This window comes from Bufo bufo, chromosome 1 (assembly GCF_905171765.1).
Source record: "Bufo bufo chromosome 1, aBufBuf1.1, whole genome shotgun sequence".
Lineage (NCBI taxonomy): Eukaryota > Metazoa > Chordata > Amphibia > Anura > Bufonidae > Bufo > Bufo bufo.
The window spans coordinates 641,537,091-641,681,269 of NC_053389.1; the positions used below are offsets into that span (position 1 = coordinate 641,537,091).

At 45.4% G+C, this 144,179-nt stretch overlaps 1 protein-coding gene across 6 annotated transcripts; it reads right to left on the reverse strand.

Annotated features, from left to right (window-relative positions):
* Nucleotides 1–21,353: 21,353 nt before the first annotated feature.
* Nucleotides 21,354–93,532, reverse strand: RNF111 (ring finger protein 111). 6 transcript variants are annotated; one of them, XM_040413872.1, is made up of 14 exons: nt 93,213–93,532; nt 74,606–75,494; nt 65,274–65,403; nt 57,405–57,568; nt 56,136–56,321; nt 48,951–49,270; nt 48,391–48,640; nt 47,480–47,846; nt 47,235–47,360; nt 44,470–44,596; nt 32,871–32,963; nt 24,966–25,061; nt 23,954–24,057; nt 21,354–22,573 (listed from the first exon to the last, which is right to left on the reverse strand). In XM_040413872.1, exons 2-14 carry the CDS (start codon nt 75,423–75,425, stop codon nt 22,456–22,458), a joined length of 2,901 nt encoding a protein of 966 aa, XP_040269806.1. In that variant the 5' UTR covers nt 75,426–75,494; nt 93,213–93,532; the 3' UTR covers nt 21,354–22,455. The 6 variants fall into 6 exon arrangements, with proteins under 6 accessions (XP_040269806.1, XP_040269804.1, XP_040269805.1 ...); XM_040413870.1 differs by having other exon boundaries at nt 23,954–24,081; XM_040413871.1 differs by having other exon boundaries at nt 23,954–24,081; nt 74,606–75,497; nt 93,203–93,532.
* Between the last annotated feature and the right edge of the window lie 50,647 nt (nt 93,533–144,179).

Sequence of the window (144,179 nt, forward strand, 5' to 3'; positions counted from 1 at the left end):
ATGTAAACTGGAAAACCAAAATAGCTAGTTCTGCCAGGAGTACAGATATTCTAAATTCCCTACTGGGATTATCTCTACAGCAAGTAGTTGAGGAGCCAACCCGGAAGGAGGCCATTTTAGATTTAGTATTCACAAATGGGAATTTGGTATATGATATTACTGTAGGGGAAAGCTTGGGATCTAGTGATCACCAGTCAGTGTGGTTTACTATAAGTACAGTGACTGAGTCACACCACACAAAAACAAAAGTTTTAGATTTTAGAAAAACTGACTTTTCTAAAATTAGATTAGTGGTATACGAGTCCCTAGCAGATTGGAACAGTTTCATTGGAGTCCAGGAGAAATGGGACTACTTAAAAGAGACACTATTGAAGGCAATAGAAAATTGCATTAGGCTTGTCAGTAAAAGCAAAAAAAGGAAGAGACCACTGTGGTACTCAGCAGAAGTGGCCAAAATAATTAAAAACAAAAAGATAGCATTTAGGAATTATAAAAATAAAAAAAAACGAGGATGACAGGAAAATTTATAAGATTAGGCAGAGAGAGGCCAAACAAGTTATAAGAGCTTCTAAAGCACAGGCAGAAGAGAAATTAGCTCAGTCAGGGAAAAAAAGGCGATAAGGCATTCTTCAGATACATAAATGAAAAAAGGAAACTAAAACAAGGAATTACAAAATTAAAAACAAAAGAAGGAAGGTATATGGAAGAAGATAAAGAACTAGCTGACTGCCTCAATGAATACTTCTGTTCAGTCTTTACAAAGGAAAATGAAGGAAAAGGACCTCAGTTAGGAAAGAAGACTAATGAATCTTTTGATGCATATGTCTTTACAGAGGAAGAGGTTCTAAGTCAGCTGTCTAAAATCAATACAAATAAGTCACAGGGGCCTGATGGTATACACCCAAAGCTATTAAAAGAGCTCAGCGGTGAACTAGCAAAACCATTAACAGATTTATTTAACCAATCACTGGCAACAGGAGTCATCCCAGAAGATTGGAAATTAGCAAATGTTGTGCCCATTCACAAGAAAGGTAGTAGGGAGGAATCGGGCAACTATAGGCCAGTAAGCCTGACATCAATAGTGGAGAATTAATGGAAACCATACTTAAGGAGAGGATTGTGGAACATCTAAAATCCCATGGATTGAAAGATGAAAAACAGCATGGGTTTACTTCAGGGAGATCATGTCAAACTAATCTTTTTTGATTGGGTGACTAAAATAATAGATGGAGGAGGTGCAGTAGACATCGCTTATCTAGACCTCAGTAAGGCTTTTGATACTGTCCCACACAGAAGGATTATCAATAAATTGCAGTCTTTGGGCTTGGACTCCCATATTGTTGAATGGATTAGGCAGTGGCTGAGGGACAGGCAACAGAGGGTTGTAGTCAATGGAGTATATTCAGACCAAGGTCTTGTTACCAGTGGGGTACCTCAGGGATCTGTTCTTGGACCCATATTGTTTAATATCTTTATCGGCGAAATTGCAGAAGGCCTCGCTGGTAAGGTGTGTCTTTTTGCTGATGACACAAAGATTTGTAACAGGGTTGATGTTCCTGGAGGGATACACCAAATGGAAAAGGATTTAGGAAAACTAGCGGAATGGTCAAAAATCTGGCAACTAAAATTTTATGTTGATAAGTGCAAGATAATGCACCTGGGGCGTAAAAAGCCAAGAGCAGAATATAAAATCAGTGATACAGTCCTAACCTCAGTATCTGAGGAAAGGGATTTAGGGGTCATTATTTCAGAAGACTTAAAGGTAGGCAGACAATGTCATAGAGCAGCAGGAAATGCTAGCAGAATGCTTGGGTGTATAGGGAGAGGCATTACTAGTAGAAAGAGGGAGGTGCTCATGCCGCTCTACAGAGCACTAGTGAGACCTCATTTGGAGTATTGTGCGCAGTACTGGAGACCATATCTCCAGAAGGATATTGATACTTTGGAGAGAGTTCAGAGAAGAGCTACTAAACTGGTATATGGATTGCAGGATAAAACTTACCAGGAAAGATTAAAGGACCTTAACATGTACAGGGAGTGCAGAATTATTAGGCAAGTTGTATTTTTGAGGATTAATTTTATTATTGAACAACAACCATGTTCTCAATGAACCCAAAAAACTCATTAATATCAAAGCTGAATATTTTTGGAAGTAGTTTTTAGTTTGTTTTTAGTTTTAGCTATTTTAGGGGGATATCTGTGTGTGCAGGTGACTATTACTGTGCATAATTATTAGGCAACTTAACAAAAAACAAATATATACCCATTTCAATTATTTATTTTTACCAGTGAAACCAATATAACATCTCAACATTCACAAATATACATTTCTGACATTCAAAAACAAAACAAAAACAAATCAGTGACCAATATAGCCACCTTTCTTTGCAAGGACACTCAAAAGCCTGCCATCCATGGATTCTGTCAGTGTTTTGATCTGTTCACCATCAACATTGCGTGCAGCAGCAACCACAGCCTCCCAGACACTGTTCAGAGAGGTGTACTGTTTTCCCTCCTTGTAAATCTCACATTTGATAATGGACCACAGGTTCTCAATGGGGTTCAGATCAGGTGAACAAGGAGGCCATGTCATTAGATTTTCTTCTTTTATACTCTTTCTTGCCAGCCACGCTGTGGAGTACTTGGACGCGTGTGATGGAGCATTGTCCTGCATGAAAATCATGTTTTTCTTGAAGGATGCAGACTTCTTCCTGTACCACTGCTTGAAGAAGGTGTCTTCCAGAAACTGGCAGTAGGACTGGGAGTTGAGCTTGACTCCATCCTCAACCCGAAAAGGCCCCACAAGCTCATCTTTGATGATACCAGCCCAAACTAGTACTCCACCTCCACCTTGCTGGCGTCTGAGTCGGACTGGAGCTCTCTGCCCTTTACCAATCCAGCCACGGGCCCATCCATCTGGCCCATCAAGACTCACTCTCATTTCATCAGTCCATAAAACCTTAGAAAAATCAGTCTTGAGATATTTCTTGGCCCAGTCTTGACGTTTCAGCTTGTGTGTCTTGTTCAGTGGTGGTCGTCTTTCAGCCTTTCTTACCTTGGCCATGTCTCCGAGTATTGCACACCTTGTGCTTTTGGGCACTCCAGTGATGTTGCAGCTCTGAAATATGGCCAAACTGGTGGCAAGTGGCATCTTGGCAGCTGCACGCTTGACTTTTCTCAGTTCATGGGCAGTTATTTTGCGCCTTGGTTTTTCCACACGCTTCTTGCGACCCTGTTGACTATTTTGAATGAAACGCTTGATTGTTCGATGATCACGCTTCAGAAGCTTTGCAATTTTAAGAGTGCTGCATCCCTCTGCAAGATATCTCACTATTTTTGACTTTTCTGAGCCTGTCAAGTCCTTCTTTTGACCCATTTTGCCAAAGGAAAGGAAGTTGCCTAATAATTATGCACACCTGATATAGGGTGTTGATGTCATTAGACCACACCCCTTCTCATTACAGAGATGCACATCACCTAATATGCTTAATTGGTAGTAGGCTTTCGAGCCTATACAGCTTGGAGTAAGACAACATGCATAAAGAGGATGATGTGGTCAAAATACTCATTTGCCTAATAATTCTGTACATAGTGTATAGCTTGGAAGAAAGACGAGACAGAGGGGATATGATAGAAACTTTTAAATACATAAAGGAAATCAACAAGGTAAAAGAGGAAAGAATATTTAAAAGAAGAAAAACTGCTACAAGAGGACATAGTTTTAAATTAGAGGGGCAAAGGTTTAAAAGTAATATCAGGAAGTATTACTTTACTGAGAGAGTAGTGGATGCATGGAATAGCCTTCCTGCAGAAGTGGTAGCTGCAAATACAGTGAAGGAGTTTAAGCATGCATGGGATAGGCATAAGGCCATCCTTCATATAAGATAGGGCCAGGGGCTATCCATAGTACTCAGTATATTGGGCAGACTAGATGGGCCAAATAGTTCTTATCTGCCGACACATTCTATGTTTCTATGTTTCTCTATATCATTATAAGCAACTGTCTCTGCATCCTATGGAAGCAGAGACAGCTGCCTGAAAGCGATCCGGGACCGCAGGACAGCCACTGAAATCCAGGACTGTCCCGTCTGATCCGGGACGGTTGGGAGGTATACTACTGCTTCTTAGCAGTGTCATGTGACCAACACTCTGACTTTCCAAATAACACAGCATCTTATGCGTGGACAGAAAGCCAATTTTCCCATGTATGTAACATAGTTTAGTAACGTAGTTTATAAGGCTGAAAAAAGACATCTGTCCATCTAGTTCAGCCTGTTGGGGCTATGGGAGCCCCAAAGTCAGTCTCATAGGAATGAATAGAGAAGTAACTGACTTTCTGTCCTGTTGGAGATCAGTGCTGGTCACATGACACAACTGAGGATCAGAAAGGAGGTTATAACTCACAAATACAGTCACCAGTAAGAAAATTACCTTCACTACAGTTTACATCATATACAGTACCTCTCTAACAGGTTACAGAAAAAAAATGTTTGTGGAAGTGCTTCTTTACTATACAGTACATAGGTAATGCAGCACCGTAGACCCCATAGAAATGAACAGGGCTGTGTAAAGAACGGAAGGCATCTAGATGCGATGTGTTTTTCACTGATTGTTGCTAGGAGATGTTGAGTGTTATTCTTCAGTTTTTCTTCATGCGCATGAAAAACAGATACAAAACATATGTAACCTGGGAGGGAAATTGAAACAGTGAATGCAATTGCAGACAAAACTGATTACACTTGCATGAATAATAGTGTTGAGCGAACTTCTGTTTTAAGTTCGGCGTCTAAAGTTCGGCTTCCGGTTAGCGGAGAATCCCAATATGGATTCCGAATTCCGTTGTGGTCCGTGGTAGCGGAATCAATAATGGCCGATTATTGATTCCGCTACCACGGACCACAACGGAATCCGGAATCCATATCGGGATTCTCCGCTAACTGGAAGCCGAACTTTAGACGCCGAACTTAAAACAGAAGTTCGCTCAACACTAATGAATAACCATCGGTTTTGCACCGAACAGACCCTAACACATTCTGTATCGCTCATGTGAAAGCAGACTTACAGGAAGTATAATGGAAATGCCTGTTCTGTGTTTTAGACCTGCCCCTTGTCTTGGAGTACAAATAAACATGAAAAATACTGACCAAATACTGACCTTGTGAACGTGGCCTCTCTGTGTTTTTCCCTTATTTCACAGTGGGAATAGTATGTTCAGGGTGATGTGCAGTGTTAGTTTTCCGCCACACACATAGCGTTTTGCATTTAGTCCCAAAAGTTGAACTTTGGTCTTATCTGACCAGAGCCCCTTCTTCCACATGCTTGCTGTGTCCCCTACATGACTTGAGACAAACTGCAAATTGGACTTCTTATGGCTTGCTTTTAAATATGGCTTTCCTCTTTCCACTCGCCCATGAGGACCAGATTTGTGGAGCACACAACTGATAGTTGTCCTGTGGACAGATTCTCCCACCTGAGCTGTGGATCTCTGTAGCTCCTCCAGAGTGACCATGGGCCTCTTGGCTGCTTCTCTATTTAGTGCTCTCCTTGCCCAGGCTGTCAGTTTAGGTGAATGGCCATGTCTTGGTAGGTTTGCAGTTGTGTCATACTCTTTCAATTGTAATTTGCATATAAATAAAAACGATTTTTATCAAAAATGAAAGGACAGGTGGACAGCTCAATATCAAAAATTGGGCGGGGGGGAGGGGGCATACAAAAATTTGCTGGGGGGCCCAGTCATTACGCCCCTGGAGCTTGGGATATTTTTTTTATACCTTAACACTGCTTTACACTTCTCCACAACTTTATCCCTGACCTTTCTGGGGTGTTCCCTGGTTTTCATGATGCTGTTTGATCACTAATGTTCACTAGCAAACCTCTGAGTCCTTCACAGAACAGCTGTAGTTATACTGAGAAGAAATTACACACAGGTGGACTCTATTTACTAATTAGGTGACTTCTGAAGGCAATTGGTCACACTGGATTTTATTTAGGTGTATCAGAGTACAGGGGACTGAATACAAATGCATGCCCCACAGATTTTTATTTGACAAACACATAGTGCAACAGCACTCTACAAACCAATAGTAAAGTACAAAAGTATATTACATTGTAAATGCTATGCTAATAACTTAGAGATGCTTAGCAAATACATTTTGTACAAAATCATTTGAGCCCCTCTGCCGCACGCCAAGGCGATCTCTATAAGACGGGTCCTAACAATAAAGCTCACCTGTTGGGTGCCATAACAGCGACCATGAAATCCAGGAAGTGCAGGTCCCACATGCATGCTGGGCCCCTTTTGATCCATATCTGTGTAGAGCCAAAATGGCCTTTATTGAATCCAGGGACTACAAATACCAGCATGCATGCTGAGCAGACTATATACTCATGCTAATTAAAATCAGCCTGTGAGGCAGAAGAGGCTAAGGGAGTGCACGACCTTGTCTGTAGGAGTCAGCCACTACTCCTATATATAATACTACAAACACAAAAAGGGGGGGGAGGGGTCAGCACATCCCAATGCGCAGGTGCACATCGCTAGTGTGGCTGCAAATATACATCTGACAAACACATAGTGCAACAGCACTCTACAAACCAAAAGTAGAGTACAAAAGTATATTACATTGTAAATGCTATGCTAATAACTTAGAGATGCTTAGCAAATACATTTTATACAAAATCATTTGAGCCCGTCTGCCGCACGCCAAGGCGATTTCTATAAGACGGGTCCTAACACTAAAGCTCACCTGTTGGGTGCCATAACAGCGACCATGAAATCCAGGAAGTGCAGGTCCCACATGAGTATATAGTCTGCTCAGCATGCATGCTGGTATTTGTAGTCCCTGGATTCAATGAAGGCCATTTTGGCTCTACACAGATATGGATCAAAAGGGGCCCAGCATGCATGTGGGACCTGCACTTCCTGGATTTCATGGTCGCTGTTATGGCACCCAACAGGTGAGCTTTAGTGTTAGGACACGTCTTATAGAGATCGCCTTGGCGTGCGGCAGACGGGCTCAAATGATTTTGTACAAAATGTATTTGCTAAGCATCTCTAAGTTATTATCATAGCATTTACAATGTAATATACTTTTGTACGCTACTTTTGGTTTGTAGAGTGCTGTTGCACTATGTGTTTGTCAGATGTATATTTGCAGCCACACTAGCGACGTGCACCTGCGCATTGGGATGTGCTGACCCCTCCCCCCCCTTTTTGTGTCCACAGATTTTTATTTATTATTACTACTGCTACTTTGTGCTAGTCTATAACATAAAATCCCAATAAAATACATTTAAGTTTGTGGGTGTAACGTGAAAAAATTTGGAAAAAAAGGTGTATGAAACTTTTTTAATTCTCTGTAAATTCCCCCCATTGTCCAAAATTAGACCGCATTCACACTACTGTAAGTGTTTTTCTGTCCGCAAACCACAGATCCGCAAAACACGGTTACCAGCCGTGTGTACGCTGCATCACAGTACAGAGCCATTCACGTCAACGGGTCCATGCTCCGCGTGTCCTATCTTTTGCGGTGTGACGGCACGGATGCAGAAGCCACTTACAAGAGGTGGTGCTGGTGAGATTGTTCTCTTTCGTGGGAGATACCTCTTTGCATATTTATCTCCCATGAAGTATTTTCAATAAGTCTCCATACCCTCGAGTACTTTCAGTAAGTTTCCATACAGGACTGTTCTCTTTAATGAATTCAGCACCCTGCCTAAGCCACATTCAAGGCATTGTGCCCAGCCAGCTAGAATCCTATGCTATACTGACAAGGGGCAAGCACCCAAAAACAGCTGTCTACGAATATATATATCTGGCTGGGCTATATACTCTTGTCAAATCCTGAGCCCTCTTTCACACGGGCAAGTTTTCCACGCGGGTGCAATGTGTGAGTTGAACGCATTGCACCTGCACTGAATCCGGACCTATTCATTTCTATGGGGCTGTGCACATGAGCGGTGATTTTCACGCATCACTTGTGCGTTGCGTGAAAATCGCAGCATGCTCTATATTGTGCATTTTTCACACAATGCAGGCCCATAGAAGTGAATGGGGATGCATAAAAAATCACAAGCTTACGCAAGCAAGTGCGAATGCGGTGTGATTTTCACTCATAGTTGCTAGGTGACGATCGGGATGGGGACCCGATCTTTATTATTTTCCCTTATAACATGGTTATAAGGGAAAATAATAGCATTCTTAGTACAGAATGCAAAGTAAAATAGTGATGGAGGGATTAAAAAAATTTATATTAAACTCACCTCATCCACTTGTTCGCGCAGCCCGGCTTCTCTTCTTTCTTCTTCTTTGAGGACCTGGGAGAAAAGGACCTTTGTTGATGTCACTGCGCTCATGACATGGTCCATCACCATGGTGATGGATCATGTGATGAGCGCAGTGACGTTGGCGACTTCACTGCGCTCATCACATGGTCCATCACCATGGTGATGGACCATGTGATGAGCGCCGAGCCATCACATGGCCCATCACCATGGTGATGGATCATGTGAGGGACCATGTGATGAGTGCAGTGACGTCACCAAAGGTCCTTTTCTCCCAGGTCCTCAAAGAAGAAGAAAGAAGAGAAGTCGGGCTGCGTAATCAAGTGGATGAGCTGAGTTTAATTTTTAATTTAATTTTTTTAACCCCTCCATCCCTGTATTAAGAATGCTATTATTAAATGCTTATAACCATGTTATAAGGGAAAATAATAAAATCTAAACAACACCGATCACAAACCCAAACCCGAACTTCTGTGAAGTTTCTTTCCATCATTCTGGTAGAGGTTGATCTTGGTTTCATCTGTCCAAAAAATGTTCTTCCAGAAGTGTGCTGTTTTTTTAAGATGTTTTTTTTTTTTTAGCAAAGTCCAATCTAGCCTCCTTATTCTTGAGACTTATGAGTGGCTTGCACCGTCCAGTAAACCCTCTGTATTTACTTTCATGCAGTCTTCTCTTTATGGTAGATTTAGATTGATACTCCTATATCCTGGAGAGTGTTGTTCACTTGGTTGGCTGTTGTGAAGGGGTTTCTCTTCACCATGGTAATTATCCTGCAATCATCCACCACTGTTGTCCTCCGTGGGTCCAGGTCTTTTTGCATTGTTGAGGTCACCAGTGCTTTCTTTCTTTCTCAGGATGTACCAAACTGTAGATTTTGCCACTCCTAATAGTGTAGCAATTTCTCAGATGGGTTTTTTCTGTTTTCGCAGATGAAGGATGGTTTGTTTCACCTACATGGAGAGCTCCTTTGACCACATGTTTACTTCTAAGCATAATCTTTAAAATGCAAGCACAACACCTCAAATCAACTCCAGGCCATTTATTCTATTTTTTGCGGAATGGACATACGGACATATGGAAACGGAATGCACACAGAGTAACTTCCGTTTCCGCAAAAAAAACAAAATGGACACGGAAAAAAAATACGTTTGTGTGCATGAGGCCTAAAACACAGGGCTTTATTTACAAGGCACATGAGGGCTTGTGCCAAGGGCCTCAGGAAAGAGGGGGGGGGGGGGCGGCACTTCACAGAGAAAATTAATGATTCAGGTTCATTCTTTCACCTTAGTGCTGCTGCCTAATAACTGCTTAAAGATTCAGCAGCAGCAGCAAGGAAGGGAGCAGGGCCTTAGCAGACACACACAGAAGCAATAGTACAGCCATAAGAAGCTTCGGTACTGCTACAGGTCATCTCAGCAAATTTTGTGATGTTTGCTTCTTAGGAACAGCTACAAGCTGGTTACTAATTCCCCATGTATAGCTTCAGTGTAAAAGTTGTCGTTTTTGCAGTCCACATATTGCAGATCTGCAAAACACGGGTACCGTCCATGTGCATGACGTAGGTATGGGCTATCCCGCTCACTTCGGAACCACCCCTACCACTTCCACTATTTCCCCAGAATGACAACACATACACCAGGTTGGAATGAATTGGCCACAGCAACCGTTTATTAATACATATATTAACTTTCCTTAACAAACATAATAACTAACCAATATGCAACAGCATATGACAACATCCCCCAACATATGTATAACATATATGAACCCATATTAACGACGAGGGAGGTCCTCGAAGCCCCAAATTAATTATTCTTAAAACCCTACTCCACAGGGTACTACATCTTTTTGCCCCCAGCCGATGAGTGTCAGCTCGGGGGCACCACTGATGGATCTAAACCCCCTGCCCCGACATACCAACCATAGGAGTCCAGCCCCAACCATGGAGCCCTCCCATTCTCCAGAACCTGTTATTCCACCAACTCCGAGGACCTCCCGCTGCCAAGAACGCATGTGCTTGGCCCCAAAAGCATGTGCGTCCCTCCAAATACCTAATGCAGTCTCAATGCCCCCTTGCCATCCCAGAATCCACAAATCCATACCAATCGCATTGAGATGCACCCCATCACTCCACCAAAACGCCCCGGCGCCTTGCTCCAACTCCGCATGCCTCACAGCTACGGCCCCATTCCTCAACATAAATCTCCCCACCGCCCGATTTACCTTTATCCTGGCCTTGTTCAAGCGATCCGCTGACCTAGCCCCACGCCTCACATATCTGTAGACCACATCTGATCAAACGGTTACTGTTCCTGGGAATAATGACCACATCCACAAAACGTAAAATTTTATGTCCCTAATCAGATCCCTGAAAGGTCTAGCCCCTAGGTCATTACCACCTACATGTAAAACTAACACATCTGGCGGTCTGTCCAGATGCTCCAGTCTGTGTATCTCCGGCAACACACTCCCCCAAACCATACCTCTCCTTCCTATCCAGCGGATAACTGCAGCCTCCCTTTCAAAACCTAACTGCTGCCCGTCCTGTCGAACCGCTGCTCTCAAGTCTCCCCAAAAAACAAACGAGTGGCCTAGGATCCACACTAAAGCCGGTTGCCGTCCTGTAAGAGATGAAACGAAAAACAGAGCACCGCTACATTATACACCTAATCCTGAACTCAAGTACCATTTTTCAACAACAACAAAAAACTCCACCACCCCCTAAACTTTAAAGGCGAGCCAGGCGAATATATTTTTGAAAACGTCGAGATTACCACCGACCGATACGTTTAACCACGTCCTCGCCCGCCTCTCTTCTTGCCGCCTCAATGCGAATGCATCGATAGACACCTCCAAAAAATTCTGCCCATCGGTATTATTCAGCACGCAAAGTTTAATTTACCCAAAAGTGACTGCAAGTCGCGTAATTGAATCTTATTCAACTGTCGTACTCGCTGCACCGTATTTTTCAAATCGTCCAGCTTCACCGACGGCAGCCGACATTCCATCCTTTCGGTATCAATAACAATACCCAAAAAACTGAGCTCCCTCCTAGGGCCTACCATCTTCTCAGGTGCCAGCGGAACTCCAAACCGCCTAAACAACGTTTCTAACGTATGTAACAATAATGAACAAACCGTCGAACCTGGAGGACCTATGCAAAGAAAATCATACAGATAGTGGTTGATAGAGGTCCAGCCTGCAGCGTTCGCCACTGCCCATTCCAAAAAAAGAACTGAAAGTCTCAAAATAAACACAGGACAACGAGCACCCCAACCGAAAAGCCGCCTCGATGTCCGTTTTCACCAACAAAGACCCTTTTCCCAACTTTTTAACCCAGCTAACTGCCGAGTCAAATTATGTGTACACGACAGAACACAGTTCGGGATCTATCCCATCATTGACCGACGAACCTTTTGTATAGGACAGGTGATGAATGAGACGAAATTTATTCGGCTCCTTCTTAGGAACAACTCCCAAAGGTAACAAGCGCAAATCCCCCACCGGAGGTTTCACGAAAGCTCCTGCCATCCTACCCAGCCTCACCTCCTTGTCCAGCTTCTCTGTTACCACCTCCTTGTGCTCATAGGCCGACCGCAAATTCTTTTTTAACAAAAAAACGCTTCCCCCCGGAACAAATGGGATACGAAAACCGAAACTAAACCCTTCCCATAACAACCGCGCCGCTTCCCCATTCTACCTACTTAGAAATGGCGCCATCTCTTCCAGTCGTACCGGCGTCCCTCCCTTTCTGCCTGTTCCCTCTAAAACATCTATTCGCTCCATGTCCTCCCCCACAGGAAGTACATTCATGCTTAAACTTGCACTTCGTCCCGAATTTACACCCTCCTTCATTAAACAAAAAGCATAGTCCCCTGGCCGACGTGTGGTTAGGGTTGATGATTATGGCTTACAAATTCTTGAATGGCCTTTTCTTGACAAGGCTGTCGTTATCCCTGTTGCTTGTGAACCTTTTCCTATCACACTATTTTCTTCCACTTTCCATTAATATGTTTGGATACAGCACTCTTAAACAGCCAGATTCTTTAGCAATCACCTTTTGTGGCTTACTGTCCTTGTGAAGGGTGTCAATGACTGTCTTCTGGACAACTGTCAAGTCAGCAGTCTTTGCAGGTGCTTTGTGTTGATTAGCTGATTAGAGTGTGACACCATGAGTCTAGAATATTGAACTTTTTCACAATATTCTAAGTTTCTGAGACACTGAGTTTTGTGTTTTCATTAGCTGTAAGCCATAATAATCAACAGTAAAATAAATAAATGCTTGAAATAGATCTATGTGTTTCACTTTTTGAATTGAAAAATCGTTATGTATCTGGCTGACATTAGCAATGTGCTAATGTCAGCAGAACATAACTGTATGATTTTTAACTCCCTGCCTGCCGCCATTCCCTCAAAATAAAGACTTTTTGAATATGCTAATGAGCCTCTAGGTGCTTGTGGGGCGTTGCTGCAGCACCTAGAGGCTCCGTCTTCTCACCCTTTGGCACGCCTATGTCCAGTTGATTGATGTCCTAGTTCTCCTCTGTGCCTGTAAAATCCTGTGCCTGCGCCGTCCCGTTTAGTATTAGGCGCAGGCGCAGTGAGTGAAGCTGGCAGCAGGAGAGCGTCCTTCACTCACTGCGCCTGCGCCGAATACTAAACGGGACGGCGCAGGATTTTACCGGCACAGAGGAGAACTAGGACATCAATCAACTGGACATGGGTGTGCCAAAGGGTGAGAAGACGGAGACTCTAGGTACTGCAGCAATGTCCCACTAGCACCTAGAGTCCCATTAGCATATTATAAAAGTATTTTGAGGGAACGGCGGCAGGCAGATATAAGTCATACAGTTATGTTCTGCTGACATTAGCACATCGCTAATGTCAGCCAGATACAACGATTTTTCTGATGACAGAAACCCTTTAAATTAACTTTTCAATGATTTTTCTAATTTATTCAGATGCCCCTGTATAGTGCTGCAGGTTTTGCAGACTCGTACAGATGACCATTGACTGTTTTGGCTGGCCCCTAATAGAACAGTCCTATCTTTGTCTGTAATGGAGACAAGAATAGGACATGTTCCATAATATTGGGGACAGAACGGACATGCGGACAGCAGTTTTGGATTACAATAGGGGCGTCCGGGACAGCAGCCATGGACCCAGCACCGACCTGAACGCACACATACTGCAGCGGTGCACGGGCGTTCATAGTTCCCTGCCCCGCCGCCGATCACCACCATAGGCTTCAGGCCTAGTAGGCCTGAGGCCTATTACGGTAGTCATGCCTCATCCCACCTTCCTCTGTGAGCAAGCGCCTGGCCCTGGACATAGGTGATTATTTAGCCTTTTTTTTTTTTTTTTTTTTTTTTTTTTTTATGTGCCTACTTTGGGGAACATGTGGGGTGGGGTGGGGACACACAGGAGGACATATTAGTGAAGAGGCAGTGAGTACATCAGGGGTAAATTACTATAATGGGGCTTCTGTTTGGGACAAATTACTATGTGGGGGCTGTGTGGGGACAAATTACTATGTGGGGGTAAATTACTATGTGGGGCAGTGTGGGGGAAACTACTGTGTTGGGGCAGTATGGGGGAAATTACTATGTGGGGGGAAATTACTATGTGGGGGGAAATTACTATATGGGGAAAATTACTATGTGGGGGCAGTGTTGGGGAAACTACTGTGTGGGGAGAAACTGCAGTGTGCGGGAAATTATTGTGTTGGGGCAGTGTGGGGGAAATTACTATGTGGGGGCAGTATGGGGGAAACTACTGTGTTGGGGCAGTATTGGGGAAATTACTATGTGGGTCAAATTACTATATGGGGCAGTGTGGGGGCAAATTACTATGTGGGGGAAACTACTGTGTGGGGGCAGTCTGGGGAAAATTGCTATGTGGGGGGGAAATTACTATATGAGAGAAGTATGGGGAAAATTACTATGTGGGGAAATTACTATGTGGGGGCAGTGTGGGGGAAATTACTGTGTGGGGGTAGGGCTGCAACGATTCACGATGCAAAAAAATCCTCTATGCAGTTTCCCTGCATTGAGGATTCGTTTAAATCACGTGACCATGGAGCTTGAGTGAAGAGAAACCTCTCACTCACCGCTCCGTGGCCTCACGTCCGCACTGTGCTGCCAGGGTCTTATGTGCACACATCGTCAGCGCGCTGGCTGACACTGTGTGTGACGTCAGGTCCCGCCCAGTGCATGCCAGGAAGTGGGAAGAAGATGCGGGCCATCTCCTGCGGACTCCATGTCAGCGCACTGGCAGGAAAGGTAAGTATAAGTTAGCAGGGGCCCGAATCTGCCGGGGGGGAAGGGGTTGGGGGCACCTGTGATTTGAAGAGTCTGATGGCGCTGGGAGACATGGATGAAAATGGCATAGAAGGGCTGATGGCACTGGGGACATGGCATGGAGGGGCCGATCTGATGGCACTGATGTGGGGGACATGGTGGATAGTATGGGGGAGGGGGACAGATGGCAATGGAGGCACTGGGGGAGGGGGACATGGCAATGGATGACATGGAGGTACTGGGAGAGGAGGACATGGCAATAAATGGCATGGAGGGGCAGAGGGGGACATGGCATGGAGGGGCTGATCTGATGGCACTGGGAGTGGGGGACATGGTGGATAGTATGGGGAGGGGGACAGATGGCAATGGAGGCACTGGGGGAGGGGGACATGGCAATGGATGGCATGGAATACTGGGGGAGGAGGACATGGCAATGGATGGCATGGAAGGGCAGATGGCACTGGGGGACATGGCATGGAGGGGCTGATCTGATGGCAGTGGGGGACATCACATGGCAATGGATGGCATGGAGGCACTGGGGGACATGGCAATGGATGGCATGGAGGGGCTGATGGCACTGAAGGAGTGGAGCTGAAGGCACTGGGGGAACGGAGCTGAATGCACGGGTGGGGGAAAAGCTGATGGCGCTGGGGGATAGTGGAGCTGATGGCACTGGAGGAAACTGATGCACTTGGGCTGATCGCACAGGGGGGGAATGAAGGGTGTTGTGGACTGATGGCAGGGGGTCTGATGAGTTTTTATAAAGGAAAACAGTCTATTAATTCATTTTTTCTTATTAGAGAACTCTATTAATCATAAAAATAATCGGTAGAATACTCGATTGCTAAAATAATAGTTTGCTGCAGCCCTAGTGGGGAGGAACTACTGTGTTGGAGCAGTGTGGGGTAAATTACTATATGGGGCAGTGTGGGGGAAATTACTATATGGGGGCAGTGTAGGGGAAATTACTGTGTGGGGGAAATTTGTATGTGGGGGAAAATTACTGTGAGGGGGGCAAACTACTATATGGAAGCATTGCTATTGGGGTTATTATTACTGGGGGCACTCTAGGGGACATTATAGCTGCTGTGGACACTATAGGGACATTTGGGGTAATTTATCAAACTGGTGTTAAGTAGAACTGGCTTAGTTGCCCATAGCAGCCAATCAGGTTTCACCATTCATTTTTGACAGCTCTTTAGGAAATCCAGTGCTACTTTACACCAGTTTGATAAATTACCCCAATTATGTTTATTAGGGTAACTATATTTTCAGCAGTATAGTAACCTGGGACATTGGGGAGAACAACGAGCACACCATTGGAAGTGGCAGCAGGATGACATTGTGGGGACACCAGGATGGGGAGGTTAATGGAAAAATTAAGAAATCTAACCGTGTCTGTTACAAACTCTGGAGAGACGAGATGTGGCTGAAATAATTTGCCATGGCGGTCTGGGTCAAACGGAGGAGAAGAGGAAAGAGAAGGTCTACATGACAGGAGATGTCAATGGATGTAAGAGGTATGTGGTGCTGTATTCTCCTCCATGTCTTTTTTTTATTATAATTATATGTATTTTAAATTTGGCAACTAAATTTTTCAGTTTAGGACCCAATTTGGGGTATTTTTTTTTTGTCTGAAGAGGTCATATGGCCTAGAAAGAGACTGTGGCACTCACGAAGCACTGCAGCCTCTTCATACAAATATAAAATAAACTAAAATGGAGGGAGGGTCCTATCATGCACTTAATCCGCCCCTGGTGGACAGCACATGGTGTACGGTCAGGAGCTTTTGAACTAAATAGGTCCACATCTGACCCACAAAAATTGCGGATTGGATGCGGACCCAAACCAGGGTCGTGTGCATGAATCTTTGAACCCTTCACATGAGCGAGTTCCACACATTGGACTCGCAGCGTGGGTCTGTGAGAGCACCCATCCTGACCTTCCAGCACTGACGCATAGCATTATATTGATTTATGACAGTTCTGTAATGTATTGTATAACACTGACAGCATTATATCAGTCAGTAGTATTTCAGACCTCTAACGCCTCTTTCACACGGGCGTCATGTTTTTTGCCCGGATAAGATGCGGGTGTGTTGCGGGAAAATGCACGATTTTTCCGAGCGAGTGCAAAACATTGTAATGCGTTTTGCACGCGCGTGAGAAAAATTGCCATGTTTGGTACCAGGACCCGAACCTCTTCACAAAAGTTCGGGTTTGGGTTAGGTGTTGTGTAGATTGTATTATTTTCCCTTATAACATGGTTATAAGGGAAAATAACAGCATTCTTAATACAGAATGCATAGTACAATAGGGCTGGAGGGGTTAAATTTTTTTTAATCCACTTGATCGCGCAGCCGGCATCTCTTTGCTGTGCACAGGAATAGGACCTTTGATGATGTCACTGTGCTCATCATATGGTCCAATCACATGGTCCATCACCATGGTGAGGGACCATGTGATTGGCTCATGTGATGTGACGTCACCACAGGTCCTTAGCCAGCAGCTCAACATTACAGAAGACAGAGATCCGCAACTACGCGATCAAGTGGACTCGGTGAGTTAATAATTATTATTTTTTTAACCCCTCCATCACTATTGTACTATACATTCTGTATTCAGAATGCTATTATTTTCCCTTATAACCATGTTATAAGGGAAAATAATACAGATCGGGTCCCCAGCCCGATCATCACCTAGCAACCATGTGTGAAAATCGCACCGCATCAGCACTTGCTTGCATGAAAAACGCAGAATATAGAGCTTGCTGCTATTTTCACGCAACGCACAAGTGATGTGTGAAAATCACCGCTTATGTGCACAGCCCCATAGAAGTGAATGGGTCGGTATTCAGTGCGGGTGCAATGCGTTAAACTCACGCATTATACTCGCCCGTGTGAAAGGGGCCTAAGGGTTGCATAGCATCTTAAATCAATATAATGCTATGGGACCCATCAGTGCTGGAGGTCAGGATGGGTGCTCTCGCTGACAAACATTTTCCATGTTTGAGGTTTTTATTTTTTATTCTCCTTCTCAGAGCCATTACTTTTTTAATTTAGCAAGGGGGGAACTAACTCTCCTTAGGGAGAGAGCTCATTTGCATTTCTTCCCTCCCTTTTTTATTTTAGACCTATGAGGGCTTATTTTTATTTTTGCCAAATTTTTTGTTTCTAATAGCACAATTTAATATTGGATGCAATGCAATGGGAAGCTGGAAAAAAAAACCAAATGGGTTTATTTGGAAAAAATTGCAATTCTACCATAGTCTTATAGGTTTTGTTTTTACAGTGCAGCAAAACTAACCTGGTACCCAGTAAAAACTATTTTTTTTCTTAACATCATTATATTCTGACCCCCATAACATTTTTTACTGTTATTCTCTGTAGATCTGTGTGAGGTTTACTTTTTGGTGTAGCAATCTGCACTTTTCATTGATACATTTTGTGATGTGCATGACTCTTTTGATCACTTTTTATAAAAATATTTTTTTTTTAGGGAGGTAAAAAACCAAAAAAATGGCAAATCAGCCATTTTAATTTGTTTTTCCATTAGTAAAGGAGTTTTCAGCGAGGCCTATGATGTTTTTTTTATTTTTATTTATTTTAATTTTAGGGAAAGGGGGGCGATTTAAATTTCTATACAGTATATTTTTAAAGTTCCGCTAGGGAACTTGAACACGCGATCATGAGAGATCTCTTCAGTCATAGACTCCAATGCATTAGCATTGCAGTCTATGACAATCTCACGCTGTTCCCATGGAGCCCTGCCACAGGCAGACTCTCCATAGGAACATATCTGCAGCAACTTCGGATCATTCAGGAAGACTGGGGCTGCCACCTCATTTGGATTTTTTTTTTCCAGCTACCCACTACATCGTATGCACCAGTAAATGTTGCCATTAGAAAGTACAATTTGTCCCGTAAAATACATGCCATCAAAAAAATAAAAAAGGTTTTAAAAAAAATGGAAAATCAACAGTGGCCGAAAGGGTGTCACAATTCTTGTTTCAGTATTGTCTATATAAAACATAAATTTTTACATCTTAAAAGGGGTATTCCGGTTGTTTTAAGTTATCCCCTATCCAAAGGATGCAAAGGATAGGGCAGAACTATTAGTTTGGTGGGGGTCCTACTGCTAGTGGTGGTGCGGGGACCAGGAGTGGCACCGGGCAAGTATATTACTGGTGAGGGGCCCAACACATGGAGGGGTTTAAGAAATTGGATAACCCCTTTAAAAAAAAAATAATAATAATTTTTTTAAAAAATGTAATAAAATCGATCCACAAGTTTCCAGTGGGTCTGAAAACCGAGCAGTTTCTGTCAAGATTCCATTTTTTAAACTGACAAATTATAGATTTGGAAAGTGTTTAATTTTTTTCTCTTGTGAAACATACATTTTTAATATGATGCAAATATACATTACAATGCAAGTCTATGATAGCAGAATTACAGGATGGCCTCCTATTGCATTATTCAGTTTGACATCAGTTTTTTTCCCCCCCCCACATGAGAACAGCGGTTCACACGGTCAGTATTTTGCATCTGTATTTTCAAGCCAAAGCCCAGAATGAATCCAACAGATAAAAAGTGCAATGGAAAGATTTGCGTGTCCTGTCCTCTATGTTCCCTATATAGAACACAATGTACAAGTAAGGCTACTTTCACACTCGCGTTTTGGCTTTCCGTTTCTGAGATCTGTTCAGGGCTCTCACAATCGGTCCAAAACGGATCAGTTTTGCCCTAATGCATTCTGAATGGAAAATGATCCGCTCAGAATGCATCAGTTCAGTCACCATTCTGCTCTGGAGGCGGACACCAAAACGCTGCTTGCAGCGTTTTGCTGTCCGCTTGACGTAACTTAGCCAAACGGATCCGTCCTGGCACACAGTCAATGGGGACGGATCCGTTTTTTGACAATAGAAATCGGATCAGTTTTCTCTGACACAACAGAAATCGGATCAGTTTCCCATTGACTTTCAATGGAGTTCATGACAGATCAGTCTTCGCTATGTTACAGATAATACAAACGGATCCGTTATGACGGATGCATGCGGTTGTATTATTGTAATGGATCCGTTTTTGCAGATCCATGATGTATCCACCCAAAACGAGAGTATGAAAGTAGCCTAAAAAATTAAATGAAGCAGCTTGCCCTGGCACAAGCAGCCATCAGTATAACATATGCAGAATAGTACTATACTTCAGATTTCCATTCAATGTATGCTCGTTAGTAATACACTACCCAGTCATAGCCTCTACTTCCCCCAATGCAATGTACAAATGAACTGGTATTAACAGGGAAATGTACGCCTTGACTCCCATTGACTGTGGCCTTGTATTACATGAGAGCAGCTGCTTGCTCGTCGCTCTACGTTGTGGCCCAGAACTTGCAGTGTGTAGGGCATATTGTGAGTATGGGACCTCTTCCATGACATGCCCTTTAAAGCAGCGTTCCTCAACTCCAGTCCTCAGGGCCCACAAAATAAATACCTGCGGTAAGTCCATTGACACTAATTATGTCACCAGCTAAATACTAAAGAAATCCTGAAAACATGACCAGCAGGTGGGCCCTGAGGACTGGAGATGAAGAACACTGATTTAAAGAAACACAAAAATAAAAATAAATGTAAAAGTAGACAAGAAATATAGTTGCCATCAGCGCTTGTCTTCCATTGTTGCAGTATGGGCTTGGCAAAGGGAGCAAGGCTGAACTATCTTTTTGTCTTACTGCAGAAAGCTCAGAGGCGGAGGGGCTGCTTCTGCCGGTTGTCTTACAGCCAGACACACGACAGTGAAGAGGAAATGGTCATGGCTGAAATCCCGGGACACACAGAAATGAATTCTCTTGATATTTTTCTCAGTTTCAATTGTAACATGAAAACATAGGACCAAAGGAAAGGAGGAAGGGCTGGAAATATTTTTTTGTATTTCACTTGTTTCAGGTTTCTTTGAATATAACCAAAAAGCCAATGTCAGATGGAAACAGCTTGAGGTGGCTTAAGTTTTCTGAAATTAGTAGTGATGAGTGAACTTGTGTTTTCAAGTTTGGCATACAAGCTTCGGGTAATCTAAGAATTCCGTTATGGATTCCGCTCCCAAGGACCATAACTTCCATAAAGGAATTCTTAGGCAACCCGAACCTTGTACACCAAACTTGAAAACACAAGTTCACTCAACACTTAGGGTTCATTCACACGTCCGTTATAACACTCCGTTTACATTCAGATTTAAATCGGAGCGTTTTTTCGGATCCATTAATTTCAATTGCCTCTGCAAAAATGAGGACACCAATCATAGTGCTGTCCGAATCACGGAATCCGTTCCGTTTTCCTATTTTAGAGTATGCGGATCCTGAAAAAAAATTAAGCTTGTCCTACTTTCTGTCCGTTTTTCGGGTCCGTTGTCCATTCAAGTCAATGGATCCGCATAAATGCGGATGACATGCACAAAACCATCCGAATGTCATCCGATTTTGCGGATCCGTTGACAGGAAAATGGATGGAAAAAAAAAACTGAATAACGGAAACACGGAACGGATTCGGAAGCACTTTAGTAAAAAAACAGAAGGTTGTACTGAAAAACGGATCCGCAAAAAAAGGAACGTTTATCTGGAAAGGTAAAAATACTGACGTGTGAATGGACCCTAATTCTGAGGCTTTGTTCAGACAGTGCAGTTGATATTTTTCTGTATAGTCCAGATAGGGAAGTAAAATATAATTAAATAAAACGGTTTCCCCTTGCAACCTAAGAAATAAAGACACACAATCTGCTTCATTTAGCTAACTTTATTAAACCAAAAACTCTCTATGCAAGAGAGTGTTTGGGGACCTTGAAAAAAGTTCTCTGGATGCATGGACACCTGCCATATAACAGCTGCTATTAAGACTATACATTAAAATGTTAGAATCGTTGGAGACTTCTTACCCATATTAGTAAGAGTATGTACCTGACTACTTGCTATTGGACAATTTGTTAGAGCGATTTCACAGAAGCAAAGAAAATCACGTCCATAAAAGAAATAAATAGGTGAACAGCAGTCTAAACTCCTTAATATCGACATTTAAATATATTTGCATTGTGCTGAAAAGTGATTTTAACACCTTTGAGGAAACCGAACAAAATATGTGGCAAATATTTATTCTATGTTATTCTCAAAGCAGTGTGATCTCAGCGTCAAAAACAAGGTTATCTGAATCAGCACTTTTTTTTTATTTTTTTATACAGCAGCCCAAAATAAGGAATGTTTTTATACATTATTTCCTTTTGACAACTAAACCTTTCATACATACAAACTAAAAATTAACGATTGATTAAATTAAGGATTTCACTGTTAGTAATGAATGAAATCCATTTAGCCTGGGACTATGTAGAAACACGCGCGCGCGCACACACACACACACACTCACATTTCTACCAACTAGAGCAGCTAGATCTTGCCTGCAAGTTTAAGGGTTCACAAAGCCCATAAATGTGCAAAGAAATGCAATACGAGAAACCATGCAAAATACAGAGAGTAAAACAAACTGTAAAATAACAAAACAATGGAAATGGCAAGAAACAAAAAACGGGAAAAAAAATAAAAAAAATAATAATAAAAGCTGTATAAATACACATACTCTCCCCTGCTTTGTGTGCAGCAAAGGACCTAAACATGATCTGTATACAAATGGTAGTCTATAGCATTAGTTGTATACCGAGGCAGAGCAGACACCAGATTTAATGCTTCCGCATCTGTGCAGTTAAGTCATGCCATCTTTTTTTTATTTTTAAAAGAAAATTTAATCTGGATTTCAACATAAGTCATGCCATCTTTGGTTGGCTGCAGTACCGAAGGGGGTGAAGGGACATTATTATTTATTGATTTGAGAAATGTCAACTGTCAGTAGAAAGCTGAGCTTCAATGTCCACTCTACAAATGGGGCACTTTTTATTTGTGATCAGCCACTGGTCCACGCAAACCTGATGGAAGAGATGCATACATGGGAGGCGCCTGGAGAAAGAAAACAGAAAACCACATTAGTACAAATCTACACTCTAATAAAATAACAGCAGTGTTACCATGAAGCCTGTGGACTTCTCAAGCTATCATGTACTATCATCAGTTCGTGCGGTTAGTCTGAACAAAGGTGCTGCTGCAACCTTTGCCCCGCTAACTCAAGGGTACAAATGCAAGAAGTTAGGGCAATCGCACAAGAGGGTATTCAGTGCCGGAAATGTGCTCCCATGTGATGGCAGTGCTTACCCGAACTGAACACTGCTCCTGTGACACAAACTCGCAGCATTATAATGATTGATAATGCTGTTTGCTCCTGCCAGACCCCAGCTGTAATGAACTGTACCCACATAATGCCATCAGTACAATTCGGTAAAGCAGAGGTGTGGTAGGAACACACAGCATTATAAATCATTATAATGCTGTGAGTTTGTCACACGGAGCGTATTTCCAGCGCTGAATACGCTCACACGAAATTGCCCTTAGAGCAGTTATCATGCAGCAATATCTTCTTAACCAAAGGGACGGGCGTCTTTGATTTATTTATAAATGGATGATGGAAATATGCTGAGATCCAAGAAGCTGGACTAATGGTGTAACAAATGCATAGTTCTGTATAGCATCAGTTTCATGTACTCAGCAAAAGCAGCATTTTAAGGGAAAATAATAGTAAAGGAGTTGTTAAGGCATTTTGTTTCTATATATTTTTTGTTAGTTGTGATTGGCAGAAGGTCTTAAAGTGTGGTTAGATTTAGTGACAATCATATCTTAAGAAAGCCATAGAACGTGACAGCCGAAAATGTATTTCTTTAACAGCTATTTCTCCTGACAGCCACGAGTGCCTGCATATTTCAAATGGGAGGAAGAAGCTGCCGGCAGGCACCTCTGGCAGAGACTTATCTCCCACAGGAACAAAGGGTTGGATATGTTGAAATCCTATGTCTAGGCTTTGCAAATACTACTACTTCCAGAAAATGGTGGCTATGGGGGTAATTTAGCAATCTGAAATACGCCTAAATTAGTAGCGCTGCAATCAGCCACTTCTCCTGGCTCATGCCAGATCTAAAATGGTGGTCGTGGCATGGGCGGGGAAGGGCCAGCAAGTCTGTTTTAGGCGTAGAAAAAGGTCTAAACATAAGACAGCTCGGAAGCGGTCTTACATTTAGAACTGGCGGAGGATCCGATGAAGTTAAGGAGAGGCCTGTGCCTCTACATAACTTCGACGAAACCACCGCCAGCTTAGAGCTTTATTAAGACTGGCATCTAAACGCCGGTCTTAAATATGCCCCTATAGGTGTAAGGAAAGTACTCCACATGGCACATGACTCCTCAATATGAAAACATGCAGGATGTGTGGATCTTAACATGGTATCTTACCTGACATCTTCACCTTCCTCTAATATAGAAAGGCAAATGGTACATTTTTCTTCGGTGTCTTCCTCAGTGGCTTCCTCTTCATCTTGTTTGCCATGCAGTTTCCTCTGTGAGAACCAATCAGTGGATACCTTATTAGAGATGAAATTGTTGGCACACTTTATAAAGGCCAGTTTCAGGAATAGGCATACATTTACCACAACACAGAAATGTCCACACACCCCCAACTATCTGCAGAGCATTTATTGCACTTTTACACTTCAATGTGAATTGCAGCTTAAAACTATTCCAGGATATCTAAGATTGTAATAAAGTGTTCATCTTGATGCGTAAATGAATCTATTTCATAGCCCTGCAGCACATGAGATGGAGCTTGCTCATCCTGTGCCTATCTACAGATGACCGCAATGGCAGAATTGCAAGTAGAAAGGAGGGAAGGCTGGAAATATGCACAGTAAGGCGACATTCACACAACCGTATCCATTTTGGAGGTCCTCAAATTGCTGATCCACAAACTAGGAATGCGGTCCATGTGCATCCCACACTTTGCACAGGTTCCGCTGTATAAAAAAAAAAAGAAGAAGAAGAAAATCACCTATTCTTGCCCACAAAATGGACAAGAATAGGACGTTCTATAATTTTTGCCATGGCCGCACGGATGCCATGGCATTCTTAACGGCTCAACATAAATGAATGGGTCTGTGTCCATTTCCCAAAAAATGTGGATCAGACGCGGACCGAAAATACAGCTCTGATGGTTCCCATGAGTCCAGCATCTGTTATATAAGATTGGGAAATAGCTAAATACAGTAAAAGACTTCACAGAATAGAGGAACACTGGGAATATTAACTCTGGAATAGTAGAAAAGGACTAGGTTAAAGGCACTGGACAGAGAAGTTTCTAGGTGTTACAGACTGCAAAGCCGTCCCTAGGCAATATAATGGTTTATGAAACAATAATTCAACGTACCTGAAAAATACTGTTTCACAGAAAGTTTTAATTTTAATAACTCACCTTCTTATATTTGTGTGGGTATGTGCATCTCTCTATGGTGCCCTGTGAGGCGCCGCGATTTACATTTCCAAGCCTTTCCTCCAGATGGATAAGTTCCTGTAGAAGATGGAAAAAAAAATAGGTCTCAGCATCTAACCTCGCTCAATAAAATAAATGCAGAACTAAATGAACTATGTGAAGATTAAAGGGTTATTCCCATCTGGAAATGTATGGTATATCGACATGCTATTTTCAGAACTCCCATAGGAGCAACGGTCCATTCATAGTGGATGTGAGGCAGGACCAGTTCTTGAGATAGATGTGGGACCTACTCCTATTGGACATTTATAGCACATCCTGTTAATACCATCAATGTTCAGATGGAAATACCCCTTTAAACATCAAGGAGCTTACACTTTAGTTAGAAAAATAACTTTTTTCAAGACTACCTATTAACCTAAAATAGAAGTCTAAAACTGAACACCAATTTCTTACTTTGTGTACCTTAGTTTCAATGGCTAAAATAAATGTTATTACTTTAGGTCAGAAATTCGGTGTAATGTGCACATTTCATAACCACTATGAACTGGGCAGGAAAACATGAAACTTAGCAAGGGTTTGCAGACATCATATGCCAATTGCTACTTTCTGATAACCTAGCAATACTCTGCCTCCGGCGAGGCTACGATAAGACAATGTCATTATGTTATACAGGCGGAGGCACACCTAAGACATCGCGGGAAATTACTGCATTTTTCGCTTTATAAGACGCACCTAGGTCTTTGAGGGAGAAAATAAAAAATTATATATATTTTGAACCAAAGGGTGTGCTTTTGAACTAATGGTGGTCTGTAGGTGATGCACTGTTATGGGGGGGGGGGGAGCTGTAGGTGACGCACTGTTATGGGGGGGAGCTGTAGGTGACGCACTGTTATGGGGGGAGCTGTAGGTGACACACTGTTATGGGGGGGAGCTGTAGGTGACGCACTGTTATGGGGGGGAGCTGTAGGTGACGCACTGTTATGGGGGGGAGCTGTAGGTGACGCACTGTTATGGGGGGGAGCTGTAGGTGACGCACTGTTATGGGGGGGAGCTGTAGGTGACGCACTGTTATGGGGGGGAGCTGTAGGTGACGCACTGTTATGGGGGGGAGCTGTAGGTGACGCACTGTTATGGGGGGGAGCTGTAGGTGACGCACTGTTATGGGGGGGAGCTGTAGGTGACGCACTGTTATGGGGGGGAGCTGTAGGTGACGCACTGTTATGGGGGGGAGCTGTAGGTGACGCACTGTTATGGGGGGGAGCTGTAGGTGACGCACTGTTATGGGGGGGAGCTGTAGGTGACGCACTGTTATGGGGGGGAGCTGTAGGTGACGCACTGTTATGGGGGGGAGCTGTAGGTGACGCACTGTTATGGGGGGGAGCTGTAGGTGACGCACTGTTATGGGGGGGAGCTGTAGGTGACGCACTGTTATGGGGGGGAGCTGTAGGTGACGCACTGTTATGGGGGGGAGCTGTAGGTGACGCACTGTTATGGGGGGGAGCTGTAGGTGACGCACTGTTATGGGGGGGAGCTGTAGGTGACGCACTGTTATGGGGGGGAGCTGTAGGTGACGCACTGTTATGGGGGGGAGCTGTAGGTGACGCACTGTTATGGGGGGGAGCTGTAGGTGACGCACTGTTATGGGGGGGAGCTGTAGGTGACGCACTGTTATGGGGGGGAGCTGTAGGTGACGCACTGTTATGGGGGGGAGCTGTAGGTGACGCACTGTTATGGGGGGGAGCTGTAGGTGACGCACTGTTATGGGGGGGAGCTGTAGGTGACGCACTGTTATGGGGGGGAGCTGTAGGTGACGCACTGTTATGGGGGGGAGCTGTAGGTGACGCACTGTTATGGGGGGGAGCTGTAGGTGACGCACTGTTATGGGGGGGAGCTGTAGGTGACGCACTGTTATGGGGGGGGAGCTGTAGGTGACGCACTGTTATGGGGGGGAGCTGTAGGTGACGCACTGTTATGGGGGGGGAGCTGTAGGTGACGCACTGTTATGGGGGGGGAGCTGTAGGTGACGCACTGTTATGGGGGGGAGCTGTAGGTGACGCACTGTTATGGGGGGGAGCTGTAGGTGACGCACTGTTATGGGGGGGAGCTGTGAATGACACTCATGAAAAAAAAATTTGAACCAAAAGGTGTGCTTTTGGTGGGTTTTGAACTGATGGTGGTCTGTAGATGACGCACTGTTATGGGGCATCTGTGGATGACACTTATGAGGAAGGGGGGGGGGGGGGGTCTGTGGATGACACATATATAGCATCTTATGCTGTTCCCCTCTGTGTCTTCTTATGTCCCTGTGTAAATAGTGACCCCCATTACATCGGGCCCCGCTCACAGCAGTCTTCATATGTAAACTAGCAGACAGGCCGGCAGCGTAACGTCTCTCACTCAGTCACGCTCCTGCTCCGCCAGCTTCATTAATTAAGTGGGAGGAGCATGACCGAGTGAGTGACGTTACGCTGCCGGCGTGCCTGCTAGTTTAATAGCGAGTACTATTACAAACAATTACCGTAGTTTAACAAAGCAGAGCCACTGGTTGAGGACTATACATGACTAGACTTTACATATGAAAACTTCTGTGAGCGGGGCCCGATGTAATCAAGTAAAGTGGGCCCACTGCGAGTGCAACAGCACCCCGGCCTCCAGCCCCTCTTCCCACCTCGCTTGATAGAGCTCAGATACATCGCAGGCCGCGCTGTGCAGCATAGCGGCCAGCGATGTATCAGTGCCAGCAATGTAAAAATTGCACCATTCGCTTTATAAACGACCCCCCCCCCCCCCCCCCCTCACACACACACTTTTGAGGGGGGTGGGGTGCGTCTTATAAAGCAGAAAAAATACGGTAAATCTTTATAAATTAAATGTATTCGAACAAGATGAACTTGCTTCTGGTCTAATAGATTAACATAAGAAAAATGTATGCACACTCTCGCAGTCCCAACCACCAGAACTTTCCTATAGTGTGCAAGCACGACCACCACTGCTGGATTTCAGGGTGGTCGTAACCTCTGGAAACAAGCAGTGTATAATGTGATGAAAAAAATGAATCAAGCCAGCAAAGGAGAGAATATGGACAATCACAGTACATTAGCAAGTGCCTTGTAGTAACTTCTGGGATTCGTGTCCCCACCTATCCCTTGGTTCAACTTGATGTCTTTTTCCAACCGTATTAACTATGTACAGTCGTGGCCAAAAGTTTTAAGAATGACACAAATATTAGTTTTCACAAAGTTTGCTGCTAAACTGCTTTTAGATCTTTGTTTCAGTTGTTTCTGTGATGTAGTGAAATATAATTACACGCACTTCATACGTTTCAAAGGCTTTATCGACAATTACATGACATTTATGCAAAGAGTCAGTATTTGCAGTGTTGGCCCTTCTTTTTCAGGACCTCTGCAATTCGACTGGGCATGTTCTCAATCAACTTCTGGGCCAATTCCTGACTGATAGCAACCCATTCTTTCATAATCACTTCTTGGAGTTTGTCAGAATTAGTGGGTTTTTGTTTGTCCACCCGCCTCTTGAGGATTGACCACAAGTTCTCAATGGGATTAAGATCTGGGGAGTTTCCAGGCCATGGACCCAAAATGGCAACGTCTTGGTCCCCGAGCCACTTAGTTATCACTTTTGCCTTATGGCATGGTGCTCCATCGTGCTGGAAAATGCATTGTTCTTCACCAAACTGTTGTTGGATTGTTGGAAGAAGTTGCTGTTGGAGGGTGTTTTGGTACCATTCTTTATTCATGGCTGTGTTTTTGGGCAAAATTGTGAGTGAGCCCACTCCCTTGGATGAGAAGCAACCCCACACATGAATGGTCTCAGGATGCTTTACTGTTGGCATGACACAGGACTGATGGTAGCGCTCACCTTTTCTTCTCCGGACAAGCCTTTTTCCAGATGCCCCAAACAATCGGAAAGAGGCTTCATCGGAGAATATGACTTTACCCCAGTCCTCAGCAGTCCATTCACCATACTTTCTGCAGAAGATCAATCTGTCCCTGATGTTTTTTTTGGAGAGAAGTGGTTTCTTTGCTGCCCTTCTTGACACCAGGCCATCTTCCAAAAGTCTTCGCCTCACTGTGCGTGCAGATGCGCTCACACCTGCCTGCTGCCATTCCTGAGCAAGCTCTGCACTGGTGGCACTCCGATCCCGCAGCTGAATCCTCTTTAGGAGACGATCCTGGCGCTTGCTGGACTTTCTTGGACGCCCTGAAGCCTTCTTAACAAGAATTGAACCTCTTTCCTTGAAGTTCTTGATGATCCTATAAATTGTTGATTGAGGTGCAATCTTAGTAGCCACAATATCCTTGCCTGTGAAGCCATTTTTATGCAACGCAATGATGGCTGCACGCATTTCTTTGCAGGTCACCATGGTTAACAATGGAAGAACAATGATTTCAAGCATCACCCTCCTTTTAACATGTCAAGTCTGCCATTTTAACCCAATCAGCCTGACATAATGATCTCCAGCCTTGTGCTCGTCAACATTCTCCCCCGAGTTAACAAGACGATTACTGAAATGATCTCAGCAGGTCCTTTAATGACAGCAATGAAATGCAGTGGAAAGGTTTTCTGGGGATTAAGTTAATTTTCATGGCAAAGAAGGACTATGCAATTCATCTGATCACTCTTCATAACATTCTGGAGTATATGCAAATTGCTATTATAAAAACTTAAGCAGCAACTTTTCCAATATTTATATAATTCTCAAAACTTTTGGCCACGACTGTACTATGTAACTTTCTCTACATGTTAAATGCCATTTGCTGAAGGGAGACAATCCCTTTAAGGCTGGCCGTACACATTATATAGCTGTTGCCCAACAGCTATTCCTACCAAACTCCCGCTTACACATGCACACTAGATACAGCATGCGTGTGTTCTCAATAGAGACAGGGCATAAGCTTCTGCCAGACAGCTCATCTTTTATAAAGGTATGATTTGGCATGTTGAAATCTAACCGCACAATCCTTCTCTCCCCTAATATCTGCTGTTGGAAGAAGAGTCAGGAGGTCTCTGCACACATAAGATGGTTGCTTGCTTGCTTCCACTGAAACCGATGGATTTGGCTGACACCCATTTAATGTGTATGGTCAGCTTAAATCTATTGTATTGCATGAGCCAGGATAAGCAGATTTCACAGTGACCCACAGCACTGACAGGGCAGCGTTATCTGGGAGGGATGGTGAGGTTACTGCCTGTAGTTGCAAACTACATTGACTGTACTGGAATGCAAACCCTTTCACGCAGCGCTGAGGGGGGTATGGGACAGTTTTATAAAGAAAAGTTTCCTTCCTCTTTAGCTATGTCTTAGCTAAAAAGTGATTGCTGGTAAGACACACAAAGTATTTAACCCCCAGGCACGGTGAGGAAGCTGGCAGCCTGCGAGAGTCTTTCCCTCACCGCACCTGCGCCGAATACTGGACGGAGCGAGATTTCACCAGAGCACAGGGCTAGCAGACAGATGCGAGCGCTGCCTGGCCTTGTCAATCAGGATTTGGAGGTGACAAAAGGTGGGAGAACGGAGTCTCTAGGAGCAGGAACAACGCGCCCCCCCCCCCCCCCAGAGGCTAATTAGCATGTTATAAAAGTTAGATTTCTGGCTTAACGGGGGCATAGATAAAAGTAGGAATAGGCTAGTTAGGTTTAGCTGACATTAGCACATCGCTAATGTCAGCTAGCTTAATAGGGTTAAATCTGGTGACAGAATCCCTTTAAGGAAAACCTTTTTCGGTTTGCTAGGGATTTGAGACTGGGACGGAAGTTTATATTCCAACAGGGCAATGACCCTAAACCTACTGCTAACGATATACTGGAGTGACTTAAGGGTAAACATTTAAATGTCTTGTAATGACCAAGTCAAAGCCCACAACTCGATCCAATTGAGAATCTGTAGCATGACTGCTGTACACCAACACAACAGATCTAACAAGCGGTTTTGGAAGAATAGACAACAATCTCAGGGTCTAGATGTGCTAGGAGACAAATCCCAAGTCTTGCATCCGTGCTGCAATTAAAAAGTATTGACTTTCAGGGGGTGAATACTTGTGCACTTTAACGTTCTCTGTTTTTTAGTATGAATCAAACCCCCAAAACCCCATTTTAATTCCACGGTTGTAATGCAACAAAACAAGAACACCATGGATTGGGGGGGGGGGATGTGTGTGTGTGTGTACTTTCTAAAGGCATTGTTGCTGTATTTATTGCATCCCATCATCCAAACAAGCTTTAAATGGGTTACCTAAAGAGGCAAAACGTTTAGTGCTCAAAATTAAAGAATCAATGCTTACCCTTACGATACCCCACCACTGCCATTCTGGCACTTACCGGGTCCCAACTTCCTGCTCCAGGCTTGACAAACAGGAAGTGGGAGGATATGACTATTCACCTACTGGGCCAATCACAGGTCACGGCAGGGACTGCAATTTCTCATGTATCAAGCCTGGACTAAGGACTAGCAGAGACCAGCAAACACCGTAACAGCAGTGGCAGGGGATTGCGAGATTATGGATTCTTTAATTTATTTTTTTCCTGTGCACTTTACCAAAATTTTTCCTCACTGGACAACCCCTTTAACATTTGCTCACAAATGACAGTTACTGAACATAGAGGATACACAATGGGCAATGTTTCAACGTGCAGCAAAGTGGCATAAACTATTTTTACAAATCAAATCGAAGTGTTTTAGTCTTAGAGTGCAATACTAAGGGAACCTGTTACGTTGAAGATGGTTTCTGAGCTTCAGGCAGCAGATTATAGAACAGGACAGATGAGCAGATTGATGTATACTTTTTTGGGGAAAAGATTCAGAATAACCTGTTTTGCATTCATTTCAATTCCTGCTCATTCTGGGCATTAAAGTCAAGGTGGTGGTCATATCTAGGACTGCCAATACACCGATGGGACCACCTCCTTGACTTCAAAGTCCAGAATAAGCAGGAATTTAAAGAGGACCTTTCACCCATTATGACAATGTGAACTAAGTATACATACATGGAGAGCGGCGCCCGGGGATCTCCCTGCACTTACTATTATCCCCGGGCGCCGCTCCGTTCTCCCGTTATGCCCTCCGGTATCTTCGCTCACTAAGTTATAGTAGGCGGAGGTTTCAGTCACTAAGTTATGGTAGGCAGAGTCTGCCCTTGTTCTGCTCTAGTGCTGGCCAATCGCAGCGCAGAGCTCACAGCCTGGGAGGTTATTTTCTCCTAGGCTGTGAGCTCTGCAATGCGATTGGCCAGCTCTACAGCAGAACAAGGGCAGACTCCGCCTACCATAACTTTGTGAACGAAGATACCGGAGGACATAGCAGGAGAACGGAGCGGCGCCCAGGGATAATAGTAAGTGCAGTGAGATCCCCGGGCGCCGCTCTCCATGTCTGTATACTTAGTTCACATTGTCATAATCGGTGAAAGGTCCTCTTTAAGTGAAGAGAGGATACAGGATCTTTTCCCATACTACAGTGCACTTATCTGCTCAGCTCCTCCTGCTCTATAACATGCTGCTGGCAGATGACATTGGGTTTTCATGGTCACCGGTTCCCTTTGATTATTTTAACATAATTAAACAAAATGCGTATATTTGAACATCAAAATGTGCATTTAACAATAAACTGAACTTCACAGCAGAATAAATCATAAATTAGGGTTCTATCCCTGCCTTATAGCTCATTCCCAGATGCACACATCTGTGGCACCCAAAAAATTGGCCAGTTTCTTGTATTTGGGGAACCCATATTAACACTCTGCATCTGATGAGGGCGATAGTTTATTGTGTATCCTTTTTTATTACACCAAGATCACAGCAACCTCATGGAAATATTCCATAGATACGCTGCTCAAAAACATGACAGCAGAAAGCTAACATTCTGTTACAAACCTCAAAATTGCCCCTGAAAGGAACTCTGAATGACCTTCCATCCAATCCAGATGAAATGTAGCGGATGTGAGGGTAGCCCGCCATGTCTGGAACCTATTCAAATAGCAGATGTAAGTTAAACTTTAACACAACTGCTTGGAAATGATCGCATCGATCTCTTTGCTGTCAGAGGGGCTAGGGTGAGCCGCTAAAGGAGAGGAGCGCCCATCTGGCAGCAAACAGATTGCTTGTCATAGAAAAATAAAAATATATATATGAAACACATATCTATAACAAAAGACCAAAATCTGTTTTTGTTTCTTTATTTGCAGGAGAAAGTGGTGGCCTACCATATGCAACCCCATACATTCACTGTACCATGGCACTGGATACATCATGGGCCCCCGACAATTGATTTAATGAAGACAACTTCCATGACATAAGACAAAGACGGGCAACATTTCAGACAGAAATTAGCCGGCTTGGCAGCACCAGGTACAAAGCTCTACAGTCTTTACAGGTCTGAAACACGCCATTCTTTGGATTTGCAAGTCAAAGACTTGACAAAGGGGATCAATACTAGCCCTTCTGCCGTCATCGGCACGTCTTACTCATTCCATTTAAAGGTAATTGACAAAAAAAAAAAAAGGATGAAAAACTCCAAAAGGCCAAAATGCCAAACTAAGCACTAAACCAGTAAGACACAGAGAAGGGGTTAGTAGTGCGCCAAGAGATGGCCAATCTGCACTTAGAAAAAGCAGAAAACTAAAAAAGTTTTAAATAAAATGGGAATAATCTAAATCAACCAATCTCGGAATTCAAATTTGATGGATTGAAAAGTTGAACAGCTGCAGAACAGAACTGTCATGGAAATACAACTATACACGCCACGAAGAGTTAAAAAGAATCCAAAAGGAACTCCTCCTGCCCTGCGCATTGTCACTGCAGCCATCGCGTTACGGAGATTTAGAATCAGATGCAGAGTGTCAATGACTGACTGTCATTTAAGGGGGAAGATTTCTTGTCTGACTACTCGGTTTTCATTGAAAGTAGAAAAGTAGAAAATGGTACTAGAAGGCTGGTACAAAGAAATTAGTTTGTGAGAGATTATAAAAGACATTGGCTTCTTTGGTTTATTTGCCAGTTAGGCCCTCATACTACCATCCATGTAGAGCGTGTGCTGAGCGGCTATTATGTATGAGGACAGCACATGTTGCTAAGTACTATACCGCTTTTAATCAGTGTTGGCGGTTTGCAGATAGCTTAGCAGAACTCTACCCGGGCACATGCCCCCATTATTGAGCAAAATAGCTTTTCAGTGAACATGCATTTTATGCTCAGGCATGTAACAAGTTAAATATATATAGTATAGATTATACACCATTACCATTGCTGTACCACTGTGCATACAGGTGAAACTCGAAAAACTAGAATATCGTGCAAAAGTCCATTTCAGTAATGCAAATTAAAAGGAATTGCAGTAATGCAGCTTAAAATTAGAATTTTGTGAAAAGGTTCAATATTCTAGGCTCAAAGTGTCACACTCTAGTCAGCTAATTAATCCATACGCCCTGAGCAAAGGGGACCTGAGATTGTGACTCTGGGGTTTTCATAAACTGTAAGCCATAATCATCCAAATTATAACAAATAAAGGCTTGAAATATCTTGCTTTGCATGTAATGAGTCTATCTCATATGTTAGTTTTACCTTTTGAGTTGGATTACTGAAATAAATGAACTTTGCACGATATTCTAATTTTTCGAGTTTCACCTGTAGGATTTAAAATTGTAAATCTCAATGTCATTTGTGAGCTCAGGCTCCCCTTGAACTTCCAAAGCTACAGAACGCTTTAAACCGTTTCTCATTGATCTACATCAGTTAAATGACAACATTCAAATAATATATCTATATCTAGTCAAGCAATTCAACAGCAAACACTTTGTCAAATCTGTCACCGGCGACCTCTCTAGCAGGCTGCTTGCACACATAGCTGTGGTTCACCAAATGAAAACACCTTTTTTTCCTTTTGTTGATCCGAGGTTCAGTTTCTGTTTCTTACTATACAAATGAGGCCTTTGGTGCAAAAAGGGAGTCACCATTGCTCTTGTACACCAGCTCCACCCACACTGCTTTGATTGACAGGGCCAAGCAGTGGCAAAGCAGTGAGGGAGGGGTTGGCCACAGAAAGAGGCAGAGCTTGGGTGCAACAAGAGCAATTGTTAGGACCTCATTGCACCAAAGGCCCAATCTGCACGTTAAGAAAAAGTATCATAATTCGGGAATGGAGCCTCAGATAAGCAAAAAATAAAACTGTTTTAAATCAGGTGAACCACAGCTGTGCGTCTATGCAAACAGCCTGATAGTAAGGTCGCTGGCGACAGATTCTCAGCAAGTTTCATAGTTCTGCAGCCCGTTCTGGAAATCATGGGAGGTCCAAAGTCTTCACAAACAAGATCTTCTAAGGTGTCTATGATATGACAGGAGATCGATGATTTCACCTTTACAGTCACATAGCAATATTGCTTACCTGCATATTTAACCTTTAATATTACTGCTCATTTTAATATTTTTCTATATGTAAAAACAGTAATACAATTGTATAAAATGCACTCTCCATAGCGTTTCCCACTATACTCTCTGCATCAACCATCATTTACAGTACTTAACATTTTATCAGCAGCTGTACCCCCAAAAAAGTAGACGTTAAATTGTAATCCACCTGCTTATAGAAAGGGGCAATTACTAACTTACAATTTATGCAATTAACGTAATCATTTATGGGGGAAAAAAAACCTACAGACAGGACGCCGCCATGATGCCAGTGAGAAGCAAAGAACTAACGAGCCCTATAAATCTAACTATAGATTCATCAGTGCTTTACCCCAAATATGAAGAAAAAAAAATACTTCATCTGCTCCACAACGCATCACAACAATACAAACAACATCCTGCATCACAGGCGCTAAACAGTTACTAAAGCATTAATGAAAAAACTAAGTCAGTGACTGTCAGCTGTACACCCGTTCAGCCAACAGCTATTCCTCCAGACTCCCCCATCCACATGAATGCTCAGTTCTTTTCCTCAAAAATCATCTGTCGGGGGACAGTCAGGAGGCTCCTATATGGATAGTCAGCCATACCTGACAAAATTGGTGGGTTTGGCTGAAAAATTATATATATATTATATATATAAATAATAGATCTTTAGAGGTTAAAGGGGTAATCCGTTTTTTGTTTTTAAAGGGTTTCTACCACTTTGTTTTCACATAATTAGCTTTCAGACACTAGCAATCCGCTAGTGTCTGCTCTACCAAACAATCCTAATATAATAGCTTTTGGGGCAGCCGTTTCGCTAAAAAAAGAACTTATATTGATATGCTAATGAGCCTCTAGGTGCTATGGGGGCGTCATTAGCACCTAGAGGCTCGGTCTACCTTCACAAAATGCCGCCCCCCCAGCGCGTCCCTCCAGCCCGCCCATCTCCTCCGGAATGCGATCCTCCCTGTGAGCGTATGTATTCGGCGCATGCGCAGTGAATGTCTGACCGCTTTCTGCACAGACCTCTCCACACGTCATCGGAGCAGGCGCAGTGGAGCTGTCTGAGCAGGGAAGCGGTCAGACATTCACTGCGCATGCGCCGAATACATACGCTCACAGGGAGGATCGCATTCCGGAGGAGATGGGCGGGCTGGAGGGACGCGGCATTTTGTGAAGGTAGACCGAGCCTCTAGGTGCTAATGACGCCCCCATAGCACCTAGAGGCTCATTAGCATATCAATATAAGTTCTTTTTTTAGCGAAACGGCTGCCCCAAAAGCTATTATATTAGGATGGTTTGGTAGAGCAGACACTAGCGGATCGCTAGTGTCTGAAAGCTAATTATGTGAAAACGAAGTGGTAGAAACCCTTTAACCCCTTAAGGACACAGCCTTTTTACACCTTAGGACCAGGCCATTTTTTGCAAATCTGACCAGAGTCCCTTTAAGTGCTGATAACTTTAAAACGCTTTGACTTATCCAGGCCGTTCTGAGATTGTTTTTTCGTCACATATTGTACTTCATGACACTGGTAAAATGAAGTCAAAAAATTATTTTTTTTTGCACCAAAAAATACCTAATTTAACAAAAATTTGGAAAAATGGAGCAAATTTCAAAGTTTCAGTTTCTCTACTTCTGTAATACATAGTAATACCCCCTAAAATTGTGATGACTTTACATTCCCCATATGTCTACTTCATGTTTGAATTGTTTTGGGAATGATATTTTATTTTTTGGGGATGTTATAAGGCTTAGAAGTTTAGAAGCAAATCTTGAAATTTTTCAGAAATTTACAAAAACAAAATTTTTAGGGACCAGTTCAGGTCTGAAGTCACTTTGCGAGGCTTACATAATAGAAACCACCCAAAAATGACCCCATCTAAGAAACTACACCCCTCAAGGTATTCAAAACTGATTTTACATACGTCGTTAACCCTTTAGGTGTTGCACAAGAGTTATTGGCAAATGGGGATGAAAGAGAATAAAGGGCTAGCCGACTGCCTTAATGAATACTTCTGTTCAGTTTTTACAAAAGAAAAAGGAGAAGGACCTCCACTAGAAAGAATGACTATTAAATCGTTTGATGCATGTATCTTTACAGAGGAAGATGTTCTAAGTTTGCTGTCTAAGGTGAAGACAGATAAGTCACAGGGGCCTGATGAGATACACCCAAAATTATTAAAAGAGCTTAGTGGTGAGCTGGCAAAACCGTTAACAGATTTATTTAACCAATCATTAGTAACAGGAGTCGTCCCGGAAGATTGGAAATTGGCAAATGTCGTGCCCATTCACAAGAAAGGTAGTAGGGAGGAATCGAGCAACTATAGACCAGTGAGTCTGACATCAATAGTAGGCAAATTAATGGAAACCCTATTAAAGGATAGGATTGTGGAACATCTAAAATCCCATGGATTGCAAGATGAAAAACAACATGGGTTTACTTCAGGGAGATCATGTCAAACAAATCTTATAGATTTTTTTGACTGGGTGAATAAAATAATAGACGGTGGAGGTGCAGTAGACATCGCATATCTAGATTTTAGTAAGGCTTTTGACACTGTCCCACATAGAAGACTTATCAATAAACTGCAGTCATTGAGCATGGACTCCCATATTGTTGAGTGGATTAGGCAGTGGCTGAGTGACAGACAACAGAGGGTTGTAGTCAATGGAGAACATTCAAAACAAGGTAATGTTACCAGTGGGGTTCCACAGGGATCTGTACTGGGACCGATTTTGTTTAATATCTTCATAAGTGATATTGCAAAAGGCCTCGCTGGTAAGGTTTGTCTTTTTGCTGATGACACAAAGATATGTAACAGGGTTGATGTTCCTGGAGGGAAACGCCAAATGGAAAAGGATTTAGGAAAACTAGAAGAATGGTCAGAACTCTGGAAACTGAAATTTAATGTGGATAAGTGCAAGATAATGCACCTGGGGCGTAAAAACCCAAGGGCAGAATATAGAATATTTGACACAGTCCTGACCTCAGTATCTGAGGAAAGGGATTTAGGAGTAATTATTTCAGAAGACTTAAAGGTGGGAAGACAATGTAATAGGGCAGCACGAAATGCCAGCAGAATGCTTGGATGTATAGGGAGAGGTATAAGCAGTAGAAAGAGTAAAGTGCTTATGCCGCTGTACAGAACACTGGTGAGACCTCACTTGGAGTATTGTGCGCAGTACTGGAGGCCATATCTCCAGAAGGATATAGATACTCTAGAGAGAGTTCAGAGAAGAGCTACTAAACTAGTACATGGATTGCAGGATAAAACTTACCAGGAAAGGTTAAAGGACCTTAATATGTATAGCTTGGAAGAAAGAAGAGACAGAGGGGATATGATAGAAACTTTTAAATACATAAAGGGAATCAACTCGGTAAAGGAAGAGAGCATATTTAAAAGAAGAAAAACTACCACAAGAGGACACAGTTTTAAATTAGAGGGGCAAAGGTTTAACAGTAATATAAGGAAGTATTACTTTACTGAGAGAGTAGTGGATGCATGGAATAGCCTTCCTGCAGAAGTGGTAGCTGCAAATACAGTGAAGGGGTTTAAGCATGCATGGGATAGGCATAAGGCCATCCTTCATATAAGATAGGGCCGGGGGCTATCCATAGTATTCAGTATATTGGGCAGACTAGATGGGCCGAATGGTTCTTATCTGCCGACACATTCTATGTTTCTATGTTTCTATGTTAAATTTGTGAATTTAATTTTTTTGTCTAATTTTCCATTTTAACCCATTTTTTCCACTAACAAAGCAAGGGTTAACAGCCAAACAAGACTGTATCTTTATTGCCCTGACTTTGCCGTTTACAGAAACACCCAATATGTGGCCGTAAACTACTGTACGGCCACACAGCGGGGCGTAGAGTGAAAGGTGCGCTGTTTGGTTTTTGGAGGGCTGATTTTTATGGACTGGTTTATTTACACCATGTCCCATTTGAAGCCCCCTGATGCACCCCTAGAGTAGAAACTCCCTAAAAGTGACCCCATCTAAGAAACTACACCCCTCAAGGTATTCAAAACTGATTTTACATACGTCGTTAACCCTTTAGGTGTTGCACAAGAGTTATTGGCAAATGGGGATGAAATTTGAAAATTTCATTTTTTTGCCTTATTTTCCATTTTAACCCATTTTTTCCACTAACAAAGCAAGGGTTAAACAGCCAAACAAGACTGTATCTTTATTGCCCTGACTCTGCCGTTTACAGAAACACCCAATATGTGGCCGTAAACTAATGTACGGCCACACAGCGGGGCGTAGAGTGAAAGGTGCGCCGTTTGGTTTTTGGAGGGCTGATTTTTATGGACCGGTTTATTTACACCGTGTCCTGTTTCAACCCCTCTGATGCACCCCTGGAGTAGAAACTCCCTAAAAGTGACCCCATTTTGGAAACTACGGGATAAGGTGGCATTTTTTTGGGGACTATTTTTAGGGTAAATATGATTTTTGGTTGCTCTATATTACATTTTTGTGAGGCAAGGTTACCAAAAATTTAAATTCTGAAATTTCATCTCCATTTGCCATTAACTGTTGAGGAACACCTAAAGGGTTAATAAAGTTTGTATAATCAGTTTTGAATACCTTGAGGGGTGTAGTTTCTTAGATGGGGTCAGTTTTGGGGAGTTTTTACTCTAGAGTGCATCAGGGGGGCTTCAAAAGGGACATGGTGTCAATAAAAAAAGGCCATCAAAATCGGCCTTCCAGAAACCATGTCAGTCCTTTCCTTTTGCGGCCTCCCTTTTACTGATACAGCAGTTTACGACCACAAATGTGGTTTTTCTGTAAACTGCAGTATCAGGGTAATAAATATTAAGTTTTGTTTGGTTGTTAACCCTTGTTTTGTTACCGGAAAAAACGGATTGAAATGGAAAAGTGCCAAAAATAGCGGTTTTGGCACAGTTTTTTTTTTTTTTTTTTAACCGTGTTAATCTGGGGGGTTAGGTAATGGGATATTTTTATAGAGGAGATTCTTACGGACGCGGCAATACCTAATAAGTCTACTTTTTTTTTACAATTATTTAGGTTTTTGACTATATTATCTTTTTTGATACAAATCTTTTTTTTGGGTATCTCTAAAGTCTAAGGGTCATTTTTTTAATTTTTTTTTTATCCAATTATCTCATGTGGGGGCTCATTTTTTGCGGGATGAGCGGACGGTTTTATTGGCATTATTTTGGGGGCTATATGACTTTTTTTTCGCTTGCTATTAAACTTTTTGTTATGTAAGGTGACAAAAAAATTCTTTTTTTGCACCTATTTAATTTTTATTTTTTGACCATGTTAATCTGGGGGGTTGGGTAATGGGGTATTTTTATAGAGGAGATTCTTACGGACGCGGCAATACCTAATAAGTCTACTTTTTTTACAATTATTTAGGTTCTAGACTATATTATCTTTTTTGATACAAATTATTTTTTTGGGTATCTCTAAAGTCTAAGGGTCATTTTTAAAAAAATTTTTTTATCCAATTATCTCATGTGGGGGCTCATTTTTTGCGGGATGAGCGGACGGTTTTATTGGCACTATTTTGGGGGCTATATGACTTTTTGATCGCTTGCTATTAAACTTTTTATTATGTAAGGTGACAAAAAAAAACTTTTTTTGCACCTTTTTTTTTTTTTTTTTCTTGACCGTGTTAATCTGGGGGGGTTGGTCATGGGGTAGTTTTATAGAGGAGATTATTACCGACGCGGCGATACCTAATATGTCTACTTTTAATAAATTATTTTAGTTTTTTTGGGTCTGAGAACCATTTTTTTTTATCCGATGTCAGTGCTAAATTGGGATATAAATTTAGTACTCCATGGAAGTGTGATACTCCCTGAAGCAACCGTCAATGCAGAGGCCCGGATGATCGGGGCACGTGTCGCACTGAGTAGTCGTGTCCTTCCGTCTCCCCCTCCTGCGACACACTCTGCACTTTTTTTGGGTTCGTCCCTTCTTTCCAGTATGGGGGACCACACCTGGAAAGTGTTGGCCAGGGACGATCCGGGCACCTACAGTTCCCGAGGTACTCCGGCCTGCTCTTTCCCGGTCCGAAAAGATCAGGGCCTTGAGGACTGCCTCATAGAACTGGAGGAATGTCCCTGTGCTGCCAGCGCTTCGGGATAGTACAAAAGAGTTGTACATGGCAACCTGCACCAAGTAGACCGCAACTTTTTTGTACCATGCCCGGGTTTTGCGCATGGCATTATATGGCTTGAGGACTTGATCAGAGAGATCAACTCCTCCCATATACCGATTGTAGGCGACGATACAATCGGGCTTGAGGACCGTTGCCGCGGTACCTCGCACAGGGACAGGGGTGATGCCGTTACCATGAATTGTGGACAGCATAAGGACATCCCTCTTGTCCTTATACCTGACCAGCAACAGGTTTCCAGTGGTAAGGGCACGGGTCTCACCCCTGGGGATAGGTACCTGGAGGTGGTGGGCAGGGAGGCCGCGTTGATTTTTCCGCACGGTCCCACAAGCGGACGTGGATCTGGCGGCAAGGGACTGGAACAAGGGGATACTGGTATAAAAGTTATCCACGTAAAGGTGGTAACCCTTATCCAGCAGTGGGTACATAAGGTCCCACACAAGTTTCCCGGTAACACCCAGAGTGGGGGGACATTCTGGGGGTTGAATCCGGGAATCTCGCCCCTCGTACACACGAAATTTGTAAGTGTACCCTGAGGTACTCTCACAAATTTTGTATAGCTTTACGCCATACCTCGCCCGCTTGGAGGGCACATACTGGCGGAAAATGAGTCTCCCCTTGAACGCAATGAGAGACTCATCAACCGCGACCTCCCTTCCAGGTACATAGGCCTCCATGAATTTGGCCCCAAAGTGATCGATGACCGGCCGTATCTTATACAGACGGTCATGGGCAGGATCACCTCGGGGGGGACATGCTGCATTATCGGAATAATGCAGACATTTCCGGATGGCCTCAAACCGGGAGCGTGTCATGGCCGTACTGTAAAGTGGGGTCTGGTATAGGACGTCCCCACTCCAGTACAGCCTGACACTGGGTTTTTTGACCAGGCCCATATGCAGCACGAGGCCCCAAAATGTCCTCATTTCGGCTGCACTGACCGGCGTCCAGCCACCGGGCCTGGCCAAAAAGGAGCCCGGGTGTTGAGCGACGAACTGTTGGGCGTACAGATTCGTCTGCTCCACCATCAGATTTACCAGTGGGTCACTGAAAAAATGACAAAAAAAGTCATATTCAGTGTAGCCCACTGTGGAAATCTGGATTCCTGATTGGCCTACAAAATCAGGAATCACAGGCTCGTATCGCTCTGGGCTACACCAGACAAGTTCACCGGCAGGGGGCTCCGGTGGATTTAACTGGTGGGCCGGGAAACCAGTACGAGCCCCAGAGCTGCTCGTACTAGTGTGGGCCACAGGGTCCCTAACATGGCGGTCCCCTTGCTCCGCCTGGCGGCGTCTCCGCCGCCTTGGGGGCTCATCATCATCGCTAGATGATGAGGAGGATGCGGATGACAACAGGAATGTGGGGTCATCCTCATCCTCACTGGGACTCTCGGAGTCGGAGGCAAGCTGGGCGTATGCCTCCTCGGCCGAGAACGTCCGGCGGGCCATAGGGGAGTGTGTGTCTGCGTGTATATGTGCGTGTGTGTAACTCTTTATTTTGTGTGCGTGTGTGTGGGGGCACGGGTGTTCACGAACTCACCCTAAAACTAACAGAAAAAAAATAAAATAAACTAACTAAAAAAAATGCAAAAAATGTGGGGAAAAAAAAATCAAAACCGCTGATCAACCGTCCGAAGTTGATCAGCGGTGGGGTGTGCGATGCGCTAACAGTCGCCGGACACTAAGTGCCGGCCACAATCAGCGTACACAAAAAAAAATAAAAAAAATGCACCCCAAAAAAGGTGGGGGGGGGGGGGCAGGGGGAAGGGGGGGCAAGTGGCAGCACCCCTGGGGGGTCTAGGGTCACACAGCTGTGCTGTGGACCCCAGACACCCTAACTTAGGGTGATGCAATAAAAGTTAGAAAAGTTCAAAAACTAACTTTCCCTTTTTTTTCCCTGCCTAAACCAAACTTTCCCTATGCTGTCCCTATGTACCTGATGGGGGGTGCTGGGGCACAGATCGGGTCCTGGGGGCACAGATCGGGTCCTGGGGGTGCTGGCAGACACACGTGCAGGCAGCTCCTCTCTCCTCCGGCTCCGGAACACAAAAGGAGGAAGAGAGGAGCGCCTGCCTCTTTTGAATTTGCCGCCGGACCGCCCACAGACCAATCAGGATGCGATCCTGAGTGGTGATGTCACCATCACCACTCAGGATCGCTGGATGGTGATTGGTGGGGTGAAATCACACCACCATCACCATCCTGTTCCGGGTTATCGGGTCTTCAGAGACCCGAACAACCCGGAAACGCAGAAAACCGCAGGTCTGAATTGACCTGCGGTTTTCTGCGATCGCATACATGGGGGGGTCACCGGACCCCCCGGCGCATTTGCCCCAAGTGCCTGCTCAATGATTTGAGCAGGCACGGGGTTCCGATCACCGCCCGCCGCGCGGCCGTGATCGAAAATACACAGGGCGTACATGTACGCCCTGTGTCCTTAAGTACCAGGGCACAAGGGCGTACCTGTACGCCCTATGTCCTTAAGAGGTTAAATCATCACCCCCATTAATGTGGATTATAACGGTAGTATAGATGAGCTTTTCTTTACCAGGTCAAAGCTGCGCTAAGTAGGTTGCAGGCATCTCCAGGATCACATGACATACATTCGGCACGTGATCATAGCCCAGTTACAACCCACAATGTACGCGGCTTGCCTATGTGCAGTCAGGCAGCCTTGTGCGCAGGGAGAAGTCAGCACTCGAGGCTGCCTGACTGCACATGCGCAAACCGCAGAATTTACACCATGTGATCCTGGAGTGCCCGCCAATCTATTTAGACTGAGGAACACAGCGCTGACAGGTAAGGAAAATCTCATCATCATCTATACTAGCAGGATTAAAAAAAAAAAAAAAAACAACAGATAACCCCTTTAACATGATCAATACTGTTGAATAATCTGCATTATATAGAGGCACAGTAGACATATCTTACCATTAAGGGTAGTGCCCCGAGCTGTAAGTGGTGAAGCCGCGGAGGTGTATGGTAGGGAGATAAATGCGGATGTAAGGGACTGGTTTGGTAGGGTGCTGCAGTCACTCCAGTTTCAATTGCAATCTCCCTGCAGGATTCAAACAAAATAATTCAAAATTATTATTTTTTTCCAGTGCAAAATTGGCTAAAGAATACAAATATGAAAGAGGTAACAGATCAGAGTGGATTTATTATAATTGACATTAAGACACATTTAAAAAGGCATATCTGAGGGGAATCATTTTATTTAAAGAGGACCTTTCACCACTCCTGACATGCCTGTTTTAATAGCTTCATGCGTTCCCCATGTAATAACAGTTCTGCAGCATCTATTCTTATGGCTCTATGTTGTGCCGTTCCTTTATTATTTCTACTAGAAGTTATGGATGAATTGCTAGCAGTCTGCAGTAAGGGTACAGAGGCGTGGTAACAAGTTGGGAGTGTGTCCCTGCAGACTCACTCTATCCAATCAGTGCTGCCATTGTCTGTCTAGACTGTGCAGGTACACCCCCAACTGGTTACCACCCCTCTGTACCCTTACTGCAGACTGCTAGAAATTCATAACTTCAAGTAGAAAAAAAGGAATGGTACATCATAGAGCAATAAGAATAGAATCTCCAGAATTGTTATTACACGGGGAATGCATGGCACTATTAAAAAAAAAAAGCATGTCAGGAGTGGTGAAAGGTCCTCTTTAAAAACAGGGTTGGAAGGAGTGTAAAAGAAAAGATCATCTCACCTACTTGGTCCTTGCTCCTCTCCACTACCTGGTCTTGGCTCAACAAAGGAAATGGCTTGAACGGCCCCGTCATTCAATCCCTGGCTGCAGTGGTGAGCTGCCTCAACCAGCGATTGACAGAGTAGGCAGTCCAAGTCATTTCCCATGTGTCCATCCCGAGACCAATAAATGAAGAGGAGCATCAGAACAGAAGTGGTGGGGAATTGCTCTAAAGAGTAATGATTGCCTTCCTCCAAGCCAGAATTCAGAAACTGTACGTGGACACCACCAACCCACTGAATAGATCAGCTCTGCACACAGCGAGAGGGAGGCCCTGATTCATCAGGTCACGGGAAGTACCTGTAAATTATGTGCCATTCACAATCTGTCTCAGACAAAAACCTTACATGGGGAAAATAAAAAAGGACCTAAATAAAGCTCTAGAAATGACGTCTTACACATAGTGAGAGGAAGTCTCACATCTCAGCACTGCTGTGTCCTTTCCCAGATATGGTGAAGTAGGGGGACATATCAGGTGAGCTATTTTACAGCTCTCTTTGGGGGGTCATCTGGCGAGTGCATTTGTGCCGTCTGTGGTGTTAGGGCAAGATATCCAAATACAAAGGGGCCCAGGAATAGATTCCCATCAAGGTAAACGTGTCAGTAGCAACAAGTCACTAAAAAGGATGTCCTGCTGACAAACATTAATATTTTAGAATTATAAGGAAAATAATATTTTTACACAAACTCCAGGTACCTCAGATCCAGTTTATACAAGGCCTTACTGATAAGGGTCTACAAATGTTTGTCTACAGTACGCAAGATTTTTTTTATGTTAACCAGTTCAAGACTGGGCCATTTAACCCTATTTTTCAGTTTTATTTAGCATGTGTCTTTGAAAGCCATACATTTTTTCAGTTTGGTTATGTAAATAATTTTCGCGCTTTTTTTCAGTGATACATGGGGTTTTATTCTTCTAAGTCTTTTTTATTTTAGTACTCAAAAAATATTTAGACCTGGGAAAATCTAAAAAAGGGATTTTTAAAAATTGTCTTTTTGTTGCATTTTTTTTAACAGCACAAAGTGCAACTAAAATCCTTTTTTAAATGATGCCCCCTTTCCTTAAAGGGGATGTGCACCTTGGGGGGGGGGGGGGGGGGGGGGCTAACCCCCCTCTGGGGCAGACCTGCAAATGGAAGCATACTTACCTGCTCCACTGGGCTTTCAAGATGTAAACATCAGTTTCGATACAGCTGCAGCCACTTGCTGGCCACAGTGGTGACCTATTCCCCTTGCGTGACATGTCAAATGATCACGTGACTCAAGGGGAGCAGGTCACCGCTGCGGACAGTTATTGTCTCCAGCAGCGTCGAAACGGATGTTTGCATTCTGGAAGCCCAACTGAGTAGACAAGGCCGGGGAAAGAAGAAGCAGACATTTAGGGATATAGGCTTCCCTTTGCCCCCCGCCCCACCCCCCATAACAGTTGTTTTGATATAGAAGAAGTGTATTGGTTATGGTCGACAGGGGCGGGGCTAGTAGCTGCAGTGTGGTGGCTTTATTTTGTTCTAAATTTTTTACTCCGTTTTTTTTTTTACATGGTGCCTCCCCCATATGGTCACACAAAACCTTTGGAGGGTACTTAATGTTACTTTTTTTGTCGTTAGAGTGCCGTTTACAGAGCGAAGGAGAAGGCAGGGAAAAAGCCTATCCTTGCCTTCTCTATAGGGGGCCCTGCTTTAGTCAACAGCAGGTTTCGCACTCCCGCAGCTACCAACTCTGCAAGTGTCATTCTTGAACAACCTTGCCCAGCTATATATTGTCTACCCAAACGATTAAAGTCTGTGTGTTGCCGTCAAGTGGTTAATTATGGCAAACAAAAAAAGTGCACTCCTACACACAAATAAGGTGCCACCATAACAATTCAATATATATCCATTTCTACTTTGTAAAAGATAGAAAGATTTGTACATAGAATTGCGAACCTGCATTTATTTAGCGTACTTACCAGGCCGACCGTTCAGAAGCTTGCCTGGGATGAGAGGACATTGTTTGGGGCACATGAATATGGTGTCCATGACCGTAGTTTGGATGCATTCTGTGCGGATGTGGCGGTGGGCGTTCGTGAGCACGCCTAGAAAGCAGTGCAAAACATTAGTTTGGGTTTTTGTTACCAGCAAAGTAGCTGAGAAATCCAAATCTGTATTGGCAAAAAAAAAAAAAAAAGAGCCCTACAACACAAAACAAACTTACGTTGGATGCTGCATCAGACGCCGCCTTTGAACTTCCATTCTTTGAATAACTTCATGAGGGCGTAACCTCTGCGTTGCAGGTGCTGTTGCAGAAATATGATGAGACATGGACTGATGGGAGGAGGAGAGATGCTGAGATAGCGGAGCAGTAGCACTTGTAAAGTGGTAAGATGGTGGTGGAGGAGGCACAGGATGTGTGGAGGAAAGGCTGGGGAGAGATGGGTGAAAAGGGGGCACCGGGTGAGCAATCACATAGTCCATCTGAGGAGGCGGAGGGGGTGGTGGTGGCGGCGGCTGCGGTGGAGGATTTGAATGTGAATGAGGACAAGCAGATGTTTGGTGATGGAGCGGTCTTGTAAGTGATGCATCTACAAAAATGAGATAAAATGGGATTAGCACAAACAAATCACTAAGTAGAACCAAAGAACGTTGTATCTGCGTTTATATCTCTAGTAATTGTTAGGTTTATTTGTAGAGGGAAAAGATCCCATTGTGGTGTCTGTCGTTTTCTCCGGAAAAATAGAGCTACATACGACACTATTCGTCTTGTCAAATCTGATGGGATCTGCAATGGAGGCTCAGAAAGGCCCCCTGATGCAGTTGTGAACAGGGCCTTATGGAATCAGTGGAAAGACATATGTAATAAATAAATCAAGGGGTTTTAAACAGTTTAGAGGTTAACAAGTAATCGTTTTGTCAGTTGCATTTTTACAAACCTTTATGAGGCTTGCATGGCTGCAAAGTGTAACTGAACAAACATCTCTAGTTTACAAAAAAGCTGAAGAATAGAATTAAGGGCAGATATCACCCCCTAGAAACTTGCCAAAAACTAAATAATTTTTCCTGCACAAAGGAAGAAAACCAGGTATACAGTATTTTACAGAACCTGCAGTTAAAGCATTGAATACCTACATGGGGCATGCATAAAATGCCGACAGGAGGAAAGAGATGTCTGGGGAGGTGGTTGCGCCTGGGCTACCATGCTAGGTCCATAGCCATCAATAGCCATAGTTTGAGCTGTACTGGCAGTCGACTGATGTCCATAAACTGAAGACCGTGAAGATGAACCAGGACAGCAAGGGTCAAAAGCAGAGGTGCTATGAAAGCTAACACTTCCATGGCTTCTTATACCATTATTGCTCAGGTCCACAGGCAAGGCTTGCTGTAACATAAAAATGTACATAAATGTAAAGCCAATAAAAAAATAAGTATGTAAAGCACAAAGAAGCATATAAAGCAATCAAAAGGTGGTAAACACTGCAATAAAAGACTAGACATAACCGTCATGGTCATATTAGTAATACAAGCGGTTTCTCACACATTTCCATATTCATATGTGGCAAGTTCACACTTGCATACTATTCTGGTGTTCTGTTACATATAGGAATATTGCAACGACAAGGAATCTACAGAATATGGCACAGATTAACCAAAGAAACCATAAGTGAATATCTATGAAAGCTGCATCTTACCGGGTCATGGTAGGTAGAAGAAGAGCTGCTTGCTGCTCCACAAGGCGGTGGGACAGGGGCATTTCTTTCCACAGGACAGTGTGTGTCCGTGAAAGAAGGAGACAAGGGAACGGTGGGGTGAGAACTGTGATGGTGGTGATGATGGTGATGTGGAAAGTGGTGACTGTGCGTTGGATAACAACTTGAATGAGGATGTCCTAGGACATGGGGATTCTGAGATGATCCTCCGCAGGATGAATGTTCCGGGCAACAAGTTGGCAATCGTGGCATTGCTGGCTGCCCACCATCGGCAGTAGTGCTAGTAGTCCTTCTGGTGTCATCTACAAGAGGAATTAAAAGGACAATTTAAAAATCAAAGGGGAAACTTTTGAACACCTTAAAATGCACAGTATTATGTCAAGTATAGGCATGCTTTGTCATGGCTTATTTGTTGCTCAGGCTCTGCTCACACCTGCATCGGTCAATTCTGCTCCATCATCGGTGCAGAACAACTTTGGCTACTTTCACACTAGCGGTTTTAATTCCGCTATTGAGATCTGTCATAGGATCTCAATAGAAGAAGAAAACGCTTCAATTTTGTCCCCATTCATTGTCAATGGGGAAAAAACTGAACGAAACGGAGTGCACCAAAATGCATTCCGTTCGGTTTGGTTGCGTCCCCATCACGGACAGAAAAATGCGGCAAGCAGCGTTTTTCTGTCCGTGATGTGGTGCGGAGCAAGATAGATCCTGACACACAATGCAAGTCAATGGGGAAGGATGAGTTTTTTTGTCACAATAGAAAACGGATCCGTCCCCCATTGACCTTCAATGGTGTTCAAGACGGATCTGTCATGGCTATAGAAGACATAATACAACCGGATCCGTTCATGACAGATGCATGCGGTTGTATTATGATAACGGAAACGTTTTTTTTTTGCAGATCCATGACGGATCCGCATTTTTGCGAACAGCATACAGCCGTCTGAATAAGCCCTTATGGGTATCATAGGGTTAAGCACATTTAGCACATTATTAAGGAATCATTTAACTATTGTGATAATAAGAATTATGTTTGGTTAAGCACTCGGCACTTTAATTATTCTAGATATGGACATATAAAGTGCTGAGTGCTTAACCAAACATAATTCTTATTATCACAATAGTTAAATGATTCCTTAATAATGTGCTAATAAATGTGCTTAACCCTATGATACCCATAAGGGCTTATTCAGACGGCCGTATGCTGTTTGCAAAAATGCGGATCCGTTTTTTTGCGGATCAGATGCTGTCCCATTCACTTCTATGGGGCCCTTTTCTTCCATTGCACGGCTCAGCAAAACAAATGAAACATGTCCTATACTTGTCCGTGAAAATCAGGACATGGCCTCATTGAAGTCTATGGGTCAGCAAAAAAACGGAATACAATCTTTTTTTGCGGACAAGCTGAACTGTCCACAAAAATGCGGATCCGTTTTTATTGTGGACAGCATACGGCCGTCTGAATGAGCCCTAAATGTTATATTATCTATAATATCAAAACTACTTTGACAATGTGAAAAAATCAAAATTTAAAAAAAAAATCTAAATATGAATAAAGTGCATATTAGTGCTAATAATTAATAGTATCAATAAATTTCCGGTTGGTCAGCTAAGGCTACTTTCACACTGGCGTTTTGAATTCCGTTTGTGAGATCCGTTTCAGGGATCTCACAAACGGTTCAAAACAGATCAGTTCAGCCCCAATGCATTCTGAATGGATAAGGATCCGCTCAGCATGCATCAGTTTGGCTCCATTCCGCCTCCATTCCGCTCTGGATGCGGACACCAAAACGTTGCTTGCAGCGTTTTGGTGTTCGCCTGGCGATGCGGAGCCAAACGGATCCGTCCTGACTTACAATATAAGTCAATGGGAGCAGATCCGTTTTCACTGACACAAATATGGTGCAATTGAAAACAGATCCGTCCTCCATTGACTTTCAATGTAAGTCAGGACGGATCCGTTTTGACTTTGTTCTTCATAATGCAAACGGACCCGTTCTGAACGGATACAATCGTTTGCATTATAGGTGCGGATCCGTCTGTGCAGATACCAGACAGATCTGCACCTAACGCAGGTGTGAAAGTAGCCTTAGATCTTAAAACATTCCCTCTTCCCCCTCCCCCAACAAGCCTCTCCTCCTGAGGAAGCAAATACGTGAAAACGCGCGTAGAGGAGCAGGCGCCTCTTTCACCTCCATCCAGATAAAGGTATTTTTACTTAGTTCTGCATCTTATTTATTTACTTCATATGGCTTAGTTTGAGATGCGCTCCGCTTAGTGGCAGACATCAGGGTTTCATTCAGGAAGGAACGTAGTTGGCACTCGGTAGTCGTAGCCAGCACCGCATACATGTAGCCTGAGTGTGTCTGCCTGGTCTATGTAATTTGTGTATATGTTTGAAGGTGAGCGCCAGTTATATGGACACTGGTACTCGGTTATTACAGATACTGCAGCACTGGACTTTAGAGTTTTCAAATAACGAACCTTGTCGCTCCCTGCTGGATATATGCTGAGTATAGGGTTCCCTCCCCAATTAATAGTAAGAATAAATCACAGCAGAAGTTTTCTTTTGCTCAGATTGTGTTGGCTTTTATTTCAGAAGGGTAAGCATTGCCGCATTACTTACCATTCAGAGCAAAAGAAAACTTCTGCTGTGATTTATTCTCACCGTTATATGGAGTGATTAGTAAGCGTCTTTTTGTTGTTTCCCTACTATTCACAAAAATCTATTTTTGTGATAAATTTATTTAGATAAATATTAAATGTTTAAAGGGGACTTGATGTTCCTCATTGTTTTTGTGATCATTAAATTCATCTATTGAGTATTCCCATAGGATATATCTAGGATTATAGAGTGGATCATATAGAGTGCTGCACTATTTTTGCTAGCATTCTTAATGGGATCTGCAATGGAGGCTCCGTGAATGCAAATGCAGAGCTTTAAGGGGTTTTATGGGAGTAAACTATTGATGACCTATCCTCAGGATAGGTCATGAATATCTGATTGATGGGGGTCTGACTCCTGGCATCAGCTGTTGCCGAGCGCTGTGGCTTCACATTCATAGGTCATGTGGCCTATACGCAGCTCAGTCTCATTCAAGTGAATGGGCCTGGGCTGCAATACCGAGCACAGACACTATACTATGCATGGCGCTGTGCTTTGCGGTGAGGAGGCTGGAGCGCAGACTGGAGCACCGCAGTCTCTTCTAACCGACTGGTAGAGGTTCTTCTCCTGGCAGCCACCAATTAGATTTTGATGACCTAGATCAACAATATTCTTCTCCCTAAAAGGTAAAGTTTACATCAAAATGCACATGCAACATATGCAAATTGCACAGCAGACTACAGGCCATTGACCTCAGCACTGTATCCTCACACTGTCCAGTATTCACTTTCCTCCCACGTGACAGAACTTTTGGATAGGAATAGGTTAGGTTTGATGATTTTAGAGTAATATAAGGACATTCTATAAAAAAGCAGACCCTGGACGGGATTGATGAGCTGCGTCTCCGCGTGGTGGAAAGACCAAAAGTGAACAGAGTAACCGGTGCCAGGAGACAGCACTCTCATCATCACACAGTATGCTAGGTGACAGATATGTAGAAGATTATTGACAAAGTGGGACATTAACTAGACAAAGTGTCACAATCTGAATTCATACATGCAGATTCTGCTGCGCAAAAGGTTTGTGTGGACGTATAGGTCATCAGTATCAGATCTGCGGGGGTGCGAACCAGGGACCCCCGCCGATTAACTGTTGGATGAGGCCTTAAATACCACAGCCTCTTCCAGCGACATTGTACATTGTTCACATGGCCTAGTTGCAGCTCTGCCCCATTCAAATCAATGTGGCTAAGCTGCAATACCAAGCACTGCCACTATACAATGTATGGCGCTGTCCTTGGAAAGCTGCCGGGAGCCTGCCACACTCACTGGAGCTCTGGTGAGCGCAGCAGCACCCTGAAACAGCCGGTCGGTGGGGGTGTCGGGACTTGGACCCGCCACTGATGTGATAATGATGACTAGAGATGAGTGAAGTTACTGAAAATTCGATAATTTCTTCGTCACAAAGCACATTTCTTTGTATGTAGAGGAGGCAATGACAGGGACCGGCGATGGTGCCGCCTTCCCCTGTCATTGAACCCCTCAGATGCTGCTTTTATCACTGATCGGGGCATATGAGATTAACATTGAGGGCTTTCAGGGGTTAATTCAGTAAAAAATTCTCATCTGAACCATTTGATCACGCAGAGGCCGCTGCCATCTTGACTGAAGAGGTGATGTGATAACGTCATCACATCATACGTCACCGCAAGTGAGATTTTGCATGGTATTATCAATCAAGATGGCAAGCAAATGGATGAGGAGAGTATGAATTTTTCTTTTTACCACCATCTCAGGGGAAATTAATTGGCACAAGGAAATTCGGCTTTGTGACTAAGCAAATCTTTCCTGAAATTCGCATCCAAGTTCACTTTGGATAATTCGATTTGCTCAACACTAATGATGACCCATTCTGAAGACAGCTGTAGCCTGCTCTCCCTGGCACCGGGAGAGGTATAGAGTGGGCTCGGCATGCATGTTGGTACCTGCATTCCCTGAATTTAATGGAGGCCATTTTGGCACATAGAAGGTAGCATTTAGTGTTAGGTTCCCGTCTTACAGAGATCGCCTTGACGTGTGGCAGACGGGCTCAAATAATTTTGTACAAAATTCATTTGCCAAGAATCTCAAATAACAAAATAAGCGTAGCATTAGCACCAGAATATTTTCTATTATTATGGCATTATTGTACTTTATTTGGTTGGCAGAATGCTGTTGCATTGTTTTTTTTTTCTTTGTGTTTCTAGCCATGGCAGCGCGCACCTGCGCATTGGGATGGGCTGACTGACCCCCTTTTTTTTTGCTATTCTGAAGACAGGACATTATAATTTCCCGGATAACCCCTTTAAAATTGTCCATCAGATGTCTTAAGCTGGCCATACACATTTGTTTTCTGTCAGCCAAACTTGCGGAGAACAGCAGGTTCGGCCGACACACTAATGTGTATGGGGAGCTCCCAACTCTCCCCAACAGATGATGTCAAGGTTCAACTGAAATGAATATTTTTGCCCAATCATTTTGTTCTCCTGGGATAGGGATCAGTAACATCCGACACTCCAGCTGTTCTGAAACTAGAGCTCCCAGAATCCTCCTTTCACTTCTATGGGAGTAAGGAGAACAGCCTAGTAAGATTGAATGCTGGGAGTTGTAGTTTCATAACAGCTGGAAGGTTGCTGACCCTGTCCTGGGAGATAAACTGCTGCCAGAGGTGTCCGGCAGCGGATTTCTCCTTTCCCCATAAAATACACATACATGTTCAGCCGAGCTGTACATATATGTGTATGGGGGAGTCGGGAAAGATGGCTGTTAGCCAAAAGCTACTGAATGTGGATAAGTGCCTTGAAGTAAAAGAACATCTGACACGTCATCTAGTTCAGTGAGGAATTTTACTGTGATTTCTAACAGACATTATGGATTTTACAACACTGGCTCATTACACCTTGTGACACCTACAACCTAGCATTAGGAAGATTGCGATACTGAAGAACAAGCCTGTAGACGTAGAGAATGCCAGGAGAAGGGCACGCCCATTCAGTGTAACGTCACAGTCCAAGTGGTAGTGGAAAGGTCCTGTTGTCCTATGAAGTACTTCAGACACACTACATTTTCGTCTTATGTTTAACGTGCGCAAAAAACGTATAGTTAAATGGATACTCTGACGGACGCCATACAATGGTATCCGTCACCATAGAGTTTCATTGTAAATAACCTATACGTTAAAGTGAACTTTTTTTTTGGGTGGACTCTACAGGATAGAAAAGTGTAATGTACTATGCTTTTACATCCTTTTCCACCCCCAACATAGATGTAAATGTAGGGCAAAAAAAATTGATGAGAACCCAGCCTTAGATACTCCGCTTGGGGTATTTCTCTTTGTTCAGCCCCTTTTTCTAAATAATGGTGGGTAGCCACTCACATTAATGTTAGTCTCATCTGCGGAGTTCTACAGAACTAGTCGACCATCTAATGCAGGGATCAGCAACCTTCAGCACTCCAGCTGCTGTGAAACTACAACTCCCAGCAATGCAAACATGCTTGGCTGTTCTTCTAACTCCCATAGAAGTGAATGGAGCATTCTGGGAGTTGTAGTTTCTGAACAGCTGGAGTGCTGGACGTTGCTAATCCCTAATCTAATGTATATGGGGGTTTCCTGACCTCTCCCAACATCTGGCAGATGTCGGGGGAGATCAGGATCAGGCTGCTGGATTTCAAGAGAAAGGAAAAATAGGAGACTAAAGAACCCATTCACACAACAGTATGGTCGACATGCCCGTGTTGGGGCCTGCAAATAGCGGTCCGCAAAACGCAGACACTGCCCGTGTAAACTCTGAATCGCGGACCCATTGAATGGGTCCACGATCCGCAAGACTGCTATACAAAAGAACAAGCCTGTAGATGTAGAGAATGCCGGATGAAGGGCACATCCATTCAATGTAACGTCACAGTCCAAGTTGTAGTATGTGGGAGGCACAGATCAGAAGCCCATGGAAAAACACTCAGAAGCCCTTCCGGGGGGGTTTAGGGTGCGTGCCTCCAAATCACATGTCCTATCTTTTGCCGTAACTTGCAGATCGCGGACCCATTCAAGTCAATGGGACCGCATCTGCGATGTGGAGTTCACACGGCCAGTGCTCGTGTTTTGCGTTCCGCAACACTGTCCATAATGTCATGTGAATGGACCCTAACTGTCTCATGGTGGTACTGTGAAGGCCCTACTAGACCGAACAATATTTAGACCAATTATCAGGAACAAGCATTAATAGTAAGCTCGCTCCTCATAATTGGCCCATATGAAGGTACAAACATGTTCAGGTCTCCTGATGCACTTTTGAAAGCCAAAAATCAGAACTGGATCATAAAAAGTAGAGAACGCATCAAGGACAGATACTGCTTCTCTTTAGAATTCCCTCCTGGTTTTGACTTGTAAAACTGCATCGGGAAACCTGACTGTGTGGCTGCACCCTAACCGTGCAGCCGATCAGCCAAAGAACGAGCAAACGCTTGTCAGTTGGCCGATTGGCATCTTTCATCGAAATGTAGCTAAGCAGAAACTGGACTTACCCGCTGTCACGCCTGTTGTACTGTTACTTGTTGGGACAGCAGGAGCATCAGGATTTGTCGATGTCTGACCCACTGAAGGTCCCGAAAGAGCATCAGAGGCCGGCTCTGAGGTAGACGAATCACTGGAAACAGTGCTTACAGGCTGAGACTCTGTTCTGCCAGAGGTAGTTGGCACAACTGTAAGATCTGTGATAAAATATATACATTTATGTACAAACACAAACCATTTAAAAATTTTGTAACATAACTCAAATAAAACTTAGTTTGAAACACTTAGATTCTTCTGTCCAGCAGCAGGAGGGCAAGGCAAGAAGAAGATGTGCCACGAGCTGGCCCAAATACTGCTAGGTTCTTTAGCGACCCCACAAATTCTGCTATGAAAGTTAACTTAATGTAATGTAAATGTATCCGCACACTGTTGGTTCAGAGTTACAGAATCGCCATTGTACTACAAAAATGGGGGCTGTCCAATAATACACTATATAGATGCTTGTAAAGGGGGGTGCAAGTGGTCACTACTAGGCTCCATTCACACGTCCGCAAATGGGTCCGCAATTTTGCAGAACGGGTGCGGACCCATTCATTTTCAATGGGGACGGAATGGATGCGGACAGCACACAGTGTGCTGTCAGCATCCGCATTTGCGGAGCGCGGCCACGATCTTCAGGTCCGCAGCTCCGCAAAAAGATAGAGCATGTCCTATTCTTGTCTGCAGCTTGCGGACAAGAATAGGCATTTCTATAGGGGTGCCGGGCGGGTGTGTTGCGCATCCGCAATTTGCAGGTCCGCAACACACCACAAACGTGTGAATGAAGCCTTAGCAATAGTGGAGAGCTGGAAGTCATTCATTGTAGAACTTAACTGGGCTGTCCCATCAGAGAAAAAGCCTTTCAAAATGCAGCTTCCAGGGAGATGAGGAAGCTGCAGCCAGCCACACATGTTCCCCCTCCAGCGGCTGCAGCAGGGGAAAATGTAGTATAACAGACCGTGCATGGCCAACCACGTAATATATGGATCAGGGCTCCATTCTGGCTGCTAGAGTGAGGTCACGAATGAGGGGCCCCTCCATCCCTCATTCACCCATATGGCACCACGCTTGTGCACATTTCCTGATGTTTTTTTGAATGAAGCAATACAAATCGCAGCAGACTCTAGGACAATTTAAAGGCGATTGACTACCACTGTTCCTACTACATTAGCAAATACAGTTTTGCATTTGTGGTGAGATATGGAAAGAAAAAACCTGCAGTCAAGTCACGTTAGACATACCATCTTCATCTACAGTCAGGTCCACAACTTCAGTTGCATTTTGTCTCAGAGGCTGAATAACAGTAGAAACTCTACTGCGACTCCTGTGCTCCTGGGATCTTCCAGATTGTGAACTTGAACTTTGGCCCCAGTGGGATCGAGAGTGTCCAAGCGAGGCACGAGATCTGAGCAAAAAAAAACATAAGGGGAATTTATCATTATAGGGGTATTTGAAGTTTGGTTTTGCTTTGCACACCTACACCAAATTTATGAATATGGCACATGGTTTTTATAAACTTGGTGCCGGTGCAATGCTGTTTCAGTGCCTATTTCAGTGAAAGTACGCCTGGGGGATGCCTGGTGTGGAGTTGCACTTCCTAAATGTGACTTAAAGGGAACCAGTCATCAACTTTATGCTGATCTCACTGAGGGCAGGATAAAATAGTGACAGAAATGCTGATGTCAGCGATGTGTCACTGATGAGCTAAAAGTAAGTAGTTGCTGAGAACCAGCAGTATAATCATTGCAGCCCAGGCCTTGTAAAGAGTCACATCTACCTGAGAAGAGTCCTGGTTATCCATAATCTCCTGCTCTCACCCATCTGCTGATGATTGGCAGTTCTTTCCTAGAGAGAAAGGGAGTAAACTAGGTAGAAGACTGTCAGTCATCAGCAGGTGGGCAGGAGAGCAGGACTTCATGAATAACCAGGACTCTTCTCAGGTGGCCGGGACTCTTCCAGGCCCAGTCTGCAATGATTGGGATGTTGGCAACCAAAAAATAGTGGTAGGTTGTGGTGGCTCACTAACAAGTAGTTAAGGTATGGTGCTGCAAGCTCATATAGAGGGAATCACCCCACCCTCTCTTAAAGGCAAATGTAGTAATAGAGTAATGAGCGAGCACTCATACACTTGGCAACCAAATTGACATGTGCAGAAAATATTTATTATATCCCCATAAAATACAAGTAATAAAATTTATAAGAACAATGTAGCAATAATATACAACATTACAGTCACATATATTGTGGTAGATATGATCAACACTATATTCATATGACTCAATAGTGTCGATAAATTCAATAATATATATCACACCAAGAAACTTCAAGTATATGCTGTTATTTGGGAAAGAGGGGGTATTATCTTCTAGCGCTCTATCCCAATTTGGGAAACTGAATGTCACTGAAAATGTTGTAGGTGTATTCACTGGGAGCGCAACATGTTCATAAAGTGTCCACAGGAATCCTGATAATGTGAAAAGTCTCTTATAGCATATCCTTTTAAGCTCGATATGAGCTTTGGATTGGAGAAAACTTTAAATCGATGTTTGGCTTACCGTCTAGCGTCTGTTTTCTCCCTATTGCTTCAATGGAGCTTTAAATATTTGCCGGCTTATTCAGTCGCTCCATACAGCAAGCTGGTTTAAATTTCGCAGGAGTTGCAAAGATCGCAGGAGTTGCCACTCTGTTCCGCAATTTCCTTTGGTGCAGCTTTCGACGATAAGAATAGTTAATCCTGACCACTGAGGAAGGGAGAGTGAATCTACCCGTAACGCGTATGGTGAAACAAGTGATGTACCTGCATTGAAAAGCCTCCGATAATACTGTATGGCCATACAGAAGAAAATCTCTACAGTAAAGGATTAACTATTCTTATCGTCGAAAGCTGTACCAAAGGAAATTGCGGAACAGAGTGGCAACTCCTGCGATCTTTGGAACTCCTGCGAAATTTAAACCAGCTTGCTGTATGGAGCGACTGAATAAGCCGGCAAATATTTAAAGCTCCATTGAAGCAATAGGGAGACAGCAGACGCTAGACGGTAAGCCAAACATCGATTTAAAGTTTTCTCCAATCCAAAGCTCATATCGAGCTTAAAAGGATATGCTATAAGAGACTTTTCACATTATCAGGATTCCTGTGGACACTTTATGAACATATTGCGCTCCCAGTGAAAACACCTACAACATTTTCAGTGACATTCAGTTTCCCAAATTGGGATAGAGCGCTAGAAGATAATACCCCCTCTTTCCCAAATAACAGCATATACTTGAAGTTTCTTGGTGTGATATATATTATTGAATTTATCGACACTATTGAGTCATATGAATATAGTGTTGATCATATCTACCACAATATATGTGATAGTAATGTTGTATATTATTGCTACATTGTTCTTATAAATTTTATTACTTGTATTTTATGGGGATATAATAAATATTTTCTGCACATGTCAATTTGGTTGCCAAGTGTATGAGTGCTCGCTCATTACTCTATTACTACATGTTGGCAACCACTTAACTTATAAATGACAGACCTCTGAAATCAACTCACCTGTGCCTACGTTATTCTGCCGTTAGTATGGGCAGCATAAAGTTGATGACGGGTTCCCTTTAAAAGTTATCCACTCTGAAAACCTGACCAACTTCTTACTCTACTTCTGAAAGTGGCACGGGAAGGCGCAGACCACAAAAAGTCACAAAATTTTGTGAAATCGTGCATGTGACAGCCCTTGCAAAAAAAATTCTCCGAAAAAACTGGCGTACTAGATTTCATAAAATGTCCCCCAAAGTGCGCATGGTTACACACGTGCAGCTAAAACATTTTGAAGAGGTTGTGAAAGAAGGTGATCTAGACAGGCCAAAAGGAACCTCCAACACGCTAGGACAGATGAGCTGACAATCTTTCCAAACATGCCCATCTATTTATTTCAGATGCAGCAAAGTCAATTTGCAAAACACTGGGTGATGTAGTCCATAACGGCTGTGCTAATATCTGCTGTATGCGAGGCGGATGAACCATGCTGTCTGGTGTCTAACCCAACCCCTCTGGAAGACTGTAATCATGCCCCCATCACCTTATACTCCCCAGAAGTACTATGGCCCGCTAAATAAAAGTACACACCGCTGCACGGTGTCTGCCCAGCGTCCCTTTAAACATGAATGGATGTAGACATATTTTATATATTCCCGTAAATATTGTCACTATTATATCACACTGCATTAGCGGGCTGCTAGATTACATACAGAATATTAAAGGGTATAGCTTCTCAATCGTCTTCTACCAGGGCCTCACCATTGACCCCAGTCCATGCCACAATGTTAAATACAACACATCAATTTATCTCTTCAACTCAGCAGAACATTAAAATAAGCAGCGAGTCATGTAGCTAAAGCAGACCCTGATAGGTGGAGAAAGAGGCATTTTTCTCTACTACGTTATATCACAAAGTTTCTTATCTTCACTAGTACCATTGATTTATGGCAAAAACAAGTTACACTTTAAAGAGGTTATCCCACCACAGTAGTGATGGCATATGGTTAAAGAGGACCGGTGACGTCCCCTGACATGTCTGTTTTAGCAACTACTTATATATTCCGTGTAATAGTTCTGCAGCATCTATTCTTATGACTATAGGTTGTGCCATTCCTAGGTTATTCCTGGTATAAGCACTGAATGAATTACTAGCAGTTTATAATGAAGGTCCAGATAGGCGTTACCAGCTGGGGGGTAGTCCCTGCAATCAGTGTTGACAATGTCAGACTCTGCAGGGACTGGTAAAAAAAAAAAAAAATGGTAACACCCATCTGGACCTTAATTGCAAACCTAAGCAATTCATTCATAACTTCTGGCTATTAAACAGACATGTCAAGAGAGGTGACAGGTCCTCTTTAAGACATGCCATAACCTACAGATACGTGGGAGGAATATCCTAAGGGCTCTTTCACACGAGCGTGTCCCTTGTGGGAATTGCGCTCCGTGTGAGAGAGGGATTGTGCGGTCTGGACTTCAGAAGTGCACGTAATGGAATCATACTGACATAAAGCCGTCAGTATGATTCCGTCAGGCAGAGGCACACAGCATGGTCAAATCATGATAATGTCGTGCACTTCTGAAGTCCAGACCGCACAATCCCTCTCTCACACGGAGCGCAATTCCTGCAAGGGACACACTCGTATAAAAGAGCTCTAACACGGTCATAAATTGCCGTAAAAACTTTTAAAAAAACTAACAAAAAACACATTTTTACTCAGGGTCCTTGATAGAGAACACATAAAAAAAAAGATAAACTATCTAGTGGGATTAAGTGCATTTCTGGAATCTCTTATCAGTGTAAAAACTGCAAACAACTTGACTAATAAAAAGAAAACAGACATATAACCATTTCTCCGGAAGGCAGCACCCAACTATGTAAACTGCTCCAGCCATAAAGCTCCAGATTACAACGCTCGTCAGCAAATGGGTTAAATTTAAGGGTTTCATTTAATTTGCTTTGTGTGTGAGAGGAGGAAAGTGCAAAGCAAGCAAATTTCAGAAGCTTGTGGAAAATACTCCAACCGCCTGTTTATACCATAGCAATTCCAAATTATCTGGGCCTCTTCCATTTCACACTGAAAACAGATGGAATGCTTAATAGCGCCTCTTGAGAAAATCGCCAAACATGTCCGATTTTAAGGTATTCCAAGGTAGAGGAGCAAACTAGGAAACCTTTTCAAAATAGCCCCAATAGAATATACTTCAAGAGGTTTTACTATGTTTATTCCACATAAAAATCACAATTCTGGAGCAGCTTTTCTTAGAACTGTGGTTGTACCCTTCCTCAGTTATTCCTGCTGGATATTTATGAATGCATTAACAATCATTTCCTTTGTCGACTGGGTGTGTCCCTGGACAGCAGACCACCGTTAGCACCAACTGAACCGTGTCAACCATTTACAACCAGTAACACCCAGCTCTTAACTTATTCCTTTCTAGGAGGAATAACAAAGGAACGACACAATGTAGAGTTAGGCTACATGCACACCACCGTGCAGTTTTTGCGGTCCGCAAACTGCAGATCCGCAAAAAAACGGAAGCCGCCCATGTGCGTTCCGCAATTTGCGGAACGGGCGGCCCATTGTAGACATGCCTATTCTTGTCCGCAAAACAGACAAGAATAGGACATGTTATATTTTTTTGTGGGGCCTCGGAACGGAGCAACAGATGCGGACAGCACATGGAGTGCTGTCCGCATCTTTTGCACTCCATTAAAGTGAATGGGTCCGCACCCGAGCTGCAAAAACTGCATCTCGGATGCGGACCATAACTACGGTCGTGTGCATGAGGCCTTATAATAGAGGCTCCAGAATTATTTTATCATCAATACAAGTATTTACTAAAAAAAAAAAGACAAGGCAGGGTAAGTGGCGGGTTCTTCTTAAAAGGATCACTAGTTCACTTTATTAGTTTAGATTCCTGTCCAGTGTGGGCTTATGTGTATAAAAAGGGACCTTGATCTATTCAGGACAGCCTTCCTTGTAGGAGCATGCAAATACAGACTGCCCTCTGGATTAGTGCAACTTGCTGGATGAACAACCCGAACTGCTATGGCCAGAATACAGATCTGGTTAAAGGGGGTTGTAACAGTAAGTAAAAAAAACACAATAGATGGTTAAAATAATAAAAAGTTATACTTCAAACCTGTAACCTCTGCTCCACCGCTGCTGCTCTGGACCTTCCCGCCAGGTTTTGTTTATATGAATGTGGCAGTGACATGGCGGTATACTGTACATGACCGCTGCAGCCAACCATGGGACTCAGCAGTCTCATGCCATATAGTGGGGAGGCCATCACAAGCGGCATACAGGCACATCACCAATGCAGCCAAGAATATAGCGTGGCGATGAGGATTGGAGCAGCAGCGCTGAAGCAGATGTTACAGGTGTGATCTTGCCTTCGACCATCTTTCTTTTTTACACTCAAACAATCCCTTTAACAAAATTCAGGGATAAGGGTATATTGTAAAGAAAAAATATATAAATGCAGCAAATACATTTAGCAAAACGGACAACAATAGGACATGTTCTATCTTTTTTGTGGGGCCGCAGAAGACACATACAAATGCGGACAGCACACGGTATACTGTTTGCCTTTTTTGTGGCCCCACTGAAATTAACGGGTCCGCCTGCGATCCACAAAAAATGCAGAACAAATGCGGACCGAGAATACGGTGGTGTGAATAACCCCTCATTAAAACATTGCCCCATAGCCACCATATAGCATAAGATAATGCTGCTCCGGTCCTCTCTGCCAGGCTTGGTATGTTTGGCTGAAGCGACAAAGTGCCTATATACTCCATCTGACCACTGCAGCCACACACTGGCCTCAGTCGCCTTGAATCGCGTACAGCAGAGGCCAACGATTGCTGCAGATGGGATGCTTCTGCCAGTCGCTGCTGTAGCCAAAGAAGATGATGCCTTGACTAACAGCAAGGAGGATTGGACCGATGGCACAAGGATAAAATAAAGGTGCCCACCTTCTTATTTTATCACCACGCTGTGGGGGACATTTGTTTTAGTACGGCAAAAAAAAACTTTAAGAAACGTTGTAGTGATTCCGTCTTCTTGTATCACAATGATGTCACTAACAGTACATGATCGCACTAAGTGCACTTATACTCTATAGGAAACATTTGCACACTAGGGCTTTGAGGAATAAATCAACTCGATCTTCTGGTGTGACTGAGCGCAGGTCTGTGTTCTGCTCTATATTAGCTGAACCAAAAATGAATCAGGTCCCAGGAGGAAAACCATGGAAACGTCCACAAAATTGGTCTTTAGGCCACACACAGAGTGCAGGACCTAAAAATAAGGACTAGAATTCCCCTTACTATTTCATTCTGGTTAGGACTAAAAGGAATTTTCTAAGAGCTTTTTTTTTTAGATTACCTATCTGATTGGTGGGGGTCTGACACCTGGGACCCCCGCCGATCAGCTGTTTGAGAAGAAACCGGTGCTCGCTGTTGCGCCGCAGCGTTCTCTCTGCTCATCAAGCAGAACGGCGTACACTGCACAGTATTGCAGCTCAGCCCCATTCACTTCTAGGGGGCTGAGCTGTACCTAGACCAGGCATGCTCAACCTGCGGCCATACAGCTGTTGTAAAACTACAACTCCCACAATGCCCTGCTGTAGGCTGTTAAAGCATGCTGGGAGTTGTAGTTTTATCAACAGCTGGAGGGCCGCAGGTTGAGCATGCCTGCCCTAGACCATATTACCGATGAAGGCGTCATCACTGGCTAGGAAAATCTAAGGCTGCGGAGCTACTGCTTTCTCAAACAGCTGATCGGCGAGGTTCACGGTTGTTGGACCCCCAACAATTAGACAAGAAAAAAAAAATTTAAAACCAAAATGCACCCATGGGAAATCTAAAGAGGACCTGTTATCTCTCCTGACATGTCATACTTCTATTCATCAAGAAAGAACAATTCTGGAGTATATTTCCTGAGGACTATGTGTTATACTAATCCTCTATTATTCCTCCTCGAAATCTTTGAATACGTACACAAACGGGTGTTACTCATGACTGGGCGTTCGCCAACACTGTCCAATCAGAGCTGACCATGCAGCCTGTCTACAGACACACCGACTTTAGGGTCCATTCACACGTCCGGCACCCTCATAGAACTGACTATTCTTGTCCGCAATTGCATCGACATTTTTTTCTGGAGCTGCGGACCAGAAGATCGGGGCACAGCTCTCTGCATCCATTCCTGCCCCATTGAGAATGAATGGGTCAGCGCCTGTTCCGGAACGGATGCGGACCCATTCCACGTGTGAATGGAGCCCAACAATGAAAATGGTCATTTTTTCCATTTATATTCAGGAATAACGGAGGAACAGCACAACACATAGCTACAAGAAAAGAGGTTACGTAGGGAATACAAGAGACAGGTCCTCAAGGCTCATGAACACGGCCATAGTATGGTCCTCTACAAGCCCCGGGTCGTGCAGAGCAGTAATATGGCAACCATGGAAATATATGGCACCATAATCTAGCAGTGAATGCCTGCCGTGTGCAATAAAGTACTGTGTAATACTGGTTGTAAGAATATTAACTGGTAGTAAATGCTCAAACCTGTACGTTTCTCCGACGGTCACGATTTCCACTTCACTGTCTGTTGAGGTAACGTTGATTTCTTCATTGTTGCCAGGGACCTGGGGTGTGGATGAGGCCTCAATGACTACAACGTCCTCATCAATGCTACCTGTGAAGTGAAGGTATATGTACGATTACATAAAGCATCCTTAAAGGGGTTGTAAGGTTTATGAGATCAGCCCTGATGTGCACCCTTCTCCACTCTGATGAGAGCTCTGGTCCCAACATGGGAGCTTATGGGTGAGCGTGTGACCAAATCTATACATAAGTGACCTCCATTGAATACCAGTCTGGCCAGCATGAGAAACGAGCGCCTGCGCAGCTACACTGCCCGATCCTGCTGTACTCCTCTTCCTCCAAGAGGGTGTGCGCTGCAGAGAGGTAGGGGAACAGGATCTTCTGCGTGTGCAGTGTAAGGATACAGTCACATGACGGTATGCATTTTGAGATCCACAAAACACGGATGACAGACCAACTGACTTCTATGGATCTGTGAACTGCATTTTGCAGACAAATATGTTCTTTTTGTGGAACGGACATACGGATGTGGAAAGCACACGAATGATCCATGTGGTCCGTTTCCCAAAATATAGAACATGTCCTATACTTGGCCACAAAAAGCGTTTCACAGCCCGACTAAAGTCAACAGGTCCGCAAAATAAAAAAGCATTACTGTACCCTAAAAGAAACAGCATAGCAGCTGGTCTCCTGCCCCCTCCCCTCACCATTAACTTATGGGGAGCACATAACTTGAAGCTGAAAAACTTGGAGACAAATTTGATCAGTTAAAAGGCTCGGTCATTTTCCTATATTGATGACTTCTCCTCAGGATAGGCTATAAATATCAGATGGGTGGAGGAGCGACACCCAGCACCCCCGCCGATCAGCTGTTTGAAGAGAACACAGTGCTCGTATGAGCCCTCTCTTCATTGTTTACCTGCTCGCCATGGACATTACAGCTCCTCCATCCCCATTCACTTCAGTAAGGAGCAGGCGGAGTGCAACTACTCCTTCCCATTCAGGCTGAGATGCAATTACACTGTTCACCGTTGCAATGTCGATGGCGAGCAGAAGAGAGCGCAGTGCTCGTACGAGCACTGCGTTCTCTTCAAAAGCTGATCGGCGGCGGTTCTGGGAGTCCCCGCCCCCACCCCCAAATCTAATATTGATGACCTATCCTGAGGATAAGTCATCAATATAGGAAGCTGGCTAATTCCGTTAAGTAGGATGGGGCAACGGGGAAAAAGGAGCCCGACAAGTGGAAAGAGGCATTTCTCTAGTAATATATAGACAGAGGTACACTATAATGGCATGTAGACTAATAGCCATCTATATCAGCAATTACCTGCCCTACGTAATGATCTGTGTGTACAACGGCAGCTGTGTACACTCAAATCACATTTATATGTATGTTTATTTTTTCATTATTGCTTTTTTAGCATTTTTTTTTTTTTAAGGCAAACAATTACAAATAAAGGTGCGGCTGCGTTCACTCATATAAACCAACAAGGGACAAAAGGTAAGAGGAAATGGAAAAAAGCCACATGCAGGAGGTGGGAGATGAATATATATGTAATTATAGTCATAAACTACACTGCACCAGTAGCATTAAGGCTCGTTCACACAAAACGTATTTTGCGTTCCGTATTCGGGCCGTTTTCTGTGTTCCGCATACGGTGCTGGTCATTTCATTAGGTCCGCAAGAGATGCGGACAGCACTCTGTGTGCTGTCCGCATCCGTTGCTCCGTTCCGTGGCCCCGCAAAAATTAGGAGTCCTGTCCGTTTTTGCGGACAAGAATTAGCATTTCTATAATAGGCCTCCTGTTCCGTTCTGCAAACTGCGGAAGGCAGACGGGCGCCATCCGTGTTTTGCGGATACGCAATTTGCGGACCACAAAAAAACCCCAAAAAATGGCACGGTCGTGTTAACGAGCCCTTAGTCGTAGGTTTTAAAGAGGATCCGTCTCTCTTGACATGTCTGTTTCAGTATCATATTCCACATGAAATTCTATGTTGTGTTGTTCCTTTATTATTCCCACTATTGTATAAATTGCCAAATGGTTGATACCGGATAGGCACAGTCCGACGTAGTCCAATCACTGCTGGCAGGGGCACACCCCATTGACAGTTTACTGATACATTTTTATTAGGAGCAACAGAGGAACAGCACAACATACAGATATATGAAAAGACGTTCCAGAACTGTTCATACATGTGGAAAACCAATAATTACTCAGACATGTCAGGAGAGGCGACAGGTCCTCTTTAATACGGACAAGGACTTCTACTACGTGTTAAGGAGATACTCTAGACATTTTCCACTAGAGGTAACAGCTTTCACATTGAAGATGGAAGCATCTTTAATGGAGTATTCCCACAGAAAATATTTATGACATAATTACAGGATATTCCATAAATGTCTCCGGAGAGGAGATGATAATGTGAAGAAATGGCCGCACTCGTTATTCTCGCTTCTCAGCAATGATGGCGATAGACATGTGCAGCCACCTTCTCTGGAGTGCCCAGATAGTGGGGGTTCCACCTCTGGGACTCCCACCTATGAAACATTTATTTCATATACAGTTGACATGCTAGACATGTCTCAGATTGGAATATTGACCCACCTGGGAGCCCCCCCTACATGGCCGGACCTGCAGATGGAAGCATTCTCACCTACTCCCCACCACTGGGTTCCTGTCACTAGGTCACCTAATAGTGGACATGTCACCGCTGCAACCAGTCATTGGTGGCAGAGGCCAAGTGACCAAAGTCAAAATGGATGTTGATATAGGGAGAGCAAAGGCAGGGAAGCTGGAGCCCATCGGTGGGGAGCAGGTAGGTATTCCTTCCATCCACAGGTGAGTCTTCCTGAAAGGTCCCAGGGATGAACAACGTCTACCAGGGTTTCCTGAGATTTTAATAGGTCAGCAGTAGCACCGCCGCGGCCTTCTCTCAGCTTTCCAAGCACAGCGCTGTACACTGTATAGCGGCTGTGCTTGGCATCACGCTCCGCCCCATTCACTTCTATTAGGCTGAGCTGCGCCTAGGCTACGTGATCGATGAACGTGTCGTCACATGGCCTAGGAAAATCAGAGTGAAGGCTGTGGCACTACTGCAAGCACCAGTGTCTTCTCAAATATCTTATCAGCAGGGGGTCCCGGGGTGTTGAACCCCACCGATCAGATACTGATGACCTATCCTGAAGATAGGACATCAATATTAAAAGTCTTGGAAAACCCCTTTAAGTTTAAAGGGGTTATCCCATCTTAGACAATGGTGGCATATCGCTAGGATATGCCCCCATTGTCTGATAGGTGTGGGTCCCACCTCTGGGACCCGCATCTACAAGGAGAACGGAGCCGGGGAGAGAGTTGTGGCTGGATGCCACCACCAGGCGCAGCTCACCGCCTCTCCCATTGAAGTGAATGGGAGCGCACCGCGCATGCGCGGCCACCGCTCCCATTCATTTCTATGGGGCCGACTGAAATAGCCGAGCCAGCGCTTGGCTATTTTCGCAGGCTCCATAGAAATGAATGAAGGGCGGCTGCGCATGCGCAGTTTGCCCTCTTTGACTTTCTCTGCTCCGTTCTCCTTGTAGGTGCGGGTCCCAGAGGTAGGACCCGCACCTATCAGACAATTGTCTAAGATGGGATAACCCCTTTAACTGTGAACATACCCCAATACATTCATATTTGAGGTGGGCAGGAGTGTAAATGCCCAGCAGAACAAGCTGTGCTGCAGCAGCAGTGCCAGCTTCACAAATTAACTGAAACACAAAACGTTCTTAAACCTATTCTATGGAGGCTGTGTATTCTCTCTGCAGCATAGAAATCACCGATTTAAACTTGAGAGACATTGAAAATTGTTGTTTTCGCACAGCACAAAGGAACGTGCATTAGCAAATAGCAACAGCAGAGACAGGAGATTACCAGAGGCTGGCGTTCCCCGCTGATCGAGAGCCATTTTCCATCATTATACTCAAACCATCTGCTCTGCCACCCATGGCAACAAACTACTTACTGTCGGGCAAATGGATATATTTGAGGCCTCTGCCAACAACCCTCTATTAATTGGGCATCATAACTAAGGTGCTGGAACAGAAAAGGGTTCCGTCACTTATTCTAAGGCCTGTATTAGACCAGCCGATAAGACTGACGACTGTCGGGAGGGAAGCATTCCTTCCCGACAATTGCCTGCTCGTCAGTGGAGGAAACCGCTGCTATTACATGTAGCGATCTCCATCGCAGTATGGGCAGGAATGATCGCTAATGCCATTGCTCGTCCCCATACAGAATTATTATTTTCCGGCAGCAGACTGATTACACAGCACAATCTGCCGCCGGCAAACAATGATTTTAATATTTTTTTTTAGCCTGCTTAAAAATTGCCTGATGAGAAAGCGTTTGCATGCTTATCAGGTAATTGGCGGCAGTATTACACTGCCAGATTATTGCTAACGAGCATTCCAACGAAAGCTTCTTAGCAACGATCTGGCCGTCTATCTGCAAGTCTAAGACACTAACAGGCAGAACACTTCTTAGCAGTCATATCATCATCATCATCACATGCAGAATTACAATGAATGGATCCCCTATATATAGATAACACAGGAGCCAGCATTTACAATAGGTAATGGTCATATCTCGGGCTGCAGCTATCAATTATTTTAGTAACCAAGTATTCTACTGATTAATTGAGTACTCTAATAAGAATAAACTAAAAGAAGGTTTGTGCCATTAGTTCCTCCCCTAGTGCCATCAGCTCCTCCCAGTTTCCCCCTCCAGTGCCGCCAGCTTCCCCATGTCATCAGTTGCTCTCCCTCCCAGTGCCACCAGCTTCCCCCACTGTCATCAGTTCGCCCACTACCCCTCCTAGCCATCAGTGCCAGTGAACTAAAATACTTACCTTTCCTGTAGAAGCACTGCCAACACGCCAGAGATCTTCCATCCTCCTCTTCACGCGCTGCACTGTGTCCTGACAATGTGGGTACGTCAGGATCCAGTGCAGCGCTGTGCGGGTGACCACGGAGAGTGAGTAATAGCAAGCGCTTCACTCACACTCTGTGGTCACATGGCACAAACGAATCAACGAGGATTTTTTTTGTCGAGTAATTGGAGTAATCGTTTCGGCCCTAGTCATATCTACTCCCCGTCCCTGTACAGTGACCTCTGCAAAGGTCACACTGTATGTCTAGAACACTCTCCCAAGAAAGACAATGAAAATCTCCTACTCAGTGCGTCTATGGTCCATGTGGATGGTAAAAGCAACTGTCTAAAAGTTGTTAAAGGAAATCAGTTAAAAGCCACACCAGTATGAAACCATACATGCTGTCTGATAGCGCTACCTAAGGGCTCTTTCACACCTGCGTTATTGTCTTCCGGCATAGAGTTCCGTCGTCGGGGCTCTATGCCGGAAGAATCCTGATCAGGATTATCCTAATGCATTCTGAATGGAGAGTAATCCGTTCAGGATGCATCAGGATGTCTTCAGTTCCGGTACGGAACGTTTGTTGGCCGGAGAAAATACCGCAGCATGCTGCGCTTTTTGCTCCGGCCAAAAATCCGGAACACTTGCCGCAAGGCCGGATCCGGAATTAATGCCCATTGGAAGGCATTGATCCGGATCCGGCCTTAAGCTAAACGTCGTTTCGGCGCATTGCCGGAGCCGACATTTAGCTTTTTCAGAGTGGTTACCATGGCTGCCGGGACGCTAAAGTCCTGACAGCCATGGTAAGTGTAGCGGGGAGCGGGGGAGCAGTGTACTTACCGTCCGTGCGGCTCCCCGGGCGCTCCAGAGTGACGTCAGGGCGCCCCAAGCGCATGGATCACGTGATCGCATGGATCACGTCATCCATGCGCATGGGGCGCTCTGACGTCATTCTGGAGCGCCCCGGGAGCCGCACGGACTGTAAGTATACCGCTCCCCCGCTCCCCGCTCCTACTATGGCAACCAGGACTTTAATAGCGTCCTGGGTGCCATAGTAACACTGAAAGCATTTGGAAGACGGTTCCGTCTTCAAATGCTTTCAGTACACTTGCGTTTTTCCGGATCCGGAGTGTAATTCCGGCAAGTGGAGTACACGCCGGATCCGGACAACGCAAGTGTGAAAGAGGCCTTAGCTGAATACATTAAAAACCGGTTGTATTACTATCTGTGGCAGCATTCCAGAGATATATCTCTTATTATACAAATGAGGTCCAAAGTGCACTGAAGAGCGGCCAAAGTCATTAGGTGCACCTAACTTCTCTGCTCCACTTCCTCAGCCTCCAAGTAGATTAACAGGATCACGAAATTACAATTAGGATGCCTGGCAATGTCAATCAACTGGATGGGGAATGACTAGAAAAGCACAGTGGATGAGCTGGCTTTGGCCCATCCTCGGTGCACTTTCAACCTAAGACAAGTATCCATGTTATGAGCTCAGGCAGCCATACCAGACCTAGTGTCATAGTGCAGTTCCTGGTGACAGATTCCCTTTAAGAACTGCTCAGGCAGGATTCCTGCCCGTATAATCTTGCAAAGAAAATATAGTAAAAACTAAAAAAAAAGACGGTCACTAACTGGCAGGCGACACATTCCCTTTAATGCAATATGTTGATGGAGGGATCTGATTGTCAGCTGGGGTCATCTGTTCTACTTTATTGGTCCAAGCTGCAGGAGTCTGGTGGGGGACCTCTATGCCTTTTTGTCCTTATGACAACACTTCCTACTAAAGTAGTGTTGTCATAGGAACACCGAGCCACATAAACACCACAATCTCTTCCATTTGAATTGCTGTGGAAGAAAACTAAAAATTAGACTAACTAGTTGCTCTGTGGAACGGGGGTTCTCATGTCCCTGGGGTGAAAAAAGCCATATAGCACTCGTCTATTTCCAGCAATGCCACAGACCGTGAAGGGAGTGGTGGTCATACACCTCTCCATCACACAAGAAACTTGTAGATGCCCACTATTGTGATTGTGGGGGCTCCAGCAGTCAGAAGCCTAGCGATTATTATACCGAAATACGCCTATATGGGCATATCTCAGGCGCAGATGGGACTTCTCCCTGCTCACACGAGGTCTAAAAATTGTGGGCATGGCAGAGGAGGGACCGACAGCCCCGTCTTATTCATTTTCTATGCCCGTTTGAGGCGTAGAAAATGGTCTAAATGCAAGACAGCTCGGAAGCTGTCTTACATTGAGAACTGGCGCTGGATGCGCCAAAGTTTTGGAGAGGCCGGCACCTCTTCATAACACTGGCAGATCCACCACCAGTTATGGCGTCTAAAACGCCGGTCCTAATAAATGTGCCCCTATGTATTTATTACCTATCCATTGCGCCATCCCTTTTTAACCAGTGGTAACATGGTTCTTTTGGAACGCCTGATTTAAAGGGAATGTGTCATCAGAAAATGACCTAATATTTAAGTCACGTTTTTAGAGAACTTTTGGGGATGTTATTTTTCATTTTCCCTGTCACTTATCCTGGAGTTTTCATAATGGCCACAAGACTAATAGGCGCAGGGCTCCACACTAAAAAAAAAAATATCAAGGAGCCATTGGCTCCTAACCTGGAAAATTTAGTCGCCAAACTTTTAATACATATAATTACGGTATAATAAAAAAATAAAATAAAAAAAAAAAACACACACACGTCTTACCTAGGGTTGTCGCGATACCAAAATTTTGACTATTTCGATACCATAAAAAAAGCGGCGTGCATTCCACATTTTATGGAACGTCTGGACCATAATAGAACAGTCCTAACCAAATTTTTTATTGGGACAAGGTGACAAAAAAAAAAAAAAGGCAAATTGCTATCCCCCCCCACCCCTCTGTTATGGCGTTCACCGCATAGGAGCTATTTTTAAATATTTCAATAGTTCACACTTTTTCGGGCGTGGCGATATAAAATATATAAACAGTAAAAAAAATTACATATGTAAAATTGGGCAAGGGGGTGATTTAAACTTAATATTTTGGTGTTTGTTTTTTTACTTTTTATTTAATACCGATTTACCCCCTTAGGGTCTAGAACATGGGATCTTTCATCCCTTGTCCTATTCACCCTGATACAGCTCTATCAGGGTGAATAGGACTTCCCACTGTCCCTGCTGCTCTGTGCACACAGCAGCATGGAGCTGACTATGGCAGCCAGGACTTCAAAAGCGTCCTGGCTGCCATGGTAACCGATCGGAGCCCCAGGCTTGCACTGCTGGGGCTCCGATCAGAAGCTGCCACTGCCACCAATGATAATACTTGGGGGATGGGGGCGGACTAATGATTTTACTTTATAATACTGGGATTGGGGGGGGAGGGTGTTCGGTGCACTGCACCACCAACGAATATAGTTTATGCTTAATACAAACGCAGGCTGCGGGTGCCGGACATATCCCATACCTGGCGCCCAGTCTCTATGACTGCGCACTGCGATCCGCCGTTATTAACCCCTCAGATGCCGCACCTGGGGGGTTAATAGCAGCAGATCGCAGTGCGCAGTCATAGAGGCTGGTTGCCGGGTATGGGATATGTCCGGCACCCGCATGGCAGCCTGCGTTTGTATTAAGCATAAACGATATTCATTGGTGGCGCAGTGGCCATAGCCCCTCCCCTCCTCCTTGCTTCTATCAGCCCATTGGTGGCAGCGGCAGCAGCAGTACAGGGGGGAGGGACTGCCTCCTTCTCCCCTGTACTGTTGAGAATAACATGGCACACGCTGACAGCAGCGCGTCCCATGTCAGTAATGTGAAAGCGGCAGAGGTCTAGGCTCAAATGGCAACAAGACTACAAAGTCTTGTCGCCATTTAGCAATTCTAGGTCGCATTTGCGACCATTTTGGTCGCCATCTGGAGCCCTGAGGCGCCACTTCTTGTTCTGTACAGAGCACTTTAATTCAATTATCTGATTATCATTACAGGCAGGATTAGAATGACAGATATCACCTCTGTGTTTAGATAATACAAGATCCTCCAAGGAAAGAATAGATAAGCTTTGACAATGATCTCTGCACAGGTCACAGAGCTGCCTAGAAAACTCTCCCATAGAGGTCAATGAGGTCCCCCTCCTGAATATTGTGTCTATGGTCTAGGGGGCTGCCATAAAGCAATTTTCTTAATACTTTCTAAATGCTGTTAAGAACAGCTCAGGAAAGATGCCCCCCCCCCCATAATCATGTTCAGCAAACAAAAAAAATAATAATCTACGAATCAGAAAATACAAACAGACTTCGAAAAAATTATGTATGTTACGATCTTGTTTTAACTGGCAGATTAAATTTTTTATGACACATTTCCTTTGCTCGAATTAATAACAGAAATGACAAATATTACCTGAGGGAATTGTTGTACCATTCTGGTGGTTTTCCCCGGGAGAAACAAATAGGTCTTCTTCTCCGTCAGTGGAAGAACTGGAGGCTGACTCACTGCTGAGATCATTCTCACTGGAGCTACTGGAACTGGGGAGCAGAGCATACTTCTGCCTTGCCAGCACTTCTCTCTTCTTTCTTTGCATTAATATCCGCTCTTTTTGTTTCTGTGTCCTCTGAGTTGAACCCTTTTTCAGAAAAGTCTTTCGATGGACAGGCCTCCTCAAGCTGCTCACCTGATAACAAGGCCTTTTCATAAGCATAGGCACAGAGTCTGACGGGGGACGAGGCCATTTCTGAGCCCTCGCACTGGGAGTTCTAGTTGTAGGATTTACTCCTGCAGGGGAGAAACGTCTAGGGTTGTCCTTGTCCTCATCGGAAGTCATTGTATCGGAGTCCCCAAAATGGGAGCTAGACGAAGGTGAAGAAACACAGTCGCTAAAGGAAGAATCATTGTCATCGTCACTCTGGGGCTCTAGTCTTAGCTCTAACAGTCTCTGGTTTTCTTTACCAGCACAGCTTTGGGTAAAGGAAGGACCAGCCTGCTGGCTTCTCCTCTTTTTTCGAACGAGGCCCTTCTCTTGATCTGTGCCGCTGTTACTTAAGGTCCTCTGCTGCTTGTTAGAGTCACTGCAACAGTGAGAGAATTCATTACCTACTTTACTTGCAATCATGTCCACGTCTGCTGGGAAGGCCCTTGCTGTCCCAGCACACTTAGGGTTCAGCAACACCCCTTTCAGATTTTCCGGTCTCTTTGGTGCATCTGAAGGAACCTCACGCTTCATATCCGCTTGTAGAACGTTTTGTCACTCACACAAATAGACCATGAGTGGATTAGGGAGGTCCACCACAAGCTGAAACGAGAGCAAGAAATTTTAGTATAGGACCTGGAACATTTTATCTACCAACACTTCCATATCAATGTGATATCCTATGATATCCTTCCTGTAATTTCAAGTTCTCTCCTATCCACAGATGAATGGAGCATGCCCAACCTCCTGCTGCATTCATTTTGCAGATCCTGTGGGGTATAGGGCTCCTAGTCTCAGGATTAGTGGGGTCCCAGCAGCAGGAACCCCACCGATCTAAATGTTAGCCAGTGAATAGTCAATAAATTCCCAGAATACCCCCGTTTACTTTCAGAAGGTAAACTTGTTATGCACTGCAAAGGGTGAAATCTAACACAAAACGGACCTTCTGACGATTTGTTCTGCAACGCTCGTATCGGTATTTAGTGGGGTAATATGGATTTGCTATAATCTCATTCATTTTGGTGCTACAGTACACTGTGGATTTCCCACCATGAATCAAGACAGAAAATCCGCAGGATTTCAACTCATGAGAATGTCGCCGCCGAAATCCCGCGCAGTATCGCTACCTGTCCTGCTCCTGAGGGCAACAGCCTCAATAGTGTCACTGGGCATGCGCCGAGCCCAGTGACGTAAATCAGAGCGCTGTTGCCCTCAGGAGCCGGAGTATCGTACAGGCGCAGCCACTCAGCGATATTGCACCTGCGCGGGATTTCGGAGGAAGCAAGGACGGTGCAGTGAATAAATTAAATGACGTAGTGGAGGGGGTGGCACCGTTCGGCTCCGATGTGGGAGTACATTTATTTCTTAGGAGGCGTGCTGGGCACTGCAGGGGGGCGTTACTGGGCACTAGTAATAACGCCCCTCTGGGCACCTTGAGACTTCATTTGCATATCAGAAAAATCGCTCTTTCATCTGAATGAAAAGTTGAATAAAAGAAAGAAGACACATGCTGGAATGAAGGTACTTTAGTGCACATTGCTATGTTAACGGTTTTATATGGTCAAAATAGGTGACAGATTCCCTTTAAAGGAACATATCCATCTCATAAATTGGTGGCAGATAACTAGTGTCCGCACCCATCTCCAGAACGGGGCCCCTGAAGTTAAAAAGAGTGCATTGTGCATGCACGCTCTCTCCATTCACTTCTTTGGGGGGTTTCGTAAATAATCAAGAGAGCATGCTATTTTTGGAAGTCCCACAGAAATAAATGGAGTGTCCAACATGGATGCACTACCACCTCTCCATTCAGCGAGCCTACAGAGGTGAATGGAGGGTAGCCACACTTGCTCGGTGTACTCTCCTTCACTTTAGGGGGGCCCATTCTACAGACAGGAGTGGGTCTAAGAGGTGGGACCTGCATCTATCTGACATTGGTGGCATATCCTACTAATGTTTGAAAGGGAAACAACCCTTTGAAAGGACATAAGGCCTCCTTCACAAACACTTCCTTTTTTCAAATTATATAATTTTTTGCTTGCAAAAAAAAAGAAAAAAAAAAGAATTTTAAGCATCTTTAATTTAATTAAGCTTTCTGTAAGTGTTCTCGGTGGAGTTTTTCAATTCATGTAGGTCTGTTATACAGTTGCGGTTATGCTTGGTTCTGGTATTTATGACAGCAAGAAAACAGCAAGCCGCTTTGGCCTAGCTGTCATCACGCTAATGTGAACAGAGCCTTAGTGTGCTTTCACACAAACAAGTTTTTACTTCTCCATAGGGGAAAAAAAACTCAGTGAAAAAAACAATAGCAAAAAAAAAAAAAAGTCATAAACCACCGCAAGTGGTCCAAAAAAAAACAGCAAGCTGTTATTATTTACTGGTTAAAAAACCCCAGTACACATTCATATGCGTTCGGACCCTTATGGGGGTAGATTTTAGCAGGCACTGACTCCAATGCACCCACTGCATCAGGTTATGGTGACAGATGACCCACTAAAGGTATTTCCGTTGCTGCATCTGTATACTGCTTGGTATCTAACTCCACTATATGTAACCACAAAAAAATGTCCTGTCCAGTAGAATGCTAATCCAGACATGGTGGAAAAAGAATCTGTTGCCATCTTTGACGAGGTGACACAGCAAAAGCTGCAGGTTTCACGTTTACTGCAGGTTCAGCCCTATGCAAAGCAAAGGGTATAAGCTACACAAAGCGACACAAAGGGGGTTTACAATCCGCATCACATGTCAACTGCCACATGGATTATTTTCCTAAACACGTGGATGAAGTCTGATGAGATGTCATCACTTTACTGCTGCTGAAATATACTACATCTGCAAATCCAGACTGCAGTATATCCACTACATAGGAATATCCCCTTAGGCTGTGTTCACACAGTAAGGCCTAGTTCACACGAACGTACGGCTTTTATAGTTTTTTGAGTTCCGTTTTTCACGGATCCGTTGTTCCGTTTTTGAGTTCCGTTGTGTTTCCTTTCCGTTTTCCCGTATGCCATGTACAGTATACAGTAATTACATAGAAAAAATTGGGCTGGGCATAACATTTTCAATAGATGGCTCAGAAAAAACGGAACGGATATGGAAGACATACGGATGCATTTCCGTATGTGTTCCGTTTTTTTGGCGGACCCATTGACTTGAATGGAGCCACGGAACGTGATCTGTGGGCAATAATAGGACATGTTCTATCTTTCAACGGAACGGAAAAACAGAAATACGGAAACAGAATGCATATGGTGTACATTCCGTTTTTTTTGCGGAACAATTGAAATGAATTGTTCTGTATACGGACCGTATACGGAACACAAAAACCGGCCCGTACACTCGCAAAAAAAAAACGTTCGTGTGAACTAGGCCTAAAACCCGCAGCAGAAAAATAAGTGACCGATTAGTAGCAGAATCGTCAGCAGAAAACGGGTCTTTTTTGGTGACGGAAATGCCAGATACACCTATCAATCTATCTATTTATTTCTCATTGACTATGGAAAACCAACAGCACATCTGCTTCTTCTCGGGCATTTCTCATAGCACATGGTCGAGGTTTTTACATTTATGTGAAAGGGAGGATGATGATGATGGGGTTTTGAATGTGGATTTTTGCAGCGGAAATCCATTGTTCTCCATTTCTGAATCGGTGGCACATTTTGCCCAAGTAAACGTACACTCAACGTGGACCATCCACAGCAGATTTTGCTCATGTGAACTTACCGTTAGGCCTCATGCACAGTAACGCGTGCTGACCATGCCCGTGCTAACTGCGGTCCGCAATGCATGGGCACCTACCTGTGCACGCCGTCTGCGGACATGGACCCATTCACTTGAATGGGGTCCACGATCTGCATCAGACGGTCTGCACTGCAAAAACATAGTGCTTGCATACGACCATAGGCGGCCTGTGCCCGCACTGTGGCCCGTAAACAGTGGTTGTGCAATATACAGCCACCAGCCTGCAAGTACCGTATCACTGGAATGGATCCGTAAACCAGGAGAAATGGTGCGGAACGGACTGCTTCCGTGGGTTTGAGTGTGCCTCTGTCTGCACCGCAAAAAAGTAGTGCATGCGCTACTTTTCTGTGGTGCGGATTGCGGACCCCATTCAAGTGAACAGGTCCGTGTCCAGACAGTCGGCACCCGTAGAAGAACGGTCTGAAGAACAGGCATGGCCAGCATGCGGTCGTGTGCATGAGGCCTTAGTCCTATTCTCTGCTCTTAGCGTAAGGGAACCCTGCTTATAGTGACTTGGTACAGGAGCTGCACTGGATAAAATGAAGTACACTTTATTCCTGCAGATCTACTTAGGATACATATAACCTAGAGCAGTGATGGCGAACCTTTTAGAGACAGAGTGCCCAAACTGCAACCCAAATCACAAAGTGCCAACACGGCACCTGAATACTACAGTCCAATACAGTATATCTTCCATGTACTTTATCATTTAGCTATAATAGCCGCCTGCATTAAGTGTCCTGCCTGTGCTGTTCATAGTGCGCCCTGTGCTGATGAATGGCAGGAAAAGTCTAAGGCATATTGGTACACCATAGACTATCCAGGGTGCGGGTGCCCACAGATAGGGCTCTGAGTGCCGCCTCTGGCACCTGTGCCATAGGTTCGCCACCACTGACCTAGAGGTATGTAAAGCGCAAAAATATGACCTTTTTCCCCCCTTTTAATTCTTAGATAATCCTAAACTGTTCAAACGCAGGACAAGTGTTTGGATCATACCCATTAGTAGGATCTAGACTGTAGTCCATGTACCACCGTATGCTTCCGTGCACATGGAACTGCTGCATTAAAGCAGATGTAAAATGCAGGAGGAGAAAAGAAGAAATACACCTTCTATAGAACCAACTAAAAACGGCAGAGCGAGCTAGCCCACCGTCCAGTCATCTCTGGCACCAGATGGGGTGTAGAGAACAGTAATGACTTCAGACATTTCTCCGGTAGAGACGACCAAGTCAAGGATGAAGCAAACAAACATGCTAGAATGAAAGGAGAAAAACGGTAAAATACAACCTAAAAGACAAATAGAAAAATCGAAGTATTCAGCGGGATGATAGGACACTATGACCAATTCCTACTTTCGACGCAGTTGATGAAGAAAGTCGTGTCGTGACCTGGCTCAGTGGGTATATAAGGTGTGTGATAGGCTGTCTGCTCACATATCCTTCGCTGCCGTCATGGGTAAAAGGAGCGATTCATCAAAGTTGCAAAAAGGGGCAAGGGTGGCAGTATTTCTTAAACTGCGCTAGTTGTGCACGGTTCTCGTGGTGCTGTGGTAAATGAGTATGCTGAGTGGACAAATGCGCCACTGCCAATAAGAGACGCGCCATTGATGGGAGGTGAATGTCAGCTACGAAGGTGCACGACAGATTACAGTGGGGCAGCTCATCACCACAATCAACCGGGGGGCTACCAGACATGGGTCTAAAACAGTGCAGCCAACCCTATTGCTCCGAAGCAGATGGGATGATCACTGCACCGGTGCAATTTTCACAGTAGTATCGTTGTTGGATCTCCGAGAGCTAGCAAAGGGTTGCCTTCTCTGATGAGGGACGTTTGATGTTGGCATGTCACGACAGAAACAGAGAACAAAACACCCTGCCACCATTTCTGGAAGAACGCAAACTGGTGGTGCTAGCGTTATGGCCTGGGGAATGTTCTTGTGGCAATCTCTGGGCCCACTCAACCACGTGGAAGGCACCTTCAACTGATTGGCTATGAATCCATTCTTGCAGATCACGTACACTCATATATGCTGAATGTCTTCCCGGGGGGGGGGGGGGGGGGGGGGGGGTTGTGCATGGCTCCAGATACCCACCAGCCCATCTAGCTGCTGTCTGTGCCGCATGTGGCGGTTACTCTGGATATTAGCTGGTGGTCATAATAATCTGACTTGACTGCGTATAATAGGCACTTAGAAGGCTACACAAACAGTTTGACTGCACGACATATATACAAGTCGTGAAATCAAAAACTGCATGATTTGTGTAGAAAAAAGGTAGAACATGAACACATTCACATACATGTGATACTGCGAACACTGTGCTGCACAACCGCCGTGTACCCCTAGCCTAAGGGTGGCTATAAACAGGATATATATATATATATATATATATATATATATATATATATATACACACACACAGTTGCTATGACATTCTGCTTAGGCTACATGCACACGAACGTGAATGGGTCTGCAGTTTTTGTGGCTTGGATACGAACCCATTCACTTCAATGGGGCCGCAAAAGATGCGGACAGCACTCCGCGTGCTGTCCGCATCCGTTGCTCCGTTACATGGCCCGCAAAAATTGGCCGACCCAAAAATGCTGCAATTGTATTATCATATTTTTCGCTTTATAAGACAAACTTTTTCCCCCAAAAAAGCGATGGTTGACTTATTACGTGGCTGACACGGATGTATCGCTGGCCGCTATGTTGCACAGCGCGGCCGGCGATACACGAGTTACAGTGCGGGGAGGGAGGAGGGGCTGGAGGCAAGTTGTTATTTTAATGAACAAATGTTCTTCTATTTATCTGTTCTGTGCAGTGCTATTAAGAAAATGGCAAGTTTTGTATTTTGTACTTTTGCAGTCATGCAAATATGTTATTTAATTTAGTAAAATATGTTTTATTTTGAAAAACACTGTGCATTTCAGTTCTTGGGTTAAGCATAACTACATTTCAGCATTATCAGTAATTTCTGTGTGCTTTTGCCTTGAAAATCCAAGCAAATAGACCTCTAGCACAATTCCCTTAAAATATCGCATCGCATATCGTTATTGCAATTTTTAGGGCCCTAATCGCAATCGCACAAAATTCCCATATCGTGCAGCCCTAATATATATTGGGTGTATGGGTGAATAAAGGAATCACTTGTTCTTAATCTACCAGAGTGCCGCTCATTTTCTGGATTCATTATATATACACTCACCTAAAGAATTATTAGGAACACCTGTTCTATTTCTCATTAATGCAATTATCTAGTCAACCAATCACATGGCAGTTGCTTCAATGCATTTAGGGGTGTGGTTCTGGTCAAGACAGTCTCCTGAACTCCAAACAATGTCAGAATGGGAAAGAAAGGTGATTTAAGCAATTTTGAGCGTGGCATGGTTGTTGGTGCCAGACGGGCCGGTCTGAGTATTTCACAATTTGCTCAGTTACTGGGATTTTCACGCACAACCATTTCTAGGGTTTACAAAGAATGGTGTGAAAAGGGAAAAACATCCAGTATGCGGCAGTCCTGTGGGCAAAAATGCCTTGTGGATGCTAGAGGTCAGAGGAGAATGGGCCGACTGATTCAAGCTGATAGAAGAGCAACGTTGACTGAAATAACCACTCGTTACAACCGAGGTATGCAGCAAAGCATTTGTGAAGCCACAACACGCACAACCTTGAGGCGGATGGGCTACAACAGCAGAAGACCCCACCGGGTACCACTCATCTCCACTACAAATAGGAAAAAGAGGCTACAATTTGCACAAGCTCACCAAAATTGGACTGTTGAAGACTGGAAAAATGTTGCCTGGTCTGATGAGTCTCGATTTCTGTTGAGACATTCAAGTGGTAGAGTCCGAATTTGGCGTAAACAGAATGAGAACATGTATCCATCCTCTGATGGCTACTTCCAGCAGGATAATGCACCATGTCACAAAGCTCGAATCATTTCAAATTGGTTTCTTGAACATGACAATGAGTTCACTGTACTAAAATGGCCCCCACAGTCACCAGATCTCAACCCAATAGAGCATCTTTGGGATGTGGTGGAACGGGAGCTTCGTGCCCTGGATGTGCATCCCTCAAATCTCCATCAACTGCAAGATGCTATCCTATCAATATGGGCCAACATTTCTAAAGAATGCTATCAGCACCTTGTTGAATCAATGCCACGTAGAATTAAGGCAGTTCTGAAGGCAAAAGGGGGTCCAACACCATATTAGTATGGTGTTCCTAATAATTCTTTAGGTGAATATAATATTATATATATATATATATATATATATATATATATATATATATATATATATACACACACACACACACACACACACACACACACATATATATATATATATATACTGTCCTATTCTTGTCCGTTTTGCGGACAAGAATAGGCAGTTATATTAATGGCTGTCTGTGCCGTTCCGCAAATTGCGGAACGCACACGGACGCCATCCGCGTTTTGCAGATCCACAATTTGCGGATTGCAAAACACAAAACGGTCGTGTGCATGAGGCCTTAGGCCTTCCCGGTAAAAACGCCAACTCCAAATGTTAGCTGAAAGTTTATGTTGAATATAAAATGCCCGGGGGGGGTCCTAGCAACTTTTATTTATAAATTTTTTAATTGGAGCCTTTTTTTCTATTTTTTTTCCAAAGAGGACCTGTCATCAAAAAATGCAATGCCATCTGAAAGCACTATGGTATAGATCAGGGATGCTCCACCTGCGGCCCTCCAGCTGTTGTAAAACTACAAATCCCATCATGCTCTGCTGTAGGTTGTCCGGGCATGCTGGGAGTTTTAGTTTTGCAACAGCTGGAGGGCCGCAGGTTGAGCATCCCCGTTATAGAGAAGGAGAAGCTGAGCAGATTGATATATATTTTTGTGGGAAGAGATTCAGAAAATCTTGTAATTTTTACATTTCTATCTGCAGCCCTGTGAAGTGCTATCAGTACAGGGAGGAAGGGTCATCAGTGACTGACCGCCATCTCTCTATGTACACTCATGGGATGATGTTACAGGAGGCGTTCCCTCCTGACAATCTGCTGATCACTTACAGAGGAGACATTTACATGCAGTGATCTCCTCCACAGTATAGGGAGGAGCGATCGCTAACACCATCGCTCCCCCCCATAAGGGCTCGAGGTTGCCGGTAGGAGGATTGTGTTTACACAGCACAATCTACTGTCGCTAAATGATCATTTTTGCGTGCGCACAAAAAATTGGATTAGCTGATGAACAAGCGTTGCGCTCGTTCATCGGTCAATTGGCGGTACAATTACACCGCCCGATCATCGCTATAAGAGCGTTACTATGCTCTGTGCGATTCTCGACCCATGTAAAGGGCCCTTTATGTATCAGCCACTGATAACATTGCCTCCCTGTACGTTTTCTATGGTGGTTTTCTAGTGACAAAAAAAATTGCAAGACCAATTGTGTGTGTACGGAGGCCCGGGTAACACTGGCAACCCCCAAAATTCCCTAACTGTGTGAAAAAGAAAATGATTTCCTGCAAGATAAGGAAAGCACTCTGAAATGACTAAGTGATTTTGACTAGAGAGACAACCTGCAAATAAGTCTCAGCAGGTCTTGTGGGGTGTTCCCAGTATGCCTACTGGTCCACGGAACTGGTGACCGGGTCATGCATGTGGGGAATGTCGGCTAGCAAGGTCCCACAGAAAAGGTAGCGTAGTACAAGGCGATGACGCCACTGCTAGTTACGATGGGGGTCCGAGTGCCCGCCGAGCTACTCTGGATGTTCAAAAACATAACAGGTCTTATCCCGTCTTCTCCTCAGCTTTTAACAGAAGAATGTGATCTGGAAAAGGGGGGCCGCTCCTGGAGACGTACAGCTAATAAAGCAGCTCTGAAGCACGCACATATCTGCCGGCCGTGCAAGTCTCAGCACATAGCCGCTGACTGAAAAACCTCCGGCGAGCCTCTAGAAGGAACGTCAGAAGCGACCTCCTGATCAAGCTGGATACGAAGACGTAAATGCTAGGTCATCAGCTAAATCAGTCATCTCCAAGCCCTGATAGCCATACCTTGTCAGGGAATGATGGGAGTTGTAGTTTTGCAACAGCTGGAAAGCCCCAATCAGGGGAACACTGATTTAAAGCAACCTTCCCGTCACTACGCAAAAAACAACCAGACAAATCCTCAGACTAGGCCCCCCTGTCAACCTCCGGTGCAATAAGGTCTTGGCTTGACTTCAGTCCTAGGTTATGACAAGAAATGGCTATGCATGCCGGTTTATATAACAATATACTGGAGTATAAGGCGGTGTGGAGGCTACACAGAGATATGGGGTAAAGCAGGGACGTTCTACCTGCGGCCCTCCAGCTGTTGCCAAACTACAACTCCCAGCATGCCCTAATAGCTGTAGGCTCTCCACACATGCTGGTAGTTGTAGTTTGGCAACAGCTGGAGGGCCGCAGGTTGAGCATCCCTGGTATAAAGGAACGATTTTTGACTTCCTCTTGGTTTTGGCTCAAAATCACTGATCAAACAATGACCGAACACTGACTGTGTGACAGCGGCCTTAAACATTGGTCCATGTTCACTAGGAATGAGGCCTCGTCCACATTTCCTTTTTTCACTGACGCAAGCTATCAGGCACAGCACACGTACCTATTGATTTTAAGGTCTTTGTTCATACATCCGTGGTTCTCCACAGACCGTGGGTCAGTGGAAACAGAGACGTGCACTACTTTGGTCTGTGATGCGGATCAAACACACCCATTGAAGTCTATAGGGGAGATTTATCAAACTGGTGTAAAGTAGAACTGGCTAAGTTGCCCATAGCAACCAGATTCCACTTTTCATTTTTCACAGCTCCTCTGGAAAATGAAAGGTGGAATCTGATTGGTTGCTATGGACAACTAAGCCAGTTCTACTTTACCCCATGTTCTGCCAGTGTTTCATGGACTATTGATAGGAGATGCTCTGGAAGCTAATTTTTAGCTTGGAATACGGAGGACACACAGAGGGCAAAATATGGTCACATGGAGTCTTCACGCATGAAACACGGACAGATTTTCCATGGTTGTCAAATGGACACAGAAATGTGAACGAGGCCTAAGACAGGGTAGACATGTAGAAGAATTATCACAGAGACGCAGGTTGCATGATAAATCTATAAACTGCCTCCCTGTGTTAGTGGTCTGATTTTTTTTCAAATTTTTTCCAGAAATTAAGAGCAAAAAGTCACATTTTTGACCACGGCCTCTTATCAAGCGTGACAAAAAAGTTGTCTAAAACACATGTGCCTTTTGCACCAAAATGGTAGACACATTTGAGGTGGAGGGTCAATAGGGAACGTCTGGGAGACTGTGCAAGTGCCAAAAGCATTACTCTTAGAAAGGTTTACACGTCCGGTCAAATAGAGGCCCGGCGACACAGGCCCGTCAAATAGAGGCCCGGCGACACAGGCCCGTCAAATAGAGGCCCGGCGACACAGGCCCGTCAAATAGAGGCCCGGCGACACAGGCCCGTCAAATAGAGGCCCGGCGACACAGGCCCGTCAAATAGAGGCCCGGCGACACAGGCCCGTCAAATAGAGGCCCGGCGACACAGGCCCGTCAAATAGAGGCCCGGCGACACAGGCCCGTCAAATAGAGGCCCGGCGACACAGGCCCGTCAAATAGAGGCCCGGCGACACAGGCCCGTCAAATAGAGGCCCGGCGACACAGGCCCGTCAAATAGAGGCCCGGCGACACAGGCCCGTCAACGCTACGGATTTTCTTGCAGTAAGCTCCCTTTTCCAGCTTGGCCTGAATATCATCGGAGGCATTTCCAACAAAGAAAACGGGATTCAAACGCACAGTTTACAGTATGAATAAAATCACATCATTATCAGCCTCCTGTCAGGCAATGGTATATGAAAGGTTATACAAGTTAGGCAGAGCTTCCCCAGTCGCCAAGCGGTGTACGGAAAAGCAGCTTTGCAGCAGTCAAGCTCAATTATATTTATGAGAATATTAAAGTGGTCCTCTATCTACTCAGCATCATCCGGCCCTCTGGTAATCCGCTCACTATTAGAAGACCTGCCTCCATATAGCATTATGGGAGAACAGTCTATATTACTGCACTACTGCCGGTAAAAATATGGAGGTGTCCAACGAAAGTAGCGACAGATCCCATTAATGGCAGCTGCTGGGGGGAGAGAAGAAGGATGGGGCAGCTGAATTTCAACATGCCGGTTCCTTTTGTTCTCACGGAGATAAGTAGCTGCTAGAGGAGTCTGGCACCAGCTTATTACCCTCTACCCATTCAGAGCACATGCGCACTCACATTCACAGAGCATGCATGTGCGCATACGGCGAGGTGGCAGGAGTAGCTGTCGGCTGAAGGAGCGTTCAGTGCATATGGCTGGCCTATTAGTTGCCAAATTAAGGAAGTGGGGGTCCGTCCCTACAGGTGAAGATGTGCCCACCTGCCACTAGATAGAGATTAAGCTGTTCCATTAGCAGAACAAGGGTAGAGGGTCTGCTTCAGACCAGCGACTGCACAGGCTGGAAATTGTTAGGGTTAGGCTAAAAGTCCAGCTCTGTCAATCTAGTGGCAGGTGGGTGCTTCTCCACCTGCAGGGACCCCCACAAGTGAAGCAGCCCTGTGGATGAGATGAATCGATTCACTCCTCTCTAGTATATAATTGAAAAATTAATAAGCTGTTTCCATTAGAAATAAAAAAGCGATTGCCGCCCTATAAAGAATGGCATCATCATAAGTCAGTCTGATTGACTTTACTCAGGGAGGATTACAGCTATTCTTTAAAGCGAGCATCATTATTACAGATCGCCATTGTTTGCAATGTGCTCCTGTTGCAATTTATGACCGAATTCCCATTCCATGATGGAGACCCCTGTCTCCTCCTCACATTAGAAGTGCTACTCCAACGTCTTCCTACAAGTCATAAAAATCTGTCATTATAACAGACGATTACACAGCTCTTCTTGTAAATTTCCCTTCACGCATCCCAGAGACAATGATCAGAACCTGAAAATTAGCATTGCAGAGCACAGGCATATATCAGCAAATAACATGCTGCCATTTACTGCCCGACTTCTCCTAGAAGTACACCTCTAGGACGTCTCGCTCAACGACACGGGGGATAGTAATAGAGGTCTAGAGGTAACAGGAGCTTATATCTTCTCCCACTGATAAATCATCTAGCCTCAGATCAGTCCCAGTCCCAAATTTAGAATTCTAATCCTCAATTTATGGTCTGTGTCTCTCTCCTCCCCCCCCCCTCCCTACAGTTTTTATAAATTATAACAGTAGTAAATCTACTACTGCATCCCCTGGTCTCATTATCCACATATAGAACACGTTTTGTAATTTTTGTAGCAAAATGTGGCTTTTTATGTTAAGCTAATTAGCATATGGGTGCAACAAAGGCGGGGTCGGTGCACCTGGCTGCGCTCCTTTTCCTTCCCAGGCGCTTTGAATAACAAGGCCAGGCAGTAAAGTACTCATGCCTGGCCCTGAAGTTTGCTGTCCGTGTTAAACTGAACAGCTGAAAAATTATTTTCAAAGCATCTCTTCTTAATGATTCGTGAAACACGCATGGCATCCGAGGTTTTCGCGGACCCATAGACTATAACGGGCGTGATGGATCTGTGAACACGGACAAAATCGAGCCTGCATCCGTGCTAAAAACACTAATCCACGGACCGCGCTAAAACACTAATGTGTGAATACACAGATAATGAATGGGGACGTGCGCTGTCGGTGGAGAACACGTATAGCACGCGTCCGTGAAACACTGAGGTGTGAATGAGGCTTTACAACCAGCTTTATCCACTGCTCTGAACAGCACATGTGCCTTGAGAGGTTGTACATGTCAGCCATGTTTAAGTGCTGCATCTTAGGCACACCGCATGAATTCAGAAGGGACCTTTGAGTTCAATCTACCTAAATGACATGGCAAGTCTGCAAACATCCAGCCGCCTGAACACAAGATTGGGGTGGCTGCTTAGGACGTACAGACAGGACACAATATAAACCCATATATGCTCATCTATGAGATGTATATTAGGGTCTATTCACACGTCCGTAGTGTATTGCGGATTCGCAACACACCCGGCCGGTACCCCCCATAGAATTGCCTATTCTTGTCCGCAACTGTGGACAAGAATAGGACATGTTCTATTTTTTGCGGAGCCGTGGACCGGAAGTTCAGGGCCGAAGCCCGGAAATGCGGATGCGGACAGCACACGGTGTGCTGTCCGCATCTTTTCTGTCCCCATAGAGAATGAATGGGTCCGCACCCGTTCTGCAAAATTGCGGAACGGATGCGGACGTGTGAATGGAGCCTTAATCAGTATGGGTCTGAACATAATTCAGAAAAAGGGCCAGCGGTAATCCTGGTCACAGTAGGAGAGAAAGCCTCTTCCTAGATGAAACCACTTTTCTCTCCCAGTCTAAGGGCTCATGCACACAAACATATTTTCTTTCTGTGTCCGTTCCATTTTTTTGCGGACCGTATGCGTAACCATTCACTTCAATGAGTACGAAAAAAAAAAAAAAAAAACAGAAGTTACTCCGTGTGCATTCCGTATGTCCATTCCACAAAAAAATAGAACATATCCTATTATTGTCCGCATTTCGGACAAGGATAGTACTGTTCTATTAGGGTCCAGCTATTCCATGAAAAACGGAATGCACACGGACGTCATCTGAATTTTTTGCGGATCCGCAAAATAGATACAGTCGTGTGCATGAGCCCTAATTGAGCTAAACTACACTGATCCACTGTAGCAAAATCACAGCTGTGGCAAGTTATTAAAAGAAAAGACCAGACGTGTGGTTCGTTTTTCTGTTTTGTGGAACCATTGAGTCTAGTGTGAAAATAGGACCAAAGGAATGCACGTTGGGCAGTCAGTCCATGCAGAGAGCGCCACAGGAGGGACACTGCAGATGTGAACGTTCCCATTGATTATAACGTGTCAGAATTTAGTCCTTGCGCTGTCCGTTCTATATGAAATTCGCTTGTGTAAGGGTACTTTCACATTAGCGTTTTTCTTTTCCGGCATAGGGCTCTTTCACACCTGCGTTCTTGTCTTCCGGCATAGAGTTCCGTCGTCGGGGCTCTATGCCGGAAGAATCCTGATCAGTTTTATCCTAATGCATTCTGAATGGAGAGAAATCCATTCAGGATGCATCAGGATGTCTTCAGTTCCGGACCGGAACGTTTTTTGGCCGGAGAAAATATTGCAGCATGCTGAGCTTTTTGCTCCGGCCAAAAATCCTGAACACTTGCCGCATCGACGGATCCGGAATTAATGCCCATTGAAAGGCATTAAACCGGATCCGGCCTTAAGCTAAACGTCGTTTCGGCGCATTACCGGATCCGACGTTTAGCTTTTTCTGAATGGTTACCATGGCTTCCAGGACGCTAAAGTCCTGTTTGCCATGGTAAAGTGTAGTGGGGAGCGGGGGAGCAGTATACTTACCGTCCGTGCGGCTCCCGGGGCGCTTCAGAATGACGTCAGAGCGCCCCATGCGCATGGGGCGCTCTGACGTCATTCTGGAGCGCCCTGGGAGCCGCACGGACGGTAAGTATACTGCTCCCCCGCTCCCCGCTCCTACTATGGCAGCCAGGACTTTAATAGCGTCCTGGGTACCATAGTAACACTGAACGCATTTTGAAGACGGATCTGTCTTCAAATGCTTTCAGTTCACTTGCGTTGTTACGGATCCGGCGGGCACCTCCGGCAGATGGATCCGGACAACGCAAGTGTTAAAGAGGCCTTACTAATGCCATCAGGTGCCATACGTTTGCCTGATCCGGCAGGCAGTTCCGGCGACGGAACTGCTTGCCGGATCTCTCTGCCGCAAGTGTGAAAGTACCCTAACTAGAACCAGGCCTGGCTGCATCTGTAAGACCCTGAAGTCACTCCATAATCTCATTGTAGGGGCACCAATGGGCTGGCAGAGGGAGCCGCCACCCGCTGTCAAACACCTTAGATGGCGTGGTCGCTATAGGCCATGGCATCTACGGGGTTAAACAGACTGGCTCAAAACCCGGCCAGTACAGCATTAGCCTGGCTGTCAATCACTCCGGGCTCCAAGTATGAAATTGCATGGGCATGTCCGATCTCTGTGATATGTATGTATAGCAGTAAAAACAAAAAACGGACGACACAGTAATCGTGGAAACGTCCTGGAGAAACCAGTGTACCTCTGCAACCAAGTGAAAAGGAAACGTTCCAGCACACAGGTAAATCCACACGGCTGTTCGTACAGCATGTATCTACACCCACCACCGTGGACGGTCAACACGGTCCTTAATCACCAGCTCCATGATGATGGTCACTGGGAGTCGCCATCCACACGTGGCCCCTGAGGCACTGGTCAGGGAGAAAATAACCCCTGCACAGTACAGGATATGTGTATATAAGGATGTATGCATTCTGCACGTACTACTACTGGAGCTGGACACCAGGGCTGCTTCCATACATCCTAGGGGGTCCATTAGCCGCTTCTGGTGTAGACACCTCCAGAGGAGAAAAACGAGGATCATTACAAGATATCTGACGGAAGGACAGTGACCACTGTTTATGGGCACAGTTATACATACGTTTCAACACACAGATAGTTAAAGGGGTATTCCGGTTGATAAAATGTATCACCTATCCATAAGATAGGGGATTAACTATTAGATCAGTGGGGGTCCTACCACTGAGACCCCCAATGACGGACAAGAACGGAAACCCTGTAGCCCTCGGAAATGGGGTGGCAGATAAGCACAGGGCTCTGCTATTCCAGGAAGCCCCATAGAGATGAATGGAGCGCAGTGTGCATGCCTGATGTGACGCTCCACTCATTACAGCGGGGTCCCAGCAGCAAGACCCCCTCCATTCTAACAGGATAGGGGATAACTTAGCAATCGGAATACCCCTATAAACACTACAGGAAAGTCTGAGGAACACATAGCAGTAGTCCTACATTCCTCACTGATCGATGATGCAACAGACTTAAAGGGGTTGTCACATTTCGGGAGTTGACTGACCTGCAAGGCCTCACGCACACAAACGTATTTTCTTTCCGTGTCCGTTCCATTTTTGGGTTTTTTACGGACCATATGCGGAACCATTCACTTAAATTCACTCCGTGTGCATTCCGTTTCCGTATGTCTGTATTTCCGTTCCGCAAAAAAAAAAAAAAAAAAAAAGAATAGAACATGTCCTATTATTGTCTGCATTACGGACAAGGATAGTACAGTTCTATGAAGGGTCAGCAGTTACGATCCGCAAAATACGGAATGCACACGGATGACGTCCGTATTTTTTGCAGATCCGTTTTTGCGGACCGCAAAATACATACGGTAGTGGTCATGAGGCCTTATAAAGAGTAAATGATTCCCCCTCCAGTTCTCTTGGTCAGGCTACGTTTTCTTGGCTGCAGCGGTGCACTGAAGAGACCAGTGATTGGCTGCAGAGGTCACATGTTATGGACATGACATCACAGCTGCCGCCAGGAAAACACAGCCCGGCTGGGAAAACCGGAGCAGGACCGGTCAGGTAAGTAGTCATCTGTTCTTTATTAGGGTACGACCACGCTGAGACGGCCGCACTGTCCGGTGGGTGTGTACTGTTAATGGCAGAGTCATACCTTAAATACCGCACGACCGCCGTTGATCCTCTAGATTGTCCAATTTCCTCTTGAAACCAGACGACCCCTCTAAGGAGGTTTTTCCATAATCAACACTTATAGGGAAGGACACGATAGGGAATAAGTGGCTGATCACTGGGCGGGACCCCCACTGTACAAGATATCGGAGGTCCCGCGTCCTCCGCTCGACTAGAGAAGTAATCGGATAAATCCACAGGAATACTATGTGTTTTTGTGTTTCACATTGAGAATTAAGAGTTTTTTCTGCCCCCCCCCCCCCCCCGATACATTACAGCAATATAAAGCTGGCCACACAAGGCGTTACGTACCACGCCATAAGAAAACTGCGCCGCCGTTACCTCGAGAATCCAGCGTAACTGCACTTTATTCGTCAGTCTGTGGCTCTGACTACTCCTCCTGGCAGCTCTGGGTAGAAGTGACGTAAGCCGTCATGTGCTATATCGTTTACTGGAAAGCGCACGCGCCGGATTACCAAGTATTCCGGATTATCAGGTCCCTGCAGCGAGTAGGATTGCTGTACTGTGGCTTCTGACAACATATGAAGTACGTGACGGCACTTTTATTAGTGCACATTGCCCATATCAACGGGGGGGCAGAACGCCGCCATAACAGACCTGTCAAGGAGCTTGCAAATCCGGAAGCCATGATGCCAGTGTGAACAGCGCCTTGTTCACAGTAAACAGGACGGGTTGGACTTTTGGGTATTTCTGACAGCAGCCAGGCCATCGAAAATACCGTAGTGTGAACAGGGCCTAATAACCAAGCACTGGAGGTGGGTGACTGGACAGAATGGCACCCACCTCACAGGGCTCCAGCTCTATGACAGCCACAAGCCGTGGGAGACCCCCCAGAGACCAAGGGGTTAATACTGTGAGATGTAAATACCCCCCTCCCCCACCCAGGAACCTCCTCGCCCACGCTCCCAGCCCCGGCTATAGAGTCCTTACCGATCGCGGTTAGCAGTCCGCGGCCTGGATCATTCCTCCGCCTGCCGTAGCCGGCCACAATCTGACCCCCCGCAGCTTCCTTCCCCACCCAAAGGGGCCGATCGCTTGGCTCTACCCCCGGCGGGGGGGATGGGGAGGCTCCTTTGGCTTGTAAGCTTCTCGGATTCTTTACCGTTCCCCCCGAAGAATGGGCGAGAAGAGCCGGAGGAAGGGGGGGGCACTCGCTCGACAGCAGCCCCCGTCCACCGCGGCCCGTGCCAGCCTAGATAAGAGTCGTCCTCGGCCCGAGAAACTGAGGCTCTTCCCTTCCTCTCGCGACACTATTATGACACAACAGAGAAGCGGAAAAGCGAGCCCTGGATTGCGACAGTTGCTCATATGAGTCACGTGACACGCGCCAGGGCGCTTCGGCGTCCATTTTGCTTCAGGGCACCGCCTTCTTTACCATATGTGTTACTGGGTTTTTGACGCTGTAATGAAGTAAATGAAGGCTGGTGAATGCAATGATGGACCCCCTTACTGTGTAATCGCATTAGAGGCGGCAAATAGTGTTGTACAGTATCAGCAAAGTGGATGACATTTTCACAAATGCAATTCACACTTTGTAACTTGACTAGGGTTGCCACCTGGACAGTATTTTAGTGGCCCTGCTGGGGGTGGTAATTTTTTTTCTACCAGTAATGTTAATTGCTGGTATTTTCTTGTACGGACTGCTACTAATAAGCACTTCCATTGTGGAGCACTCATTAGTTCAGCCTTTATCTCCCCCCACCCCCTTGTGTTACCGTATTTTTTGCTTTATAAGAAGCACCCCCCCCCCCAAAAAAAAAAGTGGAGGGCAAATGGCCACGTGTCTTATAAAGCGAATACTAGTGAGCGCTTCCATTATGAATAAGGTGCCGGGAGAGGGCAGCGCTTGTAGTACTTACAATCCCCGTTCTTCCTTGCTGGGGCCAGCTTTGCACTGTCCTGACCGTGTACAGCGCCAGGACGTAGTGCGCGCGCTATGACCTGACGCTGCACGCAGTCAGGTGACAGAGCAGCGAAGGCTGGGAAGACAGGGGAGCACAAATTCTGCCGGAGGTGGAGAGGAGCCGCGGCGCAGGATAGGTAAGACATGATTTTTATTTTAATCTGATCTGAGGTCTGATGGGGTCTCACTATGTGGGCTGATATAAGGTCTGACGGGGTTCTGACATGAAGGGCTGATGTGATGTCCTGATAAGGGGGCCGCCTCTGATGTCCTGATGTTTATGGGGGTCTGATCTGAGATCTGATGAAAAATATATTTTTCTTGTTTTCCTCCTCTGAAACCTGGGGTGCATCTTATCATTGGTTGCGTCTTATAAACCGAAAAATACGGTAGTTTAAAGGGAACCTGTCACCAAGATTTTGTGCATAGAGCTGGGGACATGGGCTGCTAAATGGCCGCTAGCACATCTGCAATACCCAGTCCCCACAGCTCTCTGTGCTTTTATTGTGTTAAAAAACCGTTTTGATCAATATGCAAATGAACCTGATATGTGTCCTGTGTCCGGAGATGAGTCCAGCGGAAAGGAGCCCAGCACCGCCCCGCGTCCTCCGAATCTGCTCCTTGCTGGCTGACGTCACAGAGCTGGAGCGCCGAAATCTCGCGATGCGCGAGCTAGCGCATGCGTAGTTCGTTCCCTGTGCTGATGCCAGCACAGGGAATGAACATGATGCCGACACTGCGCATGCGCTAGCTCGCGCATCGCGAGATTTCAGCGCTCCAGCTCTGTGACGTCAGCCAGCAAGGAGGAGATTCGGAGGACGCGGGGCGGTGCTGGGCTCCTTTCCGCTGGACTCATCTCCGGACACAGGACTCATATCAGGTTCATTTGCATATGGATCAAAACGGTTTTTTAACACAATAAAAGCACAGAGAGCTATGGGGACTGGGTATTGCAGATGTGCTAGCGGCCATCTAGCAGCCCATGTCCCCAGCTCTATACACAAAATCCTGGTGACAGGTTCCCTTTAAAAAAAAAAAAAAAAAACACTCACCTCCTCCATTTGCTTGTGCTGCTGACTGGAGGACAGGTCCTGTGAGACGTTATCACACTGGAGCGCAAGTCCTGTCCTGAGCTTCCAGTCAGCAGCAAATGTTCACAGCGGCGCAATCAAATGGAGGAGGTGAGTGCTTCTTTTTTTTTTTGCCAGAAGCAGAGAAGGGGGCACTAATGGATGGCATTATTCTTACTGGGGGCACTAATGGGGCATTATTCTTCCTGGGGGACACTAATGGGGGTCATTATTCTTACTGGGGGCACTAATGGGGGCATTATTCTTACTGAGAGGCACTAATGGGGACATTATTTTTATTGGGGGGCACTAATGGGGACATTATTAATGCTGGGGGGCACTAATGGATGGCATTATTCTTACTTGGGGCACTAATGGGGCATTCTTCCTGGGGGACACTAATGGGGGTCATTATTCTTACTGAGAGGCACTAATGGGGGCTTTATTTTTACTGGGGGGGCATTATTAATGCTGGGGGGCACTAATGGCATTATTAATGCTGGGGGGCACTAATGGCATTATTAATGCTGGGGGGTACTAATGGCATTATTAATGCTGGGGGCACTGATGGGGGATTTATTAATTCTGGGGGCACTAATGGGAGTATTAATATTACTGGGGGGGATTAATATTATTGGGAGACACAGTATGACAGCGACTTAACACCCTGTGTTAAGCCACGCCCTCACAACCACACACCCTTTTGGGTGAGGCTTTACTTGGCCGGTATATTTTGTTAGGAAAGGTGTCAACTAGTGATGAGCGGCAGGGGCAATATTTGAATTTGTGATATTTTGCAAATATTTGGGCGAATATTCGCCATATATTCGAGAATTCGTTATCTCCAGTCATTATTTTCTTCATTGCGGAAATTGGCAATTGAAAAATTCGCAATAAAAATTTGCATTTCGAATTACGAAAATTCTCAATCAACACTACTCCTAAAGTCAAAGATATTGCAGCCTTCTCATTGGCCCACAAGCTAGAAGCAGGGAGAGATCATGTGTACTGATTAAAAAAAAATCTCGAATATTCGAAATTCCGAATATATATCACTATATTCTAAATATTCGCAAATTCTCGAAGTGCCGATATTCGCGATAAAAATTAGCAATTCGAATATTCGTGATCAACACTAGTGGCAACTAGGGATGAGCGAATCGACTTCGGATGAAACATCCAAAGTCGATTCGCATAAAACTTCGTTCCAACACTGTACGTAGGAGCTCCATACAGTATTAGAATGTATTGGCTCAGATGAGTCGAAGTTATTGCTTCGCAAAGTCTCGAAAGACTTTGGGTAATAACTTCATAAATTAATGCTCACGAAGCAATAACTTCGGCTCAATGGAGCCAATACATTCTAATATTGTATTAGCTCCTGCTCCCTACAGTATTGGAACAAAGTTTTATGCGAATCGACTTCGGATGTTTCATCCGAAGTCGATTCACTCATCCCTAGTGGCAACCCTAAACTTAACCCGTGGTGCGGACTAGAAATCTGCAGTATGTCAATTTATTAATAAAGACCAGCTCCCCAATAGTTAGGTCTTGCTTGCTCCTTCCTCAGTGGCAACAACTAAGGCCTCATGCACACGACCGTTGTGTGTTTTGCAGTCCGCAAATTGCGGATCTGCAAAACAAGGATGGCATCCGTGTGCGTTCCGCAATTTGCAAACGGCGCGTACAGCCATAAACATAACTGCCTATTCTTATCCGCAAAATGGACAGGAATAGGACAGGTTATATTTTTTTTGCGGACCACGGTACGGAGCAACGGATGCGGAAAGAACACGGAGTGCTGTCCGCATCTTTTGCGCCCCTATTGAAGTGAATGGGTCCGCATCCAAGCCGCAAATACTGTGGATCGGATGCAGACCAAAACAACGGTCGTGTGTATGAGGCCTAAGGATGAGCGGAACCGTGGATGTTCGGGTTCACCAGGTTCGGCCGAGCTTTGGGTCAAAGTTCGGGTTCAGGACCCGAACTCGAACCCCATTGAATTCAATGGGGACCTGAATTTTGGTGCACTAAAATGGCTGTAAAATAGTCGTAGTAAGGGCTAGAGGGCTGCAAAATGGGGGTAAGAGCAGTACAATTACCCTGCAAACAAATGTGGATAGGGAAATTACTTAAAATAACATAAATATATAAAAAAAAAATCTTGAACTAGGAGGCGGAGGTCAAAGTGGAGTAGGGGGTTGAGGAGGCTGTAGATGTGGTGGTGTAGGTGGAAGTGGTGCTGTTCCGCAGAGCGACTCACCCATGCGTGCTGCAGCTCGCACAGTCTCTCCAGCATGTGCAAGGTGGAGTTCCACCTTGTGGGTATGTCGCATATGAGGTGGTGAGCAGGAAGACTGAAGTTAGGCTGTAAGCGAGCAGCAGCAGGGTGAGAACGCCGAAAGCGCGCACAGACGGCCCGCACTTTCTGCAACAGCTCTGACATATCGGGGTAATTTTTCAGGAACTTCTGCACCACCAAATTCAGCACATGCGCCAGGCAAGGGATGTGCGTCAAACTGGCTAGGCCCAGAGCTGCTACGAGATTTCGCCCGTTATCGCACACCACCAGGCCGGGCTTGAAGCTCAGTGGCACCAACCACTCATCGGTCTGTTGTTCCATGCCCGTCCACAGCTGCTGTGCGGTGTGGGTTTTTCCCCCCAAAACAATGAGTTTCAAAACAGCCTGCTGTGGTTTTCCCCTGGATGTGCTGAAGTTGGTGGTGAAGGTTTTACATTGACCGGATGAGGAGGCGGTAGAGGAGGAAGCAGAGGAGGAGGCAACGAGAAACGTCCTGCAATCCTCGGTGCGGAAGAACATGCGCCAAACTGCTATCCGCCTCAGGCCCAGCCACCACTGTATTTTCCCAGTGTGTAGTTAGGGACATATAATGTCCCTGCCCGTGCTTAGTGGTCCACGTATCGGTGGTTATGTGGACCTTGCCACAGATTGCGTTGCGCAGTGCACACCTGATTTTGTCCGCCACTTGGTTATGCAGGGCAGGGATGGCTCGCCTGGAAAAATAGTGGCGGCTGGGAACCACGTACTGTGGGACAGCCACCGCCATAAGGTTTTTAAAAGTCTCCGTCTCCACCAGACGGAATGACAGCATTTCAAAGGCCAGGAATTTTGAAATGCTTATATTCAGGGCCAGGGATTGCAGATGGGTAGGGGGGTACTTCCTCTTTCTCTCCAGTGTTTGGGGGATGGACAGCTGAACTCTTCCATGGGACTGTGTGGTGGAGGTGGTGATGTTGCTGCCACATCCTCTGTTTGCGGGGTGGCAGGTGCCACTGTCACTCCAGAGGGGGAGGAAGAGGCAGAGACTGCAGCAGAAGAGGGAGCAGGAGGAGCCTGAGATCTTTCATGTTTTTTGAGGTGTGTACTCCACTGCAGCTCGTGCTTTGCATTTAGATGCCTGGTCATGCAGGTGGTGCTCAGGTTTAGAACATTTATGCCTCGCTTCAGGCTCCCTGGGTGCGGTGGGCAGTAGCAGGCGTACTGGCTAGGAGACGGCCATTCTGCTTTTGCACCCTGCTCCCTCTTTTGCTGTGCAGCTAGCGCTGTGTGACCACCTCTTCCTCCGAACTGCACACGCCACTCGCATGATCTTGATTCAATGTGGGGTCTAGGACCTCATCATGTTCCACCCACTCTTCACCCCTGCCCTCCTTGCCGGTCTGCACACTGCAGAAAGCCGCAGCAGTTGGCACCTGTGTTTTGTCATAATCAGAGACGTGCTGTGGTGGTCTTCCCATGACCACATCCTGAAACATAAGTGGTTGGGCATCGGTGCACTCAATCTCTTCCACTTCTGGGGCAGAGCTAAGTGGATGGCCCACGGAAACCCTGCCAGCAGAGTCATCAAAAAGCAGAAGAGACTGCTGCATGACTTGGGGTTCAGACTGCTTGGCTGGTTTCCAAGGGGGTGAGGTGAAAGACAGATGCCCATGGGCTGCAGGTGCCAACGCTGCAATTTCAGTAGGGGATCGGGTGGGAGACAACGTGAAGGAACTGGAGGCACTGTCAACCACCCAATCTACTACCACATCTACTTGTTCTGGCCTCACCATTCGTACACCGGTAATTGGGCTTACCAAATAACACTGAATGTTCTGTCGCCTACGTGCACCTGAGGAAGGTGTTTCCTTTGGGGGTTTAGCTGGCACAGATCGGCCACGTCCTCTCCCTGAAACAGGAGCTCAACCAACACCAACAGCACCATGACCAGGGCCACGTCCCTTATTTGATGCTCTCCTCATTCTTTGAGGTCACCCACCGAACTAACAGACAGATAACTATATTAATTTCCCTGTTACAGATGCAGTGCAGGTGTACCTCACACAAAAAATGGGTATATGTTACCCACCGAACTAACAGACGGATTAACTGTATTAAAGGGAGTCACCATATGGCCATATACAGCGCTTACATTGTCCTATAGCACGCCTATACATGAATGTAATGGTACCTTTGTCTTTTTCTTTACACTTGCAGAAGCTGGAAAAACGAACTTTGATTCATATGCAAATTAGCACTCGCAAGTGCCATGGGGCGGCGTTCACTGTGTTGGAGCCCAGATTGCTCTGCCTTTCTTCATTGTTTCCCCGCCCCAGCCTCTGCCTATGCCTGCCCTCCTATTCCCTTGCATCATCTTTCGGTCCGGCCGAGATCCCACGCCTGCGCACTGCCGGGCCGGGGCATGCACACTGCGATGCCTATTGTTGGCACGGCATCGCTTTAACTACTGCACATGCGCCTGCGAACGGCGTGAATCCAGTGGCAATTTGTCGTTTGCCGGCGCATGCGCAGTAGTGAAAGCGATTCCGTGCCCACAATGGGCATCGCAATGTGCATGCTCCAGCCCGGCGAGGCAGTGCACAGGCGTGGGATCTCGGCCGGACCGAAGGATGACGCAAGTGAATAGGAGGGTGGGCATGGGCAGAGGCTGGGGCGGGGAAACAATGAAATGAGGCAGAGCGGCCTAGGCTCCAACACAGTGAACACCGCCCCTGGGCACTTGCGAGTGCTCATTTGCAGAGGAATTAAACTTCGTTTTTCCACCTTCTGCAAGTGTAAAGAAAATAACAAAGGTACCATTACATTCATGTAATCACTGTATATGGCCATATGGTGGTGACAGACTCCCTTTAATTTCCTTGTCACAGATGCAGGGCAGGTGTACCTCACACCGAAAAATGGGTATATGTCACCCATCGAACTAACAGACAGATTAACTATTATATTTTTGAGTCAGGGGTACAAAGATGGTGCATTGCACCCACAAAAAAAATCGCTATAGGTCACCCACAGAATTAACAGTCAGATTAATTATTATATTTCTGTGTCAGGGGTGCAAAGCTGGTATATAGCACCCACAGAAAAATCACTATAGGTCACTGACAGAATAGATAGCCATATGAAATTTCTACCACTCTCCCTCACTTCAGCTGCCTTCTTCCTGTCCCTGCACTACTCAAGCTTATGGGCGGTGCTACACTTGATCCAGCTTGTATAAAGGCTGGGTCACATGATGCACTGGCCAATCACAGCCATGCCATTACTAGGCATGTCTGTGATGGCTTCTAAGTGCCCATAGCTTAAAAGCTTGTTGATTGGCTGACCTGCAGCCTTTCAAAAGCTTTACTGAATGGCCTAACATCGAACTCAAAGTTTTGCTGCAAAGTTCGGGTCCAGGTCAGTGGCGTCGCCAGGGGATGGCCAGAGGGGGCCACGGCCCCCCTACATCACGCTGTGCCCCCCCAACTAAAATGCCCCCCCCCCCAAGTGAGCCGCCGCACTCGGGCACAGGAAGATGAGCGCTTCCATTGCGCCTGTGCTGCGGCGGGGCAGGGGAGGGAGAGGCGTGTCCCTTTCCCTTCCTATGATAGGCTGCAGGCACTAGGCCGGCGCAATGACGTCTGAGCCATACAGCGCGGGACACAGGCCGGAAGAGGCTGCATCGCATCTCTGACATGGAGGTAAGTATAAGTGTTTTGTTTTTACAATAGTTTTACAGGCACATTAGGGGGGCTCTTGTTACTGGCACATTGGGGGGGCTTATTACTGGCACATGATGGGGGGTCTTATTACTGGCACATGATGGGGGGTCTTATTACTGGCACGTGATGGGGGGTCTTATTACTGGCACGTGATGGGGGGTCTTATTACTGGCACGTGATGGGGGGGCTTATTACTGGCACGTGATGGGGGGGCTTATTACTGGCACGTGATAGGGGGGCTTATTACTGGCACGTGATGGGGGGCTTATTACTGGCTCTTGTTACTGGAACATTGGGGGGGCTCTTGTTACTGGAACATTGGGGGGGCTCTTGTTACTGGAACATTGGGGGGGCTCTTGTTACTTGAACATTGGGGGGGCTCTTGTTACTGGAACATTGGGGGGGCTCTTGTTACTGGAACATTGGGGGGGCTCTTGTTACTGGAACATTGGGGGGGCTCTTGTTACTGGAACATTGGGGGGGCTCTTGTTACTGGAACATTGGGGGGGCTCTTGTTACTGGAACATTGGGGGGGCTCTTGTTACTGGAACATTGGGGGGGCTCTTGTTACTGGAACATTGGGGGGGCTCTTGTTACTGGAACATTGGGGGGGCTCTTGTTACTGGAACATTGGGGGGGGCTCTTGTTACTGGAACATTGGGGGGGCTCTTGTTACTGGAACATTGGGGGGGCTCTTGTTACTGGAACATTGGGGGGGGCTCTTGTTACTGGAACATTGGGGGGGGCTCTTGTTACTGGAACATTGGGGGGGGCTCTTGTTACTGGAACATTGGGGGGGCTCTTGTTACTGGAACATTGGGGGGGCTCTTGTTACTGGAACATTGGGGGGGCTCTTGTTACTGGAACATTGGGGGGGCTCTTGTTACTGGAACATTGGGGGGGCTCTTGTTACTGGAACATTGGGGGGGCTCTTGTTACTGGCACGTTATTGGTGGGCACTATAGGGGCATCTACTGAGGCCACAAAGAAGGGGTATTTTATATGGGGGGCTCTGTACAGTAGCTTTTTATACTGGGACACATTATGGTGGCTACTATGGGGAAGGGGGAGAGGAGTACTATGGAGTCATCTACGGGGGGCACTAAGAAGGGGTATTTTATACTTGCAAATTATGGGGGACACTGAGGGCATCTACTGGGGCACGATATATGGGGCATTTTATACTAGTACATTATGGGGGGCACTAGGAGGAAGGGGGAGAGGAGCACTATGGGGGCATTTACTGGGGGAAATATATAGGGGTATTTTATACTGGCACATTATGGGGCACATTAGCTCAACTGGGGGCATTACAAGGTGGTATTTTTTGCATTGTCACATTATAAGGAGAATTATTTCTAATGGGGGGGCATTATGGTTGGCTTTATTACTCCCCCATGGTATGACCCCCTAGTAGCAGCACCAGCCTCTCCCTGCTCTGCTATCCCTCTGCCCCTTCTCCACATCCTTATTATGAAATCTTTCTCATTAGGATAAAACACATCAGCCCCCGGCCAAAGTGTTGAAGTGGCATCCGAGATCCCCAAGGGTCAAGCCAAGTAATTGTAAGTTTTCATGTGGAGTATATTTATGTTATACACATATAGCATACACTGTGCCCCACAATATACAGTATACCGTTACACTGTGCCACACAATGTACAATATACCTCTACACTGTGCCACACAATGTACAGTATACCTCTACACTGTGCCACACAATGTACAGTATACCTCTACACTGTGTAGTCTATAAGCACCCTTGTTCTGTGGCGGTGGACAGAAAATTATCTGGAAGTGCCCCTCCCGAGACCAGGCTCTGGATCCGCCACTGGTCTGGACCGCTCACAGGACTGTACATTTCTTCTAAACTGTAATCCGTATGCTCTGACCTGCAGAAATCAGCACTCGCTCGGTAACAACGAACAGGCAGTGCCTGTAGGCTGTAGCCTGGCCCTGTTACCGAAGCTAGCCGAGTGGTGTAAGGTTAAGGTACTAGTAGAGATGAGCGGCCGCTTAATCCTGATTTAAAGTTAAAGTTACTGCAGGATATGGATTACAGTTTAGAAATGTCAAATGTACACTCCTGTGAGTGGCGGGGGATCTGTGGATGACACTGTTATAGGGAGGGGGATCTGTGGATGACACTGTTATAGGGAGGGGGATCTGTGGATGACACTGTTATAGGGAGGGGGATCTGTGGATGACACTGTTATAGGGAGGGGGATCTGTGGATGACACTGTTATAGGGAGGGGGATCTGTGGATGACACTGTTATAGGGAGGGGGATCTGTGGATGACACTGTTATAGGGAGGGGGATCTGTGGATGACACTGTTATAGGGAGGGGGATCTGTGGATGACACTGTTATAGGGAGGGGGATCTGTGGATGACACTGTTATAGGGAGGGGGATCTGTGGATGACACTGTTATAGGGAGGGGGATCTGTGGATGACACTGTTATAGGGAGGGGGATCTGTGGATGACACTGTTATAGGGAGGGGGATCTGTGGATGACACTGTTATAGGGAGGGGGATCTGTGGATGACACTGTTATAGGGAGGGGGATCTGTGGATGACACTGTTATAGGGAGGGGGATCTGTGGATGACACTGTTATAGGGAGGGGGATCTGTGGATGACACTGTTATAGGGAGGGGGATCTGTGGATGACACTGTTATAGGGAGGGGGATCTGTGGATGACACTGTTATAGGGAGGGGGATCTGTGTATGACACTGTTATAGGGAGGGGGATCTGTGGATGACACTGTTATAGGGAGGGGGATCTGTGGATGACACTGTTATAGGGAGGGGGATCTGTGGATGACACTGTAATAGGGAGGGGGATCTGTGGATGACACTGTTATAGGGAGGGGGATCTGTGGATGACACTGTTATAGGGAGGGGGATCTGTGGATGACACTGTTATAGGGAGGGGGATCTGTGGATGACACTGTTATAGGGAGGGGGATCTGTGGATGACACTGTTATAGGGAGGGGGATCTGTGGATGACACTGTTATAGGGAGGGGGATCTGTGGATGACACTGTTATAGGGAGGGGGATCTGTGGATGACACTGTTATAGGGAGGGGGATCTGTGGATGACACTGTTATAGGGAGGGGGATCTGTGGATGACACTGTTATAGGGAGGGGGATCTGTGGATGACACTGTTATAGGGAGGGGGATCTGTGGATGACACTGTTATGGAGGGGGAAATGGAGATGACACTGTCATGGGGTGGATCTGTGGATGACACATATAGCATAAGATGCTATATACGGTACGTGTCATCCACAGATGATCCCCCCCCCCATAGCAGTGTCATCCACAGATCCCCCTCCCTATAAAAGTGTCATCCACAGGCAACTAGGACATGTTGAAATCTGAGTGATTGTTTTTTTTTTTTTTTAAACCACAGACAGCAGGACTTTTCTTCCCTGGTGCGGTTTTTGGTATTGGGTAAAGTATCGCAGCATTTCTAAGCATACTTGTGTAAATGTATCGTTGTTATAGTTTCCTCCCCTACTTTTGTCCTGGCCCCCAGTGTGCCCCCCCCCCCCAAAATTTGAAAGCTAGAGACGCCACTGGTCCAGGTACACAAACTCGCAAAGTTCGGTACGGACCCGAACTTTGCAGTTTGGGTATGCTCAACACTAGCAACGACATAACATACATAGCTGAGTAGTATCTGTTATTGCCACTGAGGAGGGAGAAAGCAAGATGTTAAACGCGTTTGGTCACTAAGGAGAGAGCAAGCAAGCTCTGAAATGCGTTTGGTCACTTCGTAGTGCTTCCGTGGAGTTCAGTGCTTCCATTCTGCACCGCACCTTCTAGATTGCGGACCCATTCAAGTGAATGGGTCCACATCGGTGATGTGGTGCGGTGATGTGGTGTGCACACGCCCATACCCGTATATTGCGGACCCGGGCATCGGCCACGGTCATGTGCATGAGCACTAACAGTGATCCCATAAAAATGAATGGGATTGCAGCGCGAGTCACTAGAAATCCAGCCAAGACAACTGTTGACGCGTAGCCCTAGTCTTACTGCAATTATCAAGTAGTTCCCGCATCTAATGCTAACTGCAGCTCATCACCGCGAGGTATCGGAATTCTGTCCATCAGTGCATGCGTGCGCCAGTGAGGACAAACGAAACGTCACTAGAGGAAAGAGATAGATATTGGCATGCCGCTTACCACAGAAAGCTTGGTCTAGTGAGGATGAATAGAGTAATATCTATGGGAGAGTTCAAATCACTATTATTTTTCTGTTCTTCTGATCAGTCAGAAGAACCAAAAAAACGGATCCTTTGCATCAGTTATGCACATTTGGCATCTGTTTGAGCCATTTCCGTCAGAGATCCGTTATGCCAGATGGGAAAAAAAGTCCTGCATGCTGGGGAGAGCAAAGTCCTCCGCAGATGGCTAGCCGGCTTAAGTGAAATGGCTGAGCAGTGCTCAGGGGTGCTTAAAACTCTATGCGGTCAGGATTCCTGTTGCAGTTTTGAAAGCCAAAGCTAGAAGTGAATTCCTAAAAAGCTTTTATGATCCACTTCTGATTTTGTATTTCAAATCTGCACCAGGAAACCTGATTGTGTGGCTGCATCCCTATACCAGGGATCAGCAACCTCTGGCACTCCAGGTGTTGTGAAACTACAACTCCCAGAATCCTCCCCTCACTTATGTGGGAGTTACAAAAACAGCCGAGTAAGGCCTCATGCACACGACCGTTGTTGTGTTCCGTGTCCAATCAGCTTTCTCAATTTGTTAAATGGCTTGCATGAGAAATCTCCCACAATAAAATAATGGTGACTTCTGCTTTAGGCCTCATGCACACGACCGTTGTTTTATTCCGTGTCCGTTGTTCCGTTTTCCGTGATTTTCTGCGGACCCATTGACTTTCAATGGGTCCGTTGAAAACTCGGATAATGCACCATTTGTCACCCGCGTCCATGATCCGTGTTTCCAGTCCGTCAAAAAAATAGGACCTGTCCTATTTTTTTCACGGACAACGGTTCGGGGACCCATTCAAGTCAATGGGTCAGTGAAAAAACACGGAGGCACACAAGATTGTCATCCACGTCTGTTTTTTTCCTATCATTTGCAAGGCAAACTTGACTTAGATTTTTTTTTCACTTTTCATGTCTGGTGATCCTCCAAAAATCAAGGAAGACACACGGAAACAAAAACGGAAACGGATCACGGAACAACTCCCAGCATGCACACTTAGGCCTCATGCACAATACTGTCGTGTGCATGAGGCCTAAGTGTGCATGCTGGGAGTTGTAGTTTCACAGCAGCTGGAGTGCCGAAGGTTGCTGATCCCTGCCCTATACCATCAATAGGTGCACTATATTATTTTCAGTGTATTCTGGTCCCCATACGACTCTCATTAAAGTGTTTTGGGAATAGTCAGTATTACTGTCTTCCAAATATAAGACGAAGAAAAAATAGGCAGCACTCACCAATGGTTCTTGCTTCTTTTATTCAGTATAAACAGGTTTCATACGGCTAGGTAGCAGATTGCCAGATTCACATACAAGTGGCGACGGCCGTTTCGCACACGAATAATCGCGCTTTCTCAGGCCACTACGTATGCACGTATCTACATGCTGACCTCTTATACCCGGCGTCTAGTTGTCATGGAAACCCCTAACAAACCAGACGCCACGCATATAAGGGTCCACTAATAACAAAATACAACAGAGGGATACTGTTACAAAAATACATTTAAATCATTACGGTCATTGAGACCTAACTGACCTAATGCTCCTGTTCATATGATCCATTTTGCTTCTTTTCGTAAAAGGGTACGATGCCTGTCTCCACCCTGGGCTGGGTGCGGGACAACCTCTATTCCTGCAAACTGGAGCGCTTTCACATTCCCTCCATGAGCTTCTCTCACATGGTCAATTAGTCTGGGGCAGCCTTTTCCCGTCCTTATAGCGTTAAAATGCTCCCTGATCCTCTCAAATAGACACCTGATGGTTTTACCTATATAAAAGTGGCCGCAATCGCACATCAAGACATACACTACATATGTGCTCCTGCAGTTTATGAAACCGGTTACCTTTTTAGTTATGGGACCTATCTTTACAATTTTCTTTTGAGAATTGTATTCACATAACGAGCAACTTGTAGTTGCGGTTCGGCAAGCTCTCCTGCAACCAGTTGGTCTTTTTTTCACCCAGGAATCTACTTCTCACAATCCTATCTTTAATTGTGTGGCTCCTTCTATAAGTTATTAACGGCTTCTCATTCACTATGCCCTTCAAACCTACATCCTTTTTCAGGATATCCCAGTGTTTGAATATTGCTGTTCGTATCAAACTAGCCATCGGGCTAAATTGGAAAGAAAACACGCATCTTTTTTTGCTCTTCTGTTGTCCTCTCTAAAAAAAATTCTTTTTTACCCCTTAGTAGCTCATCTTGGGAAAATTTTCCTGCCTCTTCCATCTTCTCATCCAATAACTTCTCCCATAACTAAATAGGTAACCGGTTTCATAAACTGCAGGAGCACATATGTAGTGTATGTCTTGATGTGCGATTGCGGCCACTTTTACATAGAAACATAGAATGTGTCGGCAGATAAGAACCATTTGGCCCATCTAGTCTTTTTTATATAGGTAAAACCATCAGGTGTCTATTTGAGAGGATCAGGGAGTATTTTAACTCTATAAGGACGGGAAAAGGCTGCCCCAGACTAATTGACCATGTGAGAGAAGCTCATGGAGGGAATGTAGATACGTGCATACGTAGTGGCCTGAGGAAGCGCGATTATTCGTGCGCGAAACGGCCGTCGCAACTGGTATGTGAACCTGGCAATCTGCTACCTAGCCGCATGAAACCTATTTATACTGAATAAAAGAAGCAAGAACCATTGGTGAGTGCTGCCTACTTTTTCTTCGTCTTATATTTGGAAGATTTGAATGGCTGATTTCTTGGATTGTGCACCACTGGTTCATGTTGGAGGTATCGAGAGGCTTTTTTAAGTACGCTTCAGTGTTGATACTGAACGGCAGTGCCACCTGTGATTCTTTTTGTGTGGAGTCAGTATTACTGTATTTTGGACAAGGAACTAACCTCAACCTACAGTAAGTATTGACACAAATACCTCCTAAATGTGGACATAACCTTGCCTTCTATTGATGTTAACCCTTTCCTAACGAGACGATTTTCTGTTTTTTGCATTTTCGTTTTTCGCTCCCTGTCTTCACAGAGCCATGGCTTTTTTATGTTTCCGTTCCCATTGCCGTATGAGGGCTTGTTTTTTGCGCTGTTTTATTTTGTAGTGCCACCATTAAATATTGCATAGGATGTAGTGGAAAGCGGGGAAAAAAATCCAAATGGGGTGGAATTGGCAAAAAATGCAATTCTGCCACAGTTTTATGTTTTTTTTCTTACGGCGTACCCTATAACAGTTTTGTAGTTATATGTGCAGAGACGTGTGAGGGCTCATTTTTTGAAGGGAGACCTGTACATTTCATTGATACCATGGGGGGTGGGGGTGTACGACTTTTTGATCACTTTTTATCTAATTTTTGTGGAAGGAGAGGGGACAAAAAAACTGCGATTCAGCCATTTTGACACTTTTTTTTTTCATTTCTTCTTTTTCTGTATGGGATTAATACTTTTATATTTTGATAGTATGGGCGTTTTCTCACGTGGCGATACCCATGATGTTTATTCGTAAAAAAATAAATATTTTCATTTTAGGGAAAGGGGGGTGATTTATTTTATTTTTAAAAACTTTTTTTTACACTTTTTTTTATAGTTCCCATAGGGAACTATAACAAGCAATCATTGGATTGTTTCTCTCATGGACTTCAATGCATTAGCATTGGAGTCTATGAGGATTTTGCTGTGTTTCTATGGAGCCCTGCCACAGGCATGGGCTCCATAGAAACTACTATGCAGCAGCCTCCTGTCATTCTGACAGTCCGGCGGCTTTCGCTGTGCACCGCTGTGCTGCGCCGGAGCTCCGCCCCCATCCCCATTATAGTCAATGGGGACGGAGCGGCAGGTCCGGCAGCACGGAGAAATAGCGGAAGGACGGATCCGTCCTGCCGCAAGTGTGAAAGTACCCTTAAAGAGAACCTGTAACCAAAAAATACAATGTAGTCAGCGGTCACCATTGTACTGCATTTTCATGGTGACATCCTAGCGATATGCCAACAATGTCCGAGGTGGGACTCTCCAGTTTACACTGAAAGATGTGCGCAGTAACACACTGGCTGTCTTGGACTGCTTGGTTACATTCAAAGAGTGATAAAGGCTGGAAACCGCAGTCTACAGGAAACCTTCCTATACGGACCAGTACCAACTGGTGGTCATCAGAACCCTACACCACCAGGATGAGAAGATCTCAACCAGCCTAGAGGCTAAGACAAGCAAATTCGAACACCTGAAAGGGGCCCTTAAAACTTGCGAGTATCCAGACTGGATATTTGGGCTTGTTAAAATCCTTTGTTTCATTAAAAATCGATCTTTTAAAATATGCAAATGACTTCACTACCAGCAAGTAGGGCGTCTACTTGCTGGTAGCCGCCGCATCCTCCTTTTAAAAAAAACCCCCTCCTCCTGTTGATTGACAGGGCTAGCGAGCGCTCTCCTCCTCCGGCTGGCCCTGTCAGCATTTCAAATCCCGCGACTGTCTTCATTCGGCGCAGGCGCTCTGAGAGAAGGACGCTCGCCTCCTCAGCACTCCCTCTTCTCTTTTGGTGACGTCATCGGTGCAGGCGCACTGAGGGAGTGCTGAGGAGGCGAGCATCCTTCTCTCAGAGCGCCTGTGCCAAATGAAGACAGGCGCGGGATTTGAAATGCTGACAGGGCCAGCCGGAGGAGGAGAGCGCTCGCTGGCCCTGTCAATCAACAGGAGGAGGGGGCGGTTTTTTAAAAGGAGGATGCGGCGGCTACCAGCAAGTAGACGCCCTACTTGCTGGTAGTGAAGTTATTTGCATATTTTAAAAGATTGATTTTTTTTAATGAAATGAAGCCACAGACCAAGGTAAGAGAATAGTAAGGGAATAGTCGTTCAATTAGGATTTTAACAAGCCCAAAAATGAAAAATGTGTTTTGGGGGTGACAGAAGCCCTTTAAACTAAAAAAAATAAAAAATATCAAGTTTCCAGTAAAGGTGCGAAGCATGGCAGCTGGAGGAGCTTGGTTCTTCCATATATAACTGCGGTATCTGAAAAACTCAGAAGAATTATCTGGCAACACACTGAGGCCGCAACTGGTTCACCCAAATGACCCACAAAAAGAGCAGTAATGTGTTTGCAGTCCAGTACAGTGAGGTGTGCCAAGAATTGGACATTGGGGACGATAAAACAGCAGCTACATCAACGTATGGCCCAGCAGAGAAAAGCCAACACCTGCAGTAAGTACTAAGGCTGTGTATCTACGTCTTAAGGACAAAGGACACTCGTTTGATGACAGTGAGGTTTGCATCTTAGACACAGAGGAGGACTGGTTCAAAAGAGGTGTGAAAGATGCTATTTTATGTTAACTTGGAGAAACCAAGTTGAATAGCAGTGGGTGCAACATCTATTGTCTGACACTTACAATGCTGTTTTACAACCTCTTCCGGGGCAGTTTAATGACACCTAATAGCTTCAGTCATGCAAATGCATCAACATCTTACCTCCATGACTAAGGCCTCATGCACACGACCGTTGTGTTCCGATCCGCAAAATGGGGTTCCGTGATCCGTTTCCGTTTTTGTTTCCGTGTGTCTTCCTTTATTTTTGGAGGATCACCAGACATGGAGGAAAGTAAAAAAAAGTCTGTCAAGTTTGCCATGCAAATGATAGGAAAAAAACGAACGTGGACGACAATCTTGTGTGCCTTGAATGGGTCCGCGAACCGTTTTCCGTGAAAAAAATAGGACAGGTTATATTTTTTTGACGGACTGGAACCACGGATCACGGACGCGGATGACAAACGGTTCTTTAGCCGAGTTTTCAACGGACCCATTGAAAGTCAATGGGTCCGCAGAAAATCACGTAAAACGGAACAACGGACACGGAATAAAACAACGGTCGTGTGCATGAGGCCTAAAGCAGAAGTCACCATTATTTTATTGTGGGAGATTTCTCATGCAAGCCATTTACCAAATTGAGAAAGCTGATTGGAGAGCTCTATTAGGGTGAATAGGATCTTACACTTGCCCTGTGCACACAGCAGCAGGGAGCTTACCATGGCAGCCAAGGCTTCAGTAGCGTCTTGGCTGCCATGGTAACCGATCCGAGTCCCCCAATTTCACTGCTGGGGCTCCAATCGGAAGCTGCTACTCACTGCACCACCAATGAGGGGGGGCACACTGTTGCCACTGCCACCAATGATTATAATCCTGGGGTGGTTGGGGGAGTCGCACTGCGCCACCAATGTTTATAATACTGGGGTTAGGAGGAGGGCGCACTGCGCCACCAATGAAGATAACTAACATTTTAATACAATTATAGGCGGCGGGTGCAGGCAGCAGAATCCCTCACTCCATCCACACTGTGCCGCTGCCACGAATGAGAGGGGAGGAGGAAGGGAGGGGCTGTGGCCACTGCGCCACAAATAAAGATAACTAACCCATTAATTCAAATATAGGTGGAAGGTGCCCCGACCTCTATGACGTGGAGCTGCGATCCGCGGCAATCAACCCCTCAGGTGCCGCATTAGGGCAAAACTAATCTGTTTTGGACCGCTTGTGAGAGCCCTGAACGGATCTCACAAGCGGAAAGCCAAAACGCCAGTGTAAAAGTAGCCTAAGCTGTAGAAACCAGTGTCAGGCAGCTGCTGCCAAGGCCAGTAAGATAATGGGTTGCATCAAAAGGGTCATAGATGCCTGTGATGAGAACATAGTCCTAACACTTTACAAATCGCTAGTCAGACCACACATGGAGTACTGTGTACAGTTCTGGGCTCCTGTGAACAAGACAGACATAGCAGAGCTGGAGAGGGTTCAGAGGAGGGCAACTAAAGTAATAACTGGAATGGGTGGACTACAACTGAGGGGAGATCTAATAACTATGTATAAATATATCAGGGGTCAGTACAGAGATCTCTCCCATCATCTATTTATCCCCAGGACTGTGACGAGGGGACATCCTCTGCGTCTGGAGGACGCAACTTATTAACACCCTACAATTAGCTCTTACCCCAATCACTTCCCTCCCCTGTCCAGACTTGGCTGCCAATCATTACAACCAGACCCTCAAAACCACCCTAGAGTAAGTTGCTCCAATATCAATCCGTCCCTCTCGACACAGAACACGGCAACCCTGGCACACACCTGAAACACGTTTTCTACAGCGCTGTTCCAGATGTGCAGAACGCTTATGAAGAAAATCTCGAATATCAGCAGACTTCCTCCATTATAAATTTATGCTCAAAACATATAATTCGGCTCTCAACATTTCCAAACAAAAGTACTTCACCTCTCTCATCTCCTCACTCTCAAATAACCCAAAACGACTCTTTGACACTTTTCATTCCCTTCTAAGTCCTAAAGGTCCAGAACTTGTCACTGACCTCTGCGCTGATGGCATGGCCACTTACTTCAGAGACAAGATTGGCAGTATCCGGCAGGAAATAATCTCCCAGTCCCCAAATAATTTCAATCCTCCTCCCTCCAATTCCTCCACATGCTCGCTCTCCTCTTTTGACCCTATAACAGAGGAAGAAGTCTCCAGGCTTCTCTCTTCTTCTCGAGCCACAACCTGTAGCAGTGATCCTATTCCATCACACCTCCTCCAGTCCCTCTCCCCGGCTGTCATCACTCACCTAACTACAATTTTTAACCTCTCTCTCTCTTCTGGTATCTTTCCCTCCTCTTTCAAACACTCTATTATCGCCACACTACTAAAGAAACCATCTCTTGACCCCACCTGTGCTGCTAATGCAGCACGCCAGACCTGCAGGGTATTGCGATGTGAGGTCACGGTTATGGGCAATCGAGGGTTGCTCACTGTATTGGAGAACCCTGGGCAGGCATGCGGCAGTGAATGAGAGGTAGACACAGTTCCTCTGGGGCACACTCTGTTTGTAGGGACCAGGCCTGATGGTGGATGAGGTGCCCTGGATGGTACAGGTATTTTGAGTGCCTGGGGCAAGGTCCCTGTTGGTTTCGTGACGCCAGTGCCTGTAACGGTGGCACACCGATTTATAGGAGGAATAACTGAGTACGCAGTGGATAAACCAAACGTTGCTTTACTTGGTGAACACAGTCCAACTTTGTACATACAGTTACAGGTGATTGTGATGATAATGCAGTCCCTTGAACAATACTTCACAAGCAGGTAGACTTTAAATAGTGGCAGGAATTAATCATGCAAGGTACTTGGAGGGTGCAACAGTTAATGCTTTGCAGTGCAATGCTGCTCTATTCCCTTCAGCTATTCTAGCTGGCTGAATCCCAAGGCCCGGATGCCTAAATGCTGGCTTTAATCCTTGGTATATAAATCCTCTCTCCAGTATGGGCGCTTGCTGTACTTTATAGAACCTCTGCCCATCAGGGTACTTATCTGACTTGTATTATCCTTGCTTGGTTGGGAAGCTGCAGGTTTCTCCCAGGAGGTGCTGTCCTGCAACTGGGGTGTCTCTACTGAGCTAAGCCTAGCCTCAGGAGCTTCAGGTGGACGAAGTAACTCCTCTAGTCCCCTGGAATGAACTAACCCTCCCCTGTCTGGGCCTTCCTATATATATCTAGGGCTCTCTATCTCCCTCTAACGTCTGGGAGGCTAAACTACACCCTGACAGGCCTGACACCCAGCTAACACAGGGAAATGCATACATATAACATTACAGGTAATAACAACACATTAACCCCTTTTGTGCAGTGCCCACCTTAACCTAGTGGGACACTACACTAACTACAGACCTGTTTCTAACCTCCCCTTCATCTCTCAACTCCTTGAACGTCTTGTCTACTCTCGCTTAATAAGCTATCTCTCTGCAAACTCTCTTCTTGACCCCTTACAATCTGCCTTTCGCCCTCTTTACTCTACAGAAACTGCCCTCACTAAAGTATCTAACGATCTCCTAACAGCAAAAAGAAATGGTGACAATTCGTTATTGATTCTGCTGAATCTCTCTGCAGCATTTGATACCGTAGACCATAAACTCCTCCTCACCATGCTCCACTCAATTGGCCTTAAGGACAGTGGCGTAGCTAGAAATGACTGGGCCCCACAGCAAATTTTCGAATTGGGCCCCCCTCCCCCAGTAATTTTTTCGCAACCCCTTCCTTTTATGCCGACCCCATTCCTGTGGCTAGTAAAGATCACTCTCTCAGACCAGGCCCGGCAGCTGTTCGATCTGTCTATACTGCCACTGTATATAATTTCATTGTGTAATACTGTTGAGGGGGCCCTGACCAAATCCTTTAGTCCTCCTCCTCCTGGGTGGGCCCCTTCTGGGTCAGGGCCCCAAAGCAGCCGCTTCCCCTGCTTCCCCTATAGCTATCTCTCTGGTCGCTCCTTTAGTGTATCATTCGCTGGCTCTTCTTCTTCTCCTCTTCCTCTTGATGTCGGCGTTCCTCAGGGCTCAGTACTAAGTCCTTTACTCTTCTCCCTCTATACAGCCCCCATCAGACAGACTATCAGTAGATTTGGCTTTCGATACCATCTCTATGCCGACGACACCCAACTATACACTTCATCCCTTGACATCACCTCTGCTTTACTCCAAAACACCAGTAATTGTCTGGCAGCTGTCACTAACATTATGTCCTCTCTGTATCTAAAACTGAACCTCTCAAAAACTGAACTTCTTGTCTTTCCCCCATCTATTAACTCACCTAAACTTGATATTTCAATTTCGGTCTGCTTCACTATTATAACTCCTGTGCAACATGCCCACTGTCTTGGGGCCACATTTGACTCTGATCTTTCCTTTGTTCCCCATATTCAATCACTTACACGCTCTTGTCGTCTGCACATCAAGAATAACGCCAGAATCCGCCCTTTTCCTACGGTGGAAACGGCAAAAACTCTTGTTGTTGCCTTGGTTCATTCTTGTCTTGACTAATGCAACGCATTACTAATCGGTCTCCCTCTCACTAAACTCTCCCCCCTTCAGTTTGTCCTAAATGCTGCAGCCAGGCTCATTTATCCATCCAACCGCTACACTGATGCTACAAGTCTGTGCCAGGCACTTCACTGGTTGCCCATCCACCACAGAATACAGTTCAAACTTCTCACCCTCACCCACAAAGCTCTCCACAGTGCTGCACCTACATACATCTCATTCCTCATCTCCATCTACCACTCTACTTGTGCTCTCCGTTCTGTTAGTGACCTAAGATTAATAACCTCCATAAGTCGTACCTCTCACTCTCGTCTTCAAGACTTTTTTAGAGCTGCACCTGCTCTCTGGAATACTCTACCCCAGAATACTAGGTCAATTCACAACTTCTCCACCTTCAAACGTGCCTTAAAAACACATCTTTTCATGCAGGCTTATCAAGCTACCTAAACTGACTATTCCCTGACTAAACTTCTTCCCCACCAACTCCTCTGGCCTGAACTCGATCCTCTAGTAGTCCCAAATCCGAAGCAGATCGGCCGGCACCACTCCTGTCAGTTCAATAATGGCTCAAATCCTGCTTATCACAATCAACTACCTTATGTGTCACCCCCAATTCCTCATAGATTGTAAGCTCTTGCGAGCAGGGCCCTGACTCCTAGTGTTTCAGTTTCATATTATCCAGTTAGTTTTGTTTCGTACATGAACCCTATGAATTTGTAAAGCGCTGCTGAATATGGTGGCGCTATATAAATAAATTTTATTATTATATTATTATGTGTTCCGCCAATCACAAAAGGACTCGGTATCACATGATTTGACAAAGGGAGTGACTGACAAAACATGGACTGAATACTCAAAACAGTTTCTTATAGAACATTGGAAACAGAAAAAGGAAAGAAAAAAACAACATATAAAATATAAAAACCTGTTTCGAGAGCATAATTCATCGGTATTGTAATATTACATCATATTTTCTCTTCAGGCCAGACCAAACATGTTTAGTTTTTTTTTTTACATTTTTAACCAATTATATGTGCGTATATAGGAAGAAGTTAGATTTTTTTATCTTTTTACTCTTTTAAACACTTTTTTGACCCAGACCCACTTGGTTCTTGAAGATCCAGTGGGTCTGATGCATTTACAATATACCGCAGTACACTGTATAGTGTACGGCAGTGTATTTTCATTTACACTTAGCCTGATCAGGCTCAGATATACCATGGCAAGCCAGATGACTGTGAAGGCGTCCGGTTGCCATGGTAACCACCAGCTGCCACCGGCCATCCTGAAACTGGGGGAGGGGGGCCACAAATTAAGCACTGTTGGGAAAGGGGAGGGTTATTCAAACATTTTAAAAGGTTCTGATCAATTTGTGACTCTGGGGATCAGAACATTTTACCGGCATTAGGATCCTCTGATTGGCTAGTCTGTATAGGCTAGCCAATCAGAGCAATCACCAGCCCGGGACCGTCCTCTTTGGTCCCGGGCTTGTTACTGCTGTGTGTAAGAGCCAGGATCTCAGAACTGTGACCATGTCTGCAGACATGGTGACAGATTGCTGCCATGATGAACCTGTACGCCATGGAGGCATAAGGGGTTAATGGTATTATTGGGAATATTGTTCAGTGTGGTTAGTTCAGTTTCAATATGGAGGCTGAACTAGATGGACCCTTGTCTTTTTCTTTTCAACCATATCTGTTATGCAACTATGTAGTTATTTAATATATAACAGTAACCACTGTATGGTGGTAATATTTGGTCCTTGTATAGTAGTTATATTTGACAGTTATATACATTTTTCTTGGGGGGGGGGGGGGGGGAGAATACAATTGAACCCCCGAAAACGAGCAGTGTGTAATATAATGAAACAATTAATCAAGCCAGCAAAGGAGGCAATATAGACAATCACAAAACATTAGTGTCTACAGGATAAATGTAATTTGCTGAAGTGAGACAACCACCTGTCTTGCTGACTCCTGAGTGACTAGCAATTTAAATTTTACTGTATTTTGTATTATATATATGCATTTTTACCAAGATATTTATATATAGTTGTGTGTATATTTTGTATGTTATATATTTATAAACATCTTTTATATATATAATAAATAGAAGTGGGGCACTCTCTTAAGCAAAAAGGGATCTTTAATACATATAAATACAATAAATTCACAATAAAATAGATATCTTCACAATAAAATAAATATACGGTTATTTGATAATAGCAGTAGATAATATATGAAACAGGAATCCTAAAATTTTTAGGATTCCTGTTTCATATATTATCTGCTGCTATTATCAAATAACCGTATATTTATTTTATTGTGAAGATATCTATTTTATTGTGAATTTATTGTATTTATATGTATTAAAGATCCCTTTTTGCTTAAGAGAGTGCCCCACTTCTATTTATTATATTTATCCGTTTTTTCAGACTGGGTGTTGTCTGTTAGTGGGAGCACCTCTGTTTAGATCACCACCCCATTCGAGTGCGACATTCCATTATATCCATCTTTTATATATAGATGTACCTGGCACTGCCCGAGCATGAAGTGTTGGTCTGTCTGTTTGTGTGTTTATTGGATTTGTTCCAAGGTGCCCAGAAGTCCAACCAATGCCCTTGTTTTTTTTTTTTTACGGGGACATTTCTAGTAGCCCTATATACCCCAGCAGTTACACACAGTTTATCTTATTTTTAACCTCCTAAATACCTAAAAGCTAAACTGGTAGGAGATGGAGTCATATGGCAGAGCCTGTTGATAAACAACACTGCAAATATAAATATATAGAGATATTCTTATCTTTAGTCCCAGGATCAGGAGAAGGGCAGATCTGTTCCCAAAATAGTCACTATAATATACTCTTGATCTGCGCTGCTCGCATCGCCAGGGGAGAAATGTCACACGGGAAACACAAACTTACCACTCTTCTCCGCAATTAATCAATGTTTTTTTCTGACAATTCTTATACACTACATCTTATTCAGAATAAAGACAAAAAGCCTCCAATAAAGTAATATTTCTTTAGAAATATACACTATACTTGCAGTATTTTACTTACTAGCGCCACAATCAAATAGTCATGTATCTCCAAACAGATCTAACCTCCTCTCGGCATACAGTGCCTTGCAAAAGTATTCACCCCCTTGACTTTTTTCATTTTTGGTACATTACAGCCTTAAAGGGGTATTCCCATCTTAATCATCATATTTCATTAAATTGTATACCCCTAAGTGAACGTTTTTCTGAATATATAGCATTAAAAAAAACGTAATGTTTTTTGTAAAATCGAATTCTCCTAATAAATTGTTTATGTTTGCTGCCCATGGATACGGCCACCGCTTGCCGGCCGCATCCATGGGCTGCGCTTGCGCAGAAGAACTCCGGCATCCAGTGGCCACCTCCATCGCAAGCGCGAGCGAGCACGGCTCCGGGCGGCCGCGCATGCGCAGGTCTATATTCCTTTGTGCCGTGTCTGAAACAGAGCCGCGCATGCGCGGCTCCATTCTAAACACAGCACAAATAGTTATAGATCAGTGCATAGGAGGAGGGGAGCTGTCCGGTCTTTCAGAGTTTAGCAGCGCAACCCAGATCTCCTCAGTGAATGGTGAGGAGATCGGGGCTGCGCTTCTGTGTATAACTGTGCCCCCCCCCCCCCACACTTCTTTCAATTTCAGGATGGACGAGCGGAGCCCACCATCGGTCGCTGCGCTGCTGTGTCAGCCCCAATAGTTACCATGGCAACCGGATGCCTTCACAGGCATCCGACTTGCCATAGTATATCTACTAAAGGCAGGAGCCTGACCAGGCTAAGTGTCAGTGGCCTATGGATCGCCAAATTCATGTGGTGAGTGGCGAGTGCCCCCCCCCCCCCCAAAATCATTGGTGGCAGCTGCAGGCTCCGATCGGTTACCATGGCAGCCAGGACGCTACTGAAGTCCTGGCTGCCATGGTCAGTTACTCTGCAGCAATATACTTACACGCGTTGTGGCCGCCCAGCGCTCCTTCTTCTTGTAACTCGTCACAGGTCTGTGCGGCCCATTGCTATAAGCATAAGCAATGCGCCGCACAGACCGGTGAGTTACAAGAAGAAGGAGCGTCGGGCCACAGCGCATGTAAGTATATGGAGGCACTTGGGGGCTGATGGAGGCACAATGGGGGCTGATGGAGGCACAATGGGGGCTGATGGAGGCACTATGGTGGCTGATGGAGGCACAATGGGGCTGATGGAGGCATGGGGGCTGATGGAGGCACAATGGGGGCTGATGGAGGCACAATGGGGGCTGATGGAGGCACAATGGGGGCTGATGGAAGAACAATGGGGGCTGATGGAGGCACAATGGGGCTGATGGAGGCACTTGGGCTGATGGGGGCTGATGGAGGCACAATGGGGGCTGATGGAGGCACAATGGGGGCTGATGGAGGCACTTGGGCTGATGGAGGCACAATGGGGCTGATGGAAGCAATTGGGCTGATGGGGGCACAATGGGGCTGATGGAGGCACTTGGGCTGATGGGGGCACAATGGGGCTGATGGAGGCACAATGGGGGCAGATGGAGGCACAATGGGGGCAGATGGAGGCACAATGGGGGCAGATGGAGGCACAATGGGGGCAGATGGAGGCACAATGGGGGCAGATGGAGGCACAATGGGGCTGATAGAGGCACAATGGGGCTGATGGAGGCACTTGGGCTGATGGAGGCTCTTGGGCTGATGGGGGCACAATGGGGGCAGATGGAGGCACAATGGGGGCAGATGGAGGCACAATGGGGGCAGATGGAGGCACAATGGGGGCAGATGGAGGCACAATGGGGGCTGATGGAGGAACAATGGGGGCTGATGGAGGAACAATGGGGGCTGTTTGAGGCATATGGGGGGCTAATGAAGGCATATAGGGGGGCTGAGGGATGTAGCAGAGCTGAATATGCTGCTGTTCAGCCATTGTTCTAGTGGGGAAGGTAATAGACAGATGTAGCAGAGCTGTATATGTGGCGGGTCAGCATCAATGCTGGTGGAAGAGAGAAACTGATGTAGTAGAGCTGAATAGGCTGCTGTAATCGGGAAGGGAATAGGCTGTAATCGGGAAGGGAATAGACAGATGTAGAAGGGCTGTATATGTGGCGGGTCAGTATCAATGCTGATGGAAGAGAGAAACTGATGTAGCAGACTGAATAGGCTGCTGTTCAGACACATTTCTAATGGGGAAGGGAATAGACAGACAGATGTAGCAGAGCTGTATATTTGGCGGGTCAGCATCAATGCTGGTGGAAGAGAGAAACAGATGTAGCAGAGCTGAATATGCGGCTGTTCTGACACAGTGCTGGTTGAAGAGATAAACAAAAGATAATAATGCACTTAATAAAGTAGATGCAAGCATTATATATGGACAAAGTCCTCACTCTGATATGATAATTTCTGAGACACTTAGCCAATATATTTTGATCAAAACACATCTGAGCCCGCCTACCAAGCGCCAAGGTGGTCTCAGGTCAGGCGGGTCCTACGCTAAACCTACCTAAGCCATTGGGCTTCTATGTTCAGGAGCGCAGACATGGGCGTCCGCAGAAATTTTTCCGAGGGGGGGGCATAATTTTATTGACATCCATGATCTGCTTGGACTGACTGGTCTGTGACACTGACACTGACTGTCACTCACTGTGTTAGTGTCACCCCATAGTATTCCTCTCCCCCTTCCCCATAGTACCCACCATAATGTGTACCAGTATAAAATACTACTGTACAGAGCCCTCCATATAACATACCACTTCTTTGTAGCCTCGCCCTCAGTAGATGCCCCTATAGTGCCCACCAATAATGTGTTGGCAAGAAGTGCCCCCATAGTGCCCCCCAATAATGTGCCAGTAAGAAGTGACCCCATAGTGCAACCTAATAATGTGCCAGTAAAAAGTGCCCCTAATGATGCCCCCCGGGCCCTGGCCTTAATGTCACATTTCTCCCCCTCCATGTCACGTGACCCGTCATCACCCCCTTCTTTTTACATCACCCCCTTCGCGTCACATTATTTCTCCCCCTCTCCATCATGGCAGCAGACTTCCCACCCGTGACCCTCCAGCCCCCCCCCCACCCCCTGAATGGCACATTTCTCCCCCTCTGGCTCAGGCCTCTCCATGGGCTAGTGTCGGCAGCACATCTCTCCCCCCCCCCCCTCCCCCAGGCACATTTCTGTGTGCCTGGGGGAGGGGGAGGGAGGAGAGATGTGCTGCTGACACTGCCATCATCCACCATGTCATCATGATCCATCATCCATCCACTTGTTGTTATGTACTTATGTTATGATTTATCTTTCTTTTTCTTTGTACAATATAAAGGCTGTAATAACGTTAACTTACTACTTCTGTGACTGTTGGACAGTTGGAATAGGAAACTTCACTTAGAACTTGTTGGAGCCGTTACAGAACTTGGCTCAGGGTCAGTGACAGGCAGGCTCTACTCTGGGGGCGGAGCTCACTGGCAACATCACGTTCAGTGCCTGTGCTGTGCGGCAGCTGCGAGCCTGCAGCACGCTCCAGCAGCCACTGTCTGAGAGTCTAGAGACAGGCAGGCCAGGCAGCGGAGCTCAGAGCGGCTGCGGCCCCGCCCCCTCCTCACTCTTTCAGGCCGGGGGTGCGCTTTCACTCAGTCAGTGCTGTCAGCTGTTGTTAGTCGGCTGGCGGCCGCCCGCAACTAAATAGTAGTAACTTACTTAATAGTACTGGGTTAGTTTGCCGTGCCGGGGGGGGGCACTTGCCCCCCCCCCTGCGGACGCCCATGAGCGCAGACGCCGCACATATGGTGTGCTGCTCCCAGTCACCTCCATGTGCATCAAGCAACCAATGGGAGGAGGAGCAAGCACACCCATATGTACCACCTAATCAAGGCGCTCTATTGGTTAGGAATGGCAAAAGTGCAGAGGAATGCTACTCCCAAGATAAGCCATATGTGCGGCATCTGCGCTCCTGAACATAGAAGCCCAATGGCTTAGGTAGGTTTAGCGTAGGACCCGCCTGACCTGAGACCACCTTGGCGCTTGGTAGGCGGGCTCAGATGTGTTTTGATCAAAATATATTGGCTAAGTGTCTCAGATATCATATCAGAGTGAGGACTTTGTCTATATATAATGCTTGCATCTACTTTACTAAGTGCATTATTATCTTATTTCTGTGATTTTCTTCAATAATATGGCCAGGGACATTTGCACATTTGTATATCATACCATGCAGGATGTTTTTATCTTAGTTTTTTCTGTGATTTCTTTTGTCTATGAAGAGATAAACAGACAGATGTAGCAGAGCTGTATATGAAGCTTTTCAGACACAGTGCTAGTGGGGGAGTAGAATAAAGATGTAGCAGGGCTGTATAGGAAGCCATTCAGCCAAAGTGATGTTAGGGGACTGGAGAAGACACATGTAGCTGAGCTGTATATGCATTAAAGATACATAGTGTAAGGTTTATACACAACTGGAGTACAGCTGTAATGGAAACAAATCTGCATCAGTGCTGGTGGGTGGGGTTGGTCAAGCTTTTGAGCTAATGTATAATATGGAATTATAGTTTTTGATGCACAGAATGGGTTTGTAAAAGATCAGACTGAGATTTTGTGTGTAAAACTGCAGAACAGCCACGTGTTACTGTACACTGAGCTCACTTCATATGGCTCTCTGATGATTCCCCAGCAGGGGGAGGGGCATCACAGACACTGCAGGCTGCCAAACTGATGAGTCATACTCTTCACATGAACTAGCATGCAAGGACTGAGTTCTCAGTGTGATGTCATAAGGAGGTGTGGCCGGCCTTCACTCAAACTGCCTACGCCCGCCCAGCCTTAGCAGCAGAAAACCAGGAAGTGAACAGCTAGCTGGCAGCAATTGAGGATGAAGTAGCAAGATGGGAATACCCCTTTAAGTTCAATGTTTTGTTAATCTGAATTTTATGTGATGCATTAGAACACAATAGTCTAAGTTGGTGAAGTGAAATGAGAAAAATATACAAATAAAATTATTGCTTAGAAATAGAATTAGGTTATAAAAAATATCCAAATCTTTGATGATCCCCAGGAGCACCATCAAATCTATCATAACCTGAGCATTGATGCCGAAAAGGCGTTCGACAGGGTCAACTGGGATTTCATGAGGCTAACACTAGAAAGGTTTGCCGTCCCAGATCCCTTCATACACTCAGTATTCACACTTTATAGACAACCGCATGCTAGATTGAAAGTAAATGGAACACTATCCCCAGTTTTTGAGATTTCCAATGGAACTAGACAGGGATGTCCGCTGTCCCCATCATTATTTATTCTGGTAGTAGAGACACTTATCCAGCTGGTTAGACAGACCCGAGAGATTGAGGGAGTTAAGCATGATAGGGGAGAGCTCAAATGCACTGCTTTTGCAGATGACCTCCTCTACCTGGTGACCAATCCGGAAAAAGGACTAGACCAGTTAGCCCAAAAGATCGAGTCATTCAGCCAAATATCAGACTTTAAGGTAAATCACTCTAAGTCTGAAATATTGAACATCTCACTCTCAGAGTCTCAAGCTTCCTCTCTGCAGAAACGCCTCCCTTTCCACTGGACCAAGGGTCCAATAAAATATCTTGGAATAAAGATCCCGGGGAATCTGGATGATCTGTTCAACTGCAATTATGCTCCCCTTAAAAAGGATATAACACCGCTTTTACTGAAATACAACTTGCCTTACCTATCTTGGATGGGCAGGAAAAACGTGATTAAGGCCTATGTCTTTCCCAAGATCCTCTATGTCATACAACTGGTCCCGATACACCTGCCAAAAACGTTCTTTCACGAGATCAGGAAACTCTTCCAGAAGTTCCTATGGAATGGGAAGAAACCTAGACTAGCACATGACCTCTTGGTTAGGAATAAACAGAGCGGCGGATTAGGATTCCCGGATGTCCTGAGATATTATCAGGCAATACAGCTAAATAGATGGCTGGAGTTGGTAGACCCCCAGAGACAACCTGACGTAGCAAATCTTATGTGACACAGTGTAGGGCCTATGCTCCAACAGCTTCTTTGGTTGACTGAGCCTAGTCATTCCAGGGACAAGATGGGTGACCCCCTATTGAAAGGGGATAAGAGAGACCTGGAAAGTATTGAGCAAAAAACTAGCCCCAGAGCCGTCCCCTCTTCTGCCTGCAAATCTTATTCCAGACTTACTGGGGAAAAATGGGGGCATACACCAGGAAGTGTGGTCATCATTAGCTCAAGCCAGACTAGGGGAGCTAGCTCCAGACGCAGAAACATCTATTATGAATAGATTGCCGGACCGAATAAAAAATCCCCCAAGCTTCTTTCTTACAAGGGCGTACATAGGTGCTGTGTGCAGGGAATTGAAAGAGAGATCCAATCCGGCGAGACAACTGACAGAGTTTGAAAAAATCCTTCTGTCCCCACTCCATAAACAGAGGAAAATTTCGGCATTATACTCCTTGGTGGGAGCTGAGGGCGAGGCTGGAAAACCTCTATATATTAGAGAATGGGAGAGAGAGCTTGACATGGTTTTCCCAGATCAAGTCCTCAAAAAGCTATTGGCCTTCTCACATGGACCATCTCCATGTATACGGCTACAGGAGAATCATTTTAAGCTCCTCACCAGATGGTATAGAACCCCAGAGTTCTTGCACAAGTGCGGTTTGTCTCCCGATCGGCTTTGCTGGAGATGTGGCGATGGGGAGGGGTCTCTGTCCCATATTTGGTGGACATGCCCTCTGATCGTCCCATTCTGGGAAAACGTCAACAAGACAATCAACAAAGTCCTGGCCAACGACCAAAAGATCACCATGGAAATGGTGCTCTTTTCACTCCCTTCTGATCTTTACAGACCGTCAAAGCATAACTTGGTGACCCATCTGATAGCAGCGGCCAAGTCTATCATTCCTCTCCACTGGAGAGACACTCAGGCTCCCTCACTGAGCGGGTGGATAGCCAAAGTGAACCAAATATATAATTTTGAGGAAATGACAAGCTGGATCAAAAGGAGTCACGACAAGTACTTGAAAACTTGGTGCCCCTGGAAGATATGGATCGAGTTGTAAGGATAAGTGATAGATATGATATGTATATGCATTCACGTGAGTTATTAGGCGTAGTAGGCCTTATGCAACCTGGAGGTTATCATCTCTTGGACTTACCTCTCGGACATACCTTGCCATCTCACAGCTCAATAGCAACGAGAGTCGAGGCGACTCAACCTGTCTTTCCCCCTCTTCTTCATCTCCCTTTTCCATCTCTTCTCCCCAGTCTTTTTTTTTTTTTCCTTTCCTTTCTTTCTCTCTCTTTATCTTTCTCCCTTTTCCTCTGTGTTATACAGAAATGGTATATGTTCTACTTTGCCATTGTCTCCCTGAAGTGTTATGCTATATTTTGTAAAACATCTCATTGCTTTCAATGTCACCTAGGAGACGATGGCTCTCCCGCACCATGAGTTATTGGACATGGACTAGACATAGCGCGTCCTCCACCTGTTAAATGATGTGTCCATGATCTGTGACATTCTCAATGTATACCTATGATCACTGGTCACTTGACCAATGTCTGTTCATTCTTGATGAAAAATCTTGAAAATAAAGAATTTATAAAAAAAAAAATATATCATAACCAAATGGAAAGAACATGGCACAACAGCAAACCTGCCAAGAGACGGCCGCTCGCCAAAACTCAAGCATCGGTCAAGGAGGGCATCAATCAGAGAGGCAGCACAGACCTAAGGTAACCCTGGAGGAGCTGCAGAGTTCCACAGCAGACACTGGAGTATCTGTACATAGGACGACAATAAGCCGTACGCTCCATAGAGATGGGCTTTATGGCAGAGTGGCCAGAAGAAAGCCATTACTTTCAGCTAAAAACAATAAGGCACATTGTGAGTAGTGATGAGCGGCAGGGGCAATATGCGAATTCGCGATATTTCGCGAACATTTGGGCGAATATTCGCCATATATTAGAGAATTCGCGAATTCATGATCTCTAGGCATTATTTTCTTGATTGCGAAAATTCGCATAAAATTCGCCTAAAGAATTCGCATAAAAATTCGCATGAACTGGTATTTAAAAAAAATTATCGAATATTCGCGATTACGAATATATTTTGCGATATTCGAAATATTCGCGAATTCTCGAAGTGCCGATATTCGCGATTAAAATTCGCAATTCGAATATTCGTGATCAACACTAGTTGTGAGTCTGCGAAAAGACATGTGGGAGACTCCCAAAATGTATGGAGGAAGGTGCTCTGGTCTGATGAGGCTAAAATTGAACTTTTCAGCCATCAAAGAAAACGCTATGTATGGCACAAACCCAACACATCACATCACCCAAAGAACACCATCCCCTCAGTGAAATATGGTGGTGGCAGCATCATGCTGGGGGGATGTTTTTCAGGAGCTGGGACTGGGAAACTGGTCAGAGTTGAGGAAAAGATGAATGGTGCTAAATACAGGGATATTCTTGAGCAAACCCTGTACCACTGTGTGTGATTTGAGGCTAGGACGGAGGTTCACCTTCCAGCAGGACAATGACCCCAAACACACTCCTAAAGCAACACTTGAGTGGTTTAAAGGGACACTGACAGGCCCAAAAAGCATATTTAGGTATATATATGACAGTAGAGGTCTTATAAAGTGTATGAGAATCATCTAAGTATCCCCCCTGTCCACCTTATAAATACAGTAAAATGAAGTTTTATAACCTGCTGGAATCGGGTTCAATCTGCCCAAGGGGTGGTGTTTCATCTCAACTTGCGCCCAGCCAGCCTTGCCACAACTGCCGTTTGAAGCGCCGCCCAGCTCATCAATATTCACTTCGCTGGGCGGCTACTAGTGTCCCCGGCCATCTTCAGCGCATGCGCCCGGCACCCTCACTGGTCGGGATCGCATCGCGCCTGCGCACAGTCTGATTCTCAGAGGCCGATGCAGCCTTTGCTTTATGTGCATGCGCCGGGCACAGTTCAGAGCAGCGCTTCAGAGTAGCCGCCCTGCGAAGTGAATATTGATGAGCTGGGCGGCGCTTCAAACGGCAGTTGTGGCGAGGCTGGCTGGGCGCAAGTTGAGATGAAACGCCGCCCCTTGGGCAGATTGAACACGATTCAAGCAGGTTATAAAACTTCATTTTACTGTATTTATAAGGTGGACAGGGGGGATACTTAGATGATTCTCATACACTTTTTAAGACCTCTACTGTCATATATATACCTAAATATGCTTTTTGGGCCTGTCAGTGTCCCTTTAAGGGGAAACATGTAAATGTGTTGGAATGGCCTAGTCAAAGCCCAGATCTCAATCCAATAGAAAATCTGTGGTCAGACTTAAAGATTGCTGTTCACAAGCGCAAACAACCAACTTGAAGGAGCTGGAGCAGTTTTGCAAGGAGGAATGGGCAAAAATCCCAGTGGTAAGATGTGGCAACTGCTCAGAGACTTATCCAAAGTGACTTCGAGCTGTCATTGCTGCAAAAGGTGGCTCTACAAAGTATTGACTTTAGGGGGTGAAAAGTTATGGACATTGACTTTTCCTGTTATTTTGTCCTATTTGTTGTTTGCTTCACAATAAAAAACAAACATGGGCATGTTCTGTAAATTAAATTATGCAAATCCTCAAACAATCCATGTTAATTCCAGGTTGTGAGGCACCAAAACACAAAAAAAAGTCAAGGGGGTGAATACTTTTGCAGGGCACTGTATATCATTGGAAGGCAAGGAACTACTCCAATGGTATAGCACCGCAAGTTTAGGTTGTTGAAAAACACTTTATTATATTCACAAACATGCTTTAAAAAGTGCACATCAATATATAACAATCACCGCCCGACCCAGATTTTGCTTTTTGCTTCCTCAGGAGCGTTTAGATAGTGTCTGTTAACAGAGAACAACAGTAAGCAAGTGCATCAGGCAGGACCTTTGCAAAAACTTTCTAAGACACCCGATGTACCTATGTGTCAAATATAGGGTCAAATGGTTCAGGTGTTTGGATGCCTATAGAGGACAGAGAAACCTTCCCAGACACCCAATGTATCTATGTGCCAAATTTGGGGTTAGATAGCGGACGTGAAAGTAGCCTTAGAGAAGAAACAGTATATCTGAGTCTTGCCACTGCAGCTCTTCTGAGTTAGTACTGCTCCAACTCCTAGTAAGACAGCATGAAAACGCTTTTGATGCAACGTCAAGTCAGGAGAGTAAATCAAGATGTCATCGAGGTATACCATTATGCAGATGTAAATCAGATCACAAAAGATGCTGTTGATGAACTCCTGGAGCACAGCTGGGGCATTACTGAGGCCAAAGGGCATGACGGTATGTTGATAGTGGCCATCTGTAAGCCTTGTACTGGAGTGGACTCCCCAGGATACAGCAAAGTCACAAACAAGGAAAGCAACTCCAACACCAGCTTTTGCCAAAACAGTATTTTACTTAAACGTGGCAATGAGCTTATGCCCGACAGCCGTCTGGCTTTGCCGAACAGCCGGCTGTCAGTCACAGACGAAGGGGCAGGGAATGGGGCACGGTTATCTTGACTTGAAGGAAGGAGGCCGCTGCCCCTTTGACTTCAAGCCTGACTGTAAAATAGTGCAGGCGGAGGATAAAAGAACATTTTTCATACTTCTGCCTCATCTGAATGCAGTAAGAAAATCATCATTAGAAACTCACTGCCGACTACTTGAAGGTACTGCTGGCGGTGTGGGATGGCTTTTGCCGCTGACAGGTTCCCTTTAATTTACACAAACAGTGTTCAGACAATGAGAGCTGTTTCCCCATCTCACATCCCTCCCCACTAGAGGTTGACGTCATTGGCACACCAGCATTGGGCCTGGTTGACCTTCGCAGAGTGATAGGCTCAGAAGCTCTGGGGACGTCAGGCACATCTAATGGGGGAGGAGCTGCCGACTGCTCAACACTTTCCCTAGGTGGCAAGCTTGCCACAGCCGGAACCCCTGTGGGTACAGGGGCAGGGACAACCTACCATTCCTCCTCCTCTAAGAGGATTTCCTCTGTACTGTAAGCAGAATGAGGCATCTCCTCCATGCACACGAGCTCATCAAAATTACAACGCCTCAACATGTTACGGTGCAAGTTTCATGAGGGCCCCCCAGTCCCTATTGGCTCTACCTCATAAACTGGGATGGCAGGGTCTACTCTTCATTTCACCATGTATGGGACCGCCTCCTACCAACCATCTAACTTTCCAGATGGCTGCTTGGCTCTTACCATCACTCGATCACCCGGGGCATATCCATCCCTCTGCACTGGTCTTGGGTTAGCATGTGCCACTAGTCTCAGGCGTTCTCCCACAATCTTGTGAATCGCTCTCAGCCGGCGGTGGCGCTCTTGCACCCATCCGGTGGTATTTCTCAGTGGTGGCTCCATCTGATTCGGCATGTGGAGATCTTCAATCTCCCGTCTGGCTCTCCCAAACATAGGTATATATGGGGAGTATCCGGTGGTACTGTGTAGGCCCACATCAGTTCGGGTAGTTACTCAGGCCACCGTGCCTTTTGGCTGTCCTCCAGAGACTGCAGAATCTGGAGCAAGGTGCGGTTGAACCGCTCGCATGCACGGTTTGCCTGGGGGTGATACAGGGTGGTGCAGGAACATTCTATCCCATAAAGTTGGTACAACTCATTCATTAGAGTGCCCTGAAAACATGTCCCCTGGTCAGAATGTATCCTCCGTGGACACCCGTATAAAGTGTTTGCAGACCGCTTCAGCGTCCGACTCTGCTGTCTGGTCTCTGGTGGGTACAGCCACCGCATACTTTGTGAAATGATCTGTCATGAATGGACAGTACGCGTGTCCCGAGGTAGAGTACCCAATCTGTACATAATCGATCATAAGGAGCTCTAGGGGCGCAGAGCTCGTTGGACAGGAGCTACTTGTTCAGTACTCTTACTCAGCCCGCAGGGCCGACACTTAAGACATGCCTCAGCCACCATGTCTGCCAAATCTTGACAGTATACCAGCCATTGGAGCCACTTGAAAATTTTGTTGCTCCCGAAATGGGCACCCCTCTCATGGGCTTCTTGGGCGGCCTCTGGACCCAATGACATGGGGATGACAATCTGTTGCTGGTACTGCAGCTCTGATTGTAAGTATATGGTCCGACACAGGAGGCCCTGAGTAACAGTCATAATCAGCTTATCCCTGTAACGGGGTGCCGAAGGCGCACTTGGTCTCCCATCAGCCGCAGACCTGCTGCTTAGCTTCGGGAGCGAGGATCTGTGTTTGACCTTGTTCCCAGGGCAGCTTTGCTAGCTGGGAGGCTCCCTGCTCCTAGGTCTGCCTTGAGTGCCGAGCTGATCACTCGGTGCTCGACTGGTTGGTCTGTCGGTCATGTGATGCTGGCCACGTCACATGACCCTCACTCCCCACTATAAATACAGGCAGCCTGCTGGCCACAGGTTGCCTGTTAATTTTAGGTATCTGGTGATTGTTTTGTTCCTGCATACTTACCTGATCCTGTGTTCCCTGACGATTCTCTGCCTGCTCCTCCTGTACTGCGCATCTCTCCTGGTATCCTGACCCCGGCTTCCACCTGACGATTCTTTGCGGACTCCTGTTGTACTTCGTTTCTCTCCTGGTATTTGACCTCGGCTTTTCCTGACTATTCTCTGCTCATTCCTTAGTACTGCGTAGCTCTCTAGGTATTGACCCGGTCCGTTCACGTTCCGTTATTTGTCTTGTCTGTCTTCCCAGCACGTATCCTAAGTTAGGGACTGCCGTCTAGTTGTCCCCTGTCGTTAGGACTTGCGAGGCAAGTAGGCAGGGCCAGGGGTGAGGGTGGAGCGCAGTGGTCACTATCCTCCCCCTTGTGTGTAGTGTACGTTACCGTCACAATCCCACTGCCTCAACAACTTCTGGCCCTCTGGAGTCCGACAGGCCCGCTCTTCTGGCCGAGGGCAGATCTTGGTCTGTACCCATTCTTTCACTTTCCACAAGTCCGAGCAGCCATTCGGGACCCTCTACCAATCAGCCAACGTCTTTCCCAGCACCATTGGCATCCCGGACGCCACCCCACTTGAATGTGCCATGTGCTGAAACCAAGGTCAGGAATTTCAGTGTCCTCTAGCTCCTCATTGGCACTCTGAGTCAACAACCCTATAGGGACTCGGGAGTGCATCGGCTTTGCCGTTCTCCCTCTCTGACCGGAACTTGATGCGGTATTGGTACTTAGAAAGGCGAGCCATCCACCTGTGTTCATTCGCACCAAGCTTGGCATTCTCCAGATGTGCTAACGGGTTGTTTTCCGTCATCACGGTCACCTCTGCACCTGTCAGATACTCCGCGAACCATTCGGTCATGGCCCACACCAGTGCCAGTAGTTCCAATTTAAAGGAGCTATAGTTGTCAGGGTTGCGCTCTGACTCGCTCAGAGACTGGCTGCCATAGGCAATGCATCTCTCGCGACCATCCTGGACTTGGGATAACACAGCCCCCAGACCATGTAGAGTTCCGTCAGTGTACAGCAGGAATGGGGTGTCAAACCACGCATAAGCCAGAATCGGGGCACTGGTCAGCGCCTCTTGTTGCCGGGGTCTCCACTCGATGGGACGATTCTTCGGGCCCCCCGCAGTGCCCCTTGATAACTCGTTTAACGGGCCTGCCAAATGAGCAAATTTGGGTATAAACCTCCTGTAGTAGCTGGCCAGTCCCACGAATGACCGCAAAAGTATGTACCTAGGACTACTACACCTAGCATTCCCTATGTACTTATACTACCAGCATTCCCTATGTACTTTTGCATAGGGACTGCTGGTAGTATAAGTACATAGGGGATGCTAGGAGTTGCAGTGGCTAGGACTACTACTCCTAGCATCCCCTATGTACTTATACTACCAGCAGTCCCTATGTACTTGTGCATAGGGATTGCTGGTAGTATAAGTACATAGGGGATGCTAGGAGTAGTAGTCATAGGTACTACTACTCCTAGCATCCCCTAGGTACTTATACTACCAGCAGTCCCTATGTACTTTTTCAAAGGGACTGCTGGTAGTATAAGTACATCTGGTAGTATAAATACATAGGGGATGCTAGGAGTAGTAGTCATAGGTAAAAGAATATAACTACTATTCCTTGTATACATTTTTTAGAAATAATTTTTTTTTTTTACAAGTCAGCCTCACTGCGTGTCATACTGCCCGCCTGCCAGCTTGACAGCCTTCCCACCTGCCATCCTTCCTGCCAGCCTGCCTGCCAGCCAGCCATTCAAGATTTCCATAAATGGAAAGTAAGTAATTTTTATGTGAGTCTGCTTGTCTTGTATAAAGTTCAAATATTATTATTATTATTATTATAATATATATTTTTTTATAGACACATCTTCTTCAAGTGAGGCCGGGAGCCCTCCTCCTCGCCGACGTCCTCCTCCTCGCCGAAATGCTACGGTATGTCGAGTTGAATTATAGCAAGCTCCACTGTAATATTTTCTCAGTATTCTGGGAAAGTCGGGGTGGAGCACAGCAAATGGTAGGTGTTTATATTTTTATGTTTTTTCCCCAAAAATACATGTTATTGTATGTTTTCTAATCATATTTTTTTTTTCTATTTTAATGCCATCTCGTCCCGTTGCCTCACAAAGAGGTCCTCAAGTCTCCGCCAGACGAAGTCGTGGAGCTTGCGGCGGTCGGGGTTGTGTGAGTATTAGCAATTATAGTCTTGTAAATTCATTAAGTTTCAAACAGTATTTAATTTTTTTTTTTGAGTTCCAGAGTCTCCACCAGAATGGATGAGAAGGAGGTCAGCTTTTTCATAATGACCTCCTCATCCAGATGGTGGAGGCGCGCCCAGCATTGTGGAACCACAGCAACCGCCGCCACGCAAACCACAACGCAACCCGGCTCCTCTGGCACGAAATTGTGCCGAATTGGGAGGACCTCGGAGCAGTGCTGTAAGTATACAGTATTTCATTTGTATATTGCATACACTTATGTTTTATTGCGCAGAAGTGGTTTACCGTCTAGTTGATGTGGCTCACGGCCACCGATAGTTTAACAGCAAATGTATTTACATTGTTGTTGTGGCTACATCAATTAAATAGTAAACCATTTTTTATGTCACAAAATCATGTAGTTTAAAGACTAACATTTTATATTTTTTCTAGGGGCGACAATCATGGTTCGGTGGCGGTCCATCAGGGAACGCTATAAGAAAGATTACATTCCGCCTTGGGGTTCCTACGAAGAACCCTAGAGCTGCGAAGGTAAGAGATTATGTTTATAGAAATTCTGAATTTTGTTATCCAATCTATGTGTATGGCCCAGGCAGACAGTCATTTGGCACTCTGTCTTGTACATCCACATAGTATTTTATGGAGTAGAGATGAGCGAAGCGTGTTTCAGAATATATATCTGAAGTTGCTTTCCAAAAAAATTTCATATTGGACATAGATACTTCTCTGTACACTAATAGAATGTATGGGCTCTATCTATGTACAGTCTTTGGATGATTTTTTTTTTTAAATGCAACTTCATATGTAGTATCAGAAATCGCTTTGCTCACTTCTATTCAAGGTTTTCCACTGTAATCCAATTGCTAATTGTGTTTTTTTTCCCCTTTGCTTTAAAGAACAGCAAGCAGTAGTAGGGCGCCCGAAGTTTCTCAGGAGGCAGTCCCTGATGAGCCAGCCACCGCGGGACCCTCTTTTCCTGCTCAAGCAAATGGTCAAGACTTTGATGCTCCCCTACCTCCGCAACAATGGCCCAATTAGCCCCATAATTTGAGGCCTTCATGCGTCGCCAGAGGGCAGGTAGGAGCCGTCAGGCAGACTACGAGGATCTCACAAGGCTCGTTTACGAGTCCTTGATGGGATTCACAAATAGAGTTGTCAGATTGAAGGATAATTTGTGTCGTCTTCAGGAGGGGCCGGTGTTGACGTTGCAAATGAGTCCGGTGCAACTGTATTTTAATTCGTTAGTCCCAGTGATGGAACAGTTTACGCCCAAACAATTGTTTGAGGCCAGAAGAAAAGTGGACTGCGCATTGTAGCAGGTACAACACCTCCCCACATCCTTTCCCTCGCCCCAGCCCTATCCCCAACCCCAGCCCTATCCTCCATCACACACCTATCCCCCATCACACACCTATCCCCCATCACAAACCTATCCCCATCACAAACCTATCCCCCATCCCACACCTATACCCCATCACACACATATCCCCCATTCCAGCCGCCCCATCCCACATCCCAGCCACCCGATCCGCCCATCCAAATCCCATCCCAGTCCAACCCCCATCCCAGTCCCAAACCCCCGAGCTATTTTCTCACCCTTTTTCTCCTTCTCCTCCTCATTACTATCCTCCAACCTCTTTTACTACTCCCTCTTCCCTGGCTCGGCAAACTCCATCTCCTGCCCGATCCTCCACTTTACATACTCCCACTGTTGCACTTGCCCCAACGCGCACTTATTCTTAGTCTTCTCTTGTATGTAGACAAGAGAAGACTAGTGTGGAGAAGAGAGGTCTCACATATTCTCCCAACGCTGGTGGAGCGACACAAGTATTTGTCGCTCCTCCAGCGTGGAGAGAGTATGTAGACAAGAGAAGACTAGTATGGAGAAGAGAGGCCTCACATACTCTCCCAACGCAGGCGGAGCGACACAAGTATTTGTCACTTCTCCAGTGTGGGGAGAGTATGTAGACAAGAGAAGACTAGTGTGGAGAAGAGAGGCCTCACATAATCTCTCAACGCATGCGGAGCGACACAAGTATTTGTCGCTCCTCCAGCGTGGGGAGATCAATATATGCATAAAGACTCAGTTTATGGTATAAAAAAAGTTTAATAAAATGAAACATTTTACAAAACAGGTTTTGAAAATCAATAAACACACACTACTGTACCCACCCACCTACATAACTACGCAACCAAACTGTATCTAGAATATATTCAAGTTACATAAATTTTTCATGAAAAAAACTAATAACACAAATAATTTAAATCATTTGGGCCTGGAAACTGCTACAGTGGTCCTTGGTTTAAAATTTTCAATACTGGCAAATCGCTGTCTTCAGGGATCTGTTCGACCTGAAGTGGTTCTTTTATGAGGAGGTAGTTGTGTAACACCACACAGGCCTTTACTACCTCATCAACAGTTTCTATGAGGAAGGACAGCGTCTGTCCGAAACTCGTTGGTGACCTTTCTGGCAGCTGTAGCGACCCATACCTACAGAAGAGACGTCACTAGCTGCTCCGTGAGAGCGCGCACTGCAAAAATTCCGATCAAGCACCAGCATCACGCCACCGGCCAGGGCGTGTATTGTATGGTGGAAACTGTTAATGACCCTGTGCCAACCAAGTATAAATTGCACCTCAACAAAAGAACATCGGAGATAAGGTAATCTTTATAAGATATAGAGTGACTGCAACCACATAGGATTACCCACTGGTGTACACATATTACATACCTACTTCCCCCTTTCCCGTCTGAGCGCGGTACCAATAATATTTTGTTAGTTTCTATTTTTAGTTGAATGGGTTTGGTGAAAATACGCCATTTAGCCACCAGAAGGCCGAATGCGCATTCCACCATTCTTCTGGCCCTAGTCAGGTGGTAGTTAAATATGCGTTTGCTCCGGTTTAATCCGCGGTTGCAATAAGGTTTAATTAGATTGCCACACATCTGAAATGCTTTGTCACCAACCAACACGAAGGGCATGGGGGTGGAGCATCAGTACCTGGTAGAGGTTGAGGAGGTGGAAAATCAAATTGTTTATTGTATACCCTTCGCCCCATGTCCGAATTTTTGAATACCATTTAATCATTGGTTCGGCGATAAGCCCCAACATCGATTGCCACAAATCGGTACTGGGCATCAGCGATGGCCATTAATATAATGGAAAGATATTTTTTGTAATTAAAGTACTCAGAACCAGTGCCTTGGGGCTTGATAATACGTATATGTTTCTCATCCACTGCCCCAAGACAGTTGGGAAACTGGCACACCTCCCAAAATTTTTCAGAAATTTTGATCCACTGTTGCCTACTTGGGTGAGGTATAAACTCCTCATGCAACAGCTCCCACAAAGCACGGCAGGTATCCTTAACAATCAAGGAAACAGTGGATATTCCTAGCCGAAACTGATAACTGAGGGACGTCAAACTCTCTCCTGTTGAAATCTATCAGAAGAAAATAAAAAAGAGTGTAAATAAAAATTAGCAGATATGTAAAAACTCGCCCCCAAAAAACATACAAGCTATATAATTTGGTTGGCCTTGTTTGGGAACTGAAATTGGCCTAACCACCGTTAAATGCTCCTTTATTCTGTGGTCATTCTCACAGCGCAAAAGGACATTTTTGGGAAATCCAGAGATGGAACGGGCACTCCATGGAGAACAATAGGTGTACACTTCTGGCTAGCATTGCTCAGAGTGAAATCAACGTCTCTGATGGTCGAGATAGGGGTAAACCCTGATCATAGGAGCCGGTGAAGTCACAGTGAACGATACTACTCCAGAGCCTCCAAAACGGAACTGCCTGCCGGATTCTAGCAGCACTAGTGTGAAAGTAGCCTTAGCTTCTGATGTGCCGCCCTAGGACGCCCAGCTACTGCGGCCGTCGGAAGTTTAACGTCAGCTCAGACTTCATTTTTTCTGGGCACTCTCTGGCCATATAGATGTACTGTTGACAAGCCCAGCAGAGGGGCCTTCTTTTGACGAGCCCCGGCACCTGAGTTAGGCTACTTTCACACTTGCGGCAGAGTGATCCGGCAAGCAGTTCCGTCGCCATAACTGCCTGCCGGATCCAGCAATCTGCATGCAAACAAAAAGCATTTGTAGACGGATCCATATGCGGATCCGTCTTACAAATGCATTGCAAGAACGGATCCGTCTCTCCGTATGTCATCTGGAGAAATGGATCCGTTATATATATTTTTTACATTTTTACCAATCTGCGCATGTGCTGAACGGAAGGACGGATCCGGCATTGCGGTATTTTTAATGCCGGATCCGGCACTAATACAACTAAGCAGGATGCCGGTCCGGTATCTCACGGACCGTGTTCCATGGACGTGTGAATGAAGCCTTAGGGTCTCGCCCTCTCGCTGCGGTTGGTTGAAGAAGTGGCTCCGCAACTGCACTACTTTAGCACGTCCCCTGGGCTCTCTCCAACAGGGAGAATATTTTCTCTAGGGTGTCCCGCTCGTACTTGGGCCTTACCATCACTGCCTGTCTGACGTCACCCTCTAGAGCCCCCAACGTAGCCTCTGCCCACAGTTTGGGGGTCAGGTTACATGTTTGTTTTTACAGTCAAATTTTGGCAGATGACGCAATAGTGTCCCCATGGGGATGTACCCTACTGGGGCGGGCATGGCGGGGGAAGCTGTATCGGCGGCACTGGGGCCTGTTGTTCCAGCGGTGTTGGGGCAAGTTGGCTTTCCACTGGCGCCCCCTGAGCTGGGTCCTGGACCGGCACCGTTGGCGTCGGGAAAAGGTCTCCCACCATGTATCCTGCCGCCCACGCCAAGTTGTAAGCCGTGTACCAGGGTGGACTCCCCAGGATACAGCGAAGTCACGAACGAGGAAGGCAACTCCAGCATCACCTTCTGAGCAAAACGCTAGCCTGGCTTGAGTTTGTGGGGAAGTTTTTCAGCTCTCCAGTGTGAAATGTCACTTTAAAGAAGGGAAGTCCAGGGAGCAAGAAATTCCTTATCAATTCAGTCATAGTATAGCATCAGGGAGAGGTACAGCGTATGTGCTTGAGAGCCATGGCATCCATTGATTAAGGGACCTGGTTCTAGATTGGAGGTCAGGTGAATAGATAATCTTGTGCTGCATATGTTGGTTTACCAGCTGACTAAATTCTAGAAGAGGGGGAGTAATGTTTTGTTTCCAGTGATGAGCTATCACTTTGCGCGTAGCCGTAAGTATGTGTGCAATCACCCATTTCTGGTCGCAGGGAGTGTCATTGAGCCCAATACATAGTATAGCTAGGACAATGAGAGCTCGTGCTTGTCGCCATAGGGGAATAATAAGAGGACAGAGCCACCACATGTGAGCAGGAGTACCTTTTTGACCAAAACCACGCCAGCAAATGGGCGAGTAACCTGCTGATACATGTGCTAGTCTATCAGGCGTAAGGTACCACCTTAACTCAATTTTTCTGTTTTGTTCTGCATGGTTAATGCATTTGGATGGTTTGACTGCCCAAAACAATGCGTCTTGCCATGCTGTCAGTGAAAACGTAGTGTTAAGTTCCTCCTCCCATCTAATTGCAGTTTGTGTTCAGTATGATGTGAGGTCAGAAGTTGGTACATTGTGGATAGCCCTTTCTTTGTAGAAGGGGCTAGGGTGAGGAATTTAACGGCCGATGTGACCCTAGGAGGTGCTGTACCTGGAGATATTGATAGAAATATTGTTTAGGCAGGGCGTATTGACTATGCAGAGACTCAAATTGTACTACATATTGGCCATCAAAAAGTTTCCCTATGGTTTCAATACCCCTAGTATGCCAAGGGGAAAGAGACAAGCCTGGAATAAGGAATTCTAGTGCTTTTAAAGGAAATTGTTTCCAATCCATGAATTTTGAAAATTTGAGGTTAGATAAATTCCAATGAGTACCTTTTAGGAGGGCATTTTTAGGCATTTGGATTCCAGACTTCTTCTCACGCTTTAGGGCCCCTAAAATGCCAGGGCAGTATAAATACCCCACAAGTGACCCCTATTTTGGAAAGAAGACACCCCAAGGTATTCTGTGAGGGGCATGGCGAGTTCATAGAATTTTTCTTTTTTTGGCACAAGTTAGCGGAAATTGATTTTTTATTTTTTTTCTCACAAAGTCTCCCTTTCCGCTAACTTGTGACAAAAAGTTCAATCTTTCATTGACTCAATATGCCCCTCAGCGAATACCTTGGGGTGTCTACTTTCCGAAATGGGGTCATTTGTGGGGTGTGTTTACTGTTCTGGCATTTTGGGCGGGGCTAAATTGTGAGCAACCCTGTAAAGCCTAAAGGTACTCGTTGGACTTTCGGCCCCTTTACGCACCTAGGCTGCAAAAAAGTGTCACATATGTAGTATCACCGTACTCAGGAGAAGTAGGGCAATGTGTTTTGGGGTGTCTTTTTACATATACCCATGCTGGGTGAGAGAAATATCTCTGTAAATTGACAACTTTGTATAAATAAAATTAAAAAGTTGTCATTTACAGAGATATTTCTCACACACAGTATGGGTATATGTAAAAATGCACCCCAAAACACATTGCTCTACTTCTCCTGAGTATGGCGATACCACATGTGTGACACTTTTTTGCAGCCTAGGTGCGCAAAGGGACCCAAATTCCAATGAGAATCTTTACGATTTCACAGAGCATTTTTTACGCATTTGGATTCCAAACTACTTCTCACGCTTTAGGTCCCCTAAAATGCCAGGGCAGTATAAATACCCCACAAGTGACCCTATTTTGGAAAGAAGACACCCCAAGGTATTCTGTGAGGGGCATGGCGAGTTCCTAGAATTTTTTTTTTTTTGGCACAAGTTAGCGGAAAATGATTTATTTTATTTTATTTTTTTCTCTTACAAAGTCTCATATTCCACTAACTTGTGACAAAAAATAAAATTTTACATGAACTCGCCATGCCCCTCCCGAAATACCTTGGGGTGTCTTCTTTCCAAAATGGGATCACATGTGGGGTATTTATACTGCCCTGGCATTTTAGGGGCCCTAAAGCGTGAGAAGAAGTCTGGAATATAAATGTCTAAAACTTTTTACGCATTTGGATTCCGTGAGGGGTATGGTGAGTTCATGTGAGATTTTATTTTTTGTCACAAGTTAGTGAAATATGAGACTTTGTAAGAAAAAACAAAAAAACAAAAAAAAAAGCAATTTCCGCAAATTTGTGCCCAAAAAAAAAATATTCTATGAACTCGCCATGCCCCTCAAAAGTGATCTTTATAGCGCCGCAGCGATTTTACGGAGTTTTTGCAGGGATCAGAAAAAATAACTTCAGTCACTGCGGTGGGGCGGACTGAACGCAAGTGTGCGCACAAGATCAGGCCTAATCGGGCGAACACTGCGTTTTTTGTAGAGCCTATAGAACATGTCCTATTCTTGTCCGCAATTGCGGACAAGAAAAGGCATTTTCTATATAGTTCTGGCAAAGTGCGGATCCGCAAAATGCGGAAAGCACATTGCCGGTGTCCGTGTTTTGCGGATCTGCGGTGTCCGTGTTTTGCGGATCCGCAAAACACATACGGACTTCTGAATGGAGCCTTACAGGGGGGTGATCAATGACAGGGGGGTGATCAGGGAGTCTATATGGGGTGATCACCCCCCTGTAAAGCTCCATTCAGACGTCCGTATGTGTTTTGCGGATCCGCGGATCCATGGATCCGCGGATCCGTAAAACACATACGGACGTCTGAATGGAGCCTGACAGGGGGGTGATCAGGGAGTCTATATGGGGTGATCACCCCCCTGTAAGGCTCCATTCAGACGTCCGTATGTGTTTTGCGGATCCGTGGATCCGCGGATCCGCAAAACATATACGGACATCTGAATGGAGCCTTACAGGGGGGTGATCAATGACAGGGGGGTGATCAGGGAGTCTAATATGGAGTGATCAGGGGTTAATAAAGGGTTAATAAGTGACAGGGGGGGTGTAGTGTAGTGTAGTGTAGTGGTGTTTGGTGCTACTTACTGAGCTGCCTGTGTCCTCTGGTGGTCGATCCAAGCAAAAGGGATCACCAGAGGACCAGGTAGCAGGTATATTAGACGCTGTTAACAAAACAGCGTCTAATATACCTTTTTGGGGTTAAAAAAATCGCATCTACAGCCTGCCAGCGAATGATCGCCGCTGGCAGGCTGTAGATCCACTCGTTTACCTCTCGATCTTGTGAACACGCGCTCCTTTGTGTGCGCGTTCACAGGAAATCTCGCGTCTCGCGAGATGGCGCGCTGATGCATTGAAGAGGAACAAATCGACCGCCTCCGGAACGCAATCCTGCGTTAGGCGGTCCGGAGGCGGTTAACAGTGAGTTCCACAGTGCCCGCCCCTTTAAAAGTGACCTCCACAGTGACCGCCCCTTTAACAGTGACTTTCACAGTGACCGCCTCTTTAACAGTGACCGCCCCTTTAACAGTGACTTTCACAGTAAACGCCCCTTTCGCAGTGACCACCCCTTTAACAGTGACTTTCACAGTGACCGCCCCTTTAACAGTGACTTTCACAGAGACCGCCCCTTTAACAGTGACTTTCACAGTGACCGCCCATTTAACAGTGACTTTCATAGTGACAGCCCCTTTAACAGTGACTTTCACAGTGACCGCCCCTTTAACAGTGACTTTCACAGTGACCGCCCTTTTAACAGTGACTTTCACACTGACCGCCCCATTAACTGTGACTTTCACTGTGACCGCCCCTTTAACAGTGACTTTCACAGTGGCTGCACCTTTAACAGTGACCGCCTCTTTAACAGTGACTTTCACAGTGACCGCCCCTTTAACAGTGACTTTCACAGTGGCTGCACCTTTAACAGTGACCGCCCCTTTAACAGTGACTTTCACAGTGACCGCCCCATTAACAGTGACTTTCACAATGACCACCCCTTTAACAGTGACTTTCACAGTGACTGCCCCTTTAAAAGTAACTGCCCCTTTAACAGTGAGTTTCACAGTGACCGCCCCTTTAACAGGGACTTTCACTGTGACCGCCCCTTTCGCAGTGACCGCCGCTTTAACAGTGACTTTCACACTGACCGCCCCATTAACTGTGACTTTCACTGTGACCGCCCCTTTAACAGTGACTTTCACAGTGGCTGCACCTTTAACAGTGACCGCCTCTTTAACAGTGACTTTCACAGTGACCGCCCCTTTAAAAGTGACTTTCACAGTGGCTGCACCTTTAACAGTGACCGCCCCTTTAACAGTGACTTTCACAGTGACCGCCCCATTAACAGTGACTTTCACAATGACCACCCCTTTAACAGTGACTTTCACAGTGACTGCCCCTTTAAAAGTAACTGCCCCTTTAACAGTGATTTTCACATTGACCGCCCCTTTAACAGTGACTTTCACAGTGACCGCCCCTTTAACAGTGACTTTCACAATGACTGCCCCTTTAACAGTATCTTTCACAGTGACCTTCACAGTGAGAGCTGACACCTGACCTTCCCGGACACCTGATGTACCTGTGTGCCAAATTTGGTGAAGATCGGTCCAGTCGTTTGGTCGCGCATAAAGAACGTCTAGACAGACAGACAGAAACTCATTTTTATATATATAAGAGACTAGCAGAAGGACCTGACTTCGCACGGGTATATTTAATCTATTTCATTTTATGTTTCCGTGTGTCGTAAAACGATATCAACAGTTTCCCCATAACAGTGACCTCTACAGTGCCCGCCCCTTTAACTGTGACTTTTACTGTGACCGCCCTTTTAACTGTGACTTTCACTGTCACCGCCCCTTTAACTGTGACTTTCACTGTGACCGCCCCTTTAACTGTGACTTTCACTGTGACCGCCCATTTAACTGTGACTTTCACTGTGACCGCGCCTTTAACTGTGACTTTCACAGTGACCGCCCTTTTAAGCAGTAAAGAAATATGGCTGGGTTGTTATGGAAACCTGGAGTAAAACTGTGTTTATTGCAGGCTTGTATTTGAGGGGGGCTAATTTTTTGGGAATATCTCAGTAACGGTACGTCCTAGAGAGCTGAGACCCGGTCTAAAACCTTCCCGGACACCTGATGTACCTGTGTGCCAAATTTGGTGAAGATCGGTCCAGTCGTTTGGTCGCGCATAAAGAACGTCTAGACAGACAGACAGAAACTCATTTTTAGATATATGAGATAAGTGTACACAGGGATAGGCTGCAGTTATATAAACCTCATGACCCACACTGCCTGTTTATGCCATCTTTGTGTGCTGACTCTCCAGTGCAGTTCTATGAGATGTAGCTTCACCCTTGTCTCCCTGCCTCTTACATTGTGTGCACCATTTGTGGGTTGTCTGCCATCTTGATTCTTTCTTCACCCTCTACCTTATTATTTAACCACTTCATGACCGCCCATTGACTATAAAGGTCCTATAGGCGGTCGTTTATCTCTGAATGGACGTTCTGAGATGACAGCTGAACGCTAATCATGCAGGTGTCGAGCGGGGGGCCCGCTGTCAGTGACAGCAGGGCAACCCAGAGAGAAGGCAGGGACAGTTCCCAGGTGTCCCTGCCTTCTAGATCGCTGAATACACATGCGCTTCCTGTTCTGGCCCGGTGGTCATGTGACCGCCGGGAGCGTGGCGGGTCTTCCACAGACCTTGATCAGCCCCGCACTGAGGCTGTACAGCACTGTATACTGCTGTACAGCCTGTCTGGGGGGTGTATTTCGTTGCTTCCCTAATTAAGTAATTTAAAAAAAATGTTAAAAATAGAAGAAGAAAAAATAGACATATTTGGTATTGCCGCTGTAGAGGGAAGGGTGATATTTATATTTATATTTATATTTATATATATATATATATATATATATATATATATAAAGAAAAAAAGTTTGGTTCCATAACAGGATTAGTGTTGAGAGACCCCAGATTAGTGAATTCACTCTGGGCTCTCTCAATTTATTCCAGAAGAGCAATTTTTTACCCAACATTAATGAACCAGCCATAGAAGCATACATCAGTGCTGTCCGACGGGGGTTGTCTGATCTTCGGTCTTCCTCTCAGGGAGATCTGAGGTTCAGACGCCCTAATCTGACTAGCGCTGAGGTTGAGGCCCTAGACGCACTTAGATCTGACCCCTACCTTGTCTTGAAGCCAGCAGACAAGGGCGGGGCGGTCGTGGTTATGGATACCTGTAAATATGTCAATCAGGTCATGCGGCAGCTTGGGGATCCACAGGTATATAGAGTTTTGGATTCTGACCCCAGATTCAAAATAGCTGCCATTATACGCAGGTGTCTGGGAGAT

Coding starts and splice junctions, on each gene's coding strand:
- RNF111 (XM_040413870.1), bottom strand. CDS start 75,425: ATGAAGCGTGAGGTTCCTTCAGATGCACCAAAGAGACCGGAAAATCTG. Junction 47,361..47,479: donor CGTCTGATGCAGCATCCAAC/GTAAGTTTGTTT, acceptor ACTGCTTTCTAG/GCGTGCTCACGAACGCCCAC. Junction 32,964..44,469: donor TCGGGGCACTACCCTTAATG/GTAAGATATGTC, acceptor CTATTTGAATAG/GTTCCAGACATGGCGGGCTA.